Source organism: Thermobia domestica, chromosome 8, assembly GCF_964235325.1.
Source record: "Thermobia domestica chromosome 8, izTheDome1.hap1.1, whole genome shotgun sequence".
Classification (NCBI taxonomy): Eukaryota; Metazoa; Arthropoda; class Insecta; order Zygentoma; family Lepismatidae; genus Thermobia; species Thermobia domestica.
Window position 1 is genome coordinate 158,869,871 of NC_137461.1, and position 144,179 is coordinate 159,014,049.

The window sequence follows — 144,179 nt, forward strand, 5'->3', positions numbered from 1 at the left end:
TTTAGAGTTAGTCGCCCTGAGGTCCAAAACGGGACGTACGCCCCCAAAGGCCTTTCTGACATGAATAGGGTTTCTGTATGGGGACATCTGTTCTATAGCAATTCCTAATCGTAACCATTTATTTAATTCGGCCTCAAATTCCGGTTGCATCGCTTGTGGGACAGAATAGCAAGGTCCCACAACTGGTTCGTTATCTTTTAATTGGATTTTGTACGGAGGCGCATTAACACGACGTGGGTACTCGGAGAAGAGAGACCTGTATTGTAGCAATAAATTACGGAGACCTGATCTAATTGGTAATGGTAAGTCATCCCGAGTATTAATGTAAGCATCGATGTCTTGTAGGGAGACATTGCATTCGGCATTCAGGAATGGATCCAGCTGATCATCCCTATTAACCTCTCCCCATTGAGAGGTGTCACTGCACAGGCAGCTTGACAGATAAACCTGGGGTCAAGCATGGGCTGATCCATCACTGGCCGCCCTGACTCACCGATTGCAATCTCTCTTTCCGTTTGCCATTGCTCTCAACTGTAATGGTATACTACAAGGAAACAGTCAGACCTTTTAGAAATCAAAACCTACTTTCTTCTCATGTAGCAATTAACAACTATAGCTTTTAAAACATGATGAAGCCATTAGAAATAACAAGTTTTGCAAGCGTGGCGTCCTTTTACCACCTTCCTGCATCACTATACTATAACAGACAGACAGAGAGACACAGAGAATTCAGTAACGAACTTTGTAAGTTCGTTAAAAATGTAGGTTATATACAAAAAGACCCAGTTAATACTGGCTTTACTAAATACAGTACGACTCCTTCTAATAAGTGAAATAAAACCTCTGAGAAATTACAGTGACTTACATTTAACTAAATACCGTAAAAATAAATTAAGTAAAATGTCGCATATACTTTTACGTTATATATTGACATTTAACTTTGCGCGCATTTTTGCGACAAAGGTAGGTTCTAAGCAAGATCGTCGCGTCGGGGGAGGAGGGACAGAGAGGTACATGCCTCCAACTATCTCCCCTGAAATATCTACTTATCTCTTTATCATATGGATATTTGTATGATCCAGATATTTGTAAGACAGTGCTTCTCTCCTAAATTTTTGAACACGCTAAGCCACTGGACAAAAAGGTAAAAACAGTGTATTTGCTGAAACTTTAATTCTGAACAACTTTCGTAGAAGGCTATTCAAAAAAAAAGAAAAAAAACAACCGTTAAATATATTCAATGGTTTCTGTCATAAGGTAATTTTCGGCGACCTTTGACTTTGGCGGCCATATTGCCAAACAACTGACGAATTTCAGAACATGTGACCAAGCCACAAATCATCCACTAGTATCATTAGACAAAGTTCAGTAATAATTTGCTCTCGATCTTTTCCATCCAACAGGACCTATGGGTGGCCCCCGCAGTAATTAATGGATAGGCTTAGGAAGTAGGCTATAGACGAAATAAATAAAATACATTTTTGTGTAAACATATATATGTGTGTATTTTCTTGCCAGTTTTGTATATTTAAGTACAGAGAATTGATTATAAGTTTGCATTGAATCTCCTAGATGATTTTATGTATGTATTATCCTTCATTTTCCTTCCAAAAAAGGCACTGCCCTGAAATTCAAACAATGTGATGTTATATTACTTAAAAATCATTTTAAATTAATACGCAAAATTCCAAACTATCAGTATAGAGTAGGAAAACAGAAAGAAATGGCGTTAAATTCTATTTATAAACGACAAACGTCTCACGAGGGAACCGATTCAAGTGTGACACAAAATTGTGGACGAGTTTATGCGCAAAAGAAGTGTTTCTGCGTACAATTACACTCATTAGAGGGAAAACCCTCGATCTCAACCGTTCCAGAGATATAGAGGAATAAGGGAAGGTTGGTTCTCCGATATTGTGCGAATTTTCGGCTGTGATCGATGTAAATATGTTTAAAAACTGCATTGAAACGTTAAGAAAGATGCGCCAGAGTGGAATAAATGTGGTGTTGAATGTTGAGGTGAGTGGCGTAGCTTTTACCCGGGGCCGGAAAAAGAAGGAGCTTAAGGAATAACAAACGCCATTGACACGAAGAACAAAATTGTATGATATTACATGCTAATATATCATGTCGTTAGTTCGTAGAAAATGAGAAAAGGTGATTTAAAAATGTATTAATTACATTACCAAAGAACAGAGACGTAATTGTGTGAACAAAAATACAATGTTATATTCTGTGCAAAAGTGCTATAGAAAAAAATATGAATAATAAATACATATTGTTGCAAACGTAAGTACGACAATGTGTAGTTGTCTGACATATATTAAAACGCAATGTATGGATCAATAATCAAAAATAGTATCTTCAACTTAAAAAATGAAAACCGGTACGCCTTATATAGTGTATATCATATACAGTTCTATCGGTTAATAATTGTAGAAATTATAAATGTTTGGAAAGTTCGTACGGCCACCATGTTTTACAATTTTTATCCTATTTTACTGATGATACTTTTATTCGATTCAGCGTACCAAGAAACCTGAACATTAATACCTGACACACCTTTTCCCCTAGAATTTTTTATGGAGTCTTTGGTTTTGTAACTCTCATGTCTAAGGCGACGTATTACTACAGTTTCCTGGATGAAGGAATTATCCATTTTTAAAACACTCTTTTAATTGTACTAACGATACATATTCAAAAATTCGCAAAATATCGGAGCACCAGCCTTTTCCTTATTCTTCTATATCTCCGGAACGGTTGAGATCGAGGGTTTGTCCCTCTAATGGGTTTAATAGACTAAAATAGTGCGACGTAACATCTTTTTCGTTGCCATGGTGATCGCAGTTTTATTTTCTAAACAACATGGTCTAAAAACCTAACTAACTTTGTTACTAACTTTACTTTGTCTTCAATTTTTTTTTCAATTGTCTAATTAACAGTCTGTGATTGTTAGCAGCAGACTTAACAGTATTATTTTCGATTCATGTATTTGTTTAAAAAAAAAAAAAAAAACATGGCGATCACCATGGTAACGAGGAGGAAATTACGACATCACTATTTCAGTCTATTGTACACAAAAACACTTCGTTTGCGCACAAACTCGTCCACAATTTCGTGTCACACTTGAATCGGTTTCCTCGTCAGTACGTCACGCTAATTGATAATAGTATACACTAAACAAGCATGCTTATAGATGTCAAAACCTGCACTATCATTCGCCTGGTTAATGCAAATAAATTTATGCTACTATGCAAGCAATTTACCGATTTCAAACTACGTACTGTGACGATTTAATTGCTACATTAGAACTGTATGTTTTCAATTTAATTATTTCAAATTGGATAAAAATGATACTCATACTCAGTGGCATATTTATTGGGAGGGCTTTCGGCCTTAAGCCCCCCCCCTCCGCAAAGCCCCCATCCTCAGAAACAAAATCATAAATACGCTATTGCTCGTACTAAACATAAACGTGCTTTGCTTTTTGTTATTTAAATATCAAACAGAGGGTTGTAAATACATTTTAGAGATGAGCATCAATATTTGTATGATCATATGTTGGTTGCTGGAAAACCCAAATAAATAAATATAAATAATTTTAATTATACACGAATTTAAACCTATAATACACAACATGTTAAAGGTTCGAGTGTAGCAGCTAATAGCCAGTGTGATAACACTTCTGTATTATTATTATTATTATTATTATTATTATTATTATTATTATTATTATTATTATTAAAACATTTCGAAAAAGTCACTGAATATTTTTAAAAAACAAAATATTTTTGAATGAAACTAAAGCAAAATTGTATTCTCAACATAATTATGTGAATACAAAATCTTATGACAATCATAAATATACCATTAAACTGCATTGTAAACTTACATTGCAATGCCAAACTGAAGAACATAACATAAAGAGGGAAATGAATAAAAGAGTATCAAAATGTGAACGAAAATGTTTATTTCATTTGTTTCTATCTCATCGTACTCATTATACCTTTCATTAAAAATAGAAAAGAAACACTTCTTTCTTGGCATTACTCTGCATTACAAGTAGGGGAAGAGCCAGGGATCCTCCGTGTGTACACCCTCCTGATCCTTCGGGACACATACTTTTATATTACTTACAGTTCAAGGAAAATTTTGAGCCATGTACCCAAAAAAGAAAAATTGCTCTACTATAAAATCGGGGTCCTTTCTTTTTAACCTTTATAAGACCAGCAGGTATTTTATGAAACGCGTAGACCTTCCCGTTGACGCTCCTAGAGATTCCCCTAATTATCACAGGACCATGAAAAATATCTCGTTGGAAAGCTTATTCTTTGTAGATTCCAATGAGGTAACAAGTGTGGAGATCGTGTGTTATTTGTAGAAGGATAAAAGGAAGAAGTCGTTATGTGTTACAGTTTTCATTCTGTGGAGATCAAACGTTGAAATCGGAAAAGGGTAATTTCAATAGAGATTTAACCTAAGGTATGGAATCTATTGTTGACACGCTGTATCGATTAAAAGAATAAAAAACGCGTCTCGATGTCTCTTACCGCCTTTGCTCTGACAACTATTGTGAGCAGTGATGCCAACCTGTGGGAAAAATCCCATATCGTGGGAGGTTTTGACCTTATTTTCTCGGAAAGGGATAATAAGCAGCATTATGAGATTTTTCGAGAAGATCAAAATTTACGGCTTATTCATTTAGATATTGTAAAAAAGTGAGTAACACAAAGAAATTTAATTTTTAATATTACAGCATAATTTTAATTAATATAGCGTGGGAAATTCACACGCAAAATGGGATTTTTTTTTTTGCCTCTCGACATGAGATTTCATATTGTTTCAGGTTGGCAACACTGATGTAAGGCACACAAAGATAGTCTTTCTACAAGACTTCCAATATTCAGTGGTGCCCACCCCCCTTATGTCCATGACGCACCCCCCCGCAATTGTCTATCCATAGATGTTCTTCCATGAAAAAAAATCTTTTCGATTAATTTTTACACCCCCTCAAACATATTTATATAAATTTTTACCCCCCCCCCCAAATATTTCAATGACGCAGTTTGCGTCATAGCCCCCCGTTGTGGGCACCCCTGCAATATTTAAGTCTAATATCCCCAAATAAGTTAAAATCTGTCAGTAAGTTATTGGACAGTCAAGTCCCTATGTCTACTTATAAGTTAAAGATTATTCAAACGAACTGTGAAAGGATAACTAACCACGAAAGTAACTGCGCTGAGCGCGAATTACCTGATATGTTTTCTTCATTGCTAAGTAAAGTGTTGTACCACCCTGAGTTATCAAATGAAGATTTGCTTCCTCCATACTCGATTGGTAAAATTTCCTTAGGAATGTAAGCGTGAAGAGATTCATTGTTCGTATGAAAGAATATCTGAAAGTAATAATAATAACAATCATTCAAAATAATTATTCCGAAGGAACGTTTTCGCATACAGAAACACTACATGAAGATTTCTACCTGCGTGGTTAGAATAACTGACGAGATATGAATTGTTTCTCAAATAGTTCGGCATCATCTACGTACGTAACGAAGGTAATTGCAGCAATAGAAACTATTAATTTAATATTTGATCAATGACTCACTGAATACAATTAATAGGTTGACTTTTACAGTAATTCAATTAATTTAAATATTGTTAATTAAAACTGTAGATTTTAGAGTGAAAAAGAAGAAAAATCATCATAATTTTATATCAAACACTTTAGTTAATTTGAAACATTTACAAAAGTGACAATGCTATAAAAAAAATAAGCTCTTGGTTAAGCTCACAATGTTATGAATGTGAGCATGAAATAAATGAGAATAAACACTCCAGTATTTGTATAAGAAACATTACGAAATGTGATAAAATATTATGATCATAATTATATATATATATATATATATAATTGTGAAGTACCATTGAGGCGCTACAGTTAAGAGAATAGAGTACTTCTGAGCAACAAATGAATTATAAAAATAATATTTACTCACGACGGTGTTCCAAATTCTCCAAGCATGAAATGCAAGTTTATACAGTATACACTAGATTATTATTAATTACAGTGACTTTCATTAAAATTAATTTCCTTATTAGCTATCAATTACCAATTTTTAAATAGTAATAGTAGTAATAAGTTTGTATAAATCAAACTATAAAATCACTCTTAATTCATACTACTATTAATAAACATATCCAGTAGTATTTAGAGTTGCTTCCATGTATGATTAGCGTCATACTAAATGTTTGACTAACGCATTATGTTAACTTCCGTATTTCGTATTTTCTATGTTATTCGCGATTTACATTGAAAAGGCGAGCCACGACTATTACGCAGGATTGGCCAAATACATGAAGAGTAACCGAGATAAAGAATTATTCTCTCTCTTGCCTTGATTACTCCTACTGCGAAAAGTTGTGGTTGGTGTTTTTCGATATAAATCGTGGATAACAATAGCCAATGTATTACGAAATATAAAAGTTAGCATCATGTGTTAATCGAACTTTTAGTACGACACTAAAGTGAAAACGTCTCTTAATACAGCTGAATAATAATAAGAACTACGATTAGATTGAACATTTTGGGTAGAAAGAGAGGGGAAAAGATTTGAAAGTGGTTAATGTTCAAATATTCTGCAATAAATATTGTTCCCTTAAGCCACTAAAAGAACTATAATAGGGACCTTATACGTCCAATAATAATGTTAGTATAGTAGCATTAATGTCATTATTCATCACTATAATAAAGTAATTAAGCATTATCTGAATGCTTTCTCCCTCTTATATAATTATTATTAATGTCATTACTTGGCTTTAGTATTACTTGTGTCAAGAAGTGGCGTGTATAGATTCACCCGTGAATGGATTTGTAATGGAAATTAAATTTAGTTTAATATTTAGTTTCTTTTCTTTCTCTTTTAGCAAGTAGATATCTGCAGTTGGCTGACAAAAATATCAGAGTAATTCTCGTGTAATTAGCTTTATTGAAAGAGATTAGAGCTACAGAAGTGGATGATTACAAGAACTATCTTTGCATTCATATCCTTTTACAAAGTTTCGCATCTGTTGATCACCCTGTATGTTTCTGCTAAATATTTAGAACAGGTAATTTTCACATTGAGTTGTTTTAATAAATTAAATATATCTTAAGAATTTGAGTTCCAAATTTTTCATTCCACCTTCTAGAATATACCAGTAGATGTACGTATAAGGTGTCTCATTCTTTATATGTTTCCAGTCCTATTTTGTACTTGTTTCTTTTGTGCAGGTAGTACGTACATGACCAGAAAGTTAATAAATATATATATAAATAAAGGTAAGCTCACAAAATGTAACTGTAAGTGTTTTTTGAGGAAAGTTCACACAATATGAGCTAAAGTTTCATGTAAAGTCAAGCGTGGTAGCTGAACAATCACTGAACTGTCTATACATACAACGGAATACATTTGCAAAGAGATCATACAATATGTTGCCAAAGGTCACCGGACACCCCTTCGCGTCAAGTAAACGACCTCAGAATGATGTCAGTATACCTCACCGACGCTATATAAGTGAAGGCAGAAATGCTGAAGCATCAAATGCGTGTTGTTTGTCAATGAGTCAATGGAACGAGTTGAATACATTCGAAAATTGCATGATTGTAGGTGCCCGTAAATTTGGGTATACGGTCCAAGAGATTTCTCACCAGTGAAACGTGCCCCGGTCCAGAGTTAGCGATGTCATAGTCAAGTGGAAACTGCATGGAACTACTGAACCGAAACCTCGCTCTAGTAGGCCCAAGTAATCGAGACCGGAGGACCCCGAAACATGTTGCACGAAAAAACCGGCAGACATCTTTGTCAGAGTTTGCAGAAGACTTCCATCTCAGATACACAGGCCAGTAACAGGACTATCCACCTAGAGGTGATAGCACTTGGTTTTCATGGTAGTGTTGCTGCCAGAAAGCTCTTAATCACAGCACCAATGCAAGGAGGCGTTTGCAATGGTGCAAAGAACATCATTATTGGAATTTGGAGCAGTGGAAGAATGTAATGTGGAGTGATGAATTACGATACATGCTCTGGCACTCTGATGGGCCTGTATGAACCTGGCGAATGCCTAAGGAATGGTATTTACCGGAGTGTATTGAGTCAACAGTGAAATTTGGTAGTGGTAGTGTCATTGTTTGGGCCTGTTTCTGCTGGTTTGGGTTGGCTCCGTTAATTTTAATTGACGGGTCGATGACTTCTGATGTGTACGAAGACATTTCAGACAATGGCATGCTGCCGACACTATGGAAACAGTCTGAAACAGATCCCCTTTCTGTATCAACACAATAATGTCTTTTCACACAGCACGCGCCATTGAGTCGTGGTTTGACAATAATCAGGTGGAAGTGCTTGCCTGGCCGGAGCAAAGCCCGACCCTATAGAACATCTTTGGGATGAATTGGAGCGTCGGTTCGTGCCAGATCTACTCGACCAACAACCAAACGTATTCCGTTCACCGTGCTACAAGGGGAATAAAGCACAATTCCGCCAACAATGTACCAAAACTTAGTGGCTAGCCTACCCCGAAGGGTAAGCGCTTTAATTGAAGCAAAAGGAGATCCGACGTATTAGTTAGAAGTCCTTCGACACAGTCACAGTTCCTAAGCATTGACTATAGATTTTATTTCTGCGTCTGGTCAGTAGATTTGGGGTAGACTAATATTACCCCAAATATTTAGATTCTCATAAGATACCACAATTCTGTTTCAGTCATCATCATCATCATCATCATTATCTCAGGTCAGCAATCTTTTGATTAGCTTGAACCAGCTTTCCACACTTCCCTTTTCATTACGTTGTAGTTTTTTCCCCTATACCTTTTATTATTTGGTCCGTATATTTCAATTGTGGCCTTCCTCTAGGTATTTTTAATTCTGCAATCCCCTCCATTGCTACTAACGTGATTCCTCCATGTCTCATAATGTATCCAATCACCCTATCTCGTCTTTTCGAAGTATTCGTCAATATATTCCTTTTTACTTTTTTCATTATATTCCTAATACTCTAGTTGATACCTTGTCAATTCATCTAATTTTCAATATTCTTCTATGGCATTCCTTTTTTCCTCTTCTTCTAGTATCCATGTCTCACATCCATACAATGCCGCATTCTACACATATGCTTTGAACTGCCTTTTTTTTCAGTTCTACGCCGATACTTACGGTTAGAAGTTTGTTTTTCTTCAAATACCTTCTTCGCCTAAGCTATTCTACATCTTACATCTTGTTTGAATTTGCCATCGCTCGTTATTTTGCTCCTTACGTAAGAGAATCCCAGCACTTCCTCCACCAGGTGATCTATTTTGGTTTTCAATTTTCTTTTTGTTTGTTTTCTGTTTCAGTATATAACAGACAACATTCATGAATATCCACGTGGAAGTCGTAAATTTACAATGTAGAATTCTAGATGTTTTAATCGATAATGAAACAAAATAATTATTTGAGAAAAGGAACGCATAATTTCACATTTTATTTGGGTCTTGTCAACGGCGCCGACTTTCCAAAATTTATGTGGGTGCATATCAATGACGGAACGTGTTATATGTTTTCCGGGGAGTCTCGATATTTTTTTAATTGATTTTCCTTTAGTTAAAATATTTTATGAACGCGGTCATAAAAGGCTGTGCTCGATTCTATTCATAATATAGTTCCATTTTTTATTGTGGGGACTGCTTTTGACTAGGCCAGAAACAGGCAAAGAAGGAAGAGTGTGTTGCTTGGTTGCCTTTGCACAAACACATTTGAAACAAACAATTATATTTTAGAGGTTAGAAATTTTAACTCAATGTTTTGATTGTTTATTTTTGATAAGAATGAGATTTTTTTTTTAAATTTTTGTTTCAATCAAACTAAAAATCTTGTAGGTACGTGGCACCCACAAGATTATTTGTGTGGGTGCTGGAGCCCCGCAGCACCCACGTAGTAGGTGCACATGGGTCTTGTTGCAAGATTATTGCAGGAACATCAGCAAAAATGTCAGTATACATACCTCAAAGTAAAATACATTGTAGAGCTACAAATCTATCAACCAAATTAAATATTGTGCATACTCTATTGTATAATCTACAGGGTGTTAAAAAAGACTTGCCTAAAAGAAAAATCTTATATTTACCTTCTCTCTGCAGGAAAAGGAAGAACCAAACTTCACTCGCAGCAGTAGAAAGTTTCAAAATTTTAGTCCTACATGTCAAGAGGTTAATCCTGCATTCCCAAGGTCAACCAATAGACGCATTCATACACTTTGGACCAAGGGATTTTCATCGTCCAACAGTGCTACAAAACAAATGCAACAACAGCCTAATCATGGTATGGTGCCATGTTTAGTTCCTATTTCACTTCATACTGCTTACAGAATGTTAGCGAACTGTTTCCGGCTGTTGTTGCCAGGCACGTACACAAGGGATGGATCCTGAGGGTCAGTACACTCTTCCTCCGAAATTCCGATTCTTCTGTAAATTTAGTCTAATTTTAGAGGCGATTTGAGAGGCATATAATTTATTCTCATATTGAATATGAACCCCCAGAAATGCTTCGTACCCCTCCTGAAATAAATTTCTGCGTAGGTGTCTGGTTGTTGCATTTGTAGCACTGTTTGATTATCAAAATCCATTGCTTCAAAGTGTATAACGCCAGCTATTGGTTGACCTTAAGAGTGTCGAATTATTCTCTTGGTATGTAGGGCTGAAATTCTGACACTTTGTACGACTTCCTGTGAAGTTTGGTGTCTTCACCTGCAAAGACAAAGAAAATATAAGGCCTTATGCAGAGTCGTTTTGACGTATGATTAGGGTCGTACTAAAGGTCTGACTACTGCAAAAAACACGTTAGTTGAACTCTTTAGTATGGTACTTATAACTTGTCAGAAAGACTGCATAAGGCCCATAATGTTTTGTTTTTAGATATCCTTTTCTTTACACCCTGTACTTAAATAACACAACAACTATTAATAATAAACTTGCCCTTTTTCTAAGCTTTTCCTTCAAGAAAGGCTTTATTATCTGATAGAATATCATAAATAGGTACGGAGCATTCAAGAAATGAAATGCTTGGAATCTCAGTGGTACACAATCCTGAAAGAAATAAAACACTAGGCTTTAATTCTTCGGAATTGTTATATTTTTTTCTTTCTTTTCTTTTCTTTTTCTTTCGTTTTTTTTACAAAAAATATCAATACACATTATCAGAATTATAAATTACGTTATATATGGGAGAAACAAATATTGAGATTATCTGACTTTTTTATTCTAATCAAAGTAAAACAAGTAAGTATATATACTAGTATAATGTTTTTAAAATATTAAATTAAACCATTACTTTAAAGACAGTATATTCAACTCAACAAGGGTCTAGTGTCAAACTACCTAGGTGCAATATAAACCATATTCGGCTGTTCACAATAGTTAAGTACATATTAAGAATATCTTGAAGAAGGTACTAAGAATTTTACAATAAACTTCTATAATGGCAAAGACAATAAAACATTGGTTAACTGAGAAACATTGTACTCCATTTAACTTTCACAAGTATTATTTATGGTTGACTTCTATGCTAATGAGGTAGTTAACGTAATAAGGCGTAAATTAGATAATAGTAGCTCTTAGAAAGGGAAATTGAACTGAGCACTATTACCAATTGTGTGCAATATACAAACTACTATTCTAGGCTACATCCGGCCGAAAAGGTGTTAAACTTCTTCAGACCAGTCATCCTTAGTTTTCTCTTGGGATTTTACCATTCATACCAAGCAAATGTCGGGATGGTACCTAACAAAGATTTCAGGCTGCTTCCTTCACCACTTCCCCATAGTGTGATAGCCAAAGGACATATTCCCTCAGATATGATGGTCATGCCCAGAAATATAATTCTTAATCCCAATCCAAACTGCTATTCTCAAGCGTTAAACTCGCCGGAGAGATCAATTGCTGCCATCCCAGAGGATAGGTAAATTTTTGAGTTTTGATAAATCCACATACAAAATAACTGTCAATGAATAGAACTAAAAGACATTGATTTCATGATTCTCTGTTAGTGAATAAATTGATTTCGTGAGTATCCTCCCCTCTTTCTGAAATAATGTTAATATATTCAACAGAATGACTAGTTTTTGTGCACTAATTCCACAAAAAATGTTAAAGAAAATATTTTCACAGTTAAAGCTCGAGTCTTGATTCAGGTATACACTATTATTATTTTTAAAAAAAAATATTTAGTATAATAATTCCAGATACAGTGAACACCTGTTTCTACTGGAATATCTAACATGAATCAATATGACAATAACAATATTAATGCAATAATAAAACAATAACACCTAAAGTAGGCCTAATAACAATAGCTGCATGAAATTGATCCATTACAATGATGTCATATTGTAGAGTTGAAGCAGCTTTAGAATTAAATAAATCGACAGGTGAAAATGATATTTCATTATATAACTTCAGTAGCCCATATAGAAGAGAGGACATTGAACTATTGAAAGTTTGGGGTGAACTCTATGGAAGAGATGTGTCTTACGTGTTTGAACGGTACTCAGAAATGAAGTTTTGAAAATATCTAGTGTTTCGATCTGTGTTGGCTGTGTGAGTATACACAGATAATGAGATCACTGATTTTGTGATGGGTGTCAGGTAGTTTAATATTTAGTGATCGTAAAAGCTTGTTTTGTCATCTCACGTGTGTGGAATACTCTTGGAACGTACTGTTGCAAGCAAGAAGTTTACAATTCAATTAATATTCCATTTTTATAGAACTGTTGACTTGTAAAACGTTGCTAAAAGACAGGAAATTCCGTTTTTCTGTTAATCTGTACAGAAGCCCAAGAATGCGCATTGATTGCTTAGTCATTGTATTTATATGTTCTCTTAAAGTTAGTTCTGTGTCAAAAAGTAACTCCGAAATTCTTATGACTATTGACTCTCCTGAGGGGCGAACCATTTATGATGTGTGTACGATATTTTTCTCTAAGAAAAATGTTATGCATCTAATCTTATCGAGGTTCACTCTTAGACATGTGTTATACCATGAGAAGATATCATGTCGTTTTAAAGTAGCTCAGAGTCTCTCTCTCTCTGTTTTTTTTTTTTTTTTTACCGTTGATTTTCCTGGACGTTTTACAAAAATAGGAGTGGCCCATGAATACCGATTCAATTAGATACTTTGTAAAGCAGATATGCGTGGTTAATGAAATTGAATGCTTTAGATAAATCGAAATAGACGGTATCTAGGTGTACACACTGTTGAAAAACACTGTCCATAACAAGGATCTTATAAATAGAGGATCTGCTCTTACAACAAAATCTTGAAGCCATACGTCACAGTTTCGCCACCCCTACTCTGCCCACTTCGCCCAATAAGATCGCAATATTTTGAGCCAACAATCATGGCGGAAACGAAAGTAGCCAATCAGACGATGGCGAAAACGAGAGTAGCCAATCGGACTTGCCGATGCTCGGTTGTTTTCTGGCTTCATTAATTTAATAGGATAAAGATACATATAGGCAGATCCTCTATTTTGTAACATCCTTGGTCTATAACACGTTCTTTTTATTTTTTCGCAGATGATGGTAAGTTTGAGAGAAGTAATACAGGACGACACGTGTTCTTTTGGGCCGGATTTATAGATTAGGTGACCAGAACTGTTTTCCAAAAAGAGGTAAACTAACTTCTTATGAAACATCTCTTAAAAATAAGCAGAACCGTAAAATAAATAATGGATGCTCTGAAATGCAGGAAGGTCGAACTTATGTCAGGTCCTGTTTTTCGGTTGAGAACATTAACACGAATAGTCAATATTTAATTTCTTCGTGGATATAGTTTTAGTCTGTGAACCGAATATATAAGGTGTGTTCAAATAAAAAAATATGAAACGTTGTACAAACCAAACCAGTTGAAATAGGAATGTGTTCTTTGGAAGAAAGTAGTGCGACACCTAGGGAAGAGAATGTGGTGTTTTGCATATTAAGTGCATGCGCGGGCACCCCTTACATGAAGCAGGAGAGAATTAGACAGTTGTGTGTTCTGTCAATTTGACGCGGCAATAAGTGTGAAGAAATCATGGCGTTCAGATTGAAAAATTCGACAACTGAGGAACAGCGATGTGTGATCAGATTCCTTATTGCGGAAGGGGTTAAACTTTTGATATTCATCTCCGGATGGTGCCCGTATACGGGAAGAATGTGTGTCCGACAAGTCAATGAGAAAATGGAGTGCTTGTTTGCGTGGGAAAGTTTGAGTGATGACCTGAGACCAGGCCAGGCAAACACAGTAATCATGGTCGAACGCATCGGCAAGGTGAATGACCTGTCGAGAAGTGATCGGCGTGTCACGATGCAAATGTTGGCAGTTATGGTGGGGGATAGCCCTCGAACAGTGGTGACAATTGTGCACAATAGGTTTGGTTACCGGAAGGTGTGTGCGCAATGGGTTCCGAAGCTGTTCAGTGAACCGCAAAAGGAACTACGTATGGGGTTAGAACTGCAACACCTGTTCCGGTATTATGAAAATCCCGCATTCCTGAAGCAGATTGTCGCCGGTAACAAGAGCTGGTGCATAACTTCAAGCTAGAGACAAAGCGAGAAGCATACAATGAAAGCATGCGTCGTCACCTCCTCCTAAAAACATCAAAGCTGTGCTCTCAGCAGGCAAGCTGATGTTCACCGTCTTTTCAACATCTGAGGTTCGATACTCGTCGAATTCCTCGAGTACGCAAAAATCATTAACAGTGACATGCACTGTGAGACACTCCGTAGCTTATGCAAGTCCATCAAGAGCAAACGACCTGGGCTGCTCACGGAGGGAGTGATTCAGCTCCACGATAAGCCTTGCCCAAACTTCTTCAGGTCACACAAAGTGTACTGGACAAGTTCAAGTGGGAGCAGCTTGAGCATTTACCCTAAAGCCCGGATATGTCGCCCTGAGACTTACATCTGTTTAATCTGCTAAAAAAATCTTAAAGGAAAGCGCTTCAACTCAGACGATGAACTGAAGGAGACAGTGGAGAACTGACTGCTGTCACAACCACAGGAATCCTGGGAACAGGAAATCTTTCGTCTCGTGAAACACTGGAATAGTTGTACTTACAGGTAATCACTTTTGAATACAGACTTCGGTTATACCCAGTGTCATTTCGTACCTTTTCATTTGAATATACATCTACTTAATGCAAATAATAGTTAACTTTATAAAGCCACAAACATATAAATATTAGTATCATCATTCTGCATATACTACATCCTTACCTGTGCCGGTGAAAAAAATGCAAACTAGAACAGTATAATCTTATTCATATTCTTACTTGTACATGCTAATACAAAATAAATAAATAAGTAAAAAATAACTCTTGTTTAGGAATAAAATCCATTGATCAGTATACAGATATTAAATATAAACACAAGAAGCTTAAATCAACAAAGGTGAAAGTTTTCAATCTGGATCTGAAGAAAAGAACATTTATTCTTCGAAACATATTCCATAAACATTTCTGCTGCATAAGTTGTTAGTTATTCAAAACCAACGGTTTCAAATAGAACAAACATTTTACTTGTGGAACATATTAATAGTTATTTTGAATGTTTAATGAGTAGATTCTTATTCCTTTATATGTATCGTATTCTGGTCTTCTGAAACAACTTTGTTTTCTTTGTCATAGGTTATGATGTTCTGTTTTCCTTTCTTTCCTTAGCATTTTGGAATATAAAAAGAACTGAATTAAATATTTTTCTTTTTATTTTAATAACCATTTTTTTATACTTACTTGTAACAGAGAAATAACACTTCTAGCGTAACTGAAGGTAACGTGGCGTGCTTGCCACAGGCTATAACCCGACATATCAACAAATGCTACCACTCCAGCTATTTGCGTCTCTTCTTCTGATGAAATTTGTTCTAAACAAAGCATATTACACTGAAATATCTGCCAGACGTCACATTTTTCTGGATTCCAAGGACCTACAGTTACAACAAAATTGTTGAATACAGAAGCTAGCAGTAACTTCTATTGAAAGAAATGTTTCCGTGGAAACAAGTTAAAATTTGTAATACGATAAAGATGATTAACATATAATGAGATTGAAAATATGCTAATGAAATAAAGTGAAGAGACTTAGGTAAAAAGGAGAAACTTTAAAAAAAGTTCCAGTAACTTCTAATCTGCAAAAGGTATTAGTGCTGTATCGCCGGACCTATTTAAAAATCGAAAAAAAAAAGTACCAAAATATACAGCATTCGGTTATACTGGTTGGATTAGATTAAATTCCATTAGATTACGTTACATTAGGCGTGCAGTTTTACTATACGGATCCATGGTGTACGTAGTAGTAGTAGTAGGAATGTGTTAGAAGCCCCGCAGGGATTGGTTGGGTTCTGCTCTCGACATGAAATGGGCAAATTAGACTTGCCGAAATTTTTCTGTACATTTTACAATCTATGTCACAGCCTTGACATACACAAGCCATTTCGACACTACCTTTCGGGCCACTATATCATAACAAGTGTACCTTTCCGCAAAATAGTCCATCCACTCCATATACAGTGCTTCTTACAACATCAAAAACAACCAACAAATTCAAATACTTCTTCACTTTTACTATTCCCCTTACCTGAGTTTCACTCATTCTTCTTCACAAACTTAAATAAATTATCCAATTGACCCGGTAAATTTCCAAAAATTGGTCCGGCGATACAGTACTTAACCCCTGCAAAAAGTTCAGCATAAATTTAAGATATAATTCCTAAACATTCAACTGATATGATTTCTACACCATATTCATTTGATATATACCAACACAGGTATCTTTATTTGATCAATATTGGATTCCTAAATTGAGAAAATTGAAGAACAAAATTTAATTTAGTGATACATATATATATATATATGAAGTCCAAAAGAGGAGTATAACACCGAGCCTTCAACGAATGGCAGCATAGTTAGACTAATGTACTGTAGTGAATGTATAATAACACACACCAATTAGTTTAGGGCCTGGGTGATTCGTGAAAACTGCATAACGAAGGAGAATTTTATCATTAAATTTGTATACTGATAATACATAATGCATACTGATAATATTCAAAATTAGTTATAATTATAGCTTCCCTAAGGGAGTTCACCTATAGTAAGTACATTTGGCTGGAAATGGAGTTTCCCTTTTTAAAATATACACGTCGCTGCGCCTCGAAGAATCGCTATTTGTTAAAACCACAACTTTTCAGAAGAAAAAAACATTCCAAACTTAAAATTTTGCCAAATATACACGGAAACACTTGAAAATATAATAAAATTGGTTCTGCGTATATTATGTACTGGACATTGTTGTAGCTTGCTTCAACAATATCGTATTAGTATTTTTCTGTTTATGTAGCACATGTCGGTTTATCTTTTGCGCCTTTGTAAGCACATAGAGATCAATACGTACGAAATTAGAACTTGAAGCCTATCTATTACTTTTTCGTTGTTTTGGCAAAACAATTTGTGACAACATGGATTGTCACAAATATGGTAATGAGGATTAGGGTGATGTATGTATATATAATAAGGTAACTTATCATTATGGATTTATTAGGAAGTAGATGGCGCCATCTTTTATTTTATGGAGACATACGACCTTATTCTACCGTTGCCCTTTCCATCCTATCTTTCTGGTCTCAGACAGGTGTGTAATGAATTGAGAAAATATATTCGAAGATCTGGTACCAGCTGGTAATGTAAAATGACGAGGCCCTCGTGATCTAAAATCCGGATTGTGATTGGCTGGTTTTGAACCTGGAATGGAAGCCATGGATCAATTGACGTCGATCGTCAGTTGGTCACTGTTTAAGGTACGTAGTGTTTGTTTCTTTACACTTTGTTAAATTAATTTATTATTATTATTATTATTATTATTATTATTATTTTGTGAAAATGGTGGAAAATTTTTGTCAGTGGATTTCCGTGAGTATACTCAATGTATTTGAAAGATGACTATTTAAGGATTGACATTTAGACACGAGCAAGTGTAAAATTTTGCTAATTGAAAATTTGACTATTTAAAGATGTGAAAATTAGAGGTTGCTGTAGGCCATGTTGGAATGGCGCTTTTGAGAAAAAATGTATTCTAAGCTGTTTCCATCAGGAACTGTATGATTTTTTTATTATCCAGTTGCTAATATTTTTTGCATACTATTAGTTGTTTTTTCTGATTTTTTTCCCTTTATTTATAATAAATTGTTTATCCTTGTTATATGAAATAGTAGGGTGTCATTGCTAAGTAACTTCCTTGAACAACTGAAATCATTTTTGGCTTAAGTTTTGTGTATTAAAACTGAGAGTGATATATTTACATTATCTGGGTGCGCTACGCGGCCTTTTAATACTACAGTACCGGCGAAAACTCTCCCCACTTTTTTCAGGATTATTTCCCCGGTGGGCAAGATGTATTTTGAAAGTTAGATATGTGCTGTTCTTTTATTCTTTTAAGTACGGATTTTGGCCCGGGGTGGTCATTCGGAAGGAAAGGGGTTTAAGAGTGTTTCGTTACAAATTGAATATTCGCTTATCATATTATAAGGGATGCTGCCTGGAAGCTTTGAGGTTTATTTGCACAGCATAACTCATTTTTGACAAAAATGTCACATAGCGGTTTTTCGAGGAGCAGTTAAATAATATTTTAACTCTTCTTTAAAAAATGAGGTCTATAATGTGACAGAATATTATAACCATTTAATATTTTAATGCAAAATATGATCCTGGTCAGGTTCGACATAAGAACGTACCACAGTTTACTTTTCTTTGGATAGTTATTTATTCTTTTTTTTCTAATTTCTCGGTATAATGTGTATTTTTCCAGGTTTGAAGGAAATAGAGTTCATTATACGCAGCCTTTGGTAAATTACTAAAATATATAAGTTTCCAACTTTTTACTTGCGAGCAACAAAATGAGAAGAAAGTACGGTAATCGTCGAAAAAAATCGAATTTGAGAATTCAACGGATTTGCACGTATGGACCACTGCACTAAACTTCTTCCCTCCAGTTTCTTAAAATAAATCCTAGTGTGCTGCAGTTACGTGTATTAATGAAACATTTTCTTCTGAAATACGAACAAAATTACAAGGTGTTTTCGGATAATTTCACTCAAAGCAAACTCACTACCTCTTCTAGATTTTCCATTAAAAAATAGCTGATCTAATGTGTAAAGATTATTGATAAAATATTTGTATATAAAATAATAAAATCTCAGAAGTCATCTTTCATTAAACTGCCAAAAAATTCACCCCAAGAGTAAACTACTCCTTGTGGATATTCTCATGAAAGTGATTTACGCAACATTATAGGAATATTAATGTAATATTTATTTATGAAATATGATCCAAATCAATTGAGTCGTCTTCGGGAAAGAAGTCTGAAAAGGAGCGTACCCCAGGAATAAACTATCCATTTATTAATATAATATTTATTTATGAAATATGAACAAAATCTCCTGAGTTGTTTTGAGAAAAAAATGTCCGCTAAACTCATCCTAAAGAATATACTACTTCTCGTAGCTTTATTGAAGAAAATTAGTTATGCTATATTGTCAGGTTATTAATGAATATTTATTAATGAAATATGAACAATATCGTCTGAGTCGTTTTTGAGGAAATCGTTCGAAGAACACTTTACCTCAAGAATAATCTATCACTCATATATATATATATTAGGGCAAATGAGTTACGCCATATTGTCAGGTCATTAATGAAATATTTAATTGTGAAATATAAACAAAATCGTTTGAGTCGTGTTTTAGAAAATCTCCCCCCAAAGAAAAACTCACCACAAGAATGAACTATCCCCCTCACATTTTTTCAGGACAAATAAATTATGCCATACTGTTAGGTTACTAATGTAATATTTTTTTATGAAATATGGACGAAATCACATGAGTCGTTTTATCGAGAAAATCTTTTTAAAAAACACCCTAAGAATGCGTGTTGAGTTCTGAGTAGATTTTTATTCGGAACGAAGCTGACATAGACTTCTGGAAACGAATTTTATGGGTAGATAAGACCTCATTCAAGATGAACGCTCGAGTAAATAAACACAATTGTGTTTATTGGATTGACCCGATCTCTACGAGATTGTGACGAAGAGTTAAACGTCTCTGGTGCTCTGGTTTTTGGTGGTATTTGGAACTGTGTCATAGGAACATTCTTTTTTAAAAGAACTCTTATCAATGACATACCTTCAGATGTTGCAGGAAGTTATCACTTCCGAACTTGCAAAGAACTCTCGTTACGAAAACACTCACAATCAGTTCAAGTGGCAACATTATGGAGCATCGTTTCATTTCGGTGTTAATGTGAGGAATTTCTTGGATTAACCTTTCGATAAAAGGATTGATCGTCGTGCTACCAGATATATTGGCCACCCTGTTTATGTGACCTCACATCATGCGACTTCTCCATGTGGTGTACTGTCAAAGACGAGATATTTTCCGGGAAACCACAGGATTTGGATCATTTAAAACTTCTAACTGAATAATCATTCAAGAGATGTGATACCAATCCTCAGTAGTGTTATAACATTTACAAGTCAGTGTTCAAGAAATATTGGCCACCCTGTTTATGTGACCTCACATCATGCGACTTCTCCATGTGGTGTACTGTCAAAGACGAGATATTTTCCGGGAAACCACAGGATTTGGATCATTTAAAACTTCTAACTGAATAATCATTCAAGAGATGTGATACCAATCCTCAGTAGTGATATAACATTTACAAGTCAGTGTTCAAGAAATATTGGCCACCCTGTTTATGTGACCTCACACCATGCGACTTCTCCATGTGGTGTACTGTCAAAGACGAGATATTTTCCGGGAAACCACAGGATTTGGATCACTTAAAACTTCTAACTGAATAATCATTCAAGAGATGTGATACCAATCCTCAGTAGTGTTATAACATTTACAAGTCAGTGTTCAAGAAATATTGGCCACCCTGTTTATGTGACCTCACACCATGCGACTTCTCCATGTGGTGTACTGTCAAAGACGAGATATTTTCCGGGAAACCACAGGATTTGGATCACTTAAAACTTCTAACTGAATAATCATTCAAGAGATGTGATACCAATCCTCAGTAGTGTTATAACATTTACAAGTCAGTGTTCAAGAAATATTGGCCACCCTGTTTATGTGACCTCACACCATGCGACTTCTCCATGTGGTGTACTGTCAAAGACGAGATATTTTCCGGGAAACCACAGGATTTGGATCACTTAAAACTTCTAACTGAATAATCATTCAAGAGATGTGATACCAATCCTCAGTATAACATTTACAAGTCAGTGTTCAAGAAATGTACCTTGCGCATTAAGTATGGTGAAAGACAGTATTTGTAACAACAATGATGATTGTCAAGGCGCTCAGCTTCTTTTATTTTATTTCTTCACATATTACGAAAAGCGAATTTGTGCCCACTCCCTATACTTACATACATTATATGAATACTCTCCCTATAGATATACATTCATAAAGGAGTACGAACATATTTATACATTTACATTTATCAACAATATTAATAATAATAAAGCAGTACAGAATTGATAAGTTTATTTTACTTTTACTTTTCTTTCTTCCTTTTTTCACATATCTATAATATATCTATTCTAAATTATCTTACAGTAGAGAAGTCTAAATACAAGCAAATGAATGAAAATTATCTACCTGCTCGGAATATAAATACCCTTCTTCCTAACTTGTCTCTGTCGTGTAATACAGTCTGTAATTGTTGTTCAAAACATTCTTTCAAGAGTGATGGCCTTGCTTCTTCAAATATCTTGTGATTTGCTGTTCTCATAATACAATAAGATTTTATCTAGAAACAAAAATTATATTCGTAAATTTTCATGATTGTAAATAATGATGTGAAATAAAAATTTTGACTCGGAAAATTGTACACTATATTTTTCGGAAAATATTCCGTTCTAAACAAACATCCATGGCCATCTCAACATAAGGTATAAAATAGATTAAATACATATATAGGAATAATAAATAACAACACTTTATAATTTTCCAGTAAAAACTTTTCACAACTGGAAATTTTTCAACATTTGTTTCATTCTTGGTAATACAAATTTACATGGTGTTTTTCTCTCTATGCGTGTAAAGTACAGAAAAAATACATATAGAAATTAAAAGTGCTTTTATTTAATGAAAAGTCTATACAAAAAATCTTTATAAGGAAGATTTTTTACTCATGGCTATATCTACTTATCTATGGTTATACATACCGAGCCTCGCGGAAATTTGACTTTGGAGGAAGGGTATATATGTGGTTCTTTTCAAAGAGGAAGAAATATCTTTTTATTTTATAAATTAAAATGAAGTTACTTATTGCAGTTTACAGCTTCATAATTTTCTTTTATACATTTTTTTAAATTGGAAGAACAACTGCAAAATCAATTTGTTTATAGATTACAACAAGTTTCTGGATGAATATATGAATAATTCTATTATTTCCAAAAATTTACAGTATTTGTTTTAATGACCGGTCAAATTTTGGAATTTTGGGTAATGAAAAACTTACAGTAAATAATTTATATTAGCTCTACTTATTCATATGAGATGAAACTATGTAAATGTGCAAAGGTAGTAAAATTATGAGAAAACCAGTGAGCCAGTCTGTTACTACTTACAAATCGGAACAAAAGGAAATCGCATATTTCAGAAGAAAACAAAATCATTTCTTTTACGTATATTTCATTTCGTTCGACTTATACAGAAGCGAGAAGTGATAGTAACCAAATGTTTCAGTTCAGTTCCGATACTTTTGTTTAGTTCTAATAAGTTAAGGTATTGTTTGGGCTTCCCTGACAATTTTGGCACATGTTAATTTAACAGTCTTCATCCATGATTGTCTCATATTAGCATCTCATTCGTAAAAGAAGGTGTGTACATCTAAAAGGTTGATAATAAGCCAAAGAACATTATCCTGTAATCTACTGTAACTCTCTTGAAGGTAAGATGTGTACTATAAGGGTTGACCTTGCACGATGATCTGTTCACCCACCAACCAGGGGTAAAAGTGGATCTGAAAAGATAGGGGGACGCATGACGTCTCGCCGTTCCGCGTCCCTATCATTGTCATTTATATTTTTAGCAAGTGGAGGAACGCCACAAATATTTTCTGGAAGTAGGGGTACGTCGTCCCTCAGCGTTCCCTCGCACTTTTACCCCTGCCATCAACTGCAGTAGATTCAAGCTTTGTTTGTGGTAGGGATAATACGTTAATAGTAGGTCCCGTCTTTCAAAACTCGATGTTACACAAAGCGGCAAAACATAAAAGCAAATCTAGTAAGTTGCTAACTTTCTAGCTACTAACAATAATATAAAAAGTTTGGATTCCTTTGCCGACAATTTGCCGATGAATGTAGTGAAAACTTGTTACTAAATAATATATGTAAAGTAATGTAATGGTTTTAACTGAAAACTGGTTAAAACATAAAGTCCTTGTGAGGAATTGTTCGGAAATAATATAAAGTTTATCGCTCTGTTAGACATGATTAACAAGAATTTTAGGAATGATCCAAAAATGGATCAAAAGATTGCGATCTTGGACAAGAATTTTAAGGAGATCCATAAAAATCAATCAAAAGATTGCGATTTTGGCCAATAATTAGTTTTTGGATCAGGAGACACAAAAGTTTTGAATGGCTCCTAAATCGAGTTTTCGTTTTTTTTTTTTTTTTTCAGAATAAGCACATCACACCGAGTTAAGTGATAGTTTGGGCTTCGCTACATTATATATAGTTCTCCAGATATAAGGCATACCAGAAAATTTTTGATTGAAATATATTGAATCTTTTGATGCATTTTTGGATCAGAGGCCGCAAAATTTTTCAACGGCCCCTAAACCGAGTTTGATATTTTCTGCGGAATAAACACATAATACTGAGCTTGGGTTTGATTACACTATATATAGTTCTCCAGATATAAAGCCTACAAGAAAATTTTTGTTGGCCAATAATTAGTTTTTGGCTCTGGGGCCACAAAATTTTTGAACAGTCCCTAAATCGAGTTTTCGTATTTTCTACGGAATAAGCACACCATACTGACAAATGATAGTTTGGGTTTGGTTACACTATATGTAGTTCTCCAGATATAAGGCCTACAAGAAAATAGTTGCCTGAAATATATTGGATTTTTGATCCATTTGAGATACAGTACAGTAAAATTTTAAAATTATTTGTTAAAACAATATGACGTGATAATATTTATTGGTTTATTACAGTATATTTTATTTCTTCATATGATTTAGAAAACTACCTAGAATATTATACAATTTTTAAAGAATATAGTTTGCAAAATAGTAATAGAATAATTATTGGGAACTTCAATTTAATATTCATAGGTGAACTAAAATATGATTTAATGATAGTAGAATCCAATTAAAGAGCATTAGCTATTTTTTTAATCTTTATAATTTACGATCTATAAATACCATTTAAAACAATAATTGGAAAACATTAGACCTAGTATTAACAAACGTAATAAATCATCTATTACGGTTGTTCAAGGTCAATGTTTTGTAATTAAAGTCAATGTGTAAACTCCTGCTTTGTGTATAGACCTAGATATTATGAAAATGATAACAGTACCAAAATATAATTCGGTAGTTATGTATAATTTTCGAAAAGCAAACTACGTAGAAATAAATAAAGATTTCAGAAATGATGATTGGATTGCCTTGGAAATAATTGAAGATGTAAGTGAGGGAGTAGAGTATTTCGATAATATTGTACGATTTTTATTTGATGCCATGGTGCCATATGCATACATAAATCGAAAAGAAAATCATAAATACTCTGAAACAAAAGGAATACTATAGAAAACATAAGGAGAACTAAAAATACAGTTCAATGATGTTTAGGAAACTTAGAATAAATTTTAAGTTAATGATGAACGCTTACAATAATTATACAAAAGTATAATATTAGTATTATTATATAGTATAACTAATAATATAAAATATTTCTGGAACTACATACAAAATTAGAAATGTGGTAATAAAACACTTCCTCATGTTAAGACTCTGAACAATGTATAATTGAGTATTTACAAGGCTATAGCTGGGGGAGCCTTGCAACATACTTTAAATGGGTTTATTGTAAATACACTTAGTTATACAGTTGTAAGGTAAATGGTAATAATGAATTAAACAATACACTGAGATTAGATTTAATTATCGAGATAGAATATGAGACTGTCATTATACTAAAACCTAAGAAAATATCATGTGAAGTAAATTTATTTCACCTTACATTCTAAAGGAAATATGCATAAATACTCAAGTATGCTTTATCTATTTTATAAAACTTGATTTTTAAAACGTTTTCCTTGATATTTGCAAAATATCGCTCCTGCTACATGCATGGAAAGTATCATATACTCGTGTATCTATTGGCATAATAAAAAAAATATATTTGTATAATTAAACACAGTTTTGAACGCAGCAGATCAACAATTACGAATTTGATAAACTACACTCAATAGAAAGACGCAAAAGCATTGATACTATTTACTTTGATTTTACAAAAGCCTTTGCCAAAATAAATCATGATGTTTTGTTGACTAAACTGTCAAATTTCGGACTTGAATATTTATTAGTGAAATTAGAAGCACCATATCTTAAAGACAAAGAATAATATCTAAACTGCAGAAAAGTTAATCCTGTCACTATAATGTTAACTCTGGGGTGTCACAAGGCTCGAATCTAGGACTTCTCTTGTGTATAATATATGTAAATGATTTGCCATTAACTGTTAAACATGAAAAATGCCTAATGTACACAGATGATCTAAAGATTTGTATGTGGCAAACATATTACATGAATACATAAATAGTACATTTCAATAGAATGTCAAAAATAAAATCATCTGAAATTTGAAAAGTGCTATTATTAAATGTATTTTCAAATACTGAATACTGTAAATAATATGTAAAATGTGAGTATTATATTTAAGGTATTGAACTGGAAAGAAAACATCCATGCAAGGAACTCGGCGTTACATTCAGTTATAACCTCAAAGGGCACTAGGAAAGTTTTGCAAGACGACCTTATTTCTTATACTTTTTCAAAGTACTTTTCAGCATACATTACACATTTTTCCATTCTTCGAAACCAGTCGTCGAAGAAACTCTGCCAACTTTCGGCAGAGATCTGGGCACACTCATCTTCCCCTTTGTTAGTAGAGCGTCATCGCTTGTAAGACGCCTTCCTTTCAGTCTGATCTTCACATGAGGAACAGCTTGAAGTCACAGGGAGCGAGATCTGGACTGTAGGGAGGGTACTCTACCAGTTTTACTCCAGTGCTGGCCAAATACTCTGAGAAAACTTTTGAACGGTGCGCTGGGCGTTATCGTTGTGAAGAATCCATATGTCCATCCTTTAGTTAGGGCGCAACTGTTTGAGAGTTGTAAGAACTTCAGGCAGGCATTCCTCTGTATATCACCTCGCTGTGAATGTCTTCTGTGTTTCTAAGACAACTCGCTTGACAATTCCTCGCACAGTAAAAAATACCGCCACCATTCTCTTCTTCACTCTGGTGTGGACTTTCGATCACTCACGGGGGTTTCCTCATCTTTGAACACTTTGTTTTGAGCCTTGGTCGGGACGTCATAGTAATAGAGCCAAGTTTCGTCACCTATCACAATACTGTTCACAGGAGAAGACTTTCCATTTTTTTTTTTCAACATTTCACGGCACCATGAAACACGGCGTGCCATCTGCTGGTCGGTCAAGTTATGTGGTACCCAAAGGGTACAAAGCTTTCTAACTTGAAGGTGATCGTGGAGAACAACACGAACTGCTTGTGCGTTAATGCCCAAGCATACCTCTATTTGATGGTATGCATCCCGTCCATCTGTCTCAAGCATTTTCCTTACTACGACAATGTTTTGTTCAGTCACAGATGAAGATGACCGACCTGACCTTGGAGCGTCCTCAAGGCTGAAATTTCCTTTTAGAAATTCTCGGTACCACCTAAATATCATTGTACGATGAGGATAATCCTCTCCAAGCACAAGAGTCGTTTCCTTTAAACACTGATCAACACTGAAACCACGTGCAAAATTGTAGCGCAAAATTGCCCGGTATTCAGTTTTTATCCACGACATCTCCGCCTCTTTTCGCTAACGCAGCTGAAAACCAGCTGACACTGAAACAATGGCTAGAGCTTCTACAGTGCAGGTTTGGACTTGTCTAAACGCGCGTTAAATTGCAAACTCCTGTGATGATCCGTTCTGTTCTATTGCAAAACTTTCCTAGTACCCTTATCAATGAAGATAATAGAACTCGGTAAGTTTTATTATGAGGAAGACGCAAGAATTTTACAATGTCCGTACAATATCTTTGTTATATAATAATTTGGTTCACATGCCTTTATCATCAGGTGTTCAATATACCAGAAGCAAGCTAATAGAATAGAAATCATTCAAAGAAAGTACAATATTTAGATATACTGTATATATCAATTTTAAGAAGTATAATAAGTCAGTAGGGATGCGTTCGAGTCGAGTCGAGACAGAATTTTCCTGACAAAATTCGAGTCGAGACACAGCTCTTCCAATAGAAAAATATATATTTTTCGAGTCGAGACATCACTTTTACAGCACATTTTCGAGTCGAGACAGTCTCAAATCTTGTCTCGTGCGCATCCCTATAAGTCAGCTTATTTAGATAAAGCATCTTACAATCAATTATTGAAATATTTTAACTATGAGTCTTTGACAAACAGACGAGAAGCAATAAACTAATGAACGGAATTTTACACAATGGTGCATTCTGGAAAAATACAATTTAATGCTCGACAATGTAATTTAAGAACACATATGATAGTATGTAAAATACCAAGAAGTGTTTTCTACAAAAGTTTGAATTTGTATTATAATAGTACTACTTCCAACAGTGCAGTATACAAGATGTAATAAATTGAACTTTGCACTTAAAACTTTCGAAATTTCTAGAATCAATAATACTATAGGTATGTCTGACAAAATAATATGTGCAGACATAATCATTTATACATTTTCAGATATACAGGATGTCCCAAAAGTAATGGCGAAAAATGAAATCACATATTCCTGGCACCAAAACAAGAAAAAAGTTTATATGACATATAGTCCGGAAGTGGACATGGGCGAAGCTAGGTAGCTTCGAATGTGGGGGAAAGGAACTTCACACTTAGCAAAAGGAACTTGCCGATTTACAAAACTGGATTGAAGATGCATGTGAACAGTTACACAACACACCGGGAGTGATGGAATATATTCAAAACTCAAGATTGGCACGTTCCATACATGTGGGGGAACAGCACTTGGAACATCTTCTGTAAGTACGTTTATTGTTAGCACGTATGAGCTAGTAGTTTGTAATGCCACTCTGTGTAAGATACTACGTTACAAATACAGTACATTGTTGTGGATTCTGCCTTTTATTTTATTACATGGCGCAACTAGTTACACTTGTTCTTATGTCTGCCCTCTCTCTGCAAGTTCCTATCTCGCATACCACTTTCCATTGCTCCTTGAGATTATGCAACCATGTTAAGTGATTTTTGTTTTGACTCCCATTATATACGTGCGTGGAATCATGCCATGGATAACTTTTTTTCTGCATGTTTTCCATCTTTACTGCATCGTTTCATTACCCCTGACGTACAGACATTCGGTGAATCCCTAAATGACGTATGGAGAACCTCTGACAAGTTAGGTGGCATGCGTTTAACATGTCAAGCCAATATGATATTTATGTCTTTCTAAACCCCTTACCTAGCTCTTATCATTCCTCCGCTGACAGGTGTGAAGTTCTATTGCCTCACATTCGAAACTGTCTAGCTCTGCCCCTGTCCATTTCCGGGCTATATGTCATATAAACATTTTTTCTTGGTTTGGTATCAGGAATCCGTGGTTTCATTTTCCAGTATTACTTTTGGGACACTCTGTATATATTTAGGGCGAATTTACATGGTTTGCAGTATTTAACATGTAGACTATGTAGATTTTGGGTCTTGACACATGTTATTTTTATTATTTTTTTTAATTTATGTTTTTATTTTTATATTTCATTTTACATTTTTTTATCCTGTAATTTGAATTGAATGATCTATGCAACACATCTGTAACTGGGGAAGTTGAATAAATAAATAGGTCTACCCATTTCTCAAGTCAAAATTTATAATATTTGATAAAGTATTAGACTGGCCGAAATAGTGATATTTTTAGCACAGTTAGTATAAAGAACTTAATATTAGTATATTAGCTGTTTAGTTCTTACCATATTAAAAGCTTTTTGAACATCGAATTTCCTGGCCCGCAGATATTTTAAAAGAAATGCATCGTCTGTCCTTACTTGTAGTTTCTTCTCGGCTGTTGATAAAAGTATACAATATTAATTAATTAAATACAAAATAGGGTGAGTACTGTATTTTGTGACCACCTAAACAGGAACTTACAGAAAAATTAAACGAAATAAACTTTAAAACAATAATTATATGCGAATCCGATTTAGAACAGCCTTTAACTTCAATTAGACCTTAAAATCAAAGTAAAATTTGATAATTGTGATTATTTACGGAAACTGTAGGTAATCAAAATGCATGAGGATAAAGCACTCTCCTTCAGTTCAGAATAAAGGAGGATGTAAGGAGTCACTGGTTCGTTTTACCTTAAAAGTTAATCTTCATAATAATTTACACGCCTTGTATCACTTTCTTAACTGTCGTTTAATATTTGATCACTTGTAATCGACTTTTTACATATACAATAAAAATATTTGTTCCTTCATACATTCACTTCCTTACTCGTTAATATGTCTTCGTATATGTATATTATTTACGACGTTGCTATAGAAACATCAACACACACTTAATTTTTTGTTACTGATTACCTAAATAATAATTCGAAATCTCAATATATCTTTCTTTTCCTTATACATCATATTGCTCACATAATTCTCCTCTGATTCCTTTTCATTAAATAGGCAGAGATTGATAATAAAACAAAATGAAACATACAACATTATACCTATCGTTGTAAGGATAAACGTTTTTTCGTATCATTCCATAGTAGATTGAGAGTGAGAAAAGTCACAAATAGTCTTAATTTTTCTACTCAGTGCTAGCTAATTACATTTTATTATTTATACATACATTGTAGCATGCTCTCCAAAAAAAAAAAAAAAAAAAAAAAAAAAAAAAAAATCCGACATTTTTTACAAAGTTAACGTAAAGTGTATTTTAAAATGTGACAAATTCAATTCCTTATTCTTTATCGATTTTAATCGAAGGTAATTGTAATGATTGAGAAATTTCAAAGTAATATTGGTCAATATAGCATCAAAATCGAATAATTCTTTTTACGAACGGTGTACAGGGAATTTTTTACAACCCCTAACATCCCCTCTACACCCTCCCTGTGACAGGCGATGTCCCGCCTAGAGATGGCAAATTCGCGGGAAGATTCCCAAAAATGGGAATTTTCCGGAAATTTATGTAAAATCACAAAGAAAATTACATTTATTACTATATTATGATTTCAAAGTTAAATTCGGTTTGTTATTACAGTATATTATTATTGTTGTATCCAGAGAATTCTTTAAAATGTATATTTTGAGCGGTATTATGTTATTTTATTATATTTAGAAAGTACAAATAAATGTATATTTACTTACAATATGTTCTATGCAAGTAAATATGTGGAAAAAATTGTATAGTAAGTCCACATACTTTTACAGCACTAAACAGTTTAAATTTATATGTAACTAGATTTTAAATTTATATGTAACTGGATTTTCTAAACTTGACTCTACTAATGATATTATAAACATTTTAAATTTTAAAATGTTATAAACAAATTAGGTTGGGTAACTGCCAGTAGACACATGTCTCACGATTTTATCAACATTTGCGCATACATAGTTACGTTCACAATATTTGCAAGATACTGACTTATCTTTATAATTTTGCATGTAACATTGCCACACCGACCTCTTTTCCTACTATTTCTCGAAATTTCATGTGTTAATTCACATGAGAAGAGAAGTCCGAGCACCTATTCAGAAATTCGAGTCGGAGACAGGAGACAGACCGACATCTATTACTAACGGTGGTTCGGAGTGTATTAATCTCTATTTCTACATAATTTCTCCATTACTTTACAAACTGGTTCCTTTTCATCATTTGTAAATTAGTACTTTGCTACTTTTTAGTGCAAATGGAAATGGAACTTAAAAATCATATTGTTAGTTATATAAAGTACAGTCAATGAATTTTAATTTTTTTAATCTCCTAATTATTTCAAACCTAGAATAAATCATAATAAATGAAAATAAAGTAATTAGTCATATAATTTGTTATAATTTGGAAGATAAAGAAATGGAAATAAATTCCTTTCCGGGAATTTATATGCCTGGCAAAAACCCTGGAATATTCCCACTTTTTATTTTCCTTCCCACCGGGAATATTCCCACTGCCCATCACTAGTCCTGTCTGGCAAAACAGCTCGATAACCCCCCAAAGGGGGTATACAATTTTTTTATGTTATTACTATCAACGGTGCCATAAGTGTAAAATATAGTCCAATAAATAATTTCTTGGTGATACTTTTCTGGTAGCTGACACGAAGCTTAGTAACTGAAATATTTGCTTCAATAGCTTCAACCTAAATATTACAGTTTATAATATTCTTATTCGTACACCTGAATGTTCGAGAAGAAATGTAACATATGTGTACTTTTCGTTTACTATTTTTATGTCTACTATGTGTATATGAGTGAGGTTTGGCTCACACATTTTAATTTAAAAACCAACCCAAAATAGTTTTTAAAACTATTCAATAGTAATAATTAAAAAAACACGTTTTCAAGCAACATTTCTATTCGTACATTAATATGACTTGTCTTGTTAATCGTAAATAATATTATCGTTCGTGCAGCGCGTGCTTTCCTTCGAACACCACGGATCAAAATGGGTAAGCAGAAGGAGCTGAGTTCCGACCTAAAAGAGGTAATTATAAGCTTAGCACTGAGAGGAAATTCTTTATGTCAAATAGCACGTACCGTTAATACCTCGCACTCCGCTGTGCAGTACATAGTACAAAAATTCAGAGAGCACGGTTCAACGAGGAATTTACCGAGAAGACCAAACGAACGTAAATTAAAAGCACGCTAAGAGCGTTTCATTCTTCAAAGAGTTCGAGAAAATCCCAAATTAAGTTCACTGCGTCAATTAGTAGGAAATGTGTCCGGGAAGCAGATGTGTGACCAAACTGTAAGGCGTGTATTGTGGAAACATGGGTATCATGGTCGAATAGCGCGAAAGAAGCCTTATGTAAGTAAGAAGAATCGTAAGAAGCGACTTGCATTTGCAAAAGAATATCGTGATAAGGATCAAGAATTTTGGGATAGTGTTATATGGTCCGATGATACGAAAATAAACCCTTTTGGGTCAGATGGGGTACGTAGGGTATGGAGAAAACAAAATACAGAGAATATTAATATGAACACACGCTCCATAGTTAAACATGGTGGTGGGTCACTAAGGGTTTGGGCCTGTATGTCATCGAAGGGAGTTGGCACCATCCAGTTTATTGATGGCATTATGGATGATAATGTATATTGTGACATATTAAAGAACAATGTCAAGCAGAGTGCGCAAAAAATGGGTATGCCCCTTGACTACAGATTTCAACAGGACAATGACAGTAAACATAAGGCTAGACTTGTTATGTCTTGGTTGATTTGGAAAGTACCAAAATTGCTGGAAACTCCACCTCAAAGCCCGGATTTAAACCCTATTGAACATTTGTGGGCAGATTTGAAAAGGCACGTTCGTAAGCATAGTATGAAATCAAAAGGGGAACTGAAATGTGTTATGGGAGCAGAGTGGAATAAAATAATCCCCGAAAAGTGCAAAAATCTTGTAAACTCAATGAAGAGACTGTGTCTAGCAGTAATTGAGGCAGAGGGATATGCCACAAAATATTAGACTTAACAAGTTTGTGTTTTTCTTATGACTTCTTTATAGTATAATAGCCCGTGTAGAAATAGGAAAGTTGCATGAAAACAGGGGTTGTCTCATTGTTTGTTTTTATTAATTAATATTTAATTTGTTACGAATTAATTTTTCTATGTTTTTTTAGTTTGTAAAGCCCTAATGTATCCACATGTGACAATTAGCAAGCACAATACTGTGGTTTAATGGAGAAATTAAATATTTTGTTTGAAAAAACAATGCGTACGAATAACAATGTTGTATACTGTAACTTCGATTTTATATTTTTATTTCTATTTATCATGGAATTGTGTGAAGTATTGCGCTCAAGGAACTGCTTGAGAATTACATAAACAATCTATGTTAGAACTGAAATCTGATAAAAGAACAAAGTCAAAGCTGGTTCACTATAATCAGTAAAACAAAGGTGATTACTGATTAGGTAACTCCAAAGAAACTGAAAATCTATCCGTGATAAGCTGGCGCCCTGATGGTGGCGCACGCAAGTTGTTCCGTCAAGAGCAGCATTGCAAACTGCTCTTGTTTCATTCACTCGATAACAGAGCTTGAAACAAGGAACGATAATGTGAGAGCGTCAATCTCCCAAATGAATGGGTGGAATAATTTGTAAAGGCACACCGCCTTTGTTAGTCCCTGCATCTTTATATTCATCTAAAGAACTTTCAGAAATGGCAAGAAAACATGACAAAAGTAAAGACCATATGTGTGCGGTACAAGCCTCATTGCAAAGTCATAATGTTGCTACTTAAGACCGTCAGCGGTTTAACATTCAGCGTAAAGGTATTTCAGTAGTAACTAAAGATTTGTACAAAATCGCGTATTTCCAATTTCCGAAGAAATACCACATACATCCAAATGAAGACACCTAGTTAGTACAGTGGTATCACTAGACCATTCAGGAACAATCAGGCAGCATATAAAAAACTCACCAGAGAATCCACATCACTTGTTGCATTACCCTATTACTTCTATTCTAGAATTTTCTGGTGTTGCCATACAAAAGCCAAGCTCTAGAATTAGTAAATTCTCACTCATGGCAGACGAGTGTATAGATATACATGGAAGAGACATTCTGAATATTTATATACGTTAAATAGAGGCTTGAAAAGTGAAGAAGACCTTGTTTGGGCTGTTCCAGTTCAGTCTACTAAGGCAGAATGCATCAAAGAGACAATTATTCAAGAAATACGTACATAAAAGAGGGCTTAGTACTGCAAAACTGACTGTTGTAGCTTTTGATGGTGCTTCAAATTTTAGTGGTGAAAAATCCGAAGTTCAGGCACGTCTCAAACAAGATTCGCCTAGTTTTTTTCAGCTGGCTTTGATAAAGGAGTTTGGTACCACTATGAGAAAAATAAATGACGCGACTCTTTATTTTGAAGATTTTTTTAAAAATATCTCCGTTTTCTTTATATGTTCGAAATTTCGGAAGGCTTCCCCAGCAAGACAGGCTAATAACAAACCCGTTTTTAATATCTGTGTCAGATATTAGCTTAAAATAAATAACTTAGAAGCAGAAAACATTAAATCGACCGAAATCTCGAGAATTACCAACTCTGCTAAAGTGGGAAATTTTCAAGAACGCGAGGGAATTCTGCAATTCAACACGAAGCAGCGACATCTATGTCATTGAGAGAAATGTGTATTAAATCTACAAACGAAAATTTTAACGAAACATTTCTAATATGTCTTATTACGTACATTATCTACAAACTCCAAATATATGAATCTATGCTAAGTATTAAGGTATAGATAGAGCAAATAGTGGAAATTACCTATGGAAAAGGACGAATTGGTAGTACGATCGTAATAAAAAATCGTCTTTACCGTAGAACAGGCTCAGTTCACGTAAGTAAACAAATAGCTCAGTTTGTTAAAGCAATGAGTCTGTATGCCGAAGGTAGTTGGTTCGAACCACACAGAAGTGCCATTGTCATTTTTATTACTATGGTTATTTTATTTATTTTTTTATGTGGGAAAGAATCAAATGGTAACATATGTGTAAAACTCATGACGATACCAAAAAAAGAAAAGAAAATATATTGTCGCACTTGCATTAGTGTTCCTAATTTTGTTTGCAAACAGTTTCGTAATTATTATCCCTGTGCTCACTGCTCACTATATGCTCACTGGTGCATAACGAATGTTTTCCAGTAAATCTTAATTCTAATTTGGAGAATTTTATAAAGTTTCACAATGTTTATCACTAGATAGTCTTCTATCTACTTTTTTGGACACTTTGATAACATATTTCCCTATTTAATGTTTAATTTTCCCTACATGTTTAATTACGGAAAAGTTTTAGAGTGTATTTGACTTAAATTGAAATTGTTTTGAATTTACCACATGAGGTAAGTAGCCCGACGGAGGAGAATTGAAATAGCTGATATTCTACGTAAAAGCAACCAATTGTAGAATGATGATGCTTCTTACCTGTAGCACATAATCTTTACGTTAGAGTGTCAGACAGAGAAAAGTCCTGGTTTTTCCTCCCCTATGACCACTCATCTTAAACCTCTACATACCATGGTTCGTCTCGTCTTTCGGTGCTCCAAAGACATTCATATAATAATAATAATAATAATAATAATAATAATAATAATAATAATAATAATAATAATAATAATAATAATAATAATATAATCCTGAATATGGCATCATTACCTAATGTAATAACCTTAGATATCTTAGTTTAAAATGCTTTCTTTAGTAATTTTTTATGCAACCATGTAGGAGGGGACACGACGTTTTATTTTGCCCCTCTCATTTCAGTACCCTTCCAACAGAAAGTAATTTCTGATAAGCAGGGCAGACAAAATGAATAAGAAATATATTTACAGCATCCTCTCCTCTTTCATGATTGGAATATCACGTAACATTTTTTATTCTACCAAAGATGGCTCTGTGCGGTTAGGGGTAGGTAACTAAAGAAATACCTAATATATAGCGCCCCTTGGTTGTAATATTACCGCTTCTTTATTTGTTCGAGGAAGCCCCTACACAACCAAGGGTTACAAAAAGAATAGGAAAAGTGTCTATTGATTCCAGTGGCGGATCCGGCACGGACTCCTTGGGGGGGGGGGAAGTGAAAGATTCTTTTGATGATGTCAAGCTGTCACAAATTACCACTTAACTAAACTAAACATAATGGTGGGGTGAACCGGAACCCTATCAGTTCAAATTGATGTAAAAGTTTAATTTTTGGTTTCATATTAAAGTGTTGGTTCCAAATGACAATTTCAGTCCAAGTGGACAATGATCAAATCTTGGAGGGCTCTTCAGTATAGGGGGCTACGGATTCTTTATGGCAAAAGGCAAAAATATGAAAATACTTATAACTTTCGAAGTTTTCGTCTATTTTAAAGAAATTATTTGCTTCATATTAAAGTCTTGGCTTCCAATGACAATTTCAGTCCGTGTGAACAATGATCAAATCTCGGAGGGCTCTTCGGTATAGAGGTTTCGGCTTCTTTATGGGACAAGATTCACGTAGTTGGTATTGCAATATTGTTTTGTATATATGAGAGGAAACTTGCACCATTTGGTTAATTTTATCTCTTATATTTTGCAGATTGGAATTCCAAGCAATAGTTACTTCGCAAAGCTAAACGAAGGCACTTACTAGCAGTAACGTAGCGTGAAGTTTTGAAATGGGTAGGCTGAAATTAGATTCGTAGCTAGAGGGTGGCTAGGATGGGCCCAATCCCCTGAAACTTGCAATTTTTGTTGTATGTATAAATGAGTGTAAAGGGAATTTAAGTTACCCCCTCCCCCCAAAGAACTATCCCGACCTTATTTAAACGATCACGTCTTAGTGTTCTGACTACGCTGTAATACTTGATAGAAGAATGCTAATTCATGCAATATATTTTTCATACAATGCAAGAAAAAGTATAAGAGTGGTTCTGCTTCATATTTCCCTTACACATACGGTTTCCTTACATATGCAATACTCGCATATCACACATACACTGTATTACTGTTTCAAAGAAACAAATAAAAACGGATACCTATAGGACAATCTTAAGTGTAACTTTCCCAAATCATAGACAAACTTAAGCACTTCACCCACAACGACACATATCAGCATACTAATGGAAAACAGTGGAGCAGTAGCTCACATTCAATTGATGATTTTCACAGAAAAAGCTATTTTTAGATTGAAATTATGAAAAAAAAAAAAAAAAGAAACTATGAATCATCAGAGGTCTTCTTCAGTATCGATCTTCGAAAAACTTGCGGATAGCTACGCAACGCAAAAAATACAACATAACTGCTACGTCAATTATCGAAAACTAAAATTTAAATTTTACGCCGCTGTAATAACGCAAACCAGTACGCAATAAGGTCCCTGATGAATTAATACTATTCATAATAACATAACTTTTTTATTCTCTCTCTCTCTCCCTCTCTTTTTTTTCTTGGTCAAAACTTGTTACTGAATGTGAGCTTCTAAGTTTTTCATAGTCTCTGTTCTATACTTTCTTCCAAGACCGCATCCTGTCGCTTTTGTTTCGCCAAACTCCCGAAAGGCTAGCCTTTCGTCAACATTCGTCCACTTTCGTTGCATAATGTTGAATTTGTGTATAGCTTAAGAAGTTTTCGTCTGCTGAGGGTGGCGGGACAGTGATTGTCACCGCCCCATTCTCCTAATTCCATGAGAGAAGCGGAAGGCTAGCCGCCGATAGCCTTCAATGCGTTCTTGCAGAAGCTTCGCTTCAACTCGCTTGATGTTTAAACAGCGTATTATAAAATAAATCCATTTTAATAAAATTAATTGAATCAATATCCAAAAGCAACATTTGAGGCTGATGTATAAATAAATGGATAGGCTAAGCCTTACAGCCTTAATGGACACTACGTCCCTGCTTACTACACTGTTAAAAATGATTTATTCAAAAATGAATACATTTTACTAGTCAAAAAAAAAAAAATGAGTAAATTTGTCTCAATTTTGAGGAGAAAATAACTCAAAAAATGAGAATGAGGAAATTCAGTTGCATATTTGAGTCAGAGACTGGTTCTTAAAAACGAGTAATAATGTAGTCTTTAAAAATATTGTTTTATGACATAGATATATAATTGAATATCGTGAGATATAAAAGAGAGTTTGCAAATGCAAGACTATGGAAAACAAGAACGAACAAGCTAACATAAGAGCACAAAAGTCCTTTATAATCCTGAACTATATGTTCTCATTCTGGCTGATGGAGGAACTACTTAGCGGATGGATAAAGAGAAAGTTAAAAGGAAATATGGACGAAAAGTGTTGTTTACTAACAGCATATAGGATTTCGCAGGTAAGTACTGCTAGCAACATGAATTTAGTTTTAAGTGTGAATGCAACATTGCTTGTGTGCGATCATTCTAATCGATTGACGGTTAATCACGACAATCCATTATTTTCCTTCGAAAATCATGAGTAATGCTTCTAGGTACTGGTTCCCAGATAGAATGCCCGGAAGCCTCACTCTATGCTTTTGGGCATTCTATATCTTAGACAAAGTTGTTGTGTTAATGATATGCGACTTTCCAATATATTCAGTAAATGGTTTACTTTTTTTTTTTTTTTTTTTTTGTGAATTGGGGCGTGCAGGTTTACTTTTGGCGCTGCACTCTAAATAACTGTTGTTAAAATACAATTCTTTTAATAATTTCCTTCTTATTGTCCCCTAAAAGATTTGTGGCGGGTGACATAAAAAAACTCCCTTGCGGGAAGGTTCTAGATTACTGGTCCCCCATGTAGGTTAGTAGCTGGGTTGGTTCTTTGTCTACTAAAGTTTATTCATTTAATCTACACAGTATTGCCGAGCGAGCGTTAGCGAGTGAAGGCGGTTTAGAGCCCCGCAGGGCACGTTGTTTTCTGTCTTTATTATTGCTCAATGGGAAGGGGGACCAGTAATCTAGAACCTTGCCCTCACTTGCAGGCCCGTAACCACGCGGGGGGTCTAGGGGGTCGGGCTCCTAAATTTTTACTGCCTGCCTAAAATGTTCACGGTAGGCTTGCAAATGAACTATAATATGGTTGAATTCCCCCCCCCTATATTTTTGGGCTGGCTACCGGCCTGCTCACTTGCACAGATAAAATTTCAAGGGACCACCAGAAGTATTAGTTGAAAAATTGCAATTCCTTTACGATTGCCATATAAATACGGATTCCGTATCTGTTGCATAAAAGCTACAATGTAAAAAAAAAAAAAAAAAAAAAAGGCATTACTCGAGCAGACTGTTCTATCAAGTTTTGACACATTTCTTACATTCTCAGGTTGGGTTAAAGTTTTTTTTTGTTTTTTTTTTTTAGCAGCACTAAATAACAAGCTCCAGTACTACATACAGATTAACTTCAGAAGGGCTCGATGTAAATACAGTGTGGACGTATGGCATAAACACGAACAAACTTGTGCTAGGTGGCAATAAAAGCATGAATGCTATCTAACCGAATCAGTGCTGGACGAACCTGGTGGCACTGTTCGTAGGTTTCTTTAAGAAAATTTCCCTCGACTGACACAAACTTTTCACTTTATCAAATTTTCCGTTGTTTGTTAAGTGTCCAATACTTATGACAGAAGTTATGTAATAATTTTAATTTAGCTATATTAAGGGAACTACCACCAGTGGCGTCATTTAGGGGGCAGAGAGGGGTAATTGCACCCCCTGAGATTGAGATTTATATAGATTTTTTGAGTAGAATAGTAGTCAGTGAAAAACGCAAAATTTTCTTATATCAAGGGGTCTTGCCCTCCCACAAGCAAAATCTGAAATGACGCTTCTGCTACCAACCACATTTGTTTTATTCATTTACTTTTTCCTTCTATTTTTACGTTTACGTTTACGGTTTTTTTTTTTTTTTTTTGCAAAAGTATATACACAGCCAACAAAATGAAATATAGTGAAATCTTTCAGTTTAACATCCCATGATTATGCCTTTAGGTTAAGGGAGACGATGATTAAAGCAAGTGAATGATGATGGAAGAATGAGAAAGTGGGAGGAAACGGGAGTACCTCGACAAAATTCACGAACACAATGTTGTTTATCATAAGCTTGCTTGGGTGAAAATCGTACCAAGGAAACCATGCACCTGAGGTAAGCGCTCCCCACTGAGCCACCGTGCACCCCACTAGCTAACAATGGGTGCAAATTATGCTACTTGCAGCACACACAAACTATTGCAATTGTATTGGTTTATTTCTGAATAACAAAGAACAATTTAAGTAGTGATGTTCGTTAACAAGAGTCTAATTGCTACTTCACATTATTCATGTATGCGCATTTCTACCATTGCAGTAAAACATTATGACAATGAACTACTTTGGAACTTCATGACTAGAAAAAGGTAAAATATATTATTTAATAGAATATATTTGTATAACAATTAAATCTTTATATTTCAGATGGATGCTGAATTTAAAAATTTGTTCGGCGCGACAGAGTCTGTTTTCAATGTCATCTGTTTGGCAGTGATAATTTTCTTTAAGGTTTCGCTAGAGAAAGTTCTTGGTGAATAAGATCAAGTTTTCGTGTATATTTATCATATTTCAGGTTGCATGTATAAATATGTACACAAGAGTCTATTTGTCACCAACACAACCCTACTTCTGGCAAAGCACCCATTTGTTTTTTTTCTTTCTTTACATTATCTTTTTATAGTGTCTATTCACAAACATTGTTTTATTGTTATAATTCAATCACAGCAAATAGTAGCTTTTATATGCTTTACTTTGAAAAGTAAAAATAAGTCAGTATTTTGAAACACGTAATACCTTTTAAATAAACGTACATGAACTCAAAATTGCACATCTTTGGCTTATTATCTTCACGTCTTAAGACAGTGATGGGCAAAGCATGGCCCGCGGATTAGATGTAGCTCCTTAAATGTTTCCACCCAGCCCACGACGTGATTCATTACCTGACGAATATAACTTCACTTCTGAGAATCAGTGGATTATACTTCCAGCCAAATTATGAGAAATGTTTAAAAATGCATTCACAATACCATTTATCCCATTCCCCTTCATGATCTTTCGAGTATTAATAGAGCTTGGTTTTACAAGTGATACAATCACTGTTGTTTTTTTTTTTTTAAATTATATTGGCCCACCTATATTTTTTTCCGTTTTTCTTTAGCCTGCGGCCCAAAATGTTTCCCCATCATTGTGCTAAGGAATATAACAATTGTCTAGGGCTTTAGAAAGCAGTACACTTTAAGTAAAACCTTATTTCAACTCATGGAAGTAGTTTTTGAATAATTTAGTGTGATTTACATTGTACTTCAAAAAATATTTTGGCAGACAATAGCAATATCTACTAATTCCAAACATTATTATATACTGACTTAGTCATATTTTCTCTCTATAGCAATCAATTGCGCACTACATTTGCTTCCATTTCTACTACCACAAGGTGTAATCATACGTAAGAAAGGAGCTAAAATAGTAAGGAGAAGGCCGGCACCTTACAGGAGCCACGAATATGTCATTGCAGAGCTACAGGTAAGTCGTGTCAGGCGTTTCATTGGACACATAATTTTTGTATACCTTCCTGATTAGGAATATGTCCATTATCGTTCAATTGCAGTCATAGTTTCATAATTACAGAGTTAATACATTTACTTTCCAGGTTATACGTTTTGGAAATATCTTAATAGAAGGATGGTTTTATAAATAATTTGATTTGCATACTAATGGATGGTTCTAACGTCATCTCTATATGTAGCAGGGTTGGCAAAAACCATGGCTTTTATTGAAAAAACAAAAAAAACGGGTTTTTTTGGTTTAAACCAGGTTTTTTTGGTTTAAACCAGGTTTATTTGGTTTAAATAATTTGCTCTATATATTCATATCATATATGGACAGAAATAAGTTTGTTTCGCCTTGATGTTATTATGCAACAGCCGGGTTATGCTGGAAGGGGTCACATAAGCTTAAAGCGGAATAAAAACTGCTTCTCGAGTTACATCCGAGAGAAATTGTCCTCCATTTGAACTCGGAACCAGGACTAATTGGCCACAAATGCGATACGTCTGCCGACTCACGAAGGAATCCTGATAAAAATACGTTGTACTGATCTTTACATGCTTCTTAATATAGCTCTCAAGAGTCATTTCAGAAGGACAAAAAGATAAACAGTGCACAAGTGAAACCATTATACTGAATTACATATGGACAATTTCAAAGTACTACGGAGTACAGACGAACTAATTTAATTCAAGTTAGTTAACAACGACTTTTATTGGTCCAAATTAAAGAAATACAACGACTTAATTTGCATATCACAAAGATACGAATTATTTGAGTCCACTTTGGCTCAGACTCATTTATACATAAATAGATATCGAAGATACTTCTCATTTCACTAAATGCCTCTCGTGGGGTCTGTATGACCCTCCTTCCCCCCACACACGAACAAAGTATGGCATTTCGATGTATTTTATCAATAGTAAACAAAACAATATTTAGAATGTTTCTTTGATTGCAATTACATAACAATAATAACTACAAAAAAAATCACAAAACAAACATTTATAAACTTACATAAAAAAAGTTGCTTTTGTAGTATAATCTTTTTGAGTAATGAATGGGGAATTTAGGTCTGAATATAATACGAATAATATACGGGAGTGAAACGTGATAACCCACAAATGAGTGTTCATCAAGATTTTACAAACACTTACACTTTACGAACATTTTCGTTATTTGGTTTAAACCAGTTGGTTTTTTTTGAAAAAAAAAAAACAAAAAAAAAAACAGCTGCTTTAAACATTGGTTTAAACCAGCCAACCCTGATATGTAGTCATTAAGTTTCCTTTCTATGAATAAAGAATCTGTATTCTCAAGCAGTGGCGTAACTAACAGGCTCCCGGTATTTAAGTTTCGGAGTATAACTTTATAATGTTTGGATGTTAAAAGCACTTTGCAGAGTTCCTCCGTGGCTAAGCGGTTAGCGTACGCGCTTATGGCGCGGGAGACCCGGGTTCGATTCCCGGCGGGAGCTCGTGTGGTTCGGGTTCCACGTTAATCAGTAGGTCCACGTCTCACATAGCCTCGCTGCTGAAAGGGACGCTAAACTGAAATTCAACTCCATTCAAAAGCACTTTGCAGGTTTCATATTACTGCAAGAGTACTCTACTTAGAGGTAAAAGAAATCACGGAACCAGCTATAATAGATTTAGTGAATTCTACTCGGAAAATGTATCGCCTTTTGTTGCAACAACTAACAAGTTTCCGATGAGTAGTGAAGAAACAATTTAGTGAAATTTTAACTTGGAATTAATTAGCCAATTATTTAGTCGTAGATAACTTCCTATGTTAGTAGTGTTCTGGATTTGTGTACTTCTTTGCAACTGTATCTTCACTGTGCCTCTGACGAAGCCAATCCTGAGCGATCATTCAGTACACTAAAAGCCATCAAACTTTATATTCGTAGAACAAGGTCGAAGATGAAATTGAGCTCAGCCCCGTAACTTGGGCTTTTTCTTGGAAGACCAAACATTAATTAGACCTCCTAAAATATGTCAAGTTGAGGCCCCCTAGAATAATGATGGCATTTGAAGTGAAATCCTTACTAAACGTGTTCGATACTTCTTGGGGCACCAGTTGATGATTTACTAAAGTAAGATCCAGATTACATATATGCTACATCTTAAAGGAATGTATTTCGTTCAGATAGTGGGGCAGCAGAAACATCTTAAATTATTTGCAATGCTTTTGAAAATAGTACGGTGCTTCACAAGTTAACTAAATGAGACAATAGTTGAAAGCCTTACTAAATATATATTTTGTCTGGGGCTCTAATAGGACACATTTTACTGAATGAGGCTCGGAACACATTTTCGTTTCATTTTTTTTCCTGTTATGTGGTAAACCTATTCCAAGCTTTATTTATAAGTTCCTGTTCATATCACATCATACAAAGCAACAAAAGTTTTAACTCAAATGAATCCTATCAAACAACTGGAAGCTTAATTGGGGGGGGGGGCAGTTTCCCCATTCCCCCGCAAAAGTTACGGCATTGGTTGAGCCCTTTGCCAATCCTGAGAATTGAAAGCGAAGAATGGCACCACGTTGATATTGAGAAAGTAGTCAGCGAATTACTCTCCGAAAAAAAAAAATACGCCGGTTTAGAAATATGTGAGCAAGTTCCACAAGTTTTGACAAGTTTTCATATGTTAGTTGTAATGTGAACGTTAGGAAAAAATTATTTCTTCTCTTGCCTTTGAGGTGAGCGGTCCCAGGTTCGACTCCTGGTGGAGACACTCGGCCGAAAGAGTGTAACAGCTTTTTCAGACCTGCCATCTTGAGTGAAGTCTTTCTTGGGTTTCGTTCATTCATACCATTCAAATGCCGGGATGGAGGTACCTAATATAATGGTCCCAGGCTGCTTCCTTCCTTTCCCAATCCTTTCTTCCTTCCCTTTCATCGTACAGTGGGCTCGCTGAGGGACGTCATCCTTCATACGGGATGGGCTAACGTGGCCTTAGATGCCGACAGCCCAGAAGTCTAATTCCTAATTCCTAGAAATTATTTCTTTTAAGAAACTTTTTAGTCCCATGTAATTGCTTAATAATAATAATAATAATAATAATCATGTGCAATTTTTGTATATTAGCAAGTAGTGTCTGACTAGATGGAAAAATAACTCTACTACTGTATAAATTGTACGTGTGCCATGAACGTAGAAACAGGAAGAGCCCTTTTGACATTTTCGCGGATGGAGGGGGGCATGCATTCTTAGTTACGCTACTGTTCTCAAAGCATTGTAGTAATTTGTTTAACAATTGCTAAAAAAGTAGAAATCGAATAACGGTGAAATTTTATATAACTTAGAATTTGTGGTGTGATTCATTGTTTCTTTCTTTCTTTTTTTTCCTGGAAGGGAAACAGTGAAGGAAACTGATCAGAGGATTTTACTTATGTTGGTGACTCATAGCCTTTCTTAAAACTGTTCGAATTTGATTAAATGTATTAAGTGTGGCAGAACAAGCATTGATTCAGGAAGCTCCGCTAAAAGACGCCACTTATTTTTTTTTTTTCGTCAGACATAAGCAGAAATGACTAATTTTCAGGTTTATTGTTTCCTTGTCTTGCATAGATGAAACAGATCGAAATGTTTTTGGTTACCTTTCAATTCCCTTATTTTTATAATCTTATTTCAATTGATATTAATCCTTCCAGAACGTGACAACCCTACTATTATTATAAAGATCGCCATAGACGAGTCAGGTCTTAAGTCTTTCATTTGATGTTTATTAGGATCACGCAAGTGCGATATATATAATATTGTAATGTTAGTACCATAGGTGTTCATTTTACTCCGACCTCACTCACCTTCATTCTCACAGTGAATTGGCCCTCGCCCTCACCTTCGAAGAGAGTTGACCATCGCTCTCGCCTTCGTGTTGGGAATTTGTCCTCGCTCTAGCCCTGACAGTGACAGTTGGCCCTCGCCCTCGCTGTCCAAGCTTGTCATTGCCCTCGCGTCATTATGGTTGAGAGAGAATTTGAGGGTGAGGATGCCCTCGAGAGGGCCATCCTCGCAAGGGTAAACACCTCTGGCTTAGTACGTCCGTTACACCGCTCAATAACTCTTCAACAAAAGATAATTTTAAAATTGTTTTCTGCAATCAACAGCTAGATAATTATCTCGGAGGAGTTCGTTAATGGATGTGATCCACCTACTTGTAGTGATAGAAATAAACCATTTCCGGTTAACGTTGATCACTATAGAGCATAGACAGTAATCTCACATTGTATATTTTTTAATCGATTAAGCGTCCCTAGAATATATTCCATTTCCACTCTAATCACTCTGCTAAAACACTAAATGGTTGATTTACTACAACTTCTGGTTTCAATATTAATTGAAGAAATATTGCGTAATTCTCTTTACTGTCTTTACCAGAGTCTATATTACCGTATTTCAATTGATACTAATTCAAATTAGAACGTAGCAACACTAATATTATTCGAGATATCGCCATACACGAATAAGATTTATAAGTATTTCATTTTATTTTTATTTCTATTGTCACTAATTACACAATCTCTTTGTTTCCAGGGAGATGAAGGCATAGACACATTTATAGCAAATGAAAAACTTCTGGGAGGATCTCGTGTCCATTGGCAGTCGACACAGACTGTTTTCCAACGAATGCATACATCTGTCATAGTACTTTGTAGGCATATTCAGAGGGTTCATGTATCCTCATTGTCTTGTGTAAGTTGTTATAAAAATTGTGCTCATGTATAGACTTAGTTTATTATTTGACAAATAAAAAATACAATGTACAAACATATTTTCCTTTAATCAAAATGAAACAAATATATATACATTTAAGTTTGTTTGTGTGTGTGTGTGTAACGTCGCATGATTATGTTTCAAGGCTAAAGGAGAAGGCAATGATAATGAAGTGATGCAATGAAGAAAGTAGGAGGAAACGAGAATACATCGAGGAAACCAGTGCACATAAAATTTGTCCACCATATCAGGCTTACTTGTTTAAAACTACGCAAATCAACATAATAAGTTACAAGGAGCTTGTGTGTTGATTAAATTAAAATTCTCATCTATGCTATTTATGGAAACAACAGGTCTCAGCATAAAAATGTAACCTTGCAGATTCAAAATTGAGTAAAAAAGTACTTTAACAATTAGATTATATTAGTATTCAAAAATAGGAATGGGAGTATTTATTCTGCTGCCTTGAAAATTACAAAGGTAGATGAATTTCACACTGCACTAAAAAAATTATAGTAAGTACGCCTTCTACACATTAATATTGATGTTAGACATTTTCATCTTCAAAGCTGGGAAATAGAAGTAATTTTTGAAGTACTCGTATTTTTTCAAAAACTGATCTCTATTTTCCAACTTTTAAGAGGAAAATGTTTTAACTTCAATATTAATGTGTAGAAGGCGTACTTACTATAAATTATCCAGTGCAGTGTGAGAGTAATCCTCCTTTCTAGTTCCAGGAAACCTTCCCTGTGTCAGCAAGGCAGCAGAATAAGTACTTTTTTTCTCATTTTTGAATACTAATAAAATCTCATTTTTGAGTACTTTTTTACTCATTTTTTTAAAAAAAACCCTTCTCATTTTTGAGAAGAGTTTTTCTTAAATTTGAGAGGAAATATTCTCAATTTTTGAGAACGTGTTTTTCTCAGTTTTGCGGCTATCTGAGCATTTCGAATACTTTTCTACTCACTTTTGAGTATACATGTTCTCAATTGTGAGGAGAGCATTACTAGTTTTTGAACAAAGAGTTTCTCAATGTTGATTACATTCATCTCATTTTACGGTTAACTTTCTCATTTTTGAGAAAATATGTTCTCGTTATTTTTGAGAAATAGCAGTTTCTCATTTTATTTAAGAATATTTTATCTCGCTTTTAAGAGAATTTTTACTCAAAAGTGAGTAAAATTTACTCAAATTTGAGTACATATTGTTCTTATATTTTGAACACCCACACATTCTCACTTTTGAGAACAATGTATTCGGAGCTATTCTGAGAACACAATGTTCTCAAATTTGAGTCAATTTTACTCATTTTTAAATAAGTATTTTTAACAGTGTAGCTTCATTAAAATGAAATGTGTTTTATGAGTTGTCATGGAGCAGACAAACGAACAGGCACCCAAACGTTGGTTGAGTCGGACGGTTGAAACTCGTTAAGCTCGCTTCAATTATTATTATTATTATTATTATTATTAGTAATAATAATAATAATAATAATAATAGAACATTCACCTTTGGTGCATGGGGTCCGTGGCTCGATTCCACTTCGCGCCAAGTGAAATTTGAGCTGAATAAATACTGTGTGCATGGCTTTTCTTGGGATTTTCCATTTTCCTCCCACTTTCTTTATTTCACCATTTCATTCATCATCATTCTCCCTTAGCGTAGGTGCATAAACGTGCAACGTTAAACTAGAAATTCCATTTAATTTTAATTTCAATAATAATAATAAACAATCAATTCAACTGAAAGGACTGTAATTTATGTTGACGGCAATTGTCATAAATATGCAACCATTATAAAAACAATGCTTTGAGTAGAAAGATAATCCTTTCCAAGTGTTAACGAATGCGCATGAGATAAGACATGTCGCGAGAAAGAGACGCGACGCGCTTTGTGACATCCAAGGTAAGAGGAGACAAATGTTTTGCACACAAAATAGCTTGTAAAATGTCTCGTCTTGTCTGGAATGTCTCGAAAACAAAAGTCTAAGTTTTAAAATTAGTTTTCAAGATCTATTCTCTCAGAAGTAGCTCTCAGCCTTAAAATTAATAACGGCATTTGTTATTTAAACAAGATAAACAATGCTTAAAGTTAATAGTTAACTTTTCGAAAAGAAGCTTCATTAAGGGTGAACCTGAAAGATGTCCACAAACTTCGGGAGATGATTCGTGACATCAAAAGGAGACAAATGAGCCTCTTGAGTTTTCGAATTCAGCTTCGTTGTCAAGATACAGGATTGCCAACTGGTCGTGTTTGAGAAACTCACTGGGAATAAATTCAACTCCAAGAATAAGCTACTACTCATATATTTCTCAGGTCAATTGACTTATAGCATGTTGCAAGGTTAAATATTTATTTATGAAGTGTGTACAAAATTTGCCAGTGACTTTTCTTAGAAAATCGTCGAGAAAAAGTCACCTCCAAGAGTAAACTACCCCTCGTAAATTTTTCTAAGAGAAATATCTGATACCGGAATATAGGGTTGTTAATTAAATATTGATTAATGAAAAATAAACAAAATTGTTAAAACCACTTTTGAGAAAGTAGCTTTTTTCGATTTTCGGCTGTTAGTAAACAACACTTATTTTAGGCGGTAGGAAAAAAATTGGAAAATCTCCTGTAGAAATACTATGTAAACCCTAAGTTTAAAATTTGGTGTATGGCCTCTAGGCGAGTGCACAGAAAAGTGTACCGAACGGACGGACCGGAAGGACGGGTATCGAAAAGTCACATTTTCGGTATGTAGACGCCATGAAACATGTAAATTCGTTGAAATCTGAATTTGATATATTATTTTCAATATCACCATATTTTATTCTCTCTTTTGTCGTTCGAAAAAGAAAAGCCTTAGTTCACCACAAAAAGGTTGGGAGTTTACAAAAAAATATTCAATTTCTTAACTGTGTTAGGCCGCAGTTGTTACTGAAGTGTGTATTTGGATAATACGAATAAAATTATCGTATTATCCAAATACATCGAATATCAGATTATAAATAAAAAACTTCGATTGAAGAAAATCTACACTACAAAACTAACTCACACCTTGAGCACATTTTCATTAGACATATAATAGAGCAATTAATGCAGTAATTGTTTATGAAATATGAAAAAATCAAATGTCATTTTTCAGAAAGTCGTTCAAAAAGAACACGTCAGGAGTAACCTACCTCTTGTGAATTGTTTCGAACAATGAGTTAAGACATACTTTTGGTTATTAATGAAATATTTATTTGCGATATTTGAACACAATCGCCTGTCGTTCGAAAGACCTTGACCCCCAAAAATAAAATATCCATCGTAATTTTTTCCATAGAAATTACTTATACTAAAATATATGGTTATTAATGAAATACTTGTTTATGAATTATCAATAAAATTACCCGAGTAATTTTTGAGAAAATCGTGAGGGAAAAATATCTCCCCGAATAAACTATCTTTTGAGGATTCTTTCAGGGTAAGCGAGTTATTCCATATTATTAGGTTTTTAATTAAATATTTATTTCTGAGTACGAACAAAATTGCTTGACTCATTTTTGAGAAAACCGTGGAGGAAAAATACCCCCAAGAGTAAACTACCCATCGAATATTTTTTTCAGGACAAACGAGTTTTGCCATATTGTTCGGTTATTAACGGAATATTTATTTTTGAAATATGAATAAACTCTTTTGAGTCGTTTTTGAGAAAATCGCCCAGACAACACACTCCACCAAGAATAAACTACCCCTCTAATTTTTTTTAGGACAAACAAGTTATGCCATATTGTTAAGTTATTACTGAAATATTTATTTATGAAATATGAATGAAAACACTTAAGTCAATATAAACTAGGCCTGGTAGATTTTTCTCATATAAATTCCTTATACCACAAAATAGGGTTGCTAATAAAATATTGATTTATAAAAAAAGAAAGAAAACAAGATCGTTAGAGCCAGTTATGAGAAAATTTCTTTTTTTCTTTTTTCATCTTACAGGAAACTACCCTTGTTTTGGTAGTAGTAGGAAAATAAAAGAACTATAGGAAATACTATGAAAACCTTAAACTAAAGTTTGGTGCAGATAAGTTGACGGTATGGCCTTTAGGTGAGTGCACAGAAAAGTGGCAAACGGACTGACGAATAGATGGACATGTATCGAAAAATAACTTTTTCGGTATTAGGGGCCATAATACGTGTTAATTCGTTGAAATCTCAAATTTGATTTTTTTCGATCACCATACTTTCTTCTTTCATTTATCTGTTCTAAGTGAAAGGAACTCAGAACTACAGACAAGAGATGCCTACTTTTACACATAGACATTTATTGATTTAAAACTGTTTTAGTTTGTGTAAAAAGTCATTTCACTTGCAATTGAAAGATTTTACCATGACTAACGGCATACCAATGAAGAGACAGAAGTTCCTTCAGAAGTCTAGATTACATTTTGTCTATCAGCCTGTTTTTACTTCTGCAATTATTGACAGCCGTAATTTCGTCCAAACGCTACATGAAATAATTCTTGGTTGACGTCATTGTATTACTATTTTAGTATTGTTCTCTTCAGACTTGATTGAAGTTTTGTATTAACGATTATACATTTTTTTCTTATATCATTGTTACACGGAAGAATAAAATGTTGTGGTGAGTGGATAGATTCGAACCTACGAACATTGAGTTTTTATTCTTCCAACACTTTACCAATGGACCAAGCTTTGTCTTCACGTCAACGCACGGTTACAGAATTTATTACGATTTAAATAAAATGGCTGGCTGTTAGAGTTTCCTGCTCACATATTTCGATAAAAAATTTTCATTGCTTCGTAGATACGTAGAGCAATGTTTAGATACATATTTTAGGAGAGTGCATTTTGGTGTATATAATAATTTCATGCCAGATAAAGGCTGGATAATGAGTTGAGTTGATTTTAGTTTAGCGTCTTTTTCAGCAGCGAGGCTATATGAAACGTGGACTTACTGATTAACGTGGAATCCGAACCACATGAGCTCCCGCCGGGAAAAAGGCTGGATAAGTTTTGATAAAATGTTTCATATGAAGTTCTCAATAATAGGCTTCTGTTCGGGGTGAAGTTCCAAGGTTCAGCATTGACTAGGAGTTTTTGCTATTAATATCCCTTCTAACAATATTGGCAGTGGAAAAATGTTAGCCCGTGTTGAAGCTTTTTGCTCCTAATTTTACTTTATTATTTAACGAATACATTGAAAATATATTTGTCAGCAGGCTCGTATGCAGGAATTTATTTCGGGAGCGGTTCAAAGCAATTTGGGGGATCCGACATCAATATTAGGATAAATTACAATAAAATTCTAAAAAAATAATCCCCAAAATTAGGCTAAATTTAAAGATAAGTTGGGATTTCAGAGGGGGTCCGGACCCCCTGGACCCACCCCTAAATGCGTCCTTGTTTGTCAGTAACGTTTCCTCATTTTAAAACCCTCAAAAACATCGGATATATAAAGGAAAACGAGTTATTAACGATAAAATATCACTTCAAGAAGACGCGACATTTTTATTGCACATGGTGGTACCCAAGGGCGCCGATCTCTCTGTAAATTTGTGGGGGCATTCAGATGCAGAAGGTATATATATGAGGATTTTAAGACAAATTCCATTTAAATTATGCCAAATATTGTATATTCACAAATACAATAGAGACCCACATGAGCTTTGGGCGCCCGGGCCCCCGGCCCCCAGGATCGGCGCCCTTGGTGGTACTCCACGTCACTGGCGTCTCTGGCATGTAAAATTTGCGGATGGAGACATAAAAGATAGTTATTTACATGGTACTGCCTAGCCCAACATGTTTGTTATCTTCGATCCCACTTGTTACCTTTCTGCTTACCTTCACGCAATCCCTGAGGTATGTCAAGAACTGTTATAATCGTTTAACAGCCTGAATATTATATTCCAAATAAATATAATAATTATTATTTATATGTTATTCTGTCGTTAGTAAATAAATTAGAATAAGATGTTGAATATTTTGTACTTCCAAATATTGTGGGGGGACGCGTCCTCCACGTCCCCTCGCCAGAGACGCCCATGCCTCACGTTAACAAGGACAAGAATGCCTTCCCTTTGGTTCTCTGCCATTACGCTCTATCGAAAGGTTAGGTTTGTAAAATATTACTCCTAAGAACAAACGTTGTTGGCATTAAGCAATACTGAACAGAACTCCACAGAAGTGTATGCTGAACTTACGTTTATAGCTACCTTTTGGTGATTTGCCGTCAAGAAAATCGAGTGGTAATTCAGTTCCGTCCCTGTTCTTAAGCCATGTTCGTATTACTTCGAACAGTTTTGATAATGAAAAGCATGCCTCGTAATATAACACTTCTTTCGCGTAAGAAATCGAAACTCAGTTGGTCAGAGCAACTAGTCTGCGCGAATTAGGTTGTTAGTTCGAGCCCAATACGAGTAAGGGTTTTTATTACTATTGTTTTTCTTTTTTATGTGGGGAAAAATCAAATTGTTACATCGCGATATCAAATGTATTTGGTTAGATAACTTTGTCTTAGCTAAACTTTAAATATCAGTAACCGTCGAAATTATTTCACTAACCGATCAGTCACTGAACATTTCAAACACGTCAAACTAGTGGCATAAAATGAAGGTTAACCTCTCCTCCGCAGCCCTTAGTTATTCGTCCGTACTTTCAGGGGCGGACCAAGAGCCAGAGAAAGAGGGGCATCAAAACGAGCCTCAAAAAGTAGTTTTCTACTGACATTTTTGGTTTATATTCTTGTAAAGTAGCGGCAATTACATAATCTTTTTCCATTTCACCATGGAAGAAGAGAGTTTCACAGTACTAAGGTGGCTGTATCGACAAATGGAGAGATGGCATGTAGAATAAAGAGTGTAGGGGGAGTAAGTATTGTTTGTTTGCTTGAGTTTAGCGTTCACGATTATGCCTTAATGGCCAAAGGAGATGTGGATACTAATTATAGTGAAATCCGAACCACTTTCATCGTTCAACAGTAACCCACCGGGAATTGGACCCGGAACCATAGAAGGCAGGCGTGCTAGCCACTAGATCAAGCGGGGGGAGGGCGGAGCTCCTATCGTTTATAGCGGGCCATATTCTTTGTGAAATTGTCCTAGGTAATGAATGTCTTTTTGAAAAATAGTTTTTAAATATTAAAAACACTATGATAAAATGTAAAATATAGGCTAGTACTAGGGCGAGGGTGCCAAAAAGTCACTTTGCCAGTGTGAAAATTTGGCCTGGTCCGCCCCTGCGTACTTTCTATATATTTTTTGGCCTTGCAGCTTGTGCGGTCCCCACACTGCAGGGTTGCGGGAGCGCTATTTACGCCTATACTTCGAACGTAATTCAATAACTGTTTTAAGAAATTCTACCATCAGCCTGAAAACGGAAATATATATTTTTCTAATAGTGCCATAGAACTTTCACCCAGAACGACAGATGCAATTTTTCAGAATGGGCTCTGGCTAAGTAGAAGGAGGATCTGATGTTTCCTAAGTAAGTTCCTTTCAGAAAGTTTTCTATTTCTTTAACGGTGATGTAAATAAACATACTCATCGTTATCACCCCGACACCAAACCATCCTGGACAAATCCCTCTAGAACAACGATCGGCAAAAGTTTATTCTGCCTAAGTTTATAAGCGACTCAAGGGTGAAACACTTGTTAACGAAAGCAATGCTATGTATACACTGCCTTGCTTCTGACAAAATATAAAGTGCTTTGTAATCTTTAGACACTTTTCCTATTCTATTTGTCACCCTTGGTTGTGTAGGGCGCCCTCGAACAAATAAAGAAGCGGTAATATTACAGTCAAGGGGCGCTAAAAATATATTAGGTATTTCTTTTGTTACCTAACCATAACGGCCTAGGGTCATCTTCGGTAGAATAAAAAATACTACGTGATATTCCATTCATGAAGGAGGAAAGGATACTCTAAATATACTTTTTACTCATTTTGTCTGCCCTGCTTGTCAGAAATTATATATTTTCTGTTAAAAGGGTGCTAAAAAGAGAAGGGCAAAATAATACGTCGTGCCCTCTCCTACATTTTAAATTTTGTTACGTGGTTGCTCAAATTATTACAAAGGAAAGCACTTTAAACTAAGATGTCTAAAGTTACTACATTATGTAAGGGTGACATATTCAGGAATAATAATAATAATAATTATTATTATTATTATTATTATTATTATTATTATTATTATTATTATTATTAAATATGAATGTCTTTGGAAAGCCGAAATTATGTGACAAGAATCATTGCATGTAAAGCTTTAAGATGAGTGGTCATAGAGGAAGAAAAAACAGGATTTTTCTCTCTGACTCTCTAACGTAAAGATTATGTGCTGAAGGTAAGAAGCATCATCATTCTACAATTGGTTGCTTTTACGTAGAATATCAGCTACTTCAGTTCTTCTCCTTCGGGCTACTTACCTCATGTGGTAAATTCAAAACAATTTCAATTTAAGTCAAATACACTCTAAAACTTTTCCGTAATTAAATATATATAGGGAAAATTAAACATTAAATAGGGAAATCTGTTATCAAAGTGTCCAAAAAAGTAGATAGAAGACTATCTAGTGATAAACATTGTGAAACTTTATAAAATTCTCCAAATTAGAATTAAGATTTACTGGAAAACATTCGTTATGCACCAGTGAGCATATAGTGAGCAGTGAGCACAGGGCAAATAATTACGAAACTGTTTGCAAACAAAATTAGGAACACTAATGCAAGTGCGACAATATATTTTCTTTTCTTTTTTGTTCTCGTCATGAGTTTTACACATATGTTACCATTTGATTCTTTCCCACATAAAAAATAAATAAAATAACCATAGTAATAAAAAATGACAATGGCACTTCTGTGTGGTTCGAACCAACTACCTCCTACACAGAGACTCGTTGCTTTAACTAACTGAACTATTTGTTTACTTACGTGAACTGAGCCTGTTCTACGGTAAAGACGATTTTTTATTACGATCGTGCTACCAATTCGTCCTTTTCCATAGGTAATTTCCACTATTTGCTCTGTCTATACGTTAATACTTAGCATAGATTCTTATATAGTTGGAGTTCGCAGATAATGCGTGTAATAAGATATTTGAAATATTTCGTTAAAATTTTCGTTTGAAGATTTCAACCACATTTCTCTCAATGACATAGGTATCTCTGCTTCGTGTCGAACTGCAGAATTTCTTCGCGTTCTTGAAAATTTCCCACTTTAGCAGAGTTGGTAATTCTCGAGATTTCGGTCGATTTAATGTTTTTTCCTTCTAATTTATTTATGTTAAGCTAATATCTAACACAAATATTAAAAACGGGTTTGTTATTATCCTGCCCTGCTGGGGAAACCTTTCGAAACTTCGAACATATATAGAAAACGGGGATATTTTCAAAAAAAACTTCAGAATAAAGAGACGCGTCATTTATTTTGCTCATAGTTGTACTTCAAAATATATCAAAAGGGTTGTAAATGTAGTGAATAAACTGTACACAGCATTTCATAGGAGTCACAAGCGACTGAAAGTTCTGCAGTAAGTGAAATCTGCAATAGACACTACTTCTCACAAATTGGTGCAACCTCCTCCACTAGGTGGCTTTCAATGAAGGTAGTGTTTTTGTGGTAACCAAACATTATGCTACAATATGCTTTCCGTTAGGACATGTCTATGTTGATGCAGGAGACATGTCACCAGATGCTGGTGGACTATTGTTGGAACTAAGAAAGATATGGACAACTTTCACACTAGTAGTCTTAAATACATTTTTGTAGCCGGTTGCAAAACTAAGCAAATGTCTGCAAGTGTCAAGTGGAAATAATATGGTTACGGCGCTTAAGTTTGTAAACGGTGTCATTTCACATTTGGGAAGAGATTTCATAACACACTGAAAGTGTTGTAGGAAAGCCAACATTTGAGGGTGTGAGAATGGAAGAAAACTTGAAACCCCAAGACTCAAAGCTCTCTCTCCAATTAGAAATCAAAAATTATCAGCAACATGAAGGGAGTTTGGTGGTCCTCTCAAACAACTGTCTCACTTCTATGATGTACCCAAAAACACCCCCGACTCACCTGACAACTGAGGTGGACAGCATTTATAATGTTAATAAATCGGAACTCGAACTGGAGTATAAAATTGACAAAAGAGTTCCTGCAAGCCCTAATATCAGCATCCACCAAAAACTCTTGGATCTTGCCTGTGGAGAATGTTCCCATCCCAATTCTATCCGAAGTAGCAAGTGTTCTCAATTACTTCCTGTGGGCGAAACAGAAGTAGAGCGTTCATTTTCCACAACGAACAGAGTGTTATGTTTCGAACGATGCCGACTTAGTTGTGAACATGTAAACGATTTAACGAAAATATGTATAGAAGGCCCAATTCCTGATATTTGCTCCGGTTCTGAAGAACAAAGGCTGAATGAACTGATAGATAAAGCTTGCAACATCTGGGTAAAGCAACCTCTCAGAAATGTGTAGATAACTACTATGCATAAAGGAAAGTATTTTTCTTATCTCCTGTTCATAACTAAAGCAAATAATTCAATCCTTTGCCAGGGTTATGCTAAATTTGTAATGTGTATATAGTATTAAGTAAAGATTCCTTTTTACACTTAAAACATATCATTAAAATTTACACCCCCTCTCCACTTCACTACACCACACCTGAAGAATATTTCTGGCAAATACCCTGACGGTGTAATAGAAAATTTATTATTGTATTATGCACGTAGATAAAGTATAGTTGATCTTAACCCTCCTTTTTAACAATCTGCTTCTTGAGATTTCAACCTCATGCAACAAGTTTATCTTTTAAGCCATAAGGGCAAACTATTTTAAATAACTCAATTTCAGATTAAAAGAAGGCTGGCTATTAAAAAATTCGTAGAAAAAGTTGTACTATATTTGGAGATTTGAAAACAAGCATTCATTCATTCATGTTTTAAATATTCAGTTCTTGTTTGAACGACTATTTTGTGCAGAAGCCTAAGCATATTTTGTTCTTTTCAAAAGCTTGTGGTAAATACTGTCGCTAGGTTATTTTTGAAAGTATTGACTACAAACAAACACCATTTGGAAGAAAATTAAATATACATTTTATATCCAACGTGAAACATCATATTTCTTCATGTTATTTTTAATACATACATATCATTTTTAAGGTATGATTTATTATTAATTGCAAAGATCCCATTTCTAGTGCCTTTTTAATTTAAATAAAGTGAACATATGAGTGAGGGGTTGTTGTTATTTTTAGTATCTTCAGAAATTAATTTCTTACATCATATTTACTTTCGTGATATTTGATTTCAGTCTGTTCCAATTAGTTTCTGAAATGAGACATTTAACTTGACATTGCTTATTAAGCAATGCCTTATCACTAATAACTTTTCTTAGAAGCTAATCACCAGAACGCAATAAATATAATAATGAAATGTGCAACGACATCAAATAAATAGAAAAGAAAAACATAAAGTCATGCGTTATCAGTATTGGTACATATAAATGCTATTTATTCTTGTTGTTATTATAGCTGACACAGATTTACTACTTTTGATTTGTAACGTTAATACTCGTACATAATTCATTTCTTCTACTCCCCTCTTCACTTTGTAACTCTCCTTCATCCTACGGCTGTTACTAATGCCTCGTCCTTGTATAGCCCTCTCCACTGGTCTAGTGGCTAGTGCGCGTGCATTTAGTGCACCGGGTCTCGGTTTGATTCCTGGTGGGAGAGCATTGAAATTTGAACGCATTGTAGTTCAGATTCCACCTCTAACTAGAAACCACTATTCTTTTTCCATGTTTTTCGTTTTGTAAAATAAAAATCTCGTATTATTATACTATTGTTTTATAATTTAGCTATGGACTCTCTAATTTTGTATTCTAGATTTAGAATTCCAAAAGTGTTATTGTAAATTGTACTATGCATAATATAACTTGTCTTTCAATAAAGTTTCAAATTTCGAATTTCAAATAAATCTTGATGAAAACAACAACAACAACAAAAAAAAAAAAATCTGCTTCTTCAAAGAGAACACAGCATATACGAATGCTTCATTTACGTTCATGAACTAGTTTTTTTTTTTTTTTTTTTTTTTTTTTTTAGTTTCTCAGTCATGTCTGTACCTGTAAAACAATCTACATTGCATAGAAAATAAAAAAGTTCCACGCTATGATTTCTTATCCAGTATCGCTAATAGATCTATAGCTTATTTGTTTCTGGCAGTCGTGAATATTTCAACATTCCTGCTTAGTCCTAACTAACTTATTTAAATTGTTTAGTTTTTGTTAAAAGATAGCTGTTCAATTTAACTTGTCAACAGAAGAAGAAGAAAGTAGTAGATACTTGAAACTGTATAGAAGTCGATCTCAGTGTAACTATGCGCGCAACCTTTAGTAACAAGACTGTAGTGCATTTTATTTCAATTGTGGAATTATAAGAAACATTCGTAGGTTATTAAACCGAATTATTTTAGAACGAACCAGCGTTTGTGCTATACAGTCCTTTGTCAACAGCACGCTTTTTATATACAAAAAATACTATGTTCTCTCGGTACTTTTCGGAATATGACAATTAGGTGCAGAAAATTTTCTCACCTAAGTAGATTATGCCCTACACTCCGAGAACTCCATACCTTCAGACGGCGATTCTTGATGGCTACTGTTGACTAATTTGGCACCAACGAGGAGCCGCTCAGAAACAATGGCATCGTGTATGGTTAATTCCTCTACACTAGCGCGAACACTTTACCTAGGGTCTACTTCCACGATTTGCCTGAAGAACTCACAAAAACAAAATGATGTTGGTGAGCTCATGGTGCTCTTTTTGAAGTGCTGTATCACCGGAACTATACCTGGCAAACCAACGGCGAATGATGCATTCATTCACGGTCCCTAGCTCAAACTCACTGTTAATATTTTTTGTGGTTTTCTGCGCAGAATGTCCCAGTTTAAATTTATAAAGAAAAAATCACTCGCAATTGTGTTCGTTCTATCCAAGATGCACTTTCATACGACCCTTTTCAACAAAACACTGAAATGTTTGTCTCTGACTGTTTGGGTGTCTCAATCTGTTTGCTGGATGTGTACTGAGTTGTGACGTTAGACATGTGACCTTAGTTCATTCCTGTGTTTACTGAGGTGAGTTTTCCATCAAACGTCAAAGCAGACATTTCATTTGCTACAATCTAATAAATATTATATATATTACAATTATGACATACAACTAGATAATATATGATTGCCTACCTAGAATTAGGTCTCGAAGAGCTTGAATGCTCTTTGGTATAATATCCTGAGTTTCATGAAGCTCTGCTTCAGCTCGCTTATGCCAATATAGGGAGAGATTTTTTCTATGCACTTCCAATGAAGACATTTATGTTCTTTTGCAAATCTGTAATACATAAGTGTACATTATTGTTTTATTACTATTATTATTATTATTATTATTATTATTATTATTATTATTATTATTATTATTATCTACATACATAGTTCAACACTAAAGATCTCGGATTGAGTTTTTTGAACCAAAACAAGCGGACTATCACAAGAACGACAGCTTTACTGCATACATACATGTCTGTCGAGTGATTACAGAAAGTTTCAACATGCACAGGCCAGCAGTCGAGCAATGTAGTTTAACGATGCTACACGCTGCACAGTAACCTGTAAGCATTTTCAACATGGAGCAGAGGGCTGCAATAAAGTTTTATGTAAAACTAGGAAAATTGGCCACGGAAATTTTACAGATGGTTTGCTACGAAATGCTTATGTGCATGAAGTATTCTCTAGATAAGTCGCAAAAAGTTTTCTTGTTGGTGGATGATAAGGGGGCAGAAGAGATGACAAAACTAACAACTCCACGAGAAACGTTGCTGCTGACAACAATCACCTCAGTCTGTTGTGAATCAACAGTATCCTCGGCATGAGTAGTAATCCATGAAAATTTGAGTAAAAGGAAGTTGTGCGCCCACATTGTATTACACACTCCGAATATTCAACAGAAGACGCAATGAGAGTTAACTTGCAGAGACTTTGTCATGATAGTGGATTCCTTGCCCAGGTTTTCTCAAAACTACAGACACTAGGGCTAAGACATGGTCCTTCTTTCCTCTTACCAAACGGCAGACATCGGCACGTACCAAACGACAGGAAATCCAAGACCTACCAATGTTCGCATGCAAAAGTAATGTCTATGTTAATTATCTTTTTTGATGACTATAATAAACGAAAGGGTTTCGTCACAAATGTGTTTCAAAAGGCCAGATATTCCTGGCAATTTCTATTAAAAGATTATGAAGCGATTTCTCTAGCTAATGACCCTTGTTAGAGCACAAGTAAGCAATTCAGGTAATGAGAATCTTGTCCAGGAGAACCCCTTCACATAACTGTAACATTATTATTCAGCTTTGGGCCAGGAAAGCAGATCACTGTCATCGACCATCGCCATATTCCTCAAATGTATCTCTAGTGGATTACATTCTTTTCTGGAAGTTGAAACTTTATGTTTTAGGACGTGGAGACCATGACGAAGAAACTGAAGAACATTCTCAGCAGCTTCCACCCGCTGTACCAATGAGCAGAGTTACGCATCTGGAGAAAAGATGATTGTCCAAAAAAGCTGCAATGACATCACCGTCCTTCAGATAATATTTTCACTCTATGAAATCAAATCGATAACTTCATTGCTGCACTGAGTAATCTGTATATTAACACCATACAAAAAGCAAAATTCTAGATTAATAGGTGTTAACTGTACTGAAAATACAGTTAATAACACTAGTTAACAAAGGTTTTGTTACATAAAAGAAAATACCTGTTCTTAGAGGAACTTTTTGCGCTGAATTCGAATATGCACTTGGTTTTTCTCCATCACGTACGATTTTCCCGTAACAGAGGGATTTTCGGGAAAATCCCTCAAAAATTTCCCTTTTCGTTTATTTTACACCCCAAGATCTTGTCCCCTTGCATATACTAACATAGAAATTATACCTAAGTATACTTTGATTCATATTTAACAAATCCTCCAAGTTTCGTAATAATCGCTTTATTCTTTCTAGAGAAATAAATATGTTTGTATGTATACTGTATGTACTGTTTATTGCACCTTATAGTAATGCTTTCAGATCTCTTAAATTGAGGTAAAACGTTTTCCTTTATTACCACAAACACATATATAAAATATAATACAATATAATTTACAAGTGTGACAATTTACAATAAACAATAATACAAATGTACCAAAAGGTCATGAAAAGACAATCAAAACTATCACAATATATGAAACTTCCATTGGGTTACAAAAACGTACACTACTTCCTTCTTTTGTAAGAAATGTTGCATTCTCTAATAAGACCCCAACAATAGTCCCCCATCATTGAAGGATCCCATCGTCCCTGGTACCTTTTCTCCATTGCCATTATATCTTGGTGGAATCTTTCCCCCTGTTCGTCGCTGAGAGCACCTAGGTTAGCAGTAAAGAAGCTGAGGTGGGAGTGCAAAAAGTGGATTTTTCAAGACATCCTACAACCTAACTCTTTGTATTTCTGTATCATGTCCTGTACGATTTCTGTGTAACTCTCAGCTTTGTTATTGCCCAGAAAGTTGCGCACAACACACTTAAATGCTGTCCAGGCAGCTAGCTCAGCACTGTTTAACTTGCTGTCAAAGCTATCATCAAGCATTCATTTCCTAATTTGGGGTCCAATAAACACCCCCGCTGAAATCTTAGCATCACTCAGGTTAGGGAACTTATCTCGCAAATACTTGAAACCTTCACCAGATGTGTCCATGGCTTTGACAAAGTTTTTCATAAGTCCTAACTTGATATGAAGTGGCGGTAGTAATATCTTATTAGAATCTACCAAAGGAGCGTATTTGACGTTGCATTCTCCAGGTACGTAATTCACTCTAGGTTCCCATTCCTTCACTTCATAATGTTTGTCATCAGCTCGGCTATCCCATAAACATAAAAAACATTGGTACTTCGTGTAACCGCACTGCAGTCCTAATAAAATACCAACTACCTTGAGATCACAACATATTTGCCAACAATGGTCCTTGTAATTTATAAGATTTAGCAAAGTTGACATGGTGTCATAGAATTCCTTAATCTTCACTGAGTGTGCAAGTGGTATAGAAGGTTTTTTATTTCCATTATGTAAAAGGACCTTTGACGCGTCGATAAATAACCTCCATTCTTCTGGAACGTAAGGAATTCCTAGCTCCGCCATAAACCCATTTATATCCGTACATACGCACACATTATCTTGCATTGAGAAATAGCTTGAAAATTGAACATGCCTTTTTCTGTACACTGATATGTTCGTTTCTGCATCCAATAAGTTCCACTGCTGGAGCCTTGATCCCAGAAGTTCCGCCTCTTGTTTTGTCAGGTGCAAATCACGGACTAGGTCATTAAGTTCACATTGCCGGATGAAATGTGGCTCGCGAACACAGTCAGGGATGAACGTTGGATCCTTGGATGTACATGTTGATGTCGATGGTTCATCAAGGTCATGATCATCATCAGAGTCTTTTGGCCATATCTCTTCCCAGTTGGTAGGGGGCTCGGGAAGTGGAAGTTCTTTTGCATTCTGTTACATTTGATAACAAATATTGATAACCATTTCATGAACAAAACGAAAAAACTTGGAGAATTGTATATATATGTATTAAGATATACATATACTGTACGTTTTAAAAAATATGCGTTGGAAGTACATTCTATTTTTATACACGTTTCTAATTTACAGAGAGCAATACAAGTGTGTTGTTGACTATTGTAAATATTCATTTTTATGTCTGTGTTTGTAGTAATAAAGCAAATCGTTTTTACCCCAACTCAGGAGATCTGAAAGCATTACTATCAGGTGCAATAAACAGTGCACACAGTATACATACAAATATATTTATTTCTCTAGAAAGAACAAAGCGATTTTTACGAAACTTTTAAGGTTTATTAAATATAAATCAAGGTATACTTAGGTATAATTTCTATGTTACTATATGTAAGGGGACAAGAGCTAGGGGAATAAAATATCTGAAAAAGGGAAATTTTTGAGGGAATTTCCCGAAAATCCCTCTGTTACGGGAAAACTGTACGTGATGGAGAGAAACCGAGTCCATATTCGAATTCAGTGCAGAAAGTTCTTTTAAGATCAGGTGAATTTTCTCATGTAACAAACAAAAAGTTTAAATTTGTTAACTAGTGTAATTAGTCCTGTTTATGTTAAGTCTGTTTTGTTGATATTAGGTTACTGGTATTGAAAAACCAAGATTATTTCGCGACCACAGTTCCAAACATTTGACAATTGAAGTATGGTTGAAAGAAGAAATACTAAAATTTTTGACAGCAATGGGCTGCTTAACAAGAGATTCAGTACTTGAGTAGTTTTCACAATGGGCGTCATAACATAAGAAAATAATTCGTCAGTACATTATTTTAATAGTATTAATTAAATTCAACTGTAAATACTATGCATCTTACGTGTTGTGTCTTTTTTTGGTCCTAAACAACATTCGTGCCAGTATAATGACACAATTTGTAATACTCCTCAGCGAATACTATAGCGTTTCCTTTCTCTTAGGTTAGTAACTGACTAACTTACTTTACGTCATATCAAACATGAATATTAACCAAAACAGACAAAAACTCTTTATTGCAGAAACCACTACATTTGAACACTTTAACTGACGACCTGAAACAAGCTGGGGTCTCATTCCATACGAATTTGTGTCAACGCAATGCAAGATAGATGTGTTTAGTTTCCGATAATTAGTCCAACACTTTCAATTGCTTTTCCAAGTTTTTGCGTTTTATTACGGGCCACAAAATTTTGCGAAGACTGGTACGACAGAATTATCTTCTTGGGTGCGAGGGATGACACAGAACATCTACAAGATCATTCGGTTGAGTTACTATGGAACGAAAACACCCTAAATCACAAAAAATGCGTGCACAACACACACAAAATAATGATATCACTTTCTAATGACTAGGCGCTCGTGGAACAAGGATGGCGTGATAGATTCAAACCCCATTAAAATCATAGCAGCAGGTATGAATGTAGTTAAAAAAAATCACATTTTCAAAAATGAAATACGTAAAAATTATAGATAGTCAAGCAACTAATTCACAAGTTGTATCACAGAGCAAGACCTGGAGTACCTTTCCCTCAACTAAGTGAGCTCTTATACAAACATAGATTGCAATATAACGCAACAGATTGTGGGATATTTGAATCCTTTTCGCAACTATTTTAGCTACTGGTCGCGAAATACCTTTCTCACTAAATGATAACCAGATGTATCAGTATCGTTTCCAAATGACACAAATTTGTAGTAGTACGATACAACTGTTAGCCGTTAGCGTGATGCTTTATATTCCTTAGTGAATGTATATATTAATATTTGTTAACTTGAAAATCATCCGTTGCCTTTATGTTATTGTAAACTATTATTAATATTTGGCACTAAGTAAAAAAAAAAAAACTTTTCAAGCACAAATATTGATCTCCTAGAAAAAATAATTTTCCTACTCTTCAATGTGACTGATGAGTGTTTGTATTTTGTACAGGTAAGTGTGCGTTATCTGCTTACACATATCCTTTATAAGGTCACTGTAACGTATAGGTCTCTTTCTATAGATTTCAGAAAATTTTTTAATAATTGAAGACTTTGGGGCAAAAACTCGTCAAGTCCAAAAAGTGAAAGTGTAAATGAGATACTTTCATAATGGTTTCTCGTCATCAGATTTTCTTCAATGTTGGCACATATATACTAGACCGAAAATAAATCGACACGTATTTTTTTTGTCACTTTCGAAAAATAGGTTAAGGGGGCAAAGGGCCCCTTTTCAAAAAGGGTCCTCATGATTGAAACGAAACTCTGCCGATGCAAAGATGACTTCAAAATAGGAAATACGGATTTTGTCGCTTTTGCGAGAAAAGGGTTGCAGGGGCAATGCCCCATTCGAAATGACAAAGGGCCCCGCACAATCCTTACGGAAATTGGATTTAAATGGAATTGCTTCAAACCGTGATATGTTGTAGATATGGTGTTCCTTAAAAAAAAAAAAAAAAAAAAAAACGTCTCAACGGGCACAACCACAAATCACTGACCGTTTGGCCACTACATGGGCACATTTTTGAAAACAGCCGTAGATAACGACACTCTGGATTTCGGTAAAAATGACTGAAACGTTGATATGTTGTAGATATTGTGAGCCTGAGAAAAAGTCTTAATGGACGTAACCACCAATCACTGATTGTTTGGCCACTACAAGCCACTTTTTTGAAAGCAGCGGAAAATAGTGATATTCTGGATTTCGATTAAAATGACTGAAATTGTGATATATTGTAGATGTTGTGATTCTGAAAAAAAGTTTCAGTAAGCACAACCACCAATCATTGACCGTTTGGCCACTACAGGGCCACATTTTTGAAAACAGCAGAAGGTAACGTTATTCTGGATTTCGGAAGAATTGATTGAAACTATGGTATGTTGTAGAAATTGTGATCCTGTCCTGAGAAAAAGTCTCAATTTGTACAACCATCCATCACTGACCGTTTGGCCACTACTGGACCACTATTTTTTAAGTGCTAAAGGTAATAGTATTCCGGATTTAGGTGGAATTGCTTGAAACCGTGATATATTGTAGATATTGTAATCCTGAAAAAAATCTCAACAGGCGCAGCCACCAATCAACGACCATTTGGCCACTACAGGGACACTTTAAAACAAAAAGAACAGAAGGTAACGGTATTCTTTATTATGGTGGAATTGCTTGAAACCGTGATATGTTGTAGATATTGTGATCCTGAGAAAAAGTCTCCATTGTCATAACCACCAATCAGTGACCATTTGGCAACTACTGAGCCACATTTTTTTTAAACAGCAGAAGGTAAGGAATTTTGGTAGAATTGTATGAACCCCTGAAAGTTCATATCCCACAACTCGGAAAGGGATGGGGGGAGTAACGGTGAACATCATTTAAGCATAGCCCATATTCACATGCTTATCCCACGGGATAAAACAAATTTTTCTCAGGGTCACGACATCTACAACATATCACACTTTCATTAATTTACACCGAGATGAAAAAATCGTTATACCCATGTTTTTTTTTTAATGGACCTGTAGTAGCCAAATAGGGCTGCCAACTAGCCGGTTTTTGACCGGCCTGGTCGGAAATATTGCTATTATTTTTATTAAAGCCGGTGATTGGTACAAACTTCTTACCAACCCATTTATGGCTTTTTTTTTTCTTTCTCAAATTTGTATGTAGTTCGAAGTATAGATTTAAAAAATAACTTTCATTCTGTAAATTCAAACTGTCATCTTTCCCCATCTATTTTATCTATTTTCTGTCATCGTTCCCCATGTATTTTGTTCATGTGTTTAGATAACTTTAAAGAAGACAGGGACTGTATCAGGGAAATTTTGAAATTTGCTTGAATTTGAATTTTATATATTTATTGAGAGTGAAAAAGGTTTTCTTAAAGCGATTTCCTGTAGTTGAAGTATAAGTTTAAAGAATAAATTTCATTTTCCAAATGCAAAATTGTCACGTAAACATTAATATAGGTATACTTTTGTTCATGTTTCAATGACTTTAAAGAAGTGGTTGTTACTGTTAAATACAATAAAATGATCAATGCGATTTCAGTTTCTCATTTATACCATAATATATCTTTTATGCTTATTAGTGATAATACTAAGGATATGCAGAATACAGGTGCTAGTGCACTTTTGTTCACGATAGCACATTTCCTTCCCATGAATGGGTCCGAACAAAGATATTTCACACTCAGACCTATACCACAGGGAATTTTAAGGGGAAGCTGTTTTTATTATTATTATTATTATTATTATTATTATTATTATTATTATTATTATTATTATTATTATTATTATTATTACTATTATTATTATTATTATTATTATTATTATTATTATTATTATTATTATTATTATTATTATTATTATTATTATTATTTTCCAGAGTTGGCAGTCCTATGGCCAACGATCATAATACGATGGTTGTGTCAATAAAGATTTTTTCTTATGATAGGATCTTCAACATATCTCAGTTTTACTAGATCTTACCGAAATCCAGAAAATTGTTATATTCAGCTGTTTTCAAGAAAGTAGCCCTGTAGTGACCAAAGGATTAGTGATTTGTGCTTGTGTCCATGGAGGCTTTTTCTCTGGATAACAATATCAACAATATCACAGTTTCAGTCATTTTCACCGAAATACAAAACATCACTATCTTCGGTTGCTTAAAAAAAAAAAAAAAAATGTCTCGTTGTGGCCGAACGGTCAGTGAGTGGTTGTTGTGCCCATTTAGACTTTTCCTCAAGGTCACAAAATTTACAACATATCACGGTTTCAAGCAATTCCACCGAAATCCAGAATATCGTTAGCTACTGTTTCCAAAAAACCGACACTGTTGTTTAATTTAGAAGTTTAATTTAATGTGTTTGTTTACTTTTAGTATAGTGGTTAGTATCTTTTCTCATAATAACAGTAAAATTACTAAATTCAGTAGTATGTGTGAAAAAGAAAGAATCTTCAAAATATGAATTTATTACAAAGAATAAATGTCATTTTACAATATGCAGACATAATAAATCAAATGTTAATATTTAATTGAGCTCAAGTTTGTCTGCAGTGATTTACAATAATGAAATTAACAAATAAAGCAAGATTTAAGAATCTGTTATCTATGAGGCCTTTAGCAGGAGACTGCCATAGAAGAAATTACTTCTTCTTAGAGACTGAAATTATTTAAAAGGATAAAACTTACATGTGTAGTTCGGAGGTCTCTCTCTCAACTCAATGTTGACCATCTTCGTCGTGGCTTCTAGTCCAAAATGCGAGACGCAGGTTACAGACGCAAAGTATGATGTAAGATCTGAGTCTTATGATGTTTGATGTTTGATGAAAAGTTCTAATTTTCCGAAGCTTATATACTGGTTGGAGAGAGTGAACTACGTGACAAACAACTAGTCCTTGTAACTTATTTGTCTCATGACGAATTTTGTTTTTCTCTAGTACTACACTATTGAAAAGTAGAGAAAAGTTCGTGTTCGTACATTCATATAAAAAAGTTTTTTTTAATATTTCAATAAAATAATCGTAACACTGTAGTGGCCAAACGGTCAGTGGTTGGTGGTTGTGCCTATTGAGACATTTTCACAGTTTCACAACATATCACAGTTTCACTCATTTTAATCGAAATCCAGAATATCACTATCTTCGGCTGCTTTCAGAAAAGTGGTCTCGTAGTGGCCAAACGATCAGTGATTGGTGGTTATGCCCATTAACACTTTTTCTCAGAATCACATTTACAACATATCACAGTTTCAGTCATTTTCACCGAAATACAGAACATTACTATCTTCGGTTGCCTACAAAAAACTGGCCTCATAATGGCCAAACGTCAGTGATTTGTGGTTGTGCCCGTTGAGACTTTTTTCTTAGGAACATCGTATCTACAACATATCACGGTTTGAAGCAATTCCATTTAAATCCAATTTCCGTGAGGATTGTGCGAAGTAATTTGTCATTTCGAAGGGGGCCATTGCCCCTTGCAATCCTTTTCTCGCAAAAGCGACAAAACCCGTATTTCCTATTTTGAAGTCATCTTTGCATCGGCAGAGTTTCGTTTCAATCATGGGGGACCCTTTTTTGAAAAGGGGCCCTTTGCCCCCGTAACCTATTTTCCGAAAGAAACAAAAAAAAAAAAAATACGTATCGATTTATTTTCGGTCTAGTATATATGTGCCAAGTTTGAAGAAAATCGAATGACGAGAAACCCTTGTGAAGCTATCTCATTTACACTTTCATTCACTGTCTGAACTTGACGGGTTTTTGCCCCAAAGTCTCCATTTTGACCTTTTAACCTTGAGAGTGACCCTAGATGGCTGGTTCGGTTATTTCATCTTGGTATTGCCCTAAGGTACCTATATACCAAATTTGAGCCCCCTAGCTGTTATAGGTAAAAAAAAAAGTTATCTTGTTTACAGAGAAACGTATTTAACCCCATTTGCGAATTTGTATAGTTCGTACTTCGCCATATAAGCTGAACAATTTGTAAATTTACACTGTGCGCTTTGTAAATTTAAATTGAGTGTAGATTTCGATAATAATAATAATAATAATAATAATAATAATAATAATAATAATAATAATAATAATAATAATAATAATAATAATAATAGTAATAATAATAAAATTTACTTTGAGTTACATTATTTCTGAATTTGCTTACCCTTAATCCCGTATTTCTTTATTCGGGTTGTTCTTTACGGATAGATGAGATACAAACTATAAATTGCATGCCTGTTTCTTTGAATCAAAGAGTTCTTAAAGGAGTAATATACTTTTATTTTCAAACGCAAAATACTTTTAACAACTAACAAATTTTGCAAATATTTTTCAAAATGTGATATGTTTCCCTCGCAACCAGGGGTGCTTCCGCGTGCGGGTCCATTGGGTCCGGATATCTCTCAAATTTCGTAATTTGACTTACATTTGTACACTTTCTTAATAAAGCTATACTTATTTAGCAGAGAAGCTGTTGGTATTGCATAGAGATTTCATCTTACACTTTCATGTGCGCTCTTTTCTTATAAAAAAAAACAGTCTATCAGTTGTATCATTTTCCCTGAGAATATAAATGGTAGTACTTAACAATTACTTAGTCTTTCTTCGTGTAGAATAACGGCGGTTCATATTACATAGACGTAGTGTCTTGTAGCATTGGACCTTTCTCCCCCCCGCCCAAAAAAAATGGGTGCGCGCCTACTCGTAACTACCCCAAAAATACGTAAATTTTAGGACTTTATGCCTTATGATATTTTTAATATCTACGATAGAAGCGTTATGATTCAGTCACCGACATTTTATCACAGACAAGTACATATCAACACGATCCGAAATTATGCGTACCATAATTGTGGTCCATATTATTTGCACAAACAATATGGAAGAAGATAGACCATAAATGGAACAAATGATATTAAAAAAGTAGGAGTTTGATATAGCTTACACGAAACTGATGTAAGTCATGTAAAATCTTCCAGATACCAGACTAAGCATCAATTAGGTAATTTTACCCGAATATTTATTGTGTACATTGTATAATTGATCATTTAATACTATTAGAGCAAACTTGTATATATCTAATGTATAGAAACAAACAGTGATTGGCCTATTAATCTTAGTAAATCTGTGCTCTTAACAAATACAATTATTGTTTTTCTTTTTATTCTAATGAATTTTCACTTTTTGTATTATAATTTTTATAACGTTAACAGTTTTAACATATTGCTGCGTTGCTTCTTGGGATTGGAATTGAGAATTAGATTTCTGGGGTTTCGGTGTCTATGGCCATTTTAGCCAATCATTTATGAGGGAACCTTATGAGGATTAAAAATCAATCTAAATGAAAAAGGTATGACATGAGACTAATGAGAACTGCATATTGAAATACCAGAAAAATATTAACGCACCAAAACCTGCATATTGAAATATAATTAATATTGAAATCTAATGAGATATGTATGTGTGTGAGTGAATATTCTTTTTTTCAGCAAGCTGGTCACAATAAAGGTAGATTTTTGGTGGGTAATATTATTTGCTTCCTAAATTTTAAATAGTATAAATAACTTGCTTTTAACAATTTTTGGTGATACTGAACACATACACAACAATGTACCAAATTTGCAACAAAATTAAAATACTCAACTTTTTAAACAATTGTCCGTCTTTTTAAACCAAAATTAGAAATCACTTTATTTTTTTTATCATATGACCCAAAATTAAGGGAGTTAAGAAGTTTGAAAATTTTCAAACGGGCTCCATTTTGAAACAGTATGACGGATCGAATTTGACATTTGTAGTAATACGAATGAACTGACCAAATTTGGCTTTAATCTATTATCTTTTAGGAAAGTTACTCACTCACTATATACAAGAAATGGTTTTTACCATTATAGAAATAGATAGATGTCGTGAAATCTCCGCAATAGGTACTGTATATTAAAAATCCCAAAAAACCTTATTACAAACCAGAAATTATAAGGGGTCGTTGGCAAGAGGATGCGATAAAATGGGAGTCGCAATAGAAACTAGGTTGAGAACCACTGGTGTAGAATAATACCAGGTCAATACTACTAGACGTAGTGTCTTGTACTTTTGGACCCCTCCCAACAAAATTTTCTGGCTGCTAATTCTTTTGGTCAAAATATTTCCGGTCAGGTTACACTATTGAATATGATTATTAAAGAGCATTCTATTTCAGTTTTAAATATTTTACATTATTACACTATTTATATTATTATATTAATTATATTATATTCCAAACCATAGAGCACAAAGACCAGTTAAATACACAATAACATGCTCAGTAAAACATCTTCGTGCAACCACTTAAACTGTAATACAAATACCTGTATCAGGGTATCCTGAAGTGAAGTCCACAATGTTTACAATACAATATCGACACGAGTGTTACGCAACATAACAAAAGCGTGATAGCCCTACTCGAAATGCAAGAGCTTCCTATTAACGTAAACTCATACTATTCTGTTTGTTTCTGCTTCGGCATAGAATGATAACTCGGAACATCAAGGTCAAAAGCATTGAGCCATATGAAAGAGGGAATAAGTAGTAGTTCATAAGATAAAATTTTGGAACATGGCCAATCTTTCTAATTGCGTTGTTATCTATTTTCTTTTCTTATAGATTTCTTTCTCTCATAGATTTAAATCATTTCTTTTCAGTACCGAATATTAATTAATTGGTTTATACCCTTTATCAGCAGAGAGCTATATGAGACGAGACCTACAGTTTAAAGTGAGATACGATCATTATTGTAGTGAGTTCGATATTTTCCCACTAACGTGTCAGTCTCCTTAGCACTTAAGTAAGTACTAAGGAGACATGGACCTTCGAAACTCTGTCTGTGTGTACACTAGAGATTAAATCTGATGTGAGGCCGAATAAAAAGAATTAGCGCGTACAAATTAATAATAGAATGTAATTAATTCCACTTTTTACCTTCCTTGCTTTCCATTAAGCTCTCTAGCACCTGCTACAGATCCTGCAATAAGAGCTCTCTATCATCTGTCAAAAGATTATGCAGTCCAGTTTGTGAAAATTGCAACATCAAGAAAGATTTGCTTATTTTTATTTAATTTAAAAGAAAAGTTCCAGATACAGCAATTAGCCATTTAACACTGAAAGATGTAACAACGGAAAACAAAACATTAACAACAAAAATGTACAACAGTAATAGAAGAAAAGTTTACACAGTAATATTTACAACTTAATTTTGCATAATGCAGATCGGAAAAATCTCAATGGTAAATATATCAATGGTAGCTGGAGGTCTAATGAATTCACTAGAAAGTCTGCACATGAGTGACCTTTGAACTATTTGATGTTTAAGTTTCAGAATATAGAAAAAAAACTTGTATTCGTGTTGCTGGAATAAGTACTTTGAAATTAAGCGTGAGAAGTAGACTGATAGTTGAATTTTCCATTTACTATTTTATGCAGAAACATAACAATACCTTTTTCTGCGGCAAATGCTGTATGATATTATAGTGAGTGTTTGAGACCTAGGTAGGTCTGGAACTACATGACGAACAATGGCTAAAAACAAATTGAGAATAGTTTCTATCTCTTGAAGATGTGTAGCAGAAGCCATAGACCAGTACGCGCAAGTGGAATGGAATAACAAATCCATTACATGACTATACTATAGCTTAACAACCTAATAAACTACCTCCACTGCACATGCGCAAGCTTCAGTGTTTGTGGCCTGCCTTTTCTAATCTTTTTCTTCAATTTTCCCAATATAATATGAGCAGAACTACAATCCGAAGGTATTTTGTTGGGCGTGAGGTTCGGAGTTCCTTTTTGATAGAACTTGAGCCATGTTTGCAGTCGGATTTTTCATCTAGCACCTCAATGTCTGATTTTTTAGTATAGGCTCTATGATAAAAAAATCTTGAGAGCACCTCCGTAGCTAAGCGTTTAGCGTACGCGCCTTTGGCGTGTGAGACCCGGGTTCGATTCCCGGCGGGAGCTCATGTGGTTCGGATTCCACGTTAATCAGTAGGTCCACGTCTCATACAGCCTCGCTGCTGAACGGGACGTTAAACTCAACTCAAAATATCTTGAAGGTTTAACATTATAAATAACGATAAAAAAAACAGTTATTTACTCTATACCATATCCTGTCAACATGAAAATTGGATTATGCGAGAATTGTTTTCCCTAATAAAGATTACACACACACACACACACACACACACACATATTATATATATATATATATATATATATATATATATATATATATATATATATATATATATATATATATATATATATATATATATATATATACAGTGTATAAGAAATGAAGAAAGATCTAAGTTCTTTTTTTTTCTTTTTTAAATCTTGATCACTACTCATTCTACTAGTCGAGTATTAGTTTTTAATTACGTATTATGGTCTGCAAATCTGTTAAGTGGATGTTACGCCGAGGTTGATTTTATTTAATTTTTTGAGTTTACCGTTCCTTTCAGCAGCGAGGTTATGAGACGTGGACCTAATGATTAACATAGGATCTGAACCAGAGGAGCTCCCACTGGGAATACAATCCGAGTCTCCCATGTCAAAGGCGCGTATGCTAACTGCCTAGTCTAGGGATGGCCAATTCCGGAATTTTTACTTTCCGGAATCCGGAAAGTAAAATCGGAAAATTCCGGAATTCGGAAAAATTCCGGATTTCGGAAAAATTCCGGAATTCGGAAAAATTCCGGAATTCGGAAAAATTCCGGAATTTAGAAAAAATCCGGATTTCGGAAAAATTCCGGAATTTAGAAAAATTCCGGATTTCGGAAAAATTCCGGATTTCGGAAAAAATCCGGAATTCGGAAAAAATCCGGAATTTAGAAAAAATCCGGATTTCGGAAAAAATCCGGATTTCGGAAAAATTCCGGATTTTGGAAAAAATCCGGAATTCGGAAAAAATCCGGAATTTAGAAAAAATCCGGATTTCGGAAAAAATCCGGATTTCGGAAAAATTCCGGAATTCGGAAAAATTATTTTTTCTTTTTGTAATCCTAAGAATTTTGTTCAAACGCAAACGAACAAATTTCCTTTTTGTAATCCTAAGAATGTATGATGCAAATTAAGCTGAAACTTACATCCTAAAGTATACACTACTCAATCTTCCCATGGTTAATGAGATGTAGTCCAAAAGTACGATGTACTTCTAATATTTAATTTTTGTTTTACTGTGATATTGTCCAGAGGTAAGACATATATCACACTGAGATAAACAACTTGACATAATGAAGATGTTATCATACGTAGTTTTCCAGAAAATCGTGAGAAACTAATTTTTGTGAAGTTAAAATATGCGTCTCTTGTTGAAAGTGGGATGCAATTGATAACTTTTATGCTGGAATAGTCTTCTTCTTCTTCTTCTTCTTCTTCTTCTTCTTCTTCTTATTATTATTATTATTATTATTATTATTATTATTATTATTATTATTATTATTATTAATCGTTTATGTACTGTAAAAGAAAAATGTGAACCGTTAAGTAGTAGATTTTATCTGTTGTTTTTTGATATCTTCTAACAGTAATAACAAACTGCTTGTAAATACGCAATGATTATCAAGGACAATGGCATATTAATGTAAGGACTACTCTGCAGACTAGCAATAAACAATAACAGATAAACAATAGTTGCAAAAAAAAAGTAACTAACTTGGGCACGTCAGAATGTTCGCGAGAATATAGGGACGCATTGAGACTAGCAAAGAGCGTGCTATTATCATTACTCATAGGGCCGTACGATGGAGGCATTAATGTTAATGGCTCTAATGAGCACTTACTTGCTCTAACGGCTAACCTCATTTTTGAGATGATTCTTAGAAGGGGCGTGTTGGCATGCAGTTAGAAGACCTATATCCATTATTTAAATAGCACACGTTATCTGTGGAGTACTAACGATTTGCGTCACTATCGAACACTAACGTAGCACTAGCGACGTTTAAAGTCGAAATTGGAGTCTGACATAAGTGGCTTGTCAACTTCACGGACATTATATTTTCCTTGAATGAGAGAATTTTGCGCCCAGGAAATTTGCGCCCTACCACAAAAATAGGAAAAAATGCGCTCGCAATATATTTGCACTGGGATGTTTGCGCCCTACCCCAAAAAGAGGGGGAAATGCGCCGGCTATATATTTGCACTGGGATGTTAGCGCCCTACAATTCAACTTATTTTTGTATTGTGTAAAGTAACTTCCACTCACACTTGAACTAGGCTTGCCTATCATCGTCTCAGTGAGTTACTCCATCCGTTATAATATTCCGAACAAATGAAAAAAATACAATTTTAGTTCACTAAAGGGCAATCCATACAAATACAATTTTTCATTATACTACAAAATTTACAAAAAAGTATAAATGACTGATATATAATTATTAATATAATCAAAGAGTATAATTTAATCTACAAAAGGTTGTTTGGCTCTACCCAGATATCTCTGTTCACAATCCTTGCGAGTTGTTTGGCTTTTCAGGACACAAAATATAGAAAAGAAAATGTAAAGTGAATGTAAAATCAGTTCAGTAATATTATCAAGAAAACTATGTACAGTGTGTTTACTTGCTGGAATTCAAACACACAATTGCGTTCAGTTGTTCTTTCAGAAAAAAATGTTCCGGGGGGCACACTTAGTATTCCGGAGGGGGGTCACTGCTGGTACTATTCTATTTATTATTATATTATAGACGTATTATTTTGATCTCCTCCGAGGGGGCACTCTGAGAGCTCTGGGGAGGCCAGTGTTCCCCCAAAATCATCTCTGGAAGAAGCAGTGATTGCTTTGATCCGTTGTGTTCTTTTGGCTTATATTGAAGTTTATTCTCCCCTTATATAGCCACAATGAAAATAAATCACAAATGGCATGGTTGTGGGGGAGGATTGTTTATGCTGTAATGTCAGCCCCTCCGAGCAAATGCGTAAGCTCCAATAGGTTCTTTTATTTCGCAGGGCTCAACTTCCCGGTGGAGCTACATCGCAGGCGCAATTTTCCCTGTTCTTGAGGTAGGGCGCAAATTTCCCAGACGCAAAATTCTCGACACCGTTCGAATGACCTCGGAATCTTTTTCAATACTTTTTTATATTCTTTTACTCGAGATTTCTTCATAGCTTCTAATTAAAATACTTACTAATATATCCTTATTTTATTGTCCTAACCAATCAATATGGGTATGTTGTCAGTAAAATATTTAGATTGATCGAGCCTCTGGTGTGTAACCACAGTATTTCATATCATCCCCCATTTAGAAATCTTGGCTAAACGAACCAATATATGTTGCCAATAAAATAGTTTAGAATGATTGAGCCCCTGGTAAATAACCACAGTATTTCGTGACAGACACCCCCCCCTTCCTATTACCATATTTTAGCTACATGCCTGACTCAGCTAATTCTCTACATTCTTTACCAAGCACACATTTTCTAAAGCGGAAAATGCTCTCTAAATACCTAACCTCATTATTTTCAGCAGATGCACAAATTGGGTAACATTCTATCTACATGAATGTTATATATATGTCGATTACTGGAAACCGCTTCTCGCTATCTATTACCATATTTACTATATAATGATTAACGTTAAAACCGGAAATGGTTGATTTGTACCGCTTCCGGTTTGAATATTGCATTCATCAGGGAACTCGATTCTTAACTATTGACTCTGTACATCATGGCCAAAATTGATTGGTAATCCATCAGATAGTTCTTGAGACTGTTTGCTTCACTGACGGACAGAATGAATATATGGCTATAGAGTTTTGATAAACTAAATTCGTTAATGAGTGATGATGGAACAAATATAAGAAAGGTAGGCCTTCCACCGGGAAAATTTTCGAACACAAAATTAGCCATCGAAAACCCACATGTCCTGGGTTAGAATACCATAGATGAAAACTCTACCACTGAGTCATCAATCACCCGCTTATTAGTTTTATTAATTATTATATTAATATAAATTAATGAATGCCTGCTTATGTTAATTATTGAACAATTACATTGTACACTTCGTAAAGTCAAAAATTATAAATTTGTATTTACTGTACATACAGTGAGCGCAGAAAGTGTTCGTACACCTATGCTATTGAAACGAGAATGCCTGCGAAAAAGAAACAGAAAATTTAAGAAGTGTAATAACACACACAATGTGAATAATGAAAACTAAGCTTTATGAATGTATCAATAAAGAACCACAAAGACAAGTTTAATGGTCAGAAAGTAAATAACTTCCGTAGAAAGTGTATAGAGTAAACGCAAAAAGTGATCGTACACCTGACGTACGAATACGAAACAAAGATACCACAACTGGGGTTCACTAGTATTCACCTGAGTATACACCTCTGTATAGCATGACGAGTAACAGAATGAGTTTAGTTGTGAATAGAGGTGAAAAAACTGCACGTTGGGCTGTCAAAGTGGGAAGCAACCGAACAGAAACAAATGAGGAGACAAGAAAAGTAATTATTAAATTGCATAAGAAGGGTAAGTCTTTGAGAAAGATAGCAAACCTTGCAGACAGGCCTCGTACAACAGTACAAACAATAATTGCGATGTATAATGTTTCTATCACTGTGCGAAAAAAAAAAAAAAAAAACTGGAAGACCAAGACTGTTGAGCGAACAAGATAAACGTTACATTATTAGGGAAAGAAAAAAGGTTCCAAAAAATAGTGCTGTACAATTGGCAACGGATCTGGAAACACGCGGTGTTAAAGTATCAGCCAGTACAGTGCGGAATATTTGCAAGGTATCATGGTTGGATAGCCAGGAAAATGTTCTGGGTGAACAAGACAAATCGTATAAAGAGACTAAAGTTTGAAAAAGAGTATAAAGATAAGGGATCAGGCTTCTTTCTGGAATAGGGTCATATTTTCGGACGAAAGTAAATTTAACTTTATCGAGTCCAATGGGAGGCGTATTGTATGGCGCAAGGTGAATACAGAGATGAATCCTCAAAATCTCGTCCCTAAAGTAAGACACGGAGGAGGGTCCGTGCTCGTCTGGGGTTGTATGAGTGCCTCAGGGGTGGGTCGTCTCCACCTTATCGATGGAGTGATGATCCACAAAGTGTATATTAACATATTAAAGGAAAATCTCCATACTAGTGCGCAGAAGATGGTTCTTGAAAACAATTTATTGTTCAGCAAGACAACGACTCCAAACATACAGCGGAAAATACTCGATTGTTTCTACTCTATAATACCTTGAAACAGCTTCGCACACCTCCCCAATCCCCAGACATGAACCCCATAGAACATCTATGGTCTGTTCTGGAGACAACAATCAGAAGGCACAGCTTCTCTACTCAGGGCCGGCGCTAGCAATTTTGCCGCCTTGGGCGGTGCTTTCACATGCCGCCCCTTTAATCCGCAAACCTTATTTTGACAGATAACGTTCAAGTGTCATTTAAAAACATGTATAAAATGGAAAAGTAAATAAAAAAAACTACCTTTCTGGAATGTTCACGTAATATTTAAACGACTCTATACTGACACAATATTCAGTATACTCGATTTCGCTGTATATCTGTAATATAGAGCAGCGCATACAGAAAATAAAATTTTAAAAATATACTTTAATCATGACTAAGAATTTTAATTTTTAGGCTTATTTTATATCAAAAGGCGTTTTCAACAGAGTATGGAGCAAGAAGATAATACAGTAAATCAGATATTATGGTAAATGTAAGTGATTAGCTTAAGCCTTATAATGTACTAAAACACAATAGACATACATAAATTTAACATATCTTAATTGAAAGAAACTTTTCTTGCTTTGATATGAGCAAATTCCTTTATCACATCACGTAGTCCAATGTTTTAGCCAATTTGTGTTCTATTGATATCGTCGCTAGACCACTCAAGCGTGTTTCAGACATAGAAGAGTGTAGATAGTTTCTAATAAACTTAAGTTTCCAAAAACTTCTTTCTCCACTTGCCACTGTTACAGGCAAGATTAACAAAATTCTACGTGCAATACTAACATTGGGAGCAAAGTCATGTTCCTTTATTATTATTATTATTATTATTATTATTATTATTATTATTATTATTATTATTATTATTATTTTTTTTTTTTTTTTGTGAACTTTCACAGGCTTAATTATAGTGGATAACACTTTCAGTTTGTCTTTCAAATCACTGGGGTTAATATCTTTCAATTCTTCGTGTGTTAAAATGGTGGTAAGTTTAGTACACTTTTCAGACAAAAAGTCCAGGTGGTAGGCTATATCTTTACGATTACTTATATCGCAAAGAAAATTGAAATATTCGCTGTGATGTTTAAGTTGCTCAAATCTTTCTCTTAAAAGCTAACACAATCACTTCTAGAACTTTGTAATAAAAATCGATCTTGTATCTTGTTTGTGGATGTTTTCAGTAGCTTCATCCTCTGCCTCGTACTGAAACTGTCTCTTCTTTCGACTTCGAGCTTGCACTGTATTACGTATCAGTGGATCACCCGTATCTAATGCTGATGCCAAGTCCATCGTATCAACTAAGTAAGATTTAAACTTTGCATAATTTCTGCTCCTCTCAAAGTACCCAGATATATTTTCAAGAAATCCTACTGCATCCAACACATGAGAATCAATGCTTTAAAGTCATATCAGGCAACGAGTGAGTAAAGGAAAGAAAAGTAACTCAGCTGGTTTGCTATACACAGAGCATCGTGGACGACCATTCTATCGGTTCTATTGTCATTACTTATTTGAAGTAAGGCATCATAAACTTCCTATATTTGATAACTGAGTCAGAGCATCAATTCGGCTCTCCCACCTTGTGGTGGATTATGATTTTAAAGTGAGACTACTAATATGTTCCTTTAGTATGGCCTAACGTTGAACTGACGCAGAAAAAAAAAGTCATAAACTTTTTTTTAGCTATACAAAAAATGAAACATTTCTCAAGAAATAATACGCTGTACGATTTACTATATTCGGAATGAACAATTTGTAAATTGGTCAAAAACTCGCTATTAGAACCTAAATGTCTCTAGATGCTACCAGGGGCGAATCCAGGGGGGGCGATCGGGCGATCTCCCCCCCCCAGAAGAGGAAACTTTTTTATTTTATATATAAATAAAATATATAGTTTATTTTTTGACGCTCTTAAAAGTAGCTCTAAGTAGCAGTATTACAACCCACCGCCCCCCAGAAGTCCGTCCTGGATCCGCCCCTGAATGCTACAGGCTAGAACGGCCTGTCTCAAGTGGGAGTGTACCTTTTGCATACTTGGAGCGGAGTGTTAGAACATTATTGAATAGAAAAAAATATAAAAAGACACCGTGATAATCTTATGCACTCTAGCTCAAAATCCTATCTACACTGCTGCAAGGGAAATATTGAACGAGATACCTGTGGCTAGTAGTTTGATAATTGAAAACGAGGAGGAATGCTCTGAATTTCCTGAGAGAGTATTTCTTGAATGTGAGTGAAGTAAGTTCAATTACATTCTCAGGTTAACACAATCTTATTTTTCCATGTGAGCCTATTACGAAGCATTATATTTTGATAGTATTCTTTTCTTTTTCAAATTTTGCCGCCCATTAGACTTGCCGCTCTGGGCGGTGGCACGGCTCGACCCTCTCTCGCGCCGGCCCTGTCTCTACTAAAGAAGGCCTAAGAAAAGCTATTCAAGAAGAATGGGACATAATCAGTCCCGAAGCTACAGAACTACGAACTACTACAGGTGAAATCAATGCCACGAAGACTACAGACAATCATTAACGCACAGGGTAATCCCACAAAATATTAAATAACGTAATATACTTTATAAGCACTAATTCAAGCATAAGTGTACGGTGACATTTTGCGTTTACAAAAAAGGAATTCTCTCTTTTCTTCTGAACAAAACAGTGATTGTGTTTGTTTGGCCTTTCTCTTGTATATAGAAATAAAATGTATGGATGTGTAGTCTTAATTCTGGTTATATATATATTTTCCACCTCCCGTTCTCATGCTAGCTGTTTTCAATATAAAGTATGCACGGTGTACGAACACTTTCTGCGCTCACTGTAGGTATGTTGACAATAAGCGAATGTTATTAGAACATTTGTTGAGATTTCTTTTCCTCCACTGCCTTTCGCCTGGTTACAAAGTAGTTTGCAGTGCTTTGGAGTAGCTGTAGGTGGGAACGCGATAATGTTTGAGACATACCGGCGACTTTTTTGTGTGTGAAAATAAGACCCTTATAAAACAGTAAATAACTGCAGTAGCAATTGTCTACGTAAGTGATAAAGACATATCCAACTACAAGAAACTAATACAGTATATATATTCATTATTGTGTTTCTCTTTTAACAGCTACTAGCTAGGGATGGCCAATTCCAGAATTTTTACTTTCCGGAATCCGGAAAGTAAAATCGGAAAAATTCCTGATTTCGGAAAAATTCCGGATTTTTTCCGAATGTCGGATTTTTTCCGAAATCCGGATTTTTTCCGAATTCCGGATTTTTTCTGAATTCCGGAATTTTTCCGAAATCCGGAATTTTTCCGAATGTCGGAATTTTTCCGAATTCCGGAATTTTTCCGAATTCCGGAATTTTTCTGGATTCCGGAATTTTTCCGAATTCCGGATTTTTTCCGAAATCCGGATTTTTTCTGAATTCCGGAATTTTTCCGAAATCCGGAATTTTTCTGGATTCCGGATTTTTTCCGAAATCCGGAATTTTTCCGAATTCCGGAATTTTTCCGAATTCCGGAATTTTTCCGAAATCCGGAATTTTTCCGAATTCCGGAAAGTAAATTTTCCGATTCCGGAAAACAAAATTTCCGGAATCCGGATTCCGGAAAATTTTGGCCATCCCTAGCCTAGTCATAAGGGAGCTCCTTACTGCGCCGAGAAGTGCATAAGCTTCACATGGAGTCACAAAAGGATAAAGTTAATTGGCTTTGTAATTTTAATTAGTTTCAGAAGTTACCATTATAAACCATAGTTATCTGATGAATGAAATATGTATTTTATACTGTAAGCTCGAAGTTCAGTCACTGAGAATTAACCCTACAATTCTTCGTTTAAAAAGAAAGAAAACATTAAGCTTGAAATTGTCAAAAATTATGCAGGTTATATTACTACTATATTATTATTAAGCGCTGTTGCCAACTATTCATACAAGTATAAAAACTACATTTCAATAGCACCTTTACAAAATCCCAGACTGCAGATTTTCAACTGTACAATAATGGACAATGAAGGCGTCTCTCATAATAAAATGTATAATTTTAGGGCGGCCAGATGTCCTGCTTTAGGCCGGACAGTCCGGCTTTTGGCGGTTCTGTCCCGTGTCCGGCTTAGTAATCGAGCCGGACGCCCATTTGTCCTGCTTTTCAGTTGTCTCATTATAAACGTTTAACTTTCCATTATTAATGTTAATTCTAAGATGATGCTATTAGTTCCTTGTGATAAAACAAGGTGAGATTTTTTTTTTTTTTTTTTTTTTTTTTTTTTTATGAACAGGCTTGTCAATTTAATCGCGATCGGTATAATTTCTCTGAAAATAAGTTTACATAAGAGACTCTCGTTGCTTTCCCTTGAAAATCCCGACTGTTCTTTTGAAGATTTTGTTAGTTCTGTTGAGGCTGTAATATTAAATCCATTAACGTGGATGGACTTTACGAAGAATTCAAGGTGTTTCAAGAAGTAGCAGCCTTAGATGTGTTCAGAACTGTACAACTGTAGTAGAAAGGTATTTAGAAGTTTTCGAATGTGCGAAAACACCAAGCAAAAAAGGTTTTAAGAATTTGAAAAAAGTCGGTTCATATATTCTTTCCATACAAAGTAGTAATGCTTGCTGCGAACGGGTATTTTCATTAATGAATGCTGCTTGGACAAAAGAACGCAACCGACTTAATATCTCTACAGTTAAGTCCGAACATCAAGCTTGTTTCACCATTGAAGGAAAAAGTGAGAATGGTACGTGCAGTGACATAATTAAAGAATTCTTGCGGAACAAGCGTCTATTGAAAGCCGCTCGAGGAGTATAGATATATCAATGAGGTAAGAATTTTAACATGTAAATGTAGCTATATGTAAATGTTGCTTTCCCAGCTTGCTTGAGTCAAAGATGTCTAAACGCAATTAATGGATTGAATTGTCATATGTGGGGCAAAGGTTTACAAATTCATAAAGTCCGGCTTTTTAATCATTGCCTTCTGGCCACCCTATATAATTTCGATTGGTCTCACACTGGGTGTTTTTATTCTGACCACAGACTGTCTACATTCTTAAATTTGCCCTGTGTTGGGTAGGATGCAGAGCATGTGATGTTTGTTTGTCAAGAAGAAAATCTGTGGCATAAATTGTACCAATTCTTCCACAGAATACTGCTCACAACCTGCTTGCAGTTGATTAACTTATTTAAATAAAAATGATTACATAATGGATTCTAAGAACAGCAGTAGATGGTCCTACCAACAAGTGTAAAAGTGGATCTGAAAAGGTAGGGGACGCATGACGTCACGCCGTCCTCCGTGCCTACCTTTTCTCGTTGTAATTTTTAGGAAGTGGAGATAAGTTATACAAGGGGCATATTGAAAGTCGTGAGCAATTTTTTTTTCACAACAGTAATCTTTAATTGTAAGTGAAACTAAATATATCATCTCAATCTACAGACTTTTTTTTTTTAACTTTTCCACATAATCTTCGTTTCTTGCACATATTTTTCTCATCGTTCTGCAAGTTTGAAGATATTCTTGCGATAGAATTCCGTTCCAGCTGCCTGTAGACACTGACGCATTGCTTACTGAATATCCTCCAGTGTCTCGTAGCGAAGGCCTCGCATCTTTTCCTTTACAAAACCGAAAAGATGGTAGTCGGACGGTGCAAAGTCGGGGCTGTAGAGAGAATGTGGAAGTGTTTTCCACCCAAATCTAGTATGCGAACGCGCATTATTCTGTTGAAGGAAGATTTGTTACCAGGACGTTTATTACGCAAAGCACGACGGAGCTTCAAAAGTGTGTGAATGTAGCGGGCAGAATTTATGGTTTGTCCAGGCTCAAGAAAGTCAACCAGAATGCAACCCTGTGCATCACAGAAGACGCTGCCCATAACCTCCCCTACCGATTGCACTGTCTTCGCTTTCTTCTTCAGTAGCGAATTCAAGTGGCGCCATTCTATATCTATACTCTGTTGTTTTGTTTCAGGTTCATAATGATGGAATCAACTTTCATCTCCAGTCACAATACTCGTCAAAAAGTCATCACCTTCATGTCGAAATCTCTGAAGAAGGGTTTGGGCAATAGTTAGTCTTTGACGTTTGTGGTCCTCGGTTAATAAATGTGGGACCCAACGGGCACAAACTTTTCGATAACCTAAGCTGTTAATCATTTCTTGCACCGCACTATGTCCAACAAAATGTTTTGCAGCGATTTCATTCACAGTGATACGCCTATTTCCCTAATCAGCTCATCAACCCTTACCTTGTTGCGTTCCGTGGAGGCAGTTCGAAGGGGTCCGCTGCGAGGCTCATCTTCGATATTCGTGTTTCCATCCTTAAAATGTTTCACCCACTTCCTAACACTGCTGGCATCCATGCACACAACTCCATGCTGCAGTCTGCGGTGAATTTCAGAAGTAGGTGAATCTCAGCACGCTGTCGAAACAAAACATCGCTGCCCGCCATTTTAGAAATCCTGCCTGGTCACGTGCTAGCAACAAATAGCGTTAACGTCTGTAAAGAAAGAAAGAAAGAAAAGTCTGTAGATTGATATGATATACTTAGTTTCACTTTCAACTAAAGATTACGGTTGTGAAAACATGTTGCCCACGACTTTCAGTATGCTCTCGTATTTTTGGAAGTGGAGAAACAATGTTCCCCTTGTTCCCCCTCAGTCTTACCCCTACCTACCAGCGAAAATACTCCTGAAATTGCATGTAGAGTGTACCAGGTCGTAGCAAGAACACTAAGACAGGAAGACCAAGATCATTTTTGAGAGGCTGAGTTCACATTACATTCACACTTACATACGAACAAATAGCTGAAAGTTCCAAGGAGACTCAAGTGGCTCAACGGAGGTCTTATCCCTTAATCACTTCCTAGCTATCGGCCTGGAGTGCACTTTTTAAAAATAGAGTAAAATTCGTGTTTCAATTCCGCATCGTGCTATATGTATTTTGTAGTGAAGAACAGTGGTGTACGCAAAGCTGCCTTCAAGAAGGTATTATTAAAAAAAAAAAAAAAAAATACCATATTAAGATATACAAAAATCCTGAAGTGGCTGTGGTGCCTCAGTGGTAGGGCACTCACCTCTGGTCAAGGGCGCCGATTTCTCTGTAAAATTGGGGGGCACTCAGACACAGAAGGTTCTATATATGCGGATGTTAAGACAAATTGCATTCAAATTATGCCAAATATTGTATATTCATAAATATACTAGGGGAGGCCCACATGAGCTTTGGGGGGCCCAGGCCCCCTCGGCTCCCAGGATCGGCACCCTTGCCTCTGGTACATGGGATCCCTGGTTCGACCACAATTTCCGCTAAATGTTTTCTATGGGGGATAAACACCGATCAGTGAGTTTTCTTGGGCTTCTTCTGTTACCCCCCATTTTCGTCATTCCACCATTGTCATCCATCTAATCATCATCGTTTTCCTTAGCCTCGGTGCATAATCATGGTATATTAAACTAAAAAATATCCTGAAAGGATATGCTTTCCTTTCCCCCTAGTTATGATATATTCTGTCAACATACCAGAACTAGTGAACAGGATTGCATGAATGAGTTACCTCGGGATTTCGGTTGCCCTCCTATTTCACTTTTCATTCCTCTTGTTTAACATCCCACTTCTTTTCCCACATATCCTGCGAACATGATCGGAAACATTGAAATTATAACTTTCCTTTTATATACATATAAAACGTTATGAATACTAGTAATACTATGTTTTCGCAGTTGGCAATAATGAAAATAACATCTACTACTTCTTAATTTCTTCACCACGTTAAGAGAGAGAGCAAAAGCTCCCTCCCCTCCACGGTCTAATCGGAAAAATTCTAAGTTGCCAGGGTATAGTTCTTTTGAAAAATGAAGTGAAACGAAATCTTTGAGTTTTACGTCCCACAGTTATGCCGGTTAGGCTAAGGGAGACGGTGATGATGAGAGATGAATGAAATGGTGGAATGAAGAAAGTGGGAGGAAACGGGAGAACCCCGAGAAAACCCACGCACACGGTGTTTGTCCACCACAAAGTTCACTTGGCGCGGGCTGGGATCGAACCCGGGACCCTAAGCACCAGAGGTGAACGCTCTACCACTGAGCCACCGCGGCCCTAGTTCTCTTGATTATTAAAAATCGATTATTTGTGGTGTTCGGGGAGCTTGATTCTGGCCAAACTATCCAAAAGTCCACAATTTTGGGGATTTCCTTGATAGAACATTCATTCCAATTATTGAATTTTGAGAGCATTTTTTTGGGGGGGGGGGGGTACTAGGTTTTAAAAAATATATGCCGAAGTGGATCTTGCCAGCCATTGGGGCCGCCTAGAAAAGGAACTTTGTTTTGACAGTTTTACTGATAGCAGATCTTTTATTTAAAATTAAATATTGTTATCGGAGAGCATAATCACATTTTTATGAATATTGTTTTTGAAGAGCTCACAATTAGCATTTTTTGAGTAGGTCGATTATATCTGGTGCCGGGCTAAGCATGATCCTGGTTCCACCCACAAAACAAACTTAATCACGGGACTTTCTGTAATAGTACATTTTTTGTAATTATTGAAGTTAAAGAGTGCATTTTTAACACATGTTTTTGGTATAGATTTTTTAAAAAAATGTTTAACAAATGAGTGGACCAGCTTCACGCCAATTACTTACAAACCTTGATAAATCAGATCGGCGCGATATCTCTACATGCTGCAATCAGATCCTTTAAACAATGTGGCATTGATTTAAACAAGCGTTGTGTGTTTTCCTTTCTGTATACGAGGTCTCCAGCCAAGTAAGTTTGTGGTGGACACATCGTGTCCGTGGGTTTTCTCGGAAACTCCCGTTTCCTTCCACATTCTCATTCCAGCATTTTTTTCATATTAATTCACTTGCTTTAATCATCCATCTCCCTTCCATAGCCTACAGTGCATTATCATGGGGCGTTAAACTGAAAGATTTCATTTCCTTCTATTTTTGTATACAAAAAGTTGACTCCTCCTGTCGTCGTTATCTTCTGTCTCCTGCTGTCTGCGGCGTGATGAACAAAGTGCCGGCCAATTATGTTTCACATGTTTGATGAGCGACCGTACATCCCAGGGCAGCATTGGTACCCGTCATTCCTGCAAGGAAGATGTATATTCCGGGAAACATGTGACTGGGTATTACTGAGCTGAAATATGATGTCCGGAATCGTTTTAAGAAATGTTATGATCTCGGCATTTAGAACTTTTCTGGTGTACCGATACCAGTCACTTTTGGCACTGCCCTCGCAGAGATCCCAATGGTTACATCTGTCATTTAGGTTGCTTGAAATTGGACACTGGTAGACTGGGATCATCACAAAACGACTAAATTATAGACTACGCGGCCATCAGTGTAGGACAAGTTCGAAACGGACTGTTGAAACTAGGAACATATTTCACCCAGTATTCCAGCAATGGGGTTCATGCACACATTCTAACTTAAGATTTTGGTTCTGGATTACTAAAGGCTGACGCGAAGACTGGCTACGTGCCGCCAGCTCAGTGTTCAACAGACGTCGTATAACTGTAGACACAGACATGTTCACACTTGCTCTCGTGCTCAAGTGTCAAGCAAACACTGCGGATGACACTGTACAGTCCATCAGGGCCATACGGACATGATGTCTGTTACCCAGTGCTGTGATTACTTTGCGAAGTCTGCTGCCTGATCGTTGCAGGGAACGGTCATTATCTGTCCATTCCTTCCACACACGCATCACTGTCAACGCGGCATGATCTTTATTGGTATGTAAAACCAATTTAGTAATTAGAAAAGCCGCCTTCCCGTAGGCCAACATGAAGTACAAGGTCTGTATGATAAGTAATGAGACTCGCCGCGCCGCGGCGCGCGTGTCGCTGGAGCGGGTTTGTCGGTGATGGAGGATGTAGGGGGGGGGGGTCCGAGCAAAGCAACGCACCGCGCGTCAGTTGGCTCCGAGCCTTAGTGGAGCGCGGACAAGCCTTGGACAAAGCCCTTGTGAACATTCTTGTCACGGCGGAAAATCAACAAACATGGAGGGTTCCATCGAACAGCGTTATGCGATCAAATTTTGCGTTCGCCTGGGGAAAACGGCTACTCAGACACTTTCTCTCATCACGGAGGCCTACAAAGAGGAAGCCCTATCCAAAGCCCAGGTGTTTCGTTGGCACAGTGCGTTCCGGAACGGCCGGGAAAGCGTTGAGGATCTGGAGAGGGCTGGACGCCCGACAACAGTGACTACGGACGAAACTGTGGCAAAAGTGAGGGATCTCCTGAACTCAGACCGTCGATTATCGTTGAGATTGATTGCTGATGAACTCGATATGAACCACACAACAGTGCACAAGATTGTGACGGAACAATTGGGAATGAGAAAAATCTGTGCGAAACTGGTGCCGCGAGTGTTGACTGACGAACAAAAGCAACGACGTGTTGATTGTTGTCAGGAACTGTTGAACCTCATGAACAGTGACCCTAACTTTGAAGATGACGTCATAACAGGTGACGAGTCGTGGGTGTTCCAGTACGACCCTGAAACGAAACGTCAAAGCGCGGAGTGGCACACTCCTGCGTCCCCGCGCCCCAAGAAGGCCAGAATGTCGAAGTCAAAGGTGAAAACAATGTTGATTGTTTTTTTTGACAATGTGGGGGTGGTCCACAAGGAGTTTGTACCCCAAGGACAAGCCGTCAACGCCGCCTTCTACAAACAAGTCCTTGAGAGACTGCACAGGAGCGTCAAGCGGAAAAGACCGGCGATCGCTAGCCGGTGGAAGTTGCATCACGACAATGCCCCTGCCCACACCGCCTTCTTAGTGACCTCCTTTTTGACCCGGATTGGGGTGGAAGTCCTTCCACAACCACCCTACAGCCCAGATGTGAGCCCGGCCGACTTCTTCCTCTTCCCGAAGCTGAAGCCACGCTTGAAAGGAACCCGTTTTGCAGACGTCACAGCCATCCAAGCAGCCGTGACCACATTTCTAAAGGACATGCCGGCTGCTGACTTCCAGGGGGCGTTTGCAGCGTGGAAACATCGATTGCAGAAGTGCATCGACGCAAGAGGAGAGTACTTCGAAAGCTTTTAAGTCCCTGTACAGATCAGATCAATAAAACAATGTTTCCAGACCTGGTCTCATTACTTATCATACAAACCCTGTAGCCCTGTTCGAACGCAGTCGTATCATTATATTGCAGCTTGTCGACGCTCCACTATTTGAGGGCTGCGTAAATTGCGCTCTAGCAGTATTTGTCAGCACTCCGAACTGAACGTGTTGCTAGGCCCACGCATACGCCATCCCTTTAAAATTATAATCTTTCGCATGTCATACCCTCTCGTATCGATCCTATATCTTTGCACCAATTCATGTTACTCCTTCTTGATAATGCAATTTTCCCAAACAAGGCGTATCTAATCCTTCTACTAGGCCTACCTAACCACTATATTAGTCATACGTCATCAGGGTAGTATCTTCTAAACAGAAAGTGAATCATGTTAGTTTGAAACGAAACATCCGTCAGAAACATTTTTAAAATTAGGTTACCCCTATCATTTGTTCTTCTATTTCGAATCTAACGTATTGGTTTATGTACAGCACTTTTAAAAAATTATGTTTTTCACCTTTTCATTGTATTCTAACTCTCTTTAGCACTTTTTATCAAAGCATTTAAATATATCATGGTTTCTAAAGTATCCCTAAATCAATAATCATTATATATACATTCTCCCCCTTTTCTATAAACCTATCAGTGATTATGTCTCGGCGGGAGCTCATGTGATTCGGATTCCACGTTAATCAGTAGGTCCACGTCTCACATAGCCTCGCTGCTGAATTGGACGTTAAACTCAAAATCAACTTAATCAACTATCAGTGATTATGCTACATAGATCATTGCCATCTTAGACCACCATACCAGCAACAACACCTGTGAGTAAAGAGGTTGCTTAGGAAACATTCCTGGACGTTGATCACTATCCAACCATTGTCCTGATCATTTACAATTGACGAAGGAGATCCATTTTCATCAAAACTGATAATCAGATGCAGGCAACTTCCCCCTATTATTTCTTATACCCAGAGAACTCTGCATATTCAGACAGTGGTTCTGTTGGGCTGTGTGAGTTCATGAGGTACTCAGGAGTGAAATTTTTCACCTTACTGACTATACAGAGCTGCCGAACGATAGTGGTATGGCATATGCTCAGGTTGTCTGCGATAAATACTTAGAAACAATTAATAATCCATAGAACGTACTGTAACTTTCTTTTTAAATTTTAACGTCCAAAGATATTCCATCAAGGCTAAGGAAGATGGTGATATGAGATGATCATGGTAGCAGTATTTCTTCCAGCCATGTTTTTTGGGAGGCGTTTCCCCCCGGAGCTCTGAGAGTGTCCCCCGAAGGAGACCAAATAATCCGTCTACAATATAATAAATGGAATAGTACCAGCAGAACCCCTGGAACACTAAGTGTGCCCCCCAGAACATTTTTCTTTCTGAAATAACACTGATATAGTAGAATAACGAAAGTGGGTGGAAACGGAAGAACTGCGAGAAAACCCATGTACATGGTGTTTGTCTACCACAAAGTCCACTTGGCGGGAGCTTTTATCGAACCAGGGACTCAACCAGCCAGAAGTGAACACACTATCACTGAGTCGTTGTGGAGCTGTAATTTTGTATGAGTACGCTTATGTTAAATTATGTTTATGAACTCGTAGATAACAGCCGTTTAATGTCCAACCTCTAAATAATATTTACCTATCCATAGTTAATGGCAGTTGCTTGATCGGTATCGTAAACGAGTGTATACACAGCTACAGTCACTTTGCTTAGGCGTTGTAGTTTTGCATGAAATTAACTGAAAATCACACGAATGATATTACGTAAGACGCTTTGGAAACTATCAAATTTCTGGATGAAATAAGCCAACTTCTACATTGTAATAATTCCTTACTTATGTATAATATAATCACAAATGCATATAGTAGTTGTAAGGAAACATTTTTAACTAAACAGAAAAACATTTTTACTAATAAACAAATACTATGCTTACCGTGATTATCCTGTAAAATAAAGTTAGATCTTGATATGTAACACAAAATAACATGCAATGCTGCTTAACAGATCCAGACACTAACACTTGTTATCTGTAGGTTATGGCATGACGGTTGCGAAAGTCCAATTAAACGAATAATACATCAAGTAACACTACCACTAACAACAAACAAGACACACACATTCTCTCTGATATAAGAAATGAAATGTATCTGCTGATAAACGTCTTTATCGCCCAGCTACTAAATAAAACATTCACTCGTATTAAAGAAAGGAGTGGCTTGCAAAGTCCATGTGACGCTCACGCACATGAATCAGTTTCTTTTGATTTTCGAATAATTCTGGGCCTCAGTGGCTCAGTGGTAGAGCGTTCATCTCTGCTGTATGATTTCTTGGTTCGATCCCAGCTCGCGCCAAGTTAAGAAATGAAATGAAATCTTTGAATTTTACGTCCCACGCTTATGCCGGTTAGGCTAAAGGAGACGGTGATTATGAGAAATGAGTGAAATGGTGGAATGAATAAAGTGGAAGGAAACGGGAGAACCCGAGAAAACCCACGAGCATGGTGTTTGTCCACCACAAACTCCACACGGCGCGAGCTGGGATCGAACCAGGGACCCCAAGCACCGGAGGTTAACACTCTACCACTGAGCCACCGCGCTCCCCTCGCGCCAAGTGAGTATTGTGATCGACAAACACCGTGTGCGTAGGTTTTCTCGGAGCTTTCCCATTTCCTCCCAGTTTCTTCATTCCACATTTCATTCATTTCTTACCATCACCGTTTCCTTTAGCCTCGACAGCATAACCGCCGGACGTAAAACTTAAAGATTTAATTTCCTTTCGAAGAATTCTTTCTCATCTCGTCTTGATTCTGAAAAAGATTTTCTCGTCTCGTTTTGTAAATGTATGTACAAAATTCATACCCTGATTTTTTCTTTCGTCTAGAAGTTATCAGAACCCTTCCGTGTCACGAGAGGTCTACGAAGGGCGAGATAAAAGAAGATTTTAAACATATTTATTATTGGAGTGTATTGTGTAATGAGTAATGCATCTTTAAATGTTGATAAATAATGCTCATTATTATGTTCGCAAAATCACTTTATCAATTTATAGTTTCTCTACTTCATAATATAACACTAAAACAGTGTTTGAGATCTAAGACTTGGGAGAACTACTATTACCCAAGAGACTCGAATAATTTCGACACCAATTATAGTCTCGAAAATGTGACACGATTTATCATGTTTGTCGTCTCGTCTCGAATTTGTACTTCTCATCTCGAGGGCAGTACTACTAATAAACCAACGTATCGTTGATCCCCGGTCCAAAAAGGATCGCTAAACTTCAATAAACTAATCAATAGCACAGTCTGTCTGTGAATTTATACAATTCAGACATGAATAAACAGCATGCTTGTGCCTAAATAGTTAGCATTCAGACTTTTGGAGCTATCTTGGATTTCCGATGAGAGTTCGTTTGGGTCATATCTTGTATCAAATTGTAGGCCCGTGTCTCACATAGCCTCAGTACTACCAAGGGACGTTAAAATCAATGGTAACCAAAAACCAAATCGGACTGATCATACATCAATTTTGAACCAAAAACAAGTATACATTATTTTTTTCGTACTATTTCACCAGCCTTTCCCGCTACTCTAGTGGCTGCCGCTCGCACATATAGTGCAGACGGTCCCTGGTTCGACTTCCTGTGGTAGAGTCTTAAAATTTGAATGCGTCACGGTTGTTTGGATTCCATTTTAAACTGTAGGTCCACGTCTAATATAACCTCGTTTTTGGAAAGGAACACTAATCAACAAGTAACTAACTTTCAATATATTTTACCGTTGGTAATCAATTAGAGTCGTTTATCAAGGAAATATTCATTGCTGCTAACGCTCAGTGTTAAAGGAAATTAGTTGAATGTAATTTACATACAACTGCACAATAAAACCAAATGACAAAATAAAAATCATTCATGAAGAACCAGCGAGGAATGCCATTGACAATTCCCAATTCAAATGGTTAGTAGGGCCTATTCTTACTATTCATCGAATTAGCGAAAGAACCATTTTAAGTTTCTTGTGTCACTGGCAGCTTACAAGAATATCATTCAAGACCTATTCGTAAAGTGTTCATGTTTTTTTTAATCCTTCAGCACTCGCGCACAGACCGTCACGCGAGAACTCGCACGCTGTCGAAACGACCGCGCTGTAAAATTTGACGTTAAGGAATGAGTTACATAATTTTAAATGAATTGTATACTTTTTAATAGTTAAATAAAACATTTTCCTCACAAAATGTGTTGCAGTACATAGTATCATGTATGTCCATTTTCACGGCGTAGTACCTGATTGGCAGATTCCTCTTTCTCTATACTCAGAAGCAATTTTTCCATCCTTTCTTGTTCTTTCGAATCCATATTTCATTCAAATCATAACTAGAACACTCACTAAAATACTAAGTTAATCGTATGTGTTATATTTACAATATATCTCCAAAATATATCAATAAACAAATTTGAAAGAAAAATATTAAGATAAAAAAATCAAATACGTGAGCACTCGCGCGCGGAGGAAATGACCGCAATAAGCCTAAAGGTCCAGTTGACAGAGCACACAAAGCACTGGGTACCAACCAGTGTTGGGCAAATTTCAATTGAATTAACAATTAACAATTAATCTGTAAATTTAATTGTTAATTGCAATTAACAATTGAAATAAGTAATGGTTAATTGTTAATTGCAGTTGGCCATTAAAAAGGAAGAATCAATTGCAATTGATCAATTGATTGAAAGTAATTGCATTGGAAAGTAATTGCAATTGAATTCTGTAATTCAATTGCAATTGACATTAATTGGCAATTGATTCAATTGCAATTGATTTCCACAGCAATTACTTTCAATTGATTGATCAATTGCAATTGATTTTCACTGATTAATTTTCAACACTGTAGTTCAGAGAGGGCGTGGGGCAATGAAAACTTTAGCCACGACCAAATGACTCACCACCCGTCGTGACCCACGACCCACCGTGACCCACTCTGACCCACCACCCACCATAAACCACTCTTACCCACTGTGACCCACAGACCCACCAAAACCCATTGTCATCAACTCTGACCCATGATTCACGCCCTCTTCTCTACTGACTAAAGAGTTTAAACTTGTAATAAAACAAGCTTATAAAATTATCACTCATCGGAGTTTGAATTTTTACGATCAATAGCTCAAGCACCGCACTAATACAATTACGGCGAATCTGACCTTTCTAATATAAATAAAATAGAGTTTATTCGTGTGTCTATCTGTCTATCTTTGTGCGACCTGTGGAGGAGACGAGTGGACCGAAACTTTTCAAAATTTGGTCACGGGTAGCTTGGTCTAGGCCCCAGACCAAGACGAAGAGTTTTTTTTTTTAAATTCCTTACTAGGGGGTCTTCAGGGGACGTTTACCGGTACCGGCCTGGGGACCAGACAAGTCGACCGAGAGTTACCAAATTTTGGTCAAAGATACCTTGGTCCAGGTCCCACACCAAGGCAAAGCTTTTTCGAAAAAATTCGAACCAGGGAGTCTCAGGGGGGCGTTTACCGGGACATGTAAAAGTAGTAGAAAATGACCGATATCAGTGTCGATTTCATAGTTTTCGCGGTCGCTGAGATCAATGGTGACACTACCATTAGCGATGACTTTCAAATTCATCCACCGTTGTATGCGGGCCTTGGGTCACCAGAGGGGGGAATTCCGAGACATGTAAAAAAATAATCGAAAATGACCGATATTAATGTCAAATTCATAGTTTTCGGGGTAGCTGAGCTCATTGGTGAAACTCAAGACCGCGTTTACTTTCACATTTAGCCCCCATCAGATAAGAAACGGGGGCATTATAACGGGGATCACGAGACATGTAAAAATAATCCACAATGACCGATGTCAAATCCGTAGTTTCCGCGGTGGCTGAGATCGATGGTGATATTTCATTAGCGATGATTTTCAAATTTAGCCACCATTGCATGCGGGCCGGGAGTCACCGGGGGTGGGGAATTGCGAGACATGTAAAAATAATGGAAAGTGACCGATATTAGTGTCAAATCCATAGTTTTCGCTGTCGCTGAGATGAATGGTGATACTTCCACAGGCGTTGACTTCCAAATACAGCCCCCATCGGCTGCGGGCCAGAGGCATTGTTTTTTTTTTTTTTTTTTTTTTCAAAATTGGAACCAGAGGATTATAGGGACTTTTACCGGCATATGTAAAAAGTAGTAGAAAATGGCAGATGTTAGTGTCACATTCATAGTTTTCGCGGTATTAGTTGGGGGTTGGTGGGGGCCAGAGGAGATTTTTTCACAATACGAACCAAGGGGGTCTGAGGGGGCGTTCACCGGGACATGTAAAAGTACTAGAATTTGTGTCGAATCCATATTTATCGGGGTTGCTCAGACCTATAGTGACACCCCCGATAGTGTTTACGTTCAAATTCAGCCCCCATCGGCCTTCCCAATGAAAACACATATACGTTGTTGGATATATATTCACACAAAATATATCCAATGTTAGAAATGTTTCTTAATTATTCTCCCGTTGTTCAGTTTGTTTACATTGATATTTTATCTGATCCGTTCGAAGAACGGGCATAACAGCTAGTACGAAATGGTAAAGTGTTTGTTATGGACCAAATTACAATGAATTCAATTATATAGATAATTATTATAATTATAACTAATAATTATTTCGTTGTTGAATTATAGAGCTCATCCGTGGCTAAGCGGTTAGCGTACGCGCCTTTGGCGTGGAAGACCCGGGTTCGATTCCCGGCGGGAGCTCATGTGGTTCGGATTTCACGTTAATCAGTAGGTCCATGTCTCATATAGCCTCGCTGCAGACCGGGACGTTAAACCCCAAAATCAACTCAAAATCAAATCAACTTGTTGAATTATACATACTTTTCAGTGGAAAAATGAATAAAATTTAAAAGTTCCAAATCAACGTAAAGTAGACCAACGTAAAGGAAAAATGTATAAAATTTTCCATATAATTAAGCTTACAAACTTAAAATTTCCATGTAATTAAGCTAAATTTCCATTTTTGTGTCGTTTTGTGCGCCTATTTCCTCGTTTTCTGCGTCACCGGAAATGGGTCAATGTTACCCTACAAATATGGCGGAACAAGTTAATGCTGTTCCGTCAGGAACGATTTCGAGGTCGTTTCCTTCACATCGTCTTGTGCGTGTTTTCTACCGTTTTGTAAGCCTATTTCCACGTTTTGTGATTCAATGGTAGTGGGTCAAAATGGGCATTCAATATGGGAAGAAAACTGATCCACTCTCCCACCAGTATCGAATTTCAAGGTCGCTTTTATCGCATTGTTTAGTGCATATTTATACCGTTTCTGCGCATACTTTCACGTTTTGTAGGCCAACAAAAGTGGGTCAAAGGCGACCTACAAATATGGCAGAGAAAGACATATTTATTCCACTTTCAAGGTCCATTTTGACCCTCTCCCACTGATGCACAAAGCGACACAAATCATGTATAAAAAATGTGAAGGAAACGACCTCATTTGATGGTGACGGAACAGCATTAAGTTATTCCGCTATACTTGTAGGCCATTTTGACCCATTTTTGTTGTCGCACTAAAGTGGAAATAGAAGCACTAAAGTGGAAATAGGAACACAAAACGGTACAAAGCAGGCACTGTACGATGCGAAAGAAACGACCCCCCAAATTCAATAGTGGCGAAACAATGGCTCTATTTTCTCACACATTGATGGACCATTTTGACGCATTTCTGGTGATGCTCAAAACGTGGAAGTAAGCGAACAGAACGGTACAAAACACACACTAAATGATGCGAAAGAACCAACCCCGAAATTCGATAGTGGCGGAATAGTGAGCCATTTAACTCCCACTTTAAAGGCCCGTTTAACTCACTTCCGGTGACGCACAAGACGAGGAAGTAGGCACAGAAAACTTTTTAAAAAATAATCACTAAACGATGCGAAAGAAAGGACCTAGAAATTCGACAGTGTCGGAAAAATGGGTCATTTTGGTCACACTTTGGAGGTCCATTTTCACACACTCCTGGTAACGCGCAAAACGTGAAAATAAGGGCACGAAACATTCACTAGTCGATCCGAAAGGAAGGACCACGAAATTCGGTAGGTATAGTGGCGGAGCAGTGGGTCAATTTCGTCCCACCTTTGAGGCCCATTTTGACCGTCTTCCAGTGACGCACAAAACGTCGAAATACGCGCACAAAAGGGTATGCAATGTGAAATTAACGACCTCGAAATTCGATAGTAGCGGAACTCTTGGTCATTTTCGTCCCATCTTGGAATCCCATTTTGACCCACTTCAGGTGACGCATAAAACGTGGAAATAAGGGCACGAAACGGCACGAAAATCCACTAGTCGATGCAAAAGGAAGGATATCGAAATTCGGTAGTGGCGGAACTCTTGGTCATTTTCATCCCACCTTCGAGGCCCATTTTGACCGTCTTTCAGTGACGCACAAAACGTCGAAATAGGCGCACAAAAGGGTACGCGATGTGAAATTAACGACCTCAAAATTCGATAGTGGCGGAACAGTGGGTCATTTTCGTCCTATCTTGGAAGCCCATTTTGACCCACTTCTGGTGACGCACGAAACGTGGAAATGGGGGCACGAAACAACACGAAAATTCAGTAGTCGATACGAAAGGAAGGACCTCGAAATTCGGTAGTGGCGGAGCAGTGGGTCATTTTCGTCCCACCTTCGAAGCCCATTTTGACCATCTTCCAGTGACGCACAAAACGTCGAAATAGACGTACAAAAGGGTACGCGATGTGAAATTAACGACCTCGAGATTTAATAGTGGCGGAACTCTTGATCGTTTTCGTCCCACCTTGGGGACTCATTTTAACCCACATCCCACGACGTACAAAACGGAAGTAGACGCACAAAACGGCACAAAACGATGTGAAGGAAACGATCTCGAAATTCATTGGTGGCGGAAGAGCAATAACTTCTTCCGCCATATTTGTAGGCCCATTTTGACCCACTTCCGGTGATGCAAAAAATGTGGGAATAGGAGCATAAAGCAACACAAAACACGCACAAAAGATGCAAAACAAAGTACCTTGAAATTCTTAGGTGGCGGAACAAGTTAATGACGCCGTGAGCACCAATATAAGTATATACTGTAGTTCTTACCAGTTGGCGCGGTGGGTCAGTGGTAGAGCGTTCACCTCCGGTGCTTGAGGTCCCTGGTTCGATCCCAGCTCGCGCAGTTTGTACTTTGTGGTGGACAAACACCGTGCTCGTGGATTTTCTCGGGGTTCTCCCGTTTCCTCCCACTTTCTTCATTTCATTCATTTCCTATCATCACCGTCTCCTTTAGCCTAACCGGCATAAACGTGGGACGTAAAACTAAAGATTTCATATCATTTTTTGTAATTCTTACCATCAAGGCTGAGAACTGCACGGTCCAATTTTTTAGCCAAAGTAGAAGCCCAACCGGAATAGTGATGTCAACCGAGTCGGATCGGTTCAACTGAGCGTACAGCTTGAACTGGCTTGGTTGGGATTACCCATCGACTGGGCTCAATTGAGCCAATGGCTTGAACCGGCTCCGTTGAAACGAGTCCATAGGCTGGGTTCGAGTCAGCTTAACTGAGCCGATGGCTCGAACCGGCTCGGTTGGGGTAAGCAATCAGCTTGGTTCGGCTCGGCTCGTGTGAGCCATCGGCTCGATCTGGCTCGGTTGGATGAGCTGTTGGCTCGGCTCACTTCTCGGTTCGGCTCGATAAGTGAATAAGCTGTGAGCGAGCCGCTTGAGCTGTTGACAACCCTAAACCCGGTTCGAGCAGTTTTGAACATATTTGGCTGGAGTCCCATAACTTTTAATAATTTTTGGCTCGAGCCCGAATACTTGCTCCTCCTGAACTCAAACCAAGAACCTCGTGACCGATGTCCTTGCCTCCTGAAGATTTCTTGACGACCGAGATCGACAGTCAACTAATTTTTAGTATTCCGATACAAACCGCCTATATTCCATGTTTATACAGGTACACGGTGTTATAATGATAATTAATTATAGTAGTAGTAGTAGTATCATTGATAATTATATTGTCTATGTAGGACACTTGAAGATAGTAGTACTTGGAACTACACAAAGAATTTAGCTCGAATTGGCTCGACTCGACTGGAAACTCGATCCGAATTCGAGTCGAGTTGGGGGAAATTTTTCGAGCCGAGATCTCAAGTCGAGCTCAAATATGTCTGCTTCGAGTCGAGTCGAGTTTTAAAGAAAACTCGCTCGAACTTGTTGGTGCCCATTCCTATTGTATGCATGACGGGCATATAGAGTTCTTTCGAGGGGGATAGAACCATAAACATAATGGGCCTTATGCAGAGTTGTTTTGACCTATGATTAGCGTCATATTAAAAGCTTGACTACTGCAGGAAACATATGTTAATCGAACTCTCTAGTATGGCACTAATCACACGTCAGAATGACTCTGCATAAGGCGGAATATATTTTAAAAAATACTTAGTTTCCCGGCTTTCTTCCCATGGGGGGGGGGAAGGATGTAAAACAGTAACAAGTGGACAACACAATACACACACATCTTCTTATCTTCAGCTTTAATTGCTGATTTCAATTGCAATTAACAATTATAATTAACAATTACAAGTTTCAATTGTCAATTGCAATTAACAATTAAATGTTTCAATTGCACCCTTTGCAATTGACAATTAACAATTAAAAGTTTCAATTGCCTGGTGACCAATTAACAATTAACAATTGACGAAAATTTAATTGCAAATTTTATGATTGAATTCAATTGCAATTGAAATTAATTGTCAATTACAAATTGAAATCAATTGCAATTGAAATCAATTGCAATTGATTCTCAGAGCAATTACTTTCAATTGATTGATCAATTGCAATTGATTTCAATTGATTTTGCCCAACACTGGTACCAACTAACGCCAAAAGCGGTGGTGTGTTTCAACAATACAGTCTGGGGAAGGATTAGACGGAGTGAGGGGAAGTTTGCTCAAAGTCACTAAAAAAATCAAAGAATATTTATAGGTGCGGTCGAAAAGACCGCGCTGCGAGTTCTCGAGGGTTAAGGACTTGGTTCTTGGCAATACTGTTATTCTCAGACTGTATTACTTCAACCCACTCCTATTAATCAAGCGATTTCAGGAAGGAGACAGGAAGCCAAATTTATACAGCAAATAATAAATTATCTGCCCCTTTGTACAGCGAAAAGACAAATAGAAAAAAATGTTCTACGTGCCAAAATTATACCTTTAGGCTAAAGCAAAAGGATAATTAACAAAAGGAAATTAGTTGAAAGAGTTGGTAGAATGAGGATTTTAGAGGAAAGGGAGGACCATGGACACAATGTTGTCCATTTCAAATTCACATACCCTGAAGTCGAACCACGGACCCCGTGTATCACTCCGAGAGAGATGAACGCTCTACTACTCTTTAAATAGAAACAATGAACTATGAAACCTACTTCAGTTTCTTCATTCACTGTCTGTTAAACTCTGAACTCTAAATTTTACTGCGCATGCGCCATCAAGTGTTACGTAAAGTGTGTGTTTCAATCTCTGCTTCACTATTTTCGTCTTAAAAGTGTGAACGAGTAAAACGGGTAGACTTTGTATGTCTTTCATAACAGTAAAAAGCGTGGTTATAAAAGGTCGCGAAAACACCCTCGTTCTGCTATGTTTGTAGTCGGCTGTAGCTTCTTCTGTGTTGTGTATTCGGAACCGGAACAGGAACCGCAACTGGCACAGGAATCGAAACAGTTTGCGAATGCTTCACCAAGTATTTTGTAAAACTAGTGTTTGTGTGTGTGTGACAGAAAGAGAGCTGAAATGTTATGACGGCTAATCTGAAGGAGACCGCATGCCAGCGAGGACCGAATCACTGCTCCACATGTAAACAAATTGTATGTGTTTTAGGTAATGAAAACAGTGTTCATAAAAGGCTATAGAAGCACCAGCCTTTCTAAATTGCGTGTAATTTCTGCTATGTTCAATAGGAGTTGGAATATGTGTTCATAGTCCTATGTTGTAGCCTTTGTAGTCTGTGGTCATAATCTTTATGTTGTAGTCTGCTGCTGGTGGGGGTGTGTAAAATCGGAAACGGGAGTTGGAGTTGAAACTAATTTTTCTGCTCATGCATGTAATTTTTACTAAATTGAAAATTTAATTTTACTGCGCATGAACAACTAAGTGTGTGTGTGTGTGTGTGTGTTTGTGTGTGAATAACCAGACTTATGCTATATTGTTGCATGCTGTTGTTATTTTTAATCTCTGCTCTACTATGTTGCCATAGTCATTTTTAACATCAAAAATGTGCTCGTAAAAGAGAACGAGTACATTCCTGGTGTTATAATGGATGAAGAAAACACTACCGGCAGTGTCATGGTCATTCTATTATGCCCATAGTCTTGTTGTTGTGTGTAATTTGAACTATAATGTTTCTGCGGATGCGTGGTCTGGTGGTTTTTATGCTTGTGTAACCTCTTCAATAGGTCATAGTCGTAAAAGGCTACTCGTTGTGTAGTTTGCTCCGGAACTGGAAAAAGCACTGGAACTTGAGTCGGAAAAGGAGTCGGAACATGAATCGGAACAGGAACCGGAACTGGGACATGAACTGGAGCAGTTTGCGCATGCGCAGTAGGTCATAAACCGCGGCCAAGTGGCACTACCATACTTATATGCACATTTTTCTGCGTATAAGTGTATTAGTAAAATTATTTTCTCATTATTTGGCCCTGTCAAGATTTTTGTCAAACTGCAGTACGATATGCATCTCATTTCCAACTATATTAATAATTCCGTTTTACAAAAGAACAAGATACTCCGCGACGTTGCTAGCTGAAGAAAGACATAATGCTTCAGACAAAATGCTCAAAGTGACTTCTATGTAATGCTTGATCACGTCATATGGATAATGGCCTTTGTAATTAATCCATTTTCCTTTACTATCTTCCTCTTCTCTTGTTCTGTGCTTCTGGTATAATTTTCGGTTTAAATTTTTTCACAAAACAAGGCAAAAATAAGTCTAGAGACAAGAGAGACTATAAGTTTTGGATACCAGTGATCACAATTGAAACAACTGTGTGATATATAAAATTTCTCACTTGTCGTCTATTATTGTAAAGTTTGGTTATTAATAGAGACCGGATATTAATATTAAGATATGATCAAAAATAAAGTTTTAAAATTTACATGGAGGGTTATGGTTTAAATTGAAGCCAATTTTATATTTCCTCTTTCGTCTCTTACTACATAAATCAATGCTGCTAAGTATTAATTGCTGTGAGGACTAACGAAAAATATTATGTGATAATAATAATAATAATAATAATAATAATAATAATAATAATAATAATAATAATAATAATAATAAAGGATCTGAATGGTGTTTTTCAACTTTCTATTACAATTCCTGTGGGCTTCCGTGAATCTGGATATATTGTTTTTATAAGGAATAAAGAGGCTTCAAACAACAACAATTTGTATAAAAGAAAAAAGCCTTATCAGTTGTTTTACAAAGAACTAAGCAACAGACAACTGACCTTGTGTCTTTTTTAACACAGTGTTACAAGGCACAGAAGCCAGGCCTGCGGGCAGCTTGCTTAGTAGCATGAGTGCAGTTTCAGTACTAAAATTAAGACTTTCATTCTGTCAATATATTGTGTAGCTATCAGTCTTTCACACAGGTTCTTTGCAAGAAGTTAATCAAACCACATTGTTGTAGACAGTGGCGGGGTATGTTGGCAACCTTTGCCCGGGATGAATTTTACAACAGGATTTGTTCATTGGGTAGGAAGGAAAGTCCATCGTAGAGAAGGGAAGAAATATATTTTTTCATGAAAGCAGGAAAGAGAAAAAATGAACATCCAACCCTGCTTAGAAGCTACATTGGCATGTGTCGAATCAGCTTGTTTGTTGTGCGATGTTTTGCCTTGAGGCAATCGACTACATAAGTCAAGAAAGAGACAAAGAAAGAAAACGGTATGCTTATTTCATGGAGATATGTTTCCTTCTTGGCATTAAGTGTGAAAACCAAGACTATTCTGAATATCTACTGTTATTTTCATAATAAGAATAAAGGGAAGCGGGGGAACGCGGGGGACGTCATCCCTTCACTTCCAGAAAATATCTGTAGATTCCGTCTACTTTCTAAAAATTTACAATCGGCAAAGATAGGACGGAAGACGGCGTGACTCTTGCCTCCCTACCTTTTCAAATCCACTTTTACCCATGGTATATACGAAGAAAAAATATTTCACACAAATAACAATAAAATATTCTACTTAGTTTCGCCTTGGCTTCTTTGTGTGTTTCAAAATTGTTGAGAATGTTTTTCCTAACTCCAATAGAAAAATGATTGAATAAAAAGAATTGTTAATTCCTATCGAAAAAAATATAATTACACTTAAGTAGTATACATACCTAACTACGAGCGCACTTTTCCCCTCCAACCCCAAACCATCACAAATTACAAATTCGCCACTGACCATTGAACTTTAACAAAAAAGAATAGAACAAAGTAGATCGGATATTGTACACTGCGCACTGGCTTTTATGACATTTAAAATCATAAAAACACATCTAAAAACTTACAATCTAAAACTATTTCTCTTCTATCTTATAATGACCCCATGGTAGAGTATCTATCCCATTCTTTTATCATCCACACAACTTAATGCTAACTTATTCACTTCTATACTGTACAAATCGTGCTTATAACTTCTAATTAAATTCATCTTTTTATAATATTCTCTTTGGCTAATCAAACAGTCTTTATATTCGTTAAATGTTAGTTCTTTATACACAACACTCTTCTTAACACCTTTAGCTTTCTTACAACACTTTTCTTTATCGAACTTACCTTTAAAGTCTTTATCTGTTAAATCTATTTGAGGTGCTTTTATACTGTACATCTTACTTCTTAAGCCCACAAACTCTTCTATGATTGTACCTTTAATCTCATCCTTCATCTTACCAAGTATTTTCTTATTGATTTGTGGTATCTTATATTTGTTATCTTTAGGGTAGTCACTGGTATCGAAGTAATCAATGTGGTTTTTCATGTCCTCGTACACATCTTCTGTTTGAATATGGTATATATAGCTATCAGTAGCTGTATAACATACTTCTATTTTGTCTTGATATTTTGGTTTCATCACATTATAATGGAAGTCGTACATTAAATATTTCGATAGATCTAAGATACTCATTCCAACATATATTGGTTTATTAAAAGTTAATTTTGTTTTATTCATTATGATTGCACATAGATTCTCAGTATAAATAATTCTATCTTTAAAATTTGGTTTAGCAATTAGTTTTTCTACTCTTGTTGGATCACATTCTATTTTTATAGGTTTACACCTCTTTCTAATATTTTCCATAGTCTTTCCAAAAACTGAATTGTTCATTAGCTTATAAAAGTCTTTTTCAAAGTCATTTGTTGCTCTAGTTCTCATCTGCGTGTTTAAATCTATGTAGTTCTTTAACCAATCTGATTGCTCAAACTCTATTACACGATGAATTTTCTTAAGTTTTATTCCAAGTGACAAACATTGTTTTAAGTTTCGATAGTGAATTACATATTTTTCCTTATCGTATAGGGTTGTTAAGAGTTTTGATTGTTTTGAACCAGGTGGACACATGTTTTGAGGTGCTAATGTGATAGTCATGCAATTCTTTAGGATATTCAAGATCAACTTCTAATATGTAACCAGTACTAGAATCATCAGGTATATTTGTGAAATCTGTTTCTTTTATCTCGTCTTCACTTAACCATCTAAATCCCTTAAATGGCAAGTATTGATTCATTGCACAACCATACAAGTTATTAGCATCCAAGTACATTAAGTAAGAATCTTCTTTGTTTCCATCATAATCTTCCATATACTTATTGTTCGCTTTTGCATATCTTTTACTACATTGTGAAATTCCACCTCTTATACCTTTCTCTATCAGCAGTACCATATCGTAATCAGTTAGTAACTCTAGTTTTATAGTTGTCATCTTTAACATTGCATCCCAAGCTAAACCTGGTGCCGTCATATACCAAGCTGGATCGAGACCATAAGCTTTAAGACATGTTTCTCTAAAGTTCTCAAACACATCTGCTAATAACAATACATCAGTTTTTAGATATAAGTCATGGTATTGTCCGAGATTCTTAATTTTAAATGTTTTCCACACTTTCTTTGCATGTTCATAATCCTCATCACTTATATGTGTTTTGCTAAGCTTGTTGAAAAATGCTTTCTTTGGAGGTATTTTCTTCTGTTTAAACTTATTCCAATCACTAACATAATCGTACGGGTAAATACCTTTTCTTGTTACAAGGTTAAATTGTTCTTCATCAGGATAGAAGTGTTGTGTGTGCACCATTTGTTCTCTCGTTAGGTTTGATGATAATTTGTCTAAACTACATGTCATAAATCTAAATGAATCTACAAATTTTAATTTGATAGTACCAACTTTTTTACTGAATGATATGTAGCGTTGCTCGTTATTAGGTATTAATTCTATTTGTTCTTTATTACATCCTAGTTCTTTTATAAACAAGTAAGAGTCATATCCAGATAAGTTATGTATAATCACTGGTACAAAGTTAGGTATTTTAACTTTTAAATTACAGTTGTTACATAATGCAGCTACAAACTCTCCTGGTATATGATCGTGATGTTTAACTTTGTGGTTTTCTGGTGTATATTTTACTTTACAGTAAGAACAGGATTCGGATTGGTTGAAATCTTTTATTTGTTTACGTGTTAATGGCAATTCATTATTTTGACTATATATGTTCGAAATTTGTTCAGCTTCTTTCGTTAACATTCTTATGAACTCCTTAGCTGCATCTTTACCTCTATACACAACAGGATTAGTTTTACTTCCATCACTTTTTACAATATAGTAACAGAATCCAGATGGTTTGTGCTGTTATTTTTTGTTATATGACATCTTCTGGATAACATTGTTTACATCCCATACTCTTATGCAATAGACATTCAAAATCAGCATAAATCACAAATGGCATTTTCATTGTATATTGGTAGTTTTTAAATTCAACATATGTATCGTTTGATGGCATTTCTATCTTAACAGTTTCGTGAGTAGAACAATCTAATGCACTTTGTGAGTAAAAATATAACAAGCATCTATCACATAAGTATTTTCGAGCTCTCCATTTAGTTATTTGACTGCTTACTAATCTACTTAGATCTTTAATCCAACAATAGTGTGTTTTCTTTTCTTTTTTATATATAATAAATTCACATGGGTGTCTTTTTTGTTTTTAGTATGATATAAAACGTACACTATATATTTTCCATTATCACTATATGTATAAACGTTAAATGATATATTGAGTCGTCTTTCAATTTTTGGGATGTCACTTAGTTTTACAGGAAAATGAATATCTTTTAATTTTTCTTCTAAGTCTATAACGATATGCTTGTACTTTGGTAGTCGTTGTGGGTCTTTTTCAACAGGATGTAATGCAGAGGCAATTGAATACAAGAAACATTTTTCATCTTTGTTCTTTACATTGATAACAGCTTGTTTCCTTTTGATTTCATTTGGTAGTTCTATATATGATGATCCTCTATATGGTGCATATTTATTAAGAGCTAACTCCAAGTAGTTTATATTTGTAAGAGTCCATCCAGAACCTCTAGCTTGGAACTCATCCATTCTTGCTTGTAATATTTCTTTAGCATCACTTATGAATTCTTTTAGATTGGTTGATTGGAATACCTCTTTGTTATTAATGTTGAAGTAAATGTCTTGAATCTCTTTACCTTTCTTATATTGACAGCTTATTAGTAGATTAGACTTTGACGATCCATGTTTTTGTAAGCTGATGTTCAATCTATTTATAAAGCTTTTGATGTTGATTGATATATTGTTCTAGAGGATCGTGTTCTTTATAAGTTGTTATAAATCTCCATGTTTCTAATCTTGATTTGAATGCTGTGCTTTTAAGTTTTACATCGATTGGTACTGATTCAACTTTGATTCTTGGTTCTTCAATTACTTCTTGTTTAAATGGGAATATATCCCTAATCTGTCTTCTGCTTTGTTCATCATCATATTGTTTAAGAAGGTCTATCAGTTCTGCTTTTCTTAATCGGGAACATCTTCTGATTCCCCTCTCTTTACATTGTCGCCTTAACTCTACTACAGTAAATCTGCTATAATTACTCATCTTATTTATTATATAGAAAATCATACTATGCTCAATTTTTATCTTCGCTGGATTATTTCAGTTCATTTTCATACTATTTTTACTCCCATATATCCTAATACAACACTTAACATTGTACACTCCTGCCATTGTCTACATATTACGCGTTGTATTAGAACAGGACTTTCATGGGAATAACCCATCAAAGTCACATATACACATATTAAAATTAAATCATTTTTGTAAACTTACTCATCATCATCCTTGTAATATGCCATTACAGTCTAATGATATTATGTTCTTAATAGGAGGGTGCCCGAAATTTTTGCACCGACTGTACTTGATGTTTAACAAAAAATTTCTGGCTGTTCATATTATTCGTAGTTTTGTTTGTTATTCTATTTCAAATTAACATGGAAAACTGTAAAAAATTCATTAGGAATTATGATTTTGGGAATCAATATCTTTATTTATATATTAAATTAGTTATAAGTCTTGTATATGGATATGTAAATGGATTATTACAATTCTTACGGTGTCAGTGCTATCCGAAAATATAGATCCACTATTGGACGGAACTTTCCTTATCGAATAACCAATCTAAAATTCGACAGAATTTTCAGGACCACCCTTCACCTCTCTTTTAGATACCTAGGTCCTTCTAAAATCTAGTTTAATCCAGATTTTACCAAATTTTATTCGTTTCAAAGCCCTCCGCCAAAATGCTTAGTTTTGATTGGCTGATAAACCCACGCTATGATATTAGGGCGCAATTATTCCATTCCATGCCTGAAATTGTGGTCGACGACATTAGTTTTTTTTGCTTCGTAAATGGACTGACTCCTGCAGTGGTAAACGTCAAAATTCAGGTAATATTTGGAATTTTATTCACGTGTAAAACCTCTGGAAGTCTTGAGGAGCCATGAACTCTTAAATTCCATAGTAAAACTGGTTTAAAAAAAGCTGAATTAGGAAGTGCAGTATAGGGACGCCATGATTTCATCTGCGGATCGCTATGGACAGGATTCAGAAGTAGTGTGATTTCCGTTTTTCTTTTCCTAAAACCGGTTCTGAAAATCAGTGTTTCCCCTGATATTTTCACCTCCAATTTTCCTGCTAGTTGAGGGTTACAAGGCCTGTCCATCTATAGATCTGTTTATGTAGGTAGCGAGTGATTTTTTTTTAATTACATACATGGCGGTATTCAATTTTGTTGTAGTTAGAATAGTAATCACAATGTACGTGTAAATTTACAGTAAGGGCTCCTATCTGACTCCCAAATTGGGAGTACGGCTTCCAGCGGGATGAGTTGAACATTTAGTTTGTTTCCGGGTTCCTGCCCCTTCAGGGCAGGGGTCCTATTGTCAGCTAATACTCCGATATGTCCCCTCAGGGCATTGATTAAACAGGTTAAGTAAAGAATGTGATTCAGTGAAAACAAGGGCCAGTTGGCCCTGTCCCTTTCTTTCCTTTTCCTTTCGAGCCGATTTAAAATGGTAAAATATGAATGTTTTCTGTGTATATTTATTAGTATAACATGTATTAATGATAGTGACGATTGGTGTGTATTGGCATGATGTGTCTTGTAGTTTAAGTAGTATGTGTATATTTGTAATGTAGTAGTAGTAATTGTGGTAGTTAAGTGATGAAAGAGTGTGTGAGATAATTAAATATGGACAGTGTAGTATTTACTATGCGATAAAATTTTTATTACTCCGTCATTAAGTGTACTTAATATAGTATAATAATTCCGTGTACAAGGTCACATTCAGTTGTTCAAGGGTTGATTATATCGTCGCTAGCCCTAGTGTCAAAAGTCAGTACTAACCGCCATTCTTCCGTCGAGGTGCTTAGTGATTTAGTTTTCATGAAATTGACCTTTCTTTCCGAAATAAAACCTAGAAGGTATAATTCACAGCCCATATGAATGTACAGTTAGGTCAAGTGACCCAAAATTAATATATTCTGAAAATTTCAGCATTCTGCCTAGTCTAGAAATCGAGATATTTAAGTAAATAAACAATACGTAATTTTTAACAGAAGTCGGGCGATATGATGCTAGTTCTTCGCTTTGAAATTATATTAAATGTCCATTTTTTCTTCGTGGCTGCAGAAGTCCATTGTTGCTGCAGAATTTCATAAACATTAAACATTATCGCAGATAATTCTATTTTCAGTGAACGTACGTAGGATTTTTTTCGTTCTTAATAAAGCTACCAGGTATTACATAGTATTGTGTGTGTGTGAAAGAGTCTTGAGTTCGAGTGAGGTTGTCGTGCGGTGATCGGAATGGGAAATGTTTGTAGTGACTATAGATTTTAAAGTGTTATGATGAAATGTGTAAATAGGCTGGGCGTAGATAGAGGAAACAGGGTGTTTGTAGAATATAGCGTCGTGGCAAATGAATATTAATGTGAATATGAATATAAAGTGTATGAATATTGTAGTAAATGAATATAGAATATAGGACACCCATATAGTTTAAAATATATAGTAGCCCAGTGAATACTTCGCCGTGTGTTGATATATAGATATTGAATAGATACGTGTAGCTACAAACATCTCAGGTTCTGACCCCTGCACCATAATATCACGCAGACCGGAGGGCGATATATAGTCGGACTATGGTAATACTTTGTAGTTTAATGTGTTATAGTAATAATCAACCATAGTAATACCATCTGATAGAAGGGGTAGCATCATATAATCGTTGACTAGACATATTGAATAATAAATTATGAAAAGACAATAGTAGTTATACAACAGGGCTGTAGTGAATTATATTTTCTGGTCGGTTTTAAAATAGAATATCCTGCTCCGTGAGATTTTTTTTTTCCTTCACGTTACCTACTCGGGCTAGCTTACAATGTTCATGGAGGCGGCAGCTCTGACAGGGTTACAGAATCAAAACAATTAATTATTGAAATATATAATCGCGTACCCGGATGTCGACCCCTAGTCCCTTTAAGTATTTTCATTTCTTTTCTTAGTTTAATTAGACAAGGGAAATTAACGACATCCCAGACTGTGGCGTGTCTGCGCAGGGTAGCTATCGGTGAGGTTTGGCAATAGAAATCACTGATCCAAAATTCAGTTTATTTATTTTTTTTTATTTCGGCAAATCATTAGTTAGGGATATCTTAGCTAATACTTCTATTCTAGTTTCATTACTGTCCTCGAACCTTCTTAGTTTTCTAAGGGGTCGAATATTTTTTTTTACTTAGAGATTTCAAAATTGGGGACGCAGTTACCTGGTCCCTTTCCCCCTCTCCTTTTATCCTGCTGGTCTGGGCCGGATACGGGGATCGGATTTCAATCTTACAAGCAAACTCTTGTGGGATTGGGATCTGATGGACACAGAACTTGCATCCTTGGCAGCAAGGCGCCCCCTTGAGTCAACGTATTTAAGTAGACCACCCTTTTGGCATGTTAAGAATATTTTGGCTATGGATTTTGTTGAGAGCGAAATTCGACTTCTATCTTTGTAGCGTTAGTTATTTCTCACTTAAGTCTTTGGCGCCCCTATTCTTCGTCTTCCTTCTTCTCTATCTCTCTCTCTGTCTTCATTTCTTCAAGTTTTTTTTTTAATTTTTTCAGCCTTCCCCCCCCAAGATTTTGAACTTGTTACTTACGATTTATTTAACGTACAACTCTGATCTGAAATTACCAGCTGAGACGTTGCAAGACACGATTCATGAATGGAGTAGATAATGATTGGGTCCTCCATCACATTTTGACCTATCGCTGAAATGAACAAAGACTTAGTATTTGACGACAATTCGATTACGTTCTTTCACCGTCGTTCCTCTTAAGTTTTTTTTTTTGTAATCCGTTGGTCACTTTCCTTTCTGTTTTGGTTTTCGATTACTTTGTAGTTAACCTGGGCCCAGAAATTGTATTTTAGGTTATCTAGTTATATCTTTAGAAATGCTCTGTGTTACGTGCCTGCCGCACAAAGTTTTTTTTCCATGATTTAAGCCCGAACTGATTATATAAAAGTGAAAAATTTATAGATGCGCGGTATCAAGTAAAAATCAATTTTCTTTTTCATATGTAATGTCGGAAGACATTTGTTTTTGGACAATGTTTGCAACCTTGTAAAAATTTTATTGTTGGGGGTGATTAATTTAAATGTGTGCGCATTTATTGAATATAAATATATATATATAGAGAGAAATGAATACGTCGAATGTATATGTACTTAGTATGTGAATATGATTTTAAAGTAAAAGTATGATATTAAATGTATTATGAATATATGTAAGAGCGCTCGTGTCTGTCCCCCTAAACGTGTATTGGTTGCTATAGTTTACCAGTAAGTTTTCCGACGAATTTGAGAGTGTAGATTTTGTCATGAATACCGCCGTGCACTTAAGTAATTTTCCTTTTCTTTTGAATAAATGTAAATGATACCTTATGTAATTCTGTAATGGCATGTATTGGAAAGTAACGGCAGGTCTAAACGTAACCCACATCATAACGAATATTATCCCTGAACTACCAACCAAAAACCATTGTGGAAAGTGTACCTTGAATCCTTCTCACCTTCATATGTATCCTGTGACTTGACCAGTTTTTTTTATCCTCAATTTAAACCTTTATACTTCGTACACCTGCGGGAGATCGTTTTTTAAATTCCGAATCATATACAAATATATACGAAAGTGATCCTAAGGAAAGGCCTCATAACGTGTCCCAGTGTTGCATAAATAACTTAAAACTATTCAATTAATAAGTTTGGAAATGGACCGTCTAAGAGGAGAAACGTCCTCTAGCGATAGTGATTTTTCGAAATCCCCGGATGGGTATAAAGCGTCGCAGTGTGCGATTGCAGATATAAACTGTTAAAAGTTATAAACCAAGTATAGACGACGAATGGTTTTGTAAACCAATAGATATATATATACATATAGAGATATATATAAACACGAACGAAGTTAAATGGAGCGAAATGTTCTGGACACTACGAGTAGTGCGTGATCTGTGATTTGAACGCTCAAAATCATTAACATTTTATTACCCGATGTGAGGTAGAGACTCATATAAGTTCTGATACACCAAAAAGTTCTTTTTTTTCTCTCTTTTCTTTCCTCTTTGTCCATATTTTTTTGTGAAATAAGTGTCTCCTTTGCGTATGTCGCAAATCATAATTTTGCTTTAGCATGCCTAAGATATAATACATGTAATTATTTTTTTTCTTTCTTTTCATTTGTCAATATGATTGAATATATAAAAATTTACTAAAATATAACTCTTTGTATTCTATTGATATATAACCAAGAACTTGTGCTTTTAATATTTTCTTCATAATTATTTGTTTGTCTTTTCTTTTCACTATGGATGTAATAAATTATTTGTATCTTTGTAGTTAGTTGGTTTCCTTTAAATATATATACACTGTCCTGAGTGAGTGAGCGTGTGAATGCATGATAAATTTAATATAAGTAATCTTAGTGATATCATTTGTTGTATTAACATCTATAATATATGTGTCGTGTTTTAATATATGTGTTAAGGTAAATAACCTAGGTCATGAAGGACCGCTACTAATGGTTTAAATCGGCTCTAGGAGTGAAACAAAAATAGCAGGATGAGCCTAAATACGACATCTTTCTTCCAGGAAGTTGAGACTCCTATTGATACGATACATAAATTTATATTGAGTTGATAAGTTTGATTTTTTTTTCTTGGCTAATTCATATGTGTGGTCGATCCTAGAGAACAGAGTCCAGATGCTGGATGGTAATCAATTACCGGTTGGAATAACAGTACAAAGAATTAAATTTCACTTTTCTCATTCCCAGGTCTAGGTCTGGGCAACCCCATGATCGTGGTGCCTGGAGCTAGGTCTGGGTGGTATGAGGGAACATGTGTCTATTTCGAAGCATTCCAAAATTGATTAGTCGTTAATAACATTTAGAATGATTCATCTTTCAACGACTTTCCCGACCTTTTACTATATTTCCGGAATTATCCAGTAATCTGTTTCTCATTAAGATACCCTATTTCTTTTCTTTCTTCTTTTCCTACCTCCTTCTTTTACCCTTCTACTTTCTTCTCTTTCTTTCCTATTTCTGAATGAAAGAAAACGGAGTCATGACAGAGTAGTCGCTATTGGCACGGTCAATAAGTTGTTTCAATGAGTTTTCTTCGGGAGTCCGATATGGAATAATTAACAATAACAAAGGTTTATTGGAAGTTACTTTATTGGAGAATAATCATGATTTCAATTAGTAGACGATGTTTCGTAAATCGTCCTCGTTAAAGAGAATTAAATTGTAGGGACTCCTCTACATTAGCTCTTTTATCTTCGTTTTTTTTCGTTTACGTTTTCTTTCAATATTGGCTAACCGTGACATTAGCTGTTGCCCTGGAAACGGCGGTTTCTATGGCAACGGACTAAAGTTTTCTTTCAATTTTGGCGACCGTTGACATCGGATAGTTACCATGGAAACAATTGTTTTCCCTGGTAAGGAATCTGAAATTATTTATTAAACACTGTTTAGGATCGAGCACATATTGACTTGGCCACAAAAGGTGCATAATTAAAAAGTTATAGTGGGATTAAATAATCATAGTCATTGGCTGTTCTGCTATCTTTGTCGCTCTCTGTAGAAAGGGGGAAATGAAGGAATTTGCTAAAGTGACTTCTAAAATTTGAAAATGCTGGAAGTTGACCCAAGGAGGGAATTAGATAGGAGTCCCTTAATTTATGAATAGTACCTGATTAATAAGTATTGTTAGTTTATAAGGATATAATTGCATATGTTTATATTGTGTCTTTTTATGTGGAAACTATGGCAACCAATAGGGAAGTAGTATCACACGAGAACGCGGAAGTCTCATGTACACAATGTACTTTAGAAAGTAGTGAGAAAAGAGCTCGCGTCTCTCGTAGGCTAGTGAGGTGTCACGAATGTGGGCTGAAATGGATACATTTCAGTTGTATTAATTTAGAGGATACTGCTGAAAATGCAGAAAAGGTCCGGGCTGGTGAAATAGTTAAATACTGCAAAGAATGTGAGGGGAAGCTCCACCAGTCGCGTGAACTCATGAGTTTATCCTCTGAAAAAGAAAATGAACATCCCGATTCGGACGGTGAGCGAGGGTATAGTACCCCGAAGAACCGAGGCCAAATATCTCCAGTGGAGATATCTGACCTCGATGATGATGAAAAAGATGGGGATCCAATTGGTGATAAACCCAAAGAAAAGCAAAGGAAGACTGTGTCATCTAATAATGACGCTCTCCTCCTTTCATTGCAACAAATGCTACAAAAAATAGATGAAAAATAGATAATAATAGCCGGGAGATAAGACGCGAAATAAATGAAAAAATAGATAATAATAGCCTGGAAATGAGACGCGAAATAAATAATAATAGCCGGGAGATAAGACGCGAAATAAATGAAAAATTTGACACCTCGAAACGAGAAACCGAATCTCGATTCGAGGTATTAACCCAGAAAATCGACAACATATGTTTGGACTTTGCTTCCTCAATAACCACATTGAGGCAGCAAACGTCTACTGAAATTGATTTGGTCAGATGCGAGGCTCAACAGTCCCTAAAGCAATTTCGGCAGGAGACTGAGGGTAAATTAGAGCATGTAAATTCTGAAATTGAACAAATGGATACCAAATTGCATAAAATCAACAATAAATTAGAAACACAGCAGGCCGAAATTGATAGTTTAAAGTCAACCTTGTCAGACTTATCATTGGAAACCAAACTGGAAGTAACTGACCAGAAAATTTCGAAAATTCAAAACGAGATAGCAAATATTCAAAAAGAAATGACAAAATCAGAGGTAACCTATCCTTTCCCCGGTAGCGATTCCTCAGAAATATTACCGGCTATAACAACTACCTGTAGCGCGGGAAAAGAAAATTTAGTGTCAGTTGATGCACGGGATATTGCGACGCACTACCCCATGCATCGGTCAGAACCAAAGTCGTGGTTCAATTCCAATAGTGTGCCGAATCAGTCGAGTGTTGTGACGACTACGGTCACTAGCGTGAGTGCTCCCTCCTTACATGGAGGTATACAATCACATAGCGTGTTGCCGGGAAGAGGAGATGGGTGCCATTCTGAGTCGTTGTTCATGGGTGCGATTGGTCCGGGGATGGAGCCCAACATATTCAATACGACCAACAGAATCCCTTTCACTTACATGGGTAGTTATAACACCGCTACGACGTCGTCGGTGGTAAATCCGGTGACGACTCCGATTGTGCAGGATAATATGTTAATTCCCAGTAACTATTCCCCTGCTTATGTTAGTATGGGTTCCAAGGTTTCGCTGAGGGACATCGAACGTTTTCCCACTTTTGACGGGAATATTACCAATGGACAGCCTCGTGTTTTTCTGCGTAGATTGCAGCAGTGTTTAGAAATGTATCGGCTGACCGATAGAGAACGTTTACAAATAGTTGAAAAACTTTTAATTGCAGCATCAGGCGCATGGTTTGCTTCTATTAAATATAGAATTCATACGTTTGATGATTTCCTGATCCTTTTTAAGGAAGAATACTGCAACGAACATATAGAGAGGCTTCAGAAACGCAACCTCCAATCTTTAAGATATGATCGAGCCAAGTATGGGTCCCTTTTGGACTATGCTTGGAAGATCATCGAACTGTACTACCAGATTGCAGAAAATCCATCGCAAGCCGAACTAGTAGACATCATAGTGAACGCTCTTCCACCAGATGAGTCGCGGGCTATTGCTTCCCACTTATGCCAAACGGTGCGAGAAGTTACGTCACGCCTAGCTGCCCTGTGTGGGAAAGAAACTGGAGGCCCACCAAAGAGGTATTTCGCCCGACAAGCAAAAGTTGTGAAACCCGTGAAAAGCAAGGCAACGGCAAGTTGCCAAACGGACTTTCTGAGTTACACCCAAGCTGGATCTCGCTATCCGAGTGGGAGTGGCTCAGAAAGCAATCAATATAACGGTCGACGTCTGTTCCGTAACCGACCGATGTTTAACAATCGCCGGGGTTATCGCCCCTATGACCGCACAATGGGGGAATCGAACCCGAATAGGGACGATAATAGGAGGAACTTTAATGGGGCGTACCGGAGAAGAGAAAACGGTAATGGCCGAAACGGCAATGTTAACAATAACTGTGCAAGTAGATCTCAGAATTCTGCCCCTTCGCAAATACCAACTAATGGCGGAAATGGAATTCTAGCCACTCGAGGGATTGATAGTTCGAGACCGCTGTCAAATCGACAAACTAATTCCGCAACTACCTGGTGAAATGGGGGAGGATAGTTGCGGGAAAATATACCCCATTATTTTGAAAAATCAGACTGACCACGAATGTAAATCTAATTTGTGGACACAAAATTTATCATTTCGGGACTCGTTACAATTTGTTATAAAATTTGTTATAGATGAGGAACTCTTTGCTTCAAGTGAAGAACGCTATTTTTCTACCTCTCCCAGCCTACGAGGAAGTATCGGCGGCGTTGAACTTGTCGCTACAATAAATAGTGGCTCGGAGCTTTGCCTAATGGACTGGGAGGTGTGGAAAAAATTAAAGCAACGGTTTCCATCCGCTAAATTGAAACCATACACGGGCCTTACACTTGGCGCTTTCGCTGGAAAAGAGAGTTTTTTGGTTCAGGGCGTTCAGAATTTTATCCTAAACATACAAAATCATATATTCGAAATAGCCATCTTCGTCATAAAATATTTGCGAACGGACCTAATACTGGGATGTCCGTTTCTGGACAAATTCCATTGTATCATTGACCGGGAAAAGAAAGAGATTAGAATGAAAGATAGTTTAGGAAACACTGTTGTTGTTCCTACGGATCGACCGAACATAATGCTAGTGAAATTACCAGTAGAAGAGATTGCAATCGGTGAATCAGGATGGCCGGTGGTGGATCGACCCATGCTTGACCCCAGTTTAAATTGTCAAGCTGCCTGTGCAGTGACACCTCTCCACAAGGGAGGGGTTAACAGGGGAGATCAGCTGGATCCACTCCTGGGCACCGAATGCAATGTCTCGGAACAAGAGATTGATTCATATATTGCCACTCGGGATGACTTACCATCACCGATTAAATCAGGTCTCCGGAAATTATTAATAAAGTACCGTTCTCTTTTCTCTGAGTACCCACGCCGCGTTAACGCGCCTCCCTTTAAAATACAGTTGAAGGATGAAGAACCAGTTGTTGGACCATGTTATTCCGTTCCTCAGGCTATACAACCTGAGTTTGAAGCAGAGTTGAATAAATGGTTACGGTTGGGGATAGCAATAGAACAAATGTCTCCATATCGAAATCCTGTTCATGTCGTCCGGAAGGCCTCTGGCGGTGTACGTCCGGTTTTAGATCTGAGGGCTACCAACTCAAAAATTATATCTCCACAGGTGCAGGTAGAACCTATCAATGAGTTACTACACCGTGTTTCGCAGGCAATGTGGTTTTCGTCGTTTGACGCGTCAAGTGCATATTATGGGATCAGTTTACACCCAGACTCTTACCAATGCACCAGTTTTGTGTACAAGGGAAGACAATATTGCCTTACTGTTCTGCCACAGGGGTTGAAAAGTAGTCCTGCTGTATTTCAATCAGTAATGACAAAATTTTTTAATGACTCAACCCGTTCTTTTGTTATTTTGTACTTAGACGATGTTCTAGTAAAATCAACTACTGAAGAAGAGCATTTGGCTCATTTAGAGAGAACTTTCGAAATCTTTAAACAAGCAAATTTTTCATTAAATTTCAAAAAATGTAAGTTCTTTGCACGGGAAATCAAATTTTTAGGACATATAATTAGTGGCAGAACAATAAGGGTTGACCCTCGACTCAATGAGCCAATTCGTTGTTTTCCAGTACCGAAATCCAAGAAAGCATTACAGAAGTTTTTAGGGCTTATAGGATGGAGGCGAAAATTCATCCCAAACTTTTCTGGTCTCACTGCTAATCTGTATCAACTCCTGAAAAAGGATCAGAAATTCGTACTGAATAACGAAGCCTTGGAAACGTTCAATAAACTGAGAACTCTTCTTAGTAATCCACCTGCATTAAGTCAGCCAGATTTCTCCTTGCCTTTTCACATCCATAGTGATGCGTGCATGGAAAATTTGGCTGGCCTACTTGCACAATATCCTTCAGATAAAGATAATCCTAACGTCATTGGATATGCCAGTCGACGGGTGAAACCCTATGAGTTGTCTCTTTCAATATCTCAGCTGGAACTCCTGTCAGTCCTGTTCCTCTGTGAACATTTTGAGCAGTATATCATGGGTCGTACTACTTATGTCCATACAGATAACGCGGCAGTCACACATGCATTCACCCAAAAGAACCTTGAGCCATAAACCACCCGCATTCTATTGAAACTGCAGAAATTTGATTTAATTTTTCAACACTGTCCAGGCAGAGAAAATTTTGTAGCCGACACAATTAGTAGATACCCACCTGAGGTATTGCTTGAGCCCGAAACACATTATGTTCATTTTTTAACTAAAACGCAGGATGCTGATATTAATCTAGACTTTATTCGAGAAAATCAAATAACAGATGAATTATGTAAGAACCTGTTAAAGCAATATGAAAACAACCGTAATCTGGACAGAGTAACAATGTACTGTGGGTTAATTTATATTAAACCTTTGCGTATTCAGAAATGGCTCTTAGTGATACCGCAGAGTTGTATACCCCAAATTATCAGTGTTGTCCATTCTACCGGTCACTTTGGAGTTCAGAAGTGTTATCGTTTTTGTCGAGCTATATTTTATTGGAAAAATCAAAAAACCACGATTAAAAACTTCATACGAAATTGCATAGAATGTGCCGAAACAAAGTTTACAAACCGTGCTATAGCTAAGCAGGAATATCATATTCAAGCGACCGTACCCCATGAGACTCTGGGGGTGGACCTTATTGGAAAATTGCCACCCAGTCAGGGATATTATTATATTTTATCTCTAACAGATATCTATTCTCGTTTCGTTACTTTTCTTCCACTGAAAAAGGCTCATACTAAGGAAATAATCACAGTATTAGAGAGACGATACTTTCATCTATTGCCTTACCCACAGGAATTCTTATCCGATAAAGGACCACAGTTCCAATCTAAGTTATGGCAGGACTTTTGTAACAAATATAAAATTAAACATAAGAAAACTTCCAGTTATTCCCCGCAGGCTAACGGCGTTACAGAACGTAGCCATAAAGAACTCAATAGATTAGTTAGATTATGGTGTCATGAGGATCAAACCACTTGGCACAAGTACTTAGTTAAAATTCAGGACCTTCTGAACAATTCATATTGTTCCAGTATTGGCTGTACGCCTGCGGAACGCTTTCTTAGTTATTCTGCCGTTGATAGCTATAGGAAAGCGTTCCCATGGCCCAAAGAGTTAGATTCCGTAGATAACCGTTTCCGATACGCTGAAGTAGAGGTAAAATTAAAAAGTCATGCTAAACAGTCGTCAAACGCTATAAATCTGCAAGAAGGGCAATTAGTGATGTTGAAACTGCATAACTTATCCTCACTTATAAAGCATGAGTCAGCAAAATGGATGAAAGTCTATACCGGCCCTTTTTTAGCAGTTAAATTATTGAAAAATTGCGCTGTATTACACAATCTAAAAGGTGAAAGTATCGGAACTCACAATTTCCAGAATCTTAAGCTTTTCAACTGTACTGAGGACAAAAAACGGGAACTTCTATCTCAATACCCAAAGTGAATGTTACACTGTCTCATTTGAGTGTATGAGAGTATGAGTGAGTAGTTAGTTTATTAGTATTAATACATGTTAATTCTATTCAACAAAATTTTGTTATTCAAACAAAATTTTTTTTAACGACGCCGGGGAACTGTAATATGCCATTACAGTCTAATGATATTATGTTCTTAATAGGAGGGTGCCCGAAATTTTTGCACCGACTGTACTTGATGTTTAACAAAAAATTTCTGGCTGTTCATATTATTCGTAGTTTTGTTTGTTATTCTATTTCAAATTAACATGGAAAACTGTAAAAAATTCATTAGGAATTATGATTTTGGGAATCAATATCTTTATTTATATATTAAATTAGTTATAAGTCTTGTATATGGATATGTAAATGGATTATTACAATTCTTACGGTGTCAGTGCTATCCGAAAATATAGATCCACTATTGGACGGAACTTTCCAGATCGAATAACCAATCTAAAATTCGACAGAATTTTCAGGACCACCCTTCACCTCTCTTTTAGATACCTAGGTCCTTCTAAAATCTAGTTTAATCCAGATTTTACCAAATTTTATTCGTTTCAAAGCCCTCCGCCAAAATGCTTAGTTTTGATTGGCTGATAAACCCACGCTATGATATTAGGGCGCAATTATTCCATTCCATGCCTGAAATTGTGGTCGACGACATTAGTTTTTTTTGCTTCGTAAATGGACTGACTCCTGCAGTGGTAAACGTCAAAATTCAGGTAATATTTGGGATTTTATTCACGTGTAAAACCTCTGGAAGTCTTGAGGAGCCATGAACTCTTAAATTCCATAGTAAAACTGGTTTAAAAAAAGCTGAATTAGGAAGTGCAGTATAGGGACGCCATGATTTCATCTGCGGATCGCTATGGACAGGATTCAGAAGTAGTGTGATTTCCGTTTTTCTTTTCCTAAAACCGGTTCTGAAAATCAGTGTTTCCCCTGATATTTTCACCTCCAATTTTCCTGCTAGTTGAGGGTTACAAGGCCTGTCCATCTATAGATCTGTTTATGTAGGTAGCGAGTGATTTTTTTTAATTACATACATGGCGGTTTTCAATTATGCTGTAGTTAGAATAGTAATCACAATGTACGTGTAAATTTACAGTAAGGGCTCCTATCTGACTCCCAAATTGGGAGTACGGCTTCCAGCGGGATGAGTTGAACATTTAGTTTGTTTCCGGGTTCCTGCCCCTTCAGGGCAGGGGTCCTATTGTCAGCTAATACTCCGATATGTCCCCTCAGGGCATTGATTAAACAGGTTAAGTAAAGAATGTGATTCAGTGAAAACAAGGGCCAGTTGGCCCTGTCCCTTTCTTTCCTTTTCCTTTCGAGCCGATTTAAAATGGTAAAATATGAATGTTTTCTGTGTATATTTATTAGTATAACATGTATTAATGATAGTGACGATTGGTGTGTATTGGCATGATGTGTCTTGTAGTTTAAGTAGTATGTGTATATTTGTAATGTAGTAGTAGTAATTGTGGTAGTTAAGTGATGAAAGAGTGTGTGAGATAATTAAATATGGACAGTGTAGTATTTACTATGCGATAAAATTTTTATTACTTCGTCATTAAGTGAACTTAATATAGTATAATAATTCCGTGTACAAGGTCACATTCAGTTGTTCAAGGGTTGATTATATCGTCGCTAGCCCTAGTGTCAAAAGTCAGTACTAACCGCCATTCTTCCGTCGAGGTGCTTAGTGATTTAGTTTTCATGAAATTGACCTTTCTTTCCGAAATAAAACCTAGAAGGTATAATTCACAGCCCATATGAATGTACAGTTAGGTCAAGTGACCCAAAATTAATATATTCTGAAAATTTCAGCATTCTGCCTAGTCTAGAAATCGAGATATTTAAGTAAATAAACAATACGTAATTTTTTAACAGAAGTCGGGCGATATGATGCTAGTTCTTCGCTTTGAAATTATATTAAATGTCCATTTTTTCTTCGTGGCTGCAGAAGTCCATTGTTGCTGCAGAATTTCATAAACATTAAACATTATCGCAGATAATTCTATTTTCAGTGAACGTACGTAGGATTTTTTTTCGTTCTTAATAAAGCTACCAGGTATTACATAGTATTGTGTGTGTGTGAAAGAGTCTTGAGTTCGAGTGAGGTTGTCGTGCGGTGATCGGAATGGGAAATATTTGTAGTGACTATAGATTTTAAAGTGTTATGATGAAATGTGTAAATAGGCTGGGCGTAGATAGAGGAAACAGGGTGTTTGTAGAATATAGCGTCGTGGCAAATGAATATTAATGTGAATATGAATATAAAGTGTATGAATATTGTAGTAAATGAATATAGAATATAGGACACCCATATAGTTTAAAATATATAGTAGCCCAGTGAATACTTCGCCGTGTGTTGATATATAGATATTGAATAGATACGTGTAGCTACAAACATCTCAGGTTCTGACCCCTGCACCATAATATCACGCGGACCGGAGGGCGATATATAGTCGGACTATGGTAATACTTTGTAGTTTAATGTGTTATAGTAATAATCAACCATAGTAATACCATCTGATAGAAGGGGTAGCATCATATAATCGTTGACTAGACATATTGAATAATAAATTATGAAAAGACAATAGTAGTTATACAACAGGGCTGTAGTGAATTATATTTTCTGGTCGGTTTTAAAATAGAATATCCTGCTCCGTGAGATTTTTTTTCCTTCACGTTACCTACTCGGGCTAGCTTACAATGTTCATGGAGGCGACAGCTCTGACAGGGTTACAGAATCAAAACAATTAATTATTGAAATATATAATCGCGTACCCGGATGTCGACCCCTAGTCCCTTTAAGTATTTTCATTTCTTTTCTTAGTTTAATTAGACGAGAGAAATTAACGACATCCCAGACTGTGGCGTGTCTGCGCAGGGTAGCTATCGGTGAGGTTTGGCAATAGAAATCACCGATCCAAAATTCAGTTTATTTATTTTTTTTTATTTCGGCAAATCATTAGTTAGGGATATCTTAGCTAATACTTCTATTCTAGTTTCATTACTGTCCTCGAACCTTCTTAGTTTTCTAAGGGGTCGAATATTTTTTTTTACTTAGAGATTTCAAAATTGGGGACGCAGTTACCTGGTCCCTTTCCCCCTCTCCTTTTATCCTGCTGGTCTGGGCCGGATACGGGGATCGGATTTCAATCTTACAAGCAAACTCTTGTGGGATTGGGATCTGATGGACACAGAACTTGCATCCTTGGCAGCAGGGCGCCCCCTTGAGTCTACGTATTTGAGTAGACCACCCTTTTGGCATGTTAAGAATATTTTGGCTATGGATTTTTTTGAGAGCGAAATTCGACTTCTATCTTTGTAGCGTTAGTTATTTCTCACTTAAGTCTTTGGCGCCCCTATTCTTCGTCTTCCTTCTTCTCTATCTCTCTCATTGTCTTCATTTCTTCAAGTTTTTTTTTTAAATTTTTTCAGCCTTCCCCCCCCCAAGATTTTGAACTTGTTACTTACGATTTATTTAACGTACAACTCTGATCTGAAATTACCAGCTGAGACGTTGCAAGACACGATTCATGAATGGAGTAGATAATGATTGGGTCCTCCATCACATTTTGACCTATCGCTGAAATGAACAAAGACTTAGTATTTGACGACAATTCGATTACGTTCTTTCACCGTCGTTCCTCTTAAGTTTTTTTTTTTTTTTGTAATCCGTTGGTCACTTTCCTTTCTGTTTTGGTTTTCGATTACTTTGTAGTTAACCTGGGCCCAGAAATTGTATTTTAGGTTATCTAGTTATATCTTTAGAAATGCTCTGTGTTACGTGCCTGCCGCACAAAGTTTTTTTTTCCATGATTTAAGCCCGAACTGATTATATAAAAGTGAAAAATTTATAGATGCGCGGTATCAAGTAAAAATCAATTTTCTTTTTCATATGTAATGTCGGAAGTCATTTGTTTTTGGACAATGTTTGCAACCTTGTAAAAATTTTATTGTTGGGGGTGATTAATTTAAATGTGTGCGCATTTATTGAATATAAATATATATATATAGAGAAATGAATACGTCGAATGTATATGTACTTAGTATGTGAATATGATTTTAAAGTAAAAGTATGATATTAAATGTATTATGAATATATGTAAGAGCGCTCGTGTCTGTCCCCCTAAACGTGTATTGGTTGCTATAGTTTACCAGTAAGTTTTCCGACGAATTTGAGAGTGTAGATTTTGTCATGAATACCGCCGTGCACTTAAGTAATTTTCCTTTTCTTTTGAATAAATGTAAATGATACCTTATGTAATTCTGTAATGGCATGTATTGGAAAGTAACGGCAGGTCTAAACGTAACCCACATCATAACGAATATTATCCCTGAACTACCAACCAAAAACCATTGTGGAAAGTGTACCTTGAATCCTTCTCACCTTCATATGTATCCTGTGACTTGACCAGTTTTTTTTATCCTCAATTTAAACCTTTATACTTCGTACACCTGCGGGAGATCGTTCTTTAAATTCCGAATCATATACAAATATATACGAAAGTGATCCTAAGGAAAGGCCTCATAACGTGTCCCAGTGTTGCATAAATAACTTAAAACTATTCAATTAATAAGTTTGGAAATGGACCGTCTAAGAGGAGAAACGTCCTCTAGCGATAGTGATTTTTCGAAATCCCCGGATGGGTATAAAGCGTCGCAGTGTGCGATTGCAGATATAAACTGTTAAAAGTTATAAACCAAGTATAGACGACGAATGGTTTTGTAAACCAATAGATATATATATACATATAGAGATATATATAAACACGAACGAAGTTAAATGGAGCGAAATGTTCTGGACACTACGAGTAGTGCGTGATCTGTGATTTGAACGCTCAAAATCATTAACATTTTATTACCCGATGTGAGGTAGAGACTCATATAAGTTCTGATACACCAAAAAGTTCTTTTTTTTCTCTCTTTTCTTTCCTCTTTGTCCATATTTTTTTTTGTGAAATAAGTGTCTCCTTTGCGTATGTCGCAAATCATAATTTTGCTTTAGCATGCCTAAGATATAATACATGTAATTATTTTTTTTCTTTCTTTTCATTTGTCAATATGATTGAATATATAAAAATTTACTAAAATATAACTCTTTGTATTCTATTGATATATAACCAAGAACTTGTGCTTTTAATATTTTCTTCATAATTATTTGTTTGTCTTTTCTTTTCACTATGGATGTAATAAATTATTTGTATCTTTGTAGTTAGTTGGTTTCCTTTAAATATATATACACTGTCCTGAGTGAGTGAGCGTGTGAATGCATGATAAATTTAATATAAGTAATCTTAGTGATATCATTTGTTGTATTAACATCTATAATATATGTGTCGTGTTTTAATATATGTGTTAAGGTAAATAACCTAGGTCATGAAGGACCGCTACTAATGGTTTAAATCGGCTCTAGGAGTGAAACAAAAATAGCAGGATGAGCCTAAATACGACATCTTTCTTCCAGGAAGTTGAGACTCCTATTGATACGATACATAAATTTATATTGAGTTGATAAGTTTGATTTTTTTTTCTTGGCTAATTCATATGTGTGGTCGATCCTAGAGAACAGAGTCCAGATGCTGGATGGTAATCAATTACCGGTTGGAATAACAGTACAAAGAATTAAATTTCACTTTTCTCATTCCCAGGTCTAGGTCTGGGCAACCCCATGATCGTGGTGCCTGGAGCTAGGTCTGGGTGGTATGAGGGAACATGTGTCTATTTCGAAGCATTCCAAAATTGATTAGTCGTTAATAACATTTAGAATGATTCATCTTTCAACGACTTTCCCGACCTTTTACTATATTTCCGGAATTATCCAGTAATCTGTTTCTCATTAAGATACCCTATTTCTTTTCTTTCTTCTTTTCCTACCTCCTTCTTTTACCCTTCTACTTTCTTCTCTTTCTTTCCTATTTCTGAATGAAAGAAAACGGAGTCATGACAGAGTAGTCGCTATTGGCACGGTCAATAAGTTGTTTCAATGAGTTTTCTTCGGGAGTCCGATATGGAATAATTAACAATAACAAAGGTTTATTGGAAGTTACTTTATTGGAGAATAATCATGATTTCAATTAGTAGACGATGTTTCGTAAATCGTCCTCGTTAAAGAGAATTAAATTGTAGCGACTCCTCTACATTAGCTCTTTTATCTTCGTTTTTTTTTTTGTTTACGTTTTCTTTCAATATTGGCTAACCGTGACATTAGCTGTTGCCCTGGAAACGGCGGTTTCTATGGCAACGGACTAACGTTTTCTTTCATCCTCATCATAATCATCACTACCATATTTATATTCATCATCACTACTCAAATCAGATGTTTTTTGTTGCATTATTAATAATTCTTTTTCCTTTAACAGTATTTGCTTCTCTAACAGTGCTGCTAAGAGTTTAAGATCATGATGAATTAGTTTAAGTCTATCATGTAATAAATCAAATTCTTTCTCCATATTTGTTATATAGAAAACCAGCAAAAATGAAATAAATTTAAAAAATCTAAGAATAAAAACGGACATGACTATTGCTAAGGAAATATTATCTTACAAACCTATATTTGATTGTGTATGTAAACATTTACATATTGGTAGTATAATGATGAAGACAAAATAAATATTAGCGTGTCAATAGGTATGTTAGATCATTTGTTTAAGAAAGCTACTAAAGAAAACAACTCATTTCTCATACAAAACATATTCTATGCAAACGTTATGGACTTGTCTGATGAGATATTAGATTCACTGACTGATGAACAATGGTTATCTATAGGTTATGATGATTATGAGGAGGAATATAACTATGATCACATTACAGAAGATTTTATAGGCAAATATCAGGAGAAAGTTAATTTGAGCGAAATATGTTTATGGAAAAAGTTATCAGAAGAGTTTATAAGAGAATTAGCTGATAAAGTTAATTGGGAGATTATTTCAGGAAGTCAAGACTTATCAGAAGACTTTATAAGAGAATTTGCAGATAAAGTTGATTGGGGAGAAGTATCGTATAATCAAAACCTATCTGAAGAATTTATTAATGAGTTTATAGACAAAGTTGATTTTGATGCTATATCTTATAGAAACATACTCTCTGAAGCCTTTATACGAGAACATGCAGATAAAGTTTCTTGGGGGTGCTTATCTGGAACTCAACAATTATCAGAAAACCTTATAAGAGATTACGCTGACAAAAAAGATTGGGAAGCAATTTCATTGTTTAAAAATTTAACAGAAGGATTTATTGCAGAGTTCAAAGACAGAGTTCATTGGCAAAACATTTCAATTTATCAACACCTCTCTATAGAGTTTATATATTTATGTAGACATTTCGTAGATTGGAGAGTTATAATAAGAAAATATCATAATAATCCTGATTTAGGTGATATGTTGAATTTAGCATTCAATGTTACAACAGATGGTTTTGTTTAATGTTTAAGTAAATAACTTTTATAATTATTATATCATAAAAGTCGTAACCTTTACAAATATCTAAACACACAACTTATTGTTAATTGTCTTATAAATAAAAACAAATCAATAATAAACTCATAATCTTCTTCTCCATCAACATTTTTTAGGTCTACATGGCAACCATGCAAAATTATACAATCATACTTTTCTTTTACTTTATTTAGAAGGTTGATTGAGTTTGGGTCTTTGGTTTTAGATAATACAGTCATATGGGGGTATTTTTCTTGAAGGCATTGTAATCTTGTCTTTATACTACACTCTTGAATTCTTCCAATCCAATATCTGTAACTCTCATAGATCTTTACTTGCTCTCTTTTGTCTGTATCATAGTTTTCTAATATCTTTTGTATTTGAGCAGGAGATAGATTCTTTTTAATGATAATAATTTTATGTACTTTTTGTGGATCTTCTGTATGTTCTGCTGCTATTGTTTTAAGATGTCGATTTTCTTTTTCTAGCTTCTCATTGTTTATACGTAATTGATTCATTTGTTGTTCTATCTCTTGTACCTTTGTTTCGAGTCGTTCTTTATCATCCTTATATCGTTTAAAGTCTTTAGAGAAATAGTCTTCAATAATATCGTAACACTTATCATAGAAGTCCTGTGAAATCCAAAAAGCAATGGCAAGAAATATTTTCCTGTAGACATATGTTCCGGAAATAATAACATTTGTTTCTGTATCTTCTCCACCTTTTACTAGATACTTAGAGCGATTCCTCGTATATGAGGAGTCGGTTATTTTTTGATCGTAGTATCTTATCAAGTCTTGTGATTCTTTGTTCCTTAACAAATTATCAAATCTTTCCCCACCATCTTGACACAGTTTAGTAGCATTGAAGTAACCAGTCTTCTTATCAATAATTAGTTTAAAGTCGCCAAACAAACCATACCAGTAATCATCTTTAATCTGTTCATAGCAAATATCGTTTAAACTAAGAGAACTATCCATAGTACTCATATTTATTATATAGAAAATGTTGATTTTTAACTTCATTTTCGGAGTTTTTACCCACACAAATGAGCGGTTGATAGAATTGTCCCCATCGCCTGTTCAAGATAAGAAAAATTTTTCAGAAGTTAGGGGCATTGAATCAATGCCCCGCGTTAATCCACAACCAATCTTGAAACGGTTCTGCTTTAGGCTTTTTTGATCTTAGTAAGAATGAGTAGAGACGGGGTTCGTTAATGAAAACAGTTTGAGGATGAACCGTAAGTTGAGCGTTTTGCTCATCTTTAAAATCTCTATATGCCCGTTGATATTTTGTTCTTGATAGAATCGCCCCCATCGCTTGTTCAAGATAAGAAAAATTTTTCGGAAGTTAGGAGCGACAATTCACCGCCCTACGTTAATCCACAACCACATACAATCTTCATCAACGAGTCCGGGCTGTACTCTTTGGTTCTACGTTCAAAACTACCCAAAGCCAAAGAGTTTAAGAAATGGATAACAACCGAAGTACTACCATCAATAAGACAAACAGAACAGTACAAACTGACACAGCCCAACGACGTCCTCGAACTAGTAACCAGCTTTCAAAAACATCTACAGATCAAAGACGAACAACTCCCACTTCAGCCTCAAACCATCAACACCCTAAGCAGCAACCTATTACGAACAGGCCAATACAAACTAGATCAACCCAACGACATGTATGGGGGTAGCATTTCGCTACCCCTTATCTCATTTAAACCAGCCTTTTATGGTTATTATTCCATAAAAGACAACATTCATATATTTACACTACGACATTTCTCTTATCTACCCAACTATTATGCGAATCGTCAAAACCTAACCATTTAACATATACTTTATCACCTTCCTTTCTTAACACCTTTTCCACCAAGTATTCATCTTTATGTTTCGTCTTTAATAGTTCTGGTTCATAAAATCTACCTTGCAAATCCTCTTCTTCTAAATCTTTAATTCTATATGTAGGCGGATTAGATGGAATAACTTCACTAATAACAAATACTTCTGTTGACCAATTAGGTGTATATCCTTTTTCAAATAACCCTTTCGATTTACTTATACGAACATGATCACCTAATTTGTATTTCGGTTTAACTCGCCTATATTCTTTTTGATACACTTTCTCCAATATTTTTTGCTCATTCTTTTTATTAACTTCTATAGGCTTTAACCCGATTGTTCTATGAATTTGATGATCATACTCTTTAACTAGTGTTGGTAATGTATCTATCCATTTATAATTTCCTTGTGTTGTAAACCTCTTCCACATGTTTTGTTTAAGTGTTCTATTGAATCTTTCAACAACAGAAGCTTTCTTACCACTATAGGTTGAGTAATGATTAATCATATTTTCCTCCATTAACTTCTTAAACTCTTTATTGTAAAACTCTTTACCTTGATCAGTTTGTAAATTACTAGGTTTTCTCGTTCTTAATATGGATTCGAATGCTTCTGTAACATTTTTACCACTCTTATCTTTAACAGGAACAGCAAACGCATATTTCGAGAACACATCTATAATCGTTAGCAGATACTTATAACCTTTATTTAATTTGGAAACACCTTTTAATACTCCACTATCCATTTCAACAAGATCAGCTTGCCAAAGATAATCGATACCTTTTATAACTACACTTAATCTATCAGTTTTTTCTAGATGGTTTGTGAATTTCTTCTATAATGTCTTCTCCAACACCTTTACCATCATATAGTCAATCATTCTTTTTAACGAATTGAGTTTTAGTAACACCACATACAGAACAAATACCTTTCTTTAGATATCTTCCATTCTTTGTTTGTTCAATTCTAATGGTATCTTTCTCCGTATCTGTCACTTTCTTACACTTAACACAATACATCATCATTATTTATTATATAGCAAAGGTCCTTAGGAAACCTCTCTTTCTATATACATTACAACAAACAATAATTGTCCTTCTTCCATAGCTGAATTTTTATTTGGTTTAATCGTAATTATATCATTCTTCTTAAAACCAAAAGGTATATTTTCAATCAAAGTATCACCTAAATATATGTCTAAAAAGTATTTATCCAAACTTAATTCCATGTGCATTATTTTCCCATTATAAAGAGATGTGTAACCATTAGAAAGATTGAATATTTTAAAGATTGGCTCCTTAACATTCTTAGTTCTCAATCGACATAAAAAGGGTATAGTTTCTTTATGCATAATCAATTTAGTAGTATCCATCCTAAGCTTTTGAAAATCTTCTTTCTTGACGTATGTGTCTTCTAACATTTCTAATGCATCTTCAAATCGTTTTCTATCGTTTTCTAATTGAGCTTCTACTGATCTAAGTTGACTTACGCTAACAACATCATTTAAATTCTCCCACAATTTTAATTTTTCTTCACTAATATCAACATCATCTTTTCTATCTTTAACATTACCAAATATATCCATACTCATTTATTATACAGAAAATACCCATCCTAATTATTCAAAACATTTCTTTAACATCTTTATTTGCTTAGATGAGTGTTTAAAATCAATATCAACATAAACATCGTGCTTTTTCAACAGATGGTACAAAACACATTTTAAGTTAATAAACAATACTCTTTTTGGATACAGTTCTTTAAAGGTTTTGTATAAGTTTTCGAATTCATTTATAAGTGTTTCTTCCATATGACGTAAGTTTAATGGTTTTTGATCGGTAAGGTGATAGTGTATTAAATAGACATCATCATATATTTTGTGTATTTGTTTTTCTTTAGTACTTCTAGAACATCTTTTCATGATATTAAATGTTTAGATATATCTCTAAATTCATCATTTAATACCTTGAACACATCTTCAGGAATAATCCTATCCTGTAAAGCTTGCAAACGAGATAACTGTAACTTAAATCTTTTTGTAGTATCATACCATGGTTTTCTTGCACAACCAGCTTTCATTTCTTCATTAGTACTGTAAAACCAACCACTCTCTACAGAACAATCATCACAAATGTACCTACTCATACCTTTTGTTAATGACTTACTAGCACAATTACTGCATTCTAATGGTCTAGAACTATAATTTGATACACAACTCCTCTAAGGTAATTATTGGTCGTAACTTTTCCAACTCTTCTTCCGTGTACAAAAATTTAGGTATTAACATTTTCCATAAATCAATAACATTATATACGTTGTTTTTATCTTTTAAGTCTATCTCACTAACATACTCAAAATACTGATAAAAATTATAACTAACTAGTGGATCTAGTTCATCCTCATGCTTCTCAAAATAATCTAAAAATCTATTGTGTATAGCTTCCATATTTATATTAAAACAAAACTTTTATGGATATAAGCCACAAAAGTACTTAATCATTTCTAATCATATACATAATATCACTAAAAGAATACCCTTGATTTAGAAGATTTAAAACCTTAACACAAAGATGACCACATATAACTGAATTAAAGTCTTGTATTCGTTCGTCATTGTAAAATAAGTTTTTGATACCAAGATATTGTACTAGTTGTTTAGGAGGAACACCACCATAAGAATCAAATACGTACTTTATGTTGTTATCTTTCCAATAGCATATCCAATGAGTACCAATGTTTTCTGATTTATCCAAGTTAACTACACCACACTCATGTACATAGGGTTTTTGCGGAAGTTCATCACTCATAAATACACCTCTAAATCGTTTTATCTTTAATTCTTTAGCCAACCTCTCTATATCGAAGTTGGTCAATGGTTTTAGTTTTTTGACTTCTTTGGTTTACCTGCCCCCTGCTTTTCTTTCATAGCCATATTGTGTCTTTTTTGTTCTTCAAGTTCTTGTTTATTCTTCTTAGCATCCAGTACAGTTTTAGTAATCGCTGCTGCACCACCTGCTAATGAGCCAACTGCTCCTAAAGCTGCTAGAATGGCCGGAATTGTAAAAATAAAACCACCCATATGCTCTTTCTTAATCTTTTTCATTTGTGCAGTAGTTAAAGTTAAATCCATTCCTTTACCTTCTTTAATTTTCTTACATTTATCACTAAGTTGTTTCTTTGTTAATACATGATCGATATTTAAATCCTTTAGTTCGTTGTAAGGAACGCTAAACATACAACCTTTAATAGAACACATCTTCCTATTTATTTAAGAGAAAATCTTAGTTTGTAAAAGCACAGTTGTTGTAGCTCCACCAAAATCAATTAAGGAATCATTCTCATCTGTTATCCTCATCTCAAAATTATCAACCTTGTCTTTGGATATAGGGAAAAATAATGGATAAGTAGTATCGTAAATGATACTATGTTTAAACTCGGCATTTGTTTTAAACGACGCTATAATCCCTGTTTCTCTATGTGTGTATTCTGTATCTTTAACAAACATACCATCTGCTATATTACAGTGAATATTTATAGTGTCAAACGGATGAAACTTTGATAACTTATTTCCAATATGTGTTTTGTTTTTTCTAAAAATTCGGGAAAATTAAACCCGAGGACAGGACCTATACCCAAAATTGTAACATCATTACTATCAGTTTCTATTTTAACTATTTCTTAAATGATATTCTGATAATGTTATATTGATGGATTGAGATTTTAAATACTCATTAAGTGATTTTATATTATATTGCCCTTTTGGTATATAAACATATCTATCACCATATGATAAACCGTTTTTTTCTGTTGTTATGTTTGGAGTTAGATATGTACTGTAAAACCCAACTAGTCCTATACTTAAATAGTTGTTACTGTTGTCTAATTCGTAATGGAGTTTCTTCTTTAAAACAGAAGTATCACTCGTTAGCTTAATTACCTTAGTCATTTATTATATAATAAATGAATGAGTTTGATTTACCTAGAGATATTCCAAGAGAGAAAGTAATCAAGTTAATTGAAGATGTCATTCAAAAGTTAGAATACAGTTTAAAGAAGAAAATGAGAAAACTACGAATTGTTAAATATGCATACTACACTTTGATTACGTTATCGGTTATACTTTCTGCAACAACTGGATTTATTAATATTTTTATACCTGTAACAATTTACTCAATATTAACAACATCTCTTGCAACTGGAAGTGCTATAATAACAGGTTTGTCTTCTAAGTTGAACATAAGCAAAAGAAAGGATGAATATAAAGCCATTGTCACTTGTATTAACTCATGTAAAGAAGAGTTAGAGATGATAATAACATTAAATGGTGAAATGGATAATGAATATATAAAAGATACGTTGCTTAAGATCAGAGAAGAACTTAAAGATATAAGATCATTATGAAGGTTGTTACGATCCTATGTAAGAACAAAATATCAACAACAGTATTCGGCTTTAAGGGGTATCAAAAATACCCCTTCAGCCACATACAATTTTCATTAATGAACTCGGTCTCATTACAAGAGAAAAAACGATGACCCGGATTCGGGTCATCGCTCTATGTATGAGGTCAAGGGTGGAGACCATATAACAAACACTGCTCTGTCTGGGACCTATGTCAGGGAAGAATTGATATTGTGTATTGCATTTTGGATATCTGATGACTTCTACGACCGATGTTATCAAATTTTAAGAAGCCACTTCGTTCAAGACTTTAAACAGATCCAACAAAACACAACCGCCCTAGAAGCAAGAGTTAAAGAAGTAGAACAGCTAATGGCTGACCTCAAAATACACAACGAAGAACAAACAAAGGAGATAACAAAACTCAAGACCATAGCAGCAGAACACACAGAAGACCCAAGTAAGGTACACAAGTTAATCATCGTTAAAAAGAACCTCACGGCTAGTCAGCTTCAAGACATAGTAGACAAGTACGACACAGACAAACACGACCAGGTTAGGCGTTACGAGTCATACAAATATTGGGTTGGAAGGGTTCAGCAGCGCAACATCAAAGCAAGACTCCCGCTGGCGTCTACCTCTAGATCCTTAAATTGTTTTTGATATTTTTCTTTGACGTTGTTTTGAATCTGTTTAACCGCCTCAAAGAACAAGAAGCTATCACAGCCCAAGGCAACCCACTTACAAACAGACGAATACAAAAGCCAAGGGGGCTACAGCGTAGCCCCCGGTAGGTTTAGTAACAACTTTACACAAAGAGACGATTTTCTCTATAATAAATGAGTAAGAAAACTATTAATTGGGATGTGAAAGAGATGATAAAAGAAACAACAGCTAAGAAAAGAAATGGAGAGCTTATACCTGATGATATTCGATGCCTTATCGTGGGTTCATCTGGGTGTGGTAAGACGTTTTTGCTATTTAATTTTTTATTACAGCCAGGTTGGTTAAACAATAATTACTTCTATATATATTCTAAAAGCATGAATCAGCCAAAGTATGAGCAGTTAAAAGATCGATTTGAAAAGGCAAAACTAAAGTTTAAGAAGCAAATAGCAACGTTCTTAAGCGGTAATGATTCTATTGTACCTATTGATGAATGTGAAAAATACCCTGTCGTTGTGTTTGATGATTACATTTTAGTGAATCAAGATACTGTTAGAAATTACTTTACAAGAGGTAGGCATAGACATTTAGACTGTTTCTATCTTGCACAAACATATTCGAAAGTACCTAAACAGCTTATAAGAGATAACGTTAACTTTTTATGCATATTTAGACAAGATGATACTAATCTTAAACATGTGTATAATGAGTTTGTTGGAGGAGATATGTCTTATGATAAATTTAAAGAGATATGTTCAAAATGTTGGCAAGAAGATTATGGTTTTATAGTAATTGATATGACAAGGAAGGTAAACAATGGTAAGTATAGGAACAAGATAAAACACTTTATAAACGTTTGACTTTTTACGTTTATTGACGTTTTTCATGTTTATTGACGTTTTAACGTTTGACGTTTATTGACGTTTATTGACGTTTATTGATGTTTGTTCGTTTTCTATATAATAAATGGATGAGAAAGAAATTAATAAGAATGTCAAGTTAAAGGAGTTCTTGATAAAGGGCTTCAAATCTTGGAAGAAAGAAAGAGCAGGTATATATGATAAATTTAAGACACAAGAGCAACCTGTAATTGATGCTATTCAGAACTTGGGAAGTGAGATCAAAGAAGTAGCAGAACAAAATAAAAATCTAATAACTGAACTTGTTCCAGTTGTACATAAGACGGCTTCAATAGATCCCAGTCTACTAGAAACACCTAAAAAGATAACTTATGATAGTTCTCCAAGTAGTAGTGATACGCCTATAACGGGAGAAATAAAACAAATGAGAAAACAAATTAAAGACAAAGTGGAAGGAGTAGAACCTTTAACAACAGCACAATCATTTGGTAAGATTGCAACAAAATATTATAGTAAAAGAAATGATAGTGTATTCGGAATAAGAACTGTAGAAGAAGATGGAAAAATAATAAATAAGGTAGGAAATTTTGAAGTTAAAGTGAATGGTGATGATTTGATAATTAATGGTAAAACTTATAAAGGAACAGAAGGTCTATGGGAATTGTTAACGATGAATACTAATAAAACCATTAAAGATTATGATGATGATGATTTTGAACAGTACAAGGAAATAATAATAGAATCAGATGCTGCCTTCCAAAAATATAATCGAGATAAAAAAGTAGCATCTAGTAGAGGTTCTAAGTACATTAATATTATCAAGCCTACTTGGGATAATTATATTAAACCATCTTTACCCCCAACACCACCAAGAAAGAAAACACCAATGTCTGGAGAAGGAATTAAACAATATACAGAGATACCTAAAGAATATATATGGATGGATGATGTGAGAAAGTTAATTGATCGGTTAATAGTTATAGATGGAGAAGAAAAGGCTGGTAATAATAACTTTTATAATGAGAAAATAGGTATAGAAAGTATGATTAATAATAAGCTTTCACAATTTATTCCTAATGATCCATAAGGTATAGGTTATTTGATTAAGATCTTAAATACATTACCACTACGATTCTGGAATGATGAGAAGCTTGGAAAAGGATTAGTAAATGATTTGATTAATAAACTTCCAGTTGAATTACATATTCCAGGATTTAGATTTTGTGTGCCTGGGACTAAGCTCCAAGAAAGATTAGAAAGAGGTGATGAAGGTATTAACCCATTAGATGAGGCTTGTAAAGAACATGATATATACTACAGAGACAATAAAGATACAGAGTCAAGACATTGCAGATAAGGAACTAGAAACTAAAGCATGGAAAAGAGCATTCAGTAGTGCTGCGTCAATTGGTGAACGACTAGCTGCTTTTGGGGTTGGTACTGCTATGAATGCTAAGGTTAAGGTAGGATGGGGATTATAAGTTTTTAATTGTTATTATGTATGATTTTTTATGGATATATCCCATAAAAGCGATGTTTCAAGATTTTCTTTATAATAAATGGATAGTGTTGAGAGTTACGAGTTACAGAGTTTTAAAGCTAACACAAGAACATTTAATAATTTGAATGAAGCTAACAAAGATATTGAGTTCGATTTCGATGTGGGGGATGGCTTCATACATCCACACAAAGCAGATTGTCATATGACTTTTGAAGTTGTTGGTGCATCAGTTGGGGGAACATTTGGCGCAAATGATACTATAAAACTTGTAGATAACTTCTTACCATTCTTCTTTTCTCAAATTGAGGTTAGAAAGCATGGAGTTGTCATAGATAAGATTGAACTACCAGGAATAACATCTACAGCTATTGGAACATTAAAGATTTCCAAACCAGAAGTTGAATATCTAAAACAAGCAGGATTTGAAACAGATGATAAACTTGGTCTAAGAAAGGACTTTAGCGTTTTGTACCCATTAAGATTAATTCCAGGCTTCTTAAGTGATTATAAAGAGGTTATGTGGAAAGGTGGATTGAGAATAACATTTACAAAAGCTAACAACAATAACGATGTCTTGTACAAATGGACTGGATCAGGAGCAGCTCCTCATGATGGAAAAATATCAATAAAAAGTATGGAGATAAGAATGCCTATTGTTGAATACGAATCTAATTATGCAAACAAGTTTAAGTTGGCTATTCTTAAAGAGCCTAAAATCATGTTTTCATTCCATACTTATCAATGTGTTGAGAAGACTGTTGTAGGTTCTTTCTTGGAGTTTGATGTTACTACTGAATTTAATTCTAGACAATTTGATATGCCTGATTTTGTAGTTGTAATGTTCCAAACTGATAGAAGTGGCAAACAAACAGCAGATGCAAGTAAGTTAAAGAATATCTATCTTAAGAATGGAAGGAATGAGGTATTTCCAAAAGAATCAAGAAACTTAGATATTGCTAACAGGGATTATTTTACCATGTATGAAGATTATACTGCATTTAAGAGAATAACATGTGGCAATACCGAAATGTACTATGACCCTAAAGAGTTTATAGATAACAGACCAATGTATGTGATTAATTGTAGTAAGAGGAAGAATGTATCGGCAAATGAGAGAACAAACATAAAGATTGTAGTAGACTTTGCAGAAGCTGTGGCCGCTAATACTATATGTTATGCGATTTTAATTGGACAAAAGAACTTTACATATGATCCCAAGAATGAGAAAGTAGTAGAAGAGCTTTAGATAGTTAAATGTATGTTTGTGGTGTTTATGGAAGTTTTCCATAAGCGCAATTAACAAAAATGATTAAAATATTTTGGTGAAGATAAAAATTGAAGAGTGTTCATTGATTCTCTATATAATAAATACGATGGCGAGTCATATTGAACTTTTAAATAAGCTTGGAAGTCTTGAGCAAAAACAAGTTATTGGATTAAGAGAATTAGAATTAAATACAGAATATAAGATTGTGAAAATGGAAAAGATTAAAACTAAGTTTGGAAAGAGCATTTTAGTTGAATGTGAAGAGTTTAAGATATTTCTTCCACCTAGATTTACAAAACACTTAACAGATAAAATGATTGATGAAATCGTTAAAGATGGAATAAAAATCAAATACACTGGTTTAAAAGATAACTATCCAACTGTTGAGTTCTGTATGTGAATTTCAAATGATGATCGGTTTTTTGAATCCAAAAAATAACAAAAATGAACAAAAATATGTCGTCAGAAGTAAAAAATGGAGTGATTAGAATGGATCCCCAAAAGAAGTTTATACTTACTAATAATTTCAATGTAATTGTGAAAAATGTGCAAACCGAAGTTCAAGTTGTTTTCGATATTAACGGCTGTCTATTCAGCTTGAATTATGATCAGTGGACAGAATTTCAGAAGTCATTGTTTCCTATTGAGAACGAGGTTAGCAGAAGATTCCATTATCAATATCCGAACTTGTAATTTTAAGTATGTTTTAAGTGTATAAGTGTTTTTATAGTATCAAAACTATAAAAACTAAGACCATTGGATATAGTATAGAACATAATGTCATTTGAATTTTAAAGATCTATGTATAAATAAGGGATTTATTTGAGTTTTTTGTAATATATATTTAGATTTATGCAATTTATAAGACATTCAATAGATAACCAATTTATTTCTCTATTGACTGCTATTGACTTTATTTCTCTATTATTTGAATTTTGAAAATCGGTTAATAAACAACGGAGATATAACAAATTCGGAATAGTATCCTTAGAGGTATGCAACCCACAATACATTCAGACGATGGCAAATTTATTTCTCTATCGAATGTCGTTTGAATTGTGAAAATCGGTTAATTAGGGGCCGAGCTATTGAATTTTAACGTTATTTGGGGGTGGGACTGCCAGTGTTGCCAACTCATTTTTAACAATTATCATATTTATTAGTAATGGGGTGAATTCATCCCTATATGTTTTAAAACGATATCTTGAAAAAATAAAATCCTGGAACGTTCCGGAAAAATATTGAGTTGGATACACTGACTTTTTTCTTTTATCTTGCAACTTAGGATTTAGTTCTGATATTCTGGTATCGCTGAGTGTTGATGGGAAGGAAAGAGAGAAAGAGACTCAAGAGATATTTCGTCACGGATTCAATGACATCATGTATGATGTATTCTCCTTCGAGGAGACTACGTCATTGATATACAGCGCCCTCTTAAAGTTGCTAGCTAAAAGTTCTGTTGAAGGAAGAGGCTGATGTATATATATGTTGACGTGAGGAGAAGGAAAGAGAATCGGATTGGACGGTTCTGTGCTGGTACTGGAATCGTTCAAAATGAATCAGTGACAGATTACCTGTTTCGGAGTTGTATGTATTCCTTCTCATTGAGTTTTTAAAGCTAATTATTAACGGGTTTTCATGATTCAAGTGTCAAATGAAAGCTTATAAACTGGAAATTAAGATGCAATAAATATATTTTGTGTAGGATTCCACTGTAATATTTTAGATGTAAGTTTTTATGATTTTAAGTGTCATAAAAACAGTAGTTTATTTATCTTTACTTCCAATTTGAATAAGGCATCATCCTTACCCTCCATTTCAAAAGTGCATTTATATAATCAATCCACTTCTTATTATTAATATGATTGATAAAGATATCATGGTTCTTAAAACTGAAATAGTAGTCTAAATTCTTATAGGGTAATGCATTATTCCACAGCTCGTGTATTTTATTAAGATGATATTTTGCTCTTTCATCAAGTTGAACTTTTTCATTCTTATAGTCAATGTAAAATTCTAAAAACATTAGTTTGATATAATTCAGTTCGTTTTGTAAGTCTATAAATTCTTTTTCAGATAATTGTTCAGGATTTACAACATGATAAGCGAACGCACCTATTTTTTCTGTTTCATCATTTTGTTTGCTCATTTTATTCCTTCATGCTTTACACTCATCTCGTCTTGTATTTCCATTTCGAGCAAATTCTTGATATTGTTTTAATTCTCCACAAATTACACACTTTTTCATGATTTATTAAATATAAAATATTCAAAATACTTAGTTCATTTTGTTTGATTTTTAAATGTCATAAAAGCCAGTGCGCAGTGTACAATATCCGATCTACTTTGTTCTATTCTTCTTTGTTAAAGTTCGATGGTCAGTGGCGGATTTGTAATTTGTGATGGTTTGGGGTTGGAGGGGAAAAGTGCGCTCGTAGTTAGGTATGTATACTACTCACTTATTAAACCAAAAGATCCAGATAAAATATTTCAGTCTGTCTTTGCAATTCCAAATGCTTAGACCTATTTTTCCCCTTCTGCTCGTGGACATTTAAACTAATATTAGTCTTGAACAAAACAGTCTTCAATAAACATAAAATCTTATAATTTTAAACCTAATAGTGTGTCCACGAACCATTATTATCTATCACCGTATTCATTCGAGGCGGCAAGGAATCAATTAGTGACGAAGGAAGACAGGAAAAGGATAGGAAGAAAGTGAACTGGGACCTGTATGTTAGGTGCTATCCCGGCATTTGCCTGGTATGAATGTGGAAACCCGAAGAAAAACTTCACTTAGAATGGCTGGACTGAAAAAGCTGTTACACCTTTTCAACCAAGTGTCTCCGCACACATAGTGAATGAGACCTCTTATTTCTCAACACTTTCAATCAACAGGTTTCTAGGAGCATTTTACATGAGATCTGATTCTTGATTATTTAATGGAAGAAGAAGATGTCTGGGTCATTGTCCATCTGAAAATAAAATTTTTCGTTTGGTGTGGACAGCATAATTCAACTACAAAGTCCTGTTATCTAGTGTTTTTTTCCTGTTATATAATGTTTTTTTTACTACTTCCTTCAAGTGTAAGGACGATTCTTCCTTAATCTCTTAATCTCAGTTATAAAGAATTTGTGATCCAAACTTCCCCCTTAACAAAGAGAAATAACGAAACCTGTTGACTTCTTGAATCGTTGAAACATTAAACGCTTGAAACACTATTGGTGAAAATTTCACGAGCAGCAATTACGTAATAGATAATTAGGATATTTAAAACACAACCTATACGACAGTAGAGATGCTACAACTATAAGATCATTTGATTGCAATGTATGACGAGTAAACGACACGCTATAATACTTCAAATGATACACATGCCATTTACTCATGTGTTTTATTGTGTGCAGAAAGTAGTGTTGCTGAGGAAACGACACAAGACGACATCGTCCAATAGAAATAATTAAACCTTTTTGAAATCGAAATTGAATTTCCATGATACTTCACGAGACGAGAGAGACCACCTTCGTGCCAACACTAGCAAAAATCACGAACTTTACGTCGTTGTTGATAATGGTATGTATGCGTTTCGAATATAAGTAACCTTCACAAGTATACTGATGTAATCGCAGTTCTCATTCTTGATATCTGAGCATTTGAGATTAAGAAATAATCGCTTAAACCTTGTTCTGAGAGATCAAACGTTTAACATTGTAGCTGTAAGGGGTTCTAAAAACAAAGATAGTTAAACAAAAATGTTCTTTTTCTGGGTGTAACTAGGTAAAATTTGCTATTGGTAAATTTGGTAAAATGGTTTAACAAACGGTTCTGCAAACTGAAAATATTTTAACAACCGGTTCTAGAGAACCGGCTGAATAGCACCACTGGACCGTGGGGAATTCCTTGTAATAGTTAGAGTGCTCATTTTCGGCACGGGAGCCCCGGGATCGATTCCTGGTGGGAGCTTATGTGGTTCAGATTCCACGTTAAGATAAAGGTCCACGTCTTAAATTGCCTCGCTCTGAATAGAATAGTAAACTCCAAATCAATCCACCACCTAACCAATTGATATCGGAATCGGGAGCGCCTTTCCTTCACAATTACTGTATGGTGGCTCAATGATAGACACCATACTCACTTTTTGTTTCAAGGTCATAAGCTCGATTCCAGTCTATACTATGTAAGTTTATGTTGAACAGCATTGTGTCAATTTGTTTCTAAGAGTTCTTTATTGCCTTCCACTTCATTCCTCAGTTTCTTGCATTAATCATTTAGTTCACTCATCATCTGTTTCCTTTATCCTCCAGGACATAATCGTGCGATGTAAAATTCCTATCTCATTTCAAAGTATTAGACCAATAATGCAATCTTCAATTTCCGAAATCACTTTTCATTGTTCACACCTCAATTACCTGTGAGTAGATCCTGAGTATTTAGATATCTAAATTAATTATAAAGGTAATCTGGCACTTGTAAACTACTATGCATGAATTGTTTGTTTTCCTCGAAAACAAATTCAAGTATTGTTTTTCTTCTGTTTAAAAGCACTAAGCTTAGTATCGAAAAGAATATTGCTTTCAGCAGATATTGGATTTGTTTGGAAGAGCTGAATACAGACCTCACGTGAAAGCAAGTCTCTCGGAGAAGTTAACTCACGTGAACAGGGTTGGGAATATTTTCTCTTCTTGCCCGGCTGACTTATTTCTTTCGTGACTGTGCGTTGTAACCCCTTCCCCTCTTTTGAACACTGTGTGGAATTTAACCTGTATACTGTAGTGAGTTACAGAAAAGAGAATGCTATTTTTTAATAAATGACATTATCAAATAAGATTGACCATTATCCCAATATATTCAAGATGACAAATATTCATTTAACAGTCGTCGTACTTGTCTGCACTGACATTCGCATAATGCTTTCTTCTTTACTAATATGAGCTCCGAGCTTCGTGGCTAAGTGATTAGCGTACGCGCCTTTGGCATGAGAGACTCCGGCGAGAGCTTATGTGGTTCGGATTTCACGATTAATCAGTAAGTCCCGTCTCATATAGCCTCGCTGCTGAAAGGACGTTAACTCAAAATCACATCTGAGCTCTTTGGCAATTGTACTGGGTTATTTCATAATTTCTTCTAGATCATCTTTGTAGGAATGAAGAGTCATCAGCTAGTTAATCTATGTTGGATTATGGTACTCCGAAGATAAGATTTAATTCTTCATAAAGTCGAAAATAATCTTTCTGGTGTCACTGAAGTCATAGAAACAGTAAGGTAAAGCACTGCTAGTTTATTAACTTCCGAAAACAAATAATGGGTTATCTTTTTTGGTTCAGATTTCAATGAGACAACCAGATCTTGAGGACGTTCAATGACATTTAAAGAATAATTTTTGCTTCGGTGAAGCGAAGAAAGTGCTAATAACAGTATGTCAGAAGTGCTTGAAGAACATGAAACATTCGATCGACACATTGTGTAGGGACAATAAGCAAAAAACGAATACGGTTATTTTATTTTCTGCGGAAAAACGATTTTAGGGGGGAAAAGCTCCCGCCCAATATTTTGAAAGTTGAGGCCCGAAAGGCCAGGGAAATGAACGGAACTGAATGAAATTGTGCACAGATATTGTAGACATAAAATGAGGGAATA

The 144,179-nt window shown here is 35.5% G+C and overlaps 2 protein-coding genes across 5 annotated transcripts; one reads left to right on the top strand and one right to left on the bottom strand.

Annotated features, from left to right (window-relative positions):
• Window positions 1-1,478: 1,478 nt before the first annotated feature.
• Window positions 1,479-91,847, bottom strand: LOC145693310 (alpha-tocopherol transfer protein-like). Of its 4 annotated transcripts, none has more exons than XM_081769177.1 (8): window positions 91,614-91,847; window positions 59,524-59,668; window positions 29,321-29,412; window positions 21,709-21,859; window positions 15,785-15,978; window positions 10,992-11,102; window positions 5,254-5,395; window positions 1,479-1,624 (listed from the first exon to the last, which is right to left on the bottom strand). In XM_081769177.1, the coding sequence occupies exons 2-8, from the start codon at window positions 59,648-59,650 to the stop codon at window positions 1,590-1,592; spliced, it is 852 nt and encodes a 283-aa protein (XP_081625303.1). In that variant the 5' UTR covers window positions 59,651-59,668; window positions 91,614-91,847; the 3' UTR covers window positions 1,479-1,589. The 4 variants fall into 4 exon arrangements, with proteins under 4 accessions (XP_081625303.1, XP_081625306.1, XP_081625304.1 ...); XM_081769180.1 differs by lacking the exon at window positions 91,614-91,847 and adding an exon at window positions 72,349-72,372; XM_081769178.1 differs by lacking the exon at window positions 91,614-91,847 and adding an exon at window positions 71,739-71,912.
• On the top strand, window positions 38,183-46,338 carry LOC145691501 (uncharacterized). Its single transcript, XM_081766909.1, has 4 exons — window positions 38,183-38,356; window positions 40,449-40,554; window positions 41,413-41,546; window positions 46,111-46,338. The coding sequence occupies exons 1-4, from the start codon at window positions 38,183-38,185 to the stop codon at window positions 46,300-46,302; spliced, it is 606 nt and encodes a 201-aa protein (XP_081623035.1). The 3' UTR covers window positions 46,303-46,338.
• Window positions 91,848-144,179: the final 52,332 nt, after the last annotated feature.

Excerpts from the sequence above, each read along its gene's own strand:
- LOC145691501 (XM_081766909.1), top strand. The coding sequence starts at position 38,183 with ATGGAAAACAAGAACGAACAAGCTAACATAAGAGCACAAAAGTCCTTT. Across the intron at positions 38,357-40,448 it reads CAGCATATAGGATTTCGCAG|ATGGATGCTGAATTTAAAAA; the intron begins GTAAGTACTGCT and ends TTTATATTTCAG. Across the intron at positions 40,555-41,412 it reads TTCGCTAGAGAAAGTTCTTG|CAATCAATTGCGCACTACAT; the intron begins GTGAATAAGATC and ends TTCTCTCTATAG.
- LOC145693310 (XM_081769177.1), bottom strand. The coding sequence starts at position 59,650 with ATGTCTTCATTGGAAGTGCATAGAAAAAATCTCTCCCTATATTGGCAT. Across the intron at positions 21,860-29,320 it reads TTCAAAAAGCTTTTAATATG|ATAAAATCTTATTGTATTAT; the intron begins GTAAGAACTAAA and ends TTTTGTTTCTAG. Across the intron at positions 11,103-15,784 it reads GTGTTATTTCTCTGTTACAA|GATTGTGTACCACTGAGATT; the intron begins GTAAGTATAAAA and ends TATTTCTTTCAG.